The sequence below is a fragment of the Lampetra fluviatilis genome, chromosome 52 (genome assembly GCF_964198595.1).
Source record: "Lampetra fluviatilis chromosome 52, kcLamFluv1.1, whole genome shotgun sequence".
Classification (NCBI taxonomy): domain Eukaryota; kingdom Metazoa; phylum Chordata; class Hyperoartia; order Petromyzontiformes; family Petromyzontidae; genus Lampetra; species Lampetra fluviatilis.
Window position 1 is genome coordinate 5,648,472 of NC_136326.1, and position 144,179 is coordinate 5,792,650.

At 48.4% G+C, this 144,179-nt stretch overlaps 1 protein-coding gene across 3 annotated transcripts; it reads right to left on the bottom strand.

The window, feature by feature from the left end:
- Window positions 1-6,703: 6,703 nt before the first annotated feature.
- Window positions 6,704-80,442, bottom strand: LOC144949116 (uncharacterized). Of its 3 annotated transcripts, XM_078878970.1 has the most exons (8): window positions 80,088-80,442; window positions 71,433-71,590; window positions 69,001-69,137; window positions 58,519-58,710; window positions 34,754-34,987; window positions 25,919-26,000; window positions 24,733-24,905; window positions 6,704-11,215 (listed from the first exon to the last, which is right to left on the bottom strand). In XM_078878970.1, the coding sequence occupies exons 5-8, from the start codon at window positions 34,950-34,952 to the stop codon at window positions 11,064-11,066; spliced, it is 606 nt and encodes a 201-aa protein (XP_078735096.1). In that variant the 5' UTR covers window positions 34,953-34,987; window positions 58,519-58,710; window positions 69,001-69,137; window positions 71,433-71,590; window positions 80,088-80,442; the 3' UTR covers window positions 6,704-11,063. The 3 variants fall into 3 exon arrangements, with proteins under 3 accessions (XP_078735096.1, XP_078735095.1, XP_078735097.1); XM_078878969.1 differs by lacking the exons at window positions 58,519-58,710; window positions 69,001-69,137; window positions 71,433-71,590; window positions 80,088-80,442 and adding an exon at window positions 45,217-45,513; XM_078878971.1 differs by lacking the exons at window positions 58,519-58,710; window positions 69,001-69,137; window positions 71,433-71,590; window positions 80,088-80,442 and adding an exon at window positions 45,217-45,513 and having other exon boundaries at window positions 11,076-11,215; window positions 24,709-24,905.
- Window positions 80,443-144,179: the final 63,737 nt, after the last annotated feature.

Here is a 144,179-nt window from a genome sequence, read left to right on the forward strand (position 1 = left end):
AGTCAGTCACTCAGTCAGTCACTCAGTCACTCACACGCTCACTCAGTCACTCACTCACTCAGTCACTCAGTCACTCACACGCTCACTCAGTCAGTCACTCAGTCACTCACACGCTCACTCAGTCACTCACTCACTCACTCAGTCACTCACTCAGTCAGTCACTCAGTCACTCACACGCTCACTCAGTCAGTCACTCAGTCACTCACACGCTCACTCAGTCAGTCACTCAGTCACTCACACGCTCACTCAGTCACTCACTCACTCACTCAGTCACTCACTCAGTCAGTCACTCAGTCACTCACACGCTCACTCAGTCAGTCACTCAGTCACTCACACCAGGAATGACCAGAGTGTTGAAGTATGGTCGCAGAAACTTTACGACTGGCATAGCGTGGGGACGCCTTCGTTCAGCATTGGATTGACGAAGGTCTGTTACGTTAAGTCTGGTGAATTCCATCCTTGCCCAAACAACATCAAGATAAATTGCGGCGAATCCAAAATGCCACATGGAGCCCGTGACTTCACTCAGAACCTAGTAACGGCTTCCTGTCAAATCGAGAATCACGCACCGAATGCCACTCTCTCTCTCTCTCTTCGTGCTGTCTGTCAAGCTCAGCTATCATATCTCTTCACCCTCCTTAAACATTTGAGTGCAGAGAAGCGTTGTGTTTTGGCGACATGTTCCAAGATCTGCTGAACGTCCAGAGAAACGGGACTGTCCTGGGTGCTACCGTCACCTGGTTTCTCGGTGCCTGCTAGGGCGCCACTGTGGCGAGATGTTAACTACCTCGCCTGGTATATCGGAGGTCGTGGGTTCCATCCCGACCCTGGCGCCTGAATATGTGGAGTTTGCGTGTTCTCCCCGTGGTCGTGTGGATGTTTCCCCTCCACATTTAGAAACGTGCTTTTGGAGTATTTGTCTCCAATAAATGTCCACATGACGAGCCACTTTGTTGAGCTATCATTTGTGGCCAGGTCTCTGGCCAGGTCGCGGGGTCAATTGAAGACCGGTGGCGAACACTCTGGAGTTCGGTGAACATTCCACTTAAAAACATCATCGACGACCCCAAGAGTGATATGCACGGCGTTGATCTGCCAAGAAAACTGTGGTGCTCCATCAACCGTTTCAGAACAGCAACAGGTCTCTGCGCACAGACAAACGTCAGATAAACGTGTGACTGCGGCCAACCCGAACCAGACAATGGACCATCTTGCAAACAACCGCGTCCTGCGCCCGCTCTCCGGCGGACTGAGCAGTATCAGTCGCGCAACTCCTGAAGCTATCGCATATCTTACAGACTCAAACTTGGACGTGTGATTTGTACACACGCTAGAGAGAGAGAGAGAGGTCGCTTCTGAAAAAGAGCTATGTAGCTCAGTGGGCCTTACCTGGTAAAATAAAAACATTTGTTAATAATAAAATAATAAAAATAAAACAGAATAAAATAATTCTCACGACGTTTCGGCCACAACGCAAGCAGCCGTCCTCAGGTGGAGAACAGGTCTGTCTTCTCGACAGACCTGTTCTCCACTCTGTCTTCTCGACAGACCTGTTCTCCACCTGAGGACGGCTGCTTGCGTTGTGGCCGAAACGTCGTGAGAATTATTTTATTATGTTTTATTTTTATTCTTTTATTATTTCCCTTCTACGTGACTTTACCGAAATAACCAAGACGATGAATCCCTGCAGTCACAAAAGCTTTAAATCGAAATTTGTTAATAAGTTTATTTTTTCACCTGGGAATCTTAGTGCTCTCGGCACCCTTCCAGCTTCGGCTGCGTCGAAGGCATTGCTGTTTGTCTGCTCCTGCCGCACTTTTGATTGCCATTAGTAAAGCCGTTGGTGAGTGGCACTTGAGAATACCATTATAACTTTTTTGTTCCTAAAGTCTGCTAATTTTACACTGGAAACGCAATTGTAATTCTTGGCGCTCGAAATCCCATTTTGAAACGCCACGTGTCAATTGCTCTCAATGTTCTTTGGGTCTTTCGGTAAAGTCACGCAGATAGAAAAATTATAAAATAATTTTTCAAAAATCACGAAGTTTCGATCGCAACACAAGCAATCGTCTTCAGGTGAAAAATACAGCAGGCGGACTGCTGAGGCAGGAATAAATGTAGCGAGAGAGCTACTGCAGCCAAAGATTATACAGGTTTGAGATGGATATCGAAATACCCAAAGAATATGAATTCCTGCAGTCACGAATGCTTTAAGTCAAGATTTATGCTCTCAATGCTTGCATGGGTCGGCAACCAAAATAACAAGAAGACATTTTTTTTTCAAATTCGGTATAAAAAAGACCCTTTAAATTTCGAGAGCCGTAATGCGCCGTGGTGAATACGAGACGTCGCGAAGCAGGTCATTAAAGAGCCGCATGCGGCCCTGGAGCCGCAGGTTGTCGAGCCCTGCACTCGTGTCACGCGTAGTTTTAGTTCGCGTTGCTTTATTAGGAGGGGACTTATTCTTAGGTTTTTTTCGGTAAAGTCACGTAGGTAAAATTTTTAATTTTAATTAATAAAAGTAAAATGAAAATAAAATAAAATAAAAATCACGACATTTCGGAGGCAACACAAGCAACACAAGCTTCCGTCTTCAGGTGGAACCGTCACAGCACGATTGCTGTTTCAAGTAACAGCAAACGATTGCTGTTTCAAGTAACAGCAAACGTTTCAAGTAACAGCAAACGATTGCTGTTTCAAGTAACAGCAAACGTTTCAAGTAACAGCAAACGATTGTTGTTTCAAGTAACAGCAAGCATGCTGTGACGGTTCCACCTGAAGACGGAAGCTTGTGTTTCCTCCGAAACGTCGTGATTTTTATTTTATTTTTATTTTACTTTTATGAATTTAAATTTTTTACCTACGTGACTTTACCGAAAAAACCTAAGAATATGAATCCTTGCAGTCACGAAAGCTTCAAATCTAGAAATAGGATGGGACTGCCAGGATTCGGAACCGAGGATCTGAACGGCCCCGACGCGGCGTTTAGTTTCAGATTTTAACACGAACAACAGCAAACGCGAAAGGCTCCTCTTGGTCGAATGAGCAGTGCCATGGGTGCTTGTCTAAGTTGGCAGCCCAGGGACAGACGTCTAATTTGGCAGCCCAGTAGACATGATGCCTCCTGGATTGTGCACCGTGTAGACTGTGGACTACATCTAGTGGTCATTATATAGAATTGCTCAAATCAGCATCGTTGACGTGCAAGTGGTCGTCACGCAATAATCTCAGAAGAAGAAGTAAATATCGTTGTTGAAGTGGAACAATTTAGATTTGAGCATGTTTATGTACAGCACTGAATATGTCCTTGCTTCAACCATTATCATCATCGTCGTAGTCGTCGTCATTGACCAAGATCAATCCACTGCTGGGTGAATGACTCAACACGACCTTCTCCATCCTTTAACGGTCCTGTGATGCCAACATTCTGTCTCCAGGAAGGACCCAGTTAGCTGGTAAGCTCCACAGTATTTCATGAGCGTCCTGCCCGAAAGAGGAACCGATATATAATAGGCGACGTCCCGAGAAACGTTCCTTCTTCATATCTGTGAGGAAATTATATGTGACATTGCTTCACCAGATGGCGCCGGTTTGGTGAGGTCTTCATTCAGCAAGGGATTTATCACGGCTGATACATTTAATTAACTCAACGTGTCTGTCAGCTAAATATAACATTGGCAGCCCTTGGCCGGTGTCGAAAATTCCACATTGGCATGACAGTCCAGTTTATCCACGGGACAAAACCACACGTGGTACGTATTTTTTACCGATTATGATGATTAGTTGATGCTCACATGCCGGGAATTAAACTCACAATATTTCAGGCTGTCAGTCGAGTTATCTGGCCACTGTGACACTTCCGTGACAGGCGTAAGTGCCCAAAGATATGCGTGTTGTGGGAGCTACACTGTAGTATTAATAATGGTTGTATCAGCATGTGTATGTGTGTGTGTGTTTAGAGGGGCTGCAGTGTTGTGGTTATCGCGCTGTACGTCGAAAACGGCGACCTAAATTCGATTCTCGCTCGCGGCCACCAACGGCCAGTGACGGACCTGGGCCTCCCCTAGGTCGACTCAGCCTCAAATTAGTACAGTACATAATGTGATGTGTAAACATCGCCACTAGGGAGACAAAAGGCGACCGGGCGTGGTGCTGGTCACCCGCCCCTTCGTGTGCCGTGCCGTCCTACATTGGCGCTCGCTTACAGCACTTGCCCCAAAGGTCCGTCGAGGCTAAACGGGGAACCTTTGTCTTTGCGTACATGCACAATACTGTACAACACATCCGTATCGATTTAGCACCGGGGCTTTCTCAAAACAGGACTCAGCCATCGCGGAAAGGACACAGCGCTTAAAGGTTTGGCCACATCCGAGATAATTATCAATCGCGGTAATTAATTTGCTCCGAGACGAATTCAATTGCCTTGTGCGCGCGTGTGTGTTGAGTGCGATGCTTGTGTGCTGTTCTGTGATCTCAAGGACAGACGAGTCGTTGTGTACGTATTTATTATGCCATCCACTTTGCAATAATACTAATAATCACCACCCACCCACCACCGTCAGTCTAGTCACTGTAGAAAGCTTACGTGCTGCTTGCTGGAGCTATGGCCGTGCCAATTTTATTAGCACAGACATAATGGCACTGCTTTGCTATTATTACCATTTGGTGCGAGATATGAATTGTGCGTCGGCTGGCATTGCTGTGGTTCTGATGTGCCTTGAATATTTTCTCGCTCGACCTTGTGATGCAACAGAAGGATATTATCGGAAACATCCAAAGCAAAGCATTATAAAGTAAGATACTTTTTATATTTCACGTTTAATATCTGGTTAATCTATGTTCGTGTGTGTGTGTATGATTTGACATTTGCAGCATTGTGTGTATACATTGCCGCCGCGTATATATATAACTGTCATGTATATACTGCCAGTATTTTAGACTTCGTTTCTCATACAGCATGGTGTGATACACACGATACGTTGTGCGCTGGTTATACTGTACGTGTGTGTGTGTGTTTTATACACACACACACGTACAGTAGTGGGGAGCGGTAGTGTAGTGGTCAGCGCGCTGCGCTACGAACCTGGCGACCCGAGTTCGATCCCCGCTCACGGCCAACATCGGTCCTGGGCCTCCCCTAGGTCGACTCAGCCTCAAATGAGTACCCCGTGCGATGTGTAAACATCGCCACTAGGGAGACAAAGGCGGCCAGGCGTGGTGTTGGCCACCCACCCTCTCGTGTGCCGTGCCGGCTTTCATAGGTGCTCGCTAACAGCACTTGCCCCTTCAGTATATTAAGGCTGTACGGGGGACACGCTGTGTTTGTGTGTCCACTGCCGACGTGTGTAAATCCACTCGGACTGTTAGTATGTAACCTTACGCTGCGCGGTATGCAATGTGTGTGCCTCGCATGTTCATGCCATGTACGTATTACCAGATCTGTGTGCGATCCTGTCGACGGGACACAGGCTTGTGTCGCCCTCACCCCCGTTCAAGAGTTTGCGTGTTCACCCGGTACCGTCCGGCGTGTCCCATTACTCCGTTCGTCTCTGTCATTGTTCTAGTTTTCACCGTCGATCGGCAGGTCGTGGTCGGGTAAAGTCGTGGTGCGTCCGCCGTCCGCCGCCACCTCTTCCAAGACCTCTGAGTAGCGTGGAATATGAGGCCAAATGCCCACTATAGGGGCTGTCTGGAGTTCTCAAAAGCGGAGGCCTTTCCGAATCTCAGGGTCGCACATGTTTTTATTTCAGCAAACATGACTGTGCCTGCGTGTTTCTCTCTCTCTCTCTCCCGATAGTTGATGGACGTTTAGCCATAACCTCTCCCTGTCGACGGCCCATGGACATCTTTCTTCCGTCATCATCGTCACCACCACCAACGCAATCTCCCGCGGTGATGCTCACCCATTCGAGCCTATCCCACGGGCACCAAGCGGCGCCGAATCGAGTTTCCAAGCCGAGGAAGAAGAACAAGGAGCGGCCTCGGCAGAGGATGGCGAATCACGGCAAGGAGAAGTGGATCCGTCTGCTCACCGTGTTCGGATACGTGCTGTCGGTGTCGCTGGCCGCTATGTTCCTCGCCATATACTACACGCTCATCTGGAAGCCCGTGCCGAACACGATCAACACCAACGCGACTTCAGCACCACGGACAGCAACGCACTTAAGCAACAGCAGCAACAGCGGAGGTTACAATGCCACTCCGGGCCACGACGTGGACACGTAAGGCCGTTCATTCGTTCTGTTATCTGCTCGGTGATTTTCTTGAGCCGCCTTACAAGGTGTAAGGAGGTTCGTTTTTTTTGGGCCAGTACTAAGCTTGCAAAAAAATTATAGATTAGCGTTGCTCTGTGTTAGTGTATCAGCCTTGAACATTGTTATTCATGTGTATGGACGGCCCGTATGTCAAACCATTGCCTGGTGAGAGTCTCCTCCTCAAGATGAACGGATCGTTGCGAGTTACTGGACGCAGGTCAGCGCAAGCTGGTGAAGGTGTTGTTATGAAGAAAGTAAATAAAGTGTGCTACGTAAAGAATGAACCGCGCATCTTCCACGGCAGGGATTGACGGCGACGACTGAAGTGGCGACATTTAAGTCGAACCTGTTTATTTGTTGTGTCCAACAAAAAATACAATGATCGCGCGTATTCATTGAGATTATATAACCTGTGAAAGTCATTTGAAGGGTCTAGTTTTCACAGGCGTCCTGAAGCAATCGATATAAACACATCTAGCTTATACACTTTTATCATTTAATTGGCTTTAATCATTCTAATTTTGCAAATCGCAATGAGGATTTGCATCGTCATGGAATAGCCCAGACATGATAACACACAAGAAACGAGAGCCAAAGTCTTTTATTTTTTCACGGAGCCACAACAGCCAGCTCTGAGCGGTGCTCAGCTTCGGTGGTAGATTCGCGTGAAATTCCACGTTCCTATGGCGAGGACCAGTCATATGCTCGTTTGACAAACGTAAACTGTCTACGCCTCGAAGCAGCGCGGCAAGGGGCGTTTGACGGCAACGATGACGAAGATGGCCAATGGCGTCCGCGTCCACTCTCGCGGAGTTCCCGGACACTTACGCTTGAGGTTTTGAGCCTTTGGTGGAAAATCCACGTTGCTATGGCAGGGGACAGCTTTACAAATCAACACAACGACCGGTGTTGGCTTGCAACACCCTTCGAGTGGTGCTCATTTTACTGGCAGATGGATGATGATGATGATGGTCGTGGGGCTGATTTGACGGTGAACGTGGGAATTTAACTAATTTTCTCAAGGATTGAGACCGCAACTGCTCCACTCCGGCCACGCTGATGAATTTAAAGCTGGAGTAAGATTGCTTCAACAAGATGCTAACGGCAAGAAATAATGTTGGCGTGCATTGATGGTGCATTACATGACGTGCAATGCTCAACATTCCTTTTTTCTCCTTTCGCTGGAACGAGCATCAAGGTGGATGCGCATGCGGGCTACGTTTTACTCCACGAATGTATGATTGAAAGCAGGCAACGGAACAGGATGAGAAAAATCAACTTTAAAAAAAAATTATTTGGGTTTTTCGGTAAAGTCAGGTAGATAGGTTGAAGTCACATAGATAGGTTTGAACCTATAGGTTGAACCGATCTACGTGACTTTACCGAAAGACCCAAAGAATATGAATTCCTGCAGTCACGAAAGCTTTAAGTTAAGATTTTTAAAATTATTTTTTTGCTGCGCTATGCAATTGTGGTTTATAGGGAAACATGCTGCTGAAAGCCACGCGGGTTGTAATGGGAATGTCCCGGTGGTAACGATGAGAAAGAACGTGTTTTTGTCAAGCCTGTAAAGTGGACTGTTGATGATTTTGTTCACCTTTCCTTCACAGCGAACGCAATCCTCCGTCTGTTCAGCTCACGTGTGCGATGTGCGTGACTGAATTGACGGTGTTCATGACCTGCTTTCGCTTGTAGAGCTTTACATTCAAGTGAAATGACCTCCATACCTGAGAATTTGCTGTGTGAGCAAAGGCGCATCCCAGATATAGGCGGAGTGTGTCGTTCGTTAAAGTCACGTAGGTATAAAATATAAAATAAATTATATCACGACGTTTCGATTGCAACACAAGAGCAATCGTCATCAGGTGTGAAAACTACAGCAAGAACATTTTTCTTGAAAAAAAGAAATTTTGCAAGATAAAAAAAACCTACGTGACTTTACCGAAAGAACCAAAGAGTATGGATCCCTGCAGTCACGAAAACTTCAAATCTAGAATGAGTCTCTGTCTCTTTTCCTAAACCTCAACAGTGCCCCTTAGAAGATCTCAGGCTGAAATGTTGAGGTCTTCCTTTCCTCTTTGACAGTCACAGTCGGAACCCATTCTCATTATCTCAAGTTAACCCTATCAATCAGTGGAGTCATCGTTCTTCAATAGATGCATTTTTTTATATTTCAAATCATTCCGAAACTTGTACATTCTGAAGTGCACAATAATACATTCTCAATAAACACTTTATTACTGCGTATCCTCAATAAACAATAGGTTAAAGGATAGCCAGCGTCCGTTTAAAGATGATTTTACATTAATTAGTGCATGTCAACTGAAGTCACGATAAACACTGTGATGTGCATTCTATGTACACGCACTTATGCTATGGATGTATAGTGTAATATAGGTTGCGTACAATGGACGCGCTGTAGGTTTTAATGCACTGCCGTGGGTGTAACCTGGCGTTCATACACACGCTATGGCCTACACAACTTAGGCCTTTAAATTTCGATTTAAAGCTTTCGTGACTGCAGGGATTAATCTTCTTGGTTTTGTCGGTAAAGTCACGTAGAAGGGAAGTAATAAAATAATGAAAATAAAACATAATAAAATAATTCTCACGACGTTTCGGCTACAACGCAAGCAGCCGTCTTCAGGTGAAGAATGAGAACGTAGGCCTTCTTTATTACAGTATTCCATCATCACCTTTATGAATAGTGTAACCTCACTGTAACGATCCCACTTTGTGAGTTTCCCGTGTTCAATGTCCGACTTTTAAAGTCTCTTAAAGAATTCCCACGGGACACACAAATGCAGTCGTAAATCATCATCATCATCAGCCATGGTCAGTCCACCGTTGGATGAAGGCCTCCCCAATTGGTCACAATCCTGCCATGTTAACGACACACCCAGCACGTGCACACACCCGTGTTTCATCGCTCCTTCAATAGTGGAGGCCCTTCCACCAGCATTAGCCTGAGCATGTAATTACAGGGCTGTGTCCTTACCTTTTTAGCTATTTGCCTAAGCTAGGTAGAACTTGCATTCGTGGATCTAAGCACGTCAAACATTGCTATTAATCACATTGTTCCCTAAAAAAAAATCTGCCATTGCTTTAGTTAGATGCAAAGTTGGGAAAATTGAGGGAATGTAGTCATAATCGTTTTGTGTTCGTGCGAAAAAATCTATTCAGTTAAAATTCACTCGGTAGTTTTAAAGTCGTAATAATAATAACTGTTCTTGAGTGCCTTGAAATATTTAAACTATATTTATTATATATTCAATGTTAGGGTAATATGTGTGATAACAAATAGTTATGTTTCTGTGGATGTCTAACCTTTTCCCATGCATATATACACAATACGAGGAAGCATAACAGTAAGTAATATGGGTGAATCTTCCAAGATGAATGTCGCCTACGCAAGTTGAAATATTTAAAGGCGTTTGACAACAAATGAAAAATGACTTATTTAGGAAAACATTGTAAATTGAAGCAAAAAAAATCACTATATCAATTGAATAGTTTTAAATACTGTATGTGTTTGTTCTAGTATTCGTGTACCTTCTATATTGAACACTTGTATTTATCGAGCCAGCTAAAAGCATTAAGCTCCACAAATGTGCAATCATTCGTCCGCATTCGGAATAACGACCATAGCTCGAAACGCAACAAATACAAACCAATGAAAATAGCTCTCCGGTTTATCCATTTTTCCCTGTATCGGTGTAGCATTTAAAGTACAGAACCACTACAGCGTTGTCAAGGCCGCGACTTATTTACGTATATATGTTGAACTTCTTTCGCACCGTACGTAGCCAACCACGCTAATCAGAGGTGCGGGGGAAGGACAGAAAACTAAACACGAAAAAAAATGTTCTAAAGAAATGAGTTTTAAACCAAATAGTTTTAAATATGTGTTTGTAAAAAATATCAATGTGTCGTTAAAACCCGCCACCACCCGACACAGCCAACTAGTAAGGGTTGTCACGTAAACAGAACGTGGCCAATTCGTCACTGGTATTGCACTAGTGTAGTGTATAGTGTAGTGTATAGTGTAGTGTATAGTGCAGTGTATAGTGCAGTGTATAGTGTAGTGTATAGTAGTGGAGTGTATAGTGGAGTGTATAGTGTAGTGTATAGTGCAGTGTATAGTGCAGTGTATAGTGTAGTGTATAGTAGTGAAGTGTATTGTAGTGTATAGTGTAGTGTATAGTGTAGTATACTAGTACAGCACATCGGTGTGTTGGAGAGCCAAGCCACAACATTTACGAACTGAGCACGACATTTCGCCAGTAATTACAACCAGCTTCATCAGGCGACAGACAGATTTGTGGACAGCCACAAATCGGGTGGTGGCGGGTTTTTAACGACACATTTCTAAATTTACACGATCTAACCCAAAAACCTCTATCATGGATGCTATTGGTCGCGAAAGCCTGCCACGTGTTAAATTATACGAAGCTTTTTATTTTACAGACGTCCAGTAGAAACACAGAACCGCGGGACGCAGTTCGCGCCGTACGTAACCAACCGTGCTCATCGCAGTGCTGTGCTTTTGTGTGTCTGTTTGGTTGCGAGCTGTTTGACCGAGGCGATACTCCCGTGACCGGCTGATTTTGACGGCGACGTGCGCGGTGGATACGCCGGGAGGATGAGTGGATCATTGGGCTCGCCGGGCTTTGCGCGATCAATGCATTAGAGGCAATTGTACATCACCCCCAACCCCAACCCCCCCCCCACGGCAATATTTGAACGTGTGTGTGCAGAGTGTACGAGCGTCGACCCTAATACGCGCTTACACACCACTTCGAAAATGCCTTACACTGAATGATCGCGATTGCGATGCTCTCCGTCACGTGCAGCGTACTGCACGGCGCGACGTCTCGAGCTGCACGGCGCTTCCGTGGCTATGAAGTGAAGCGTGAGGCCGCATCGTGGGTTCGCGGACCGTAGGGGGCGCAGGCGTCGACCTACGAAGAGAGGGGTGGAGGATGGGGAAATTGTCCACAATAGGGGTTTTTATTTGGGATTGGGTCGAGTAAATATAAATTATTTTATTGTTTTATTTTAATTTTTTTTATTATTTACCTTCTACGTGACTTTACCGAAAGAACCAAGAAGATATAAATGTGTCGTTAAACCCGCCACCACCCGACACAGCCAATTAGTAAGGTTTGTCACGTAAACAAAACGCGTGCCAATTCGTTACTAGTTCAGCAACACCGGTGCGTTTAGAGAGTAAAGCTACAACGCTTACAATTCGAGTTCGACGTTTCGCCGGTAATTGCGACCCAGCCTCATCAGGCGATAGCCAGAAATTCATGTTCATGGAGCCCCGAGCAAGGGCACATGCCATCCACACTACGACGTCGCGTCCACGTTTGATGTTAGGGTTGCCTGTAGTGCAGCTGACAACCGTTTTGCTCATGGCTCCAGGTGTCACCACTTCCACGAAGGTTGTCGCGGTTGTGCTGTTCTGTTTTTTTCGTTTTTTTGTTTTGTTGCCAGCTCAACTCTCCGATGCGTTTTCGGGTTGCGGCCCACGATGTCCGACGTTTTGTTCCGCGTGCCGTGAGCTCACCCTCCTTCCGATTTTAGCCGCGGACGGGGAATTGAACTCAGGTTGGCGGGTCACAAAACCTAAGAATACAAATGCACCCATTGGATCGACGCAGCGCCGTGCATTGTTTAAAGACAGCGCAGCAGGTGGCTGATGCCGTGCCCTGCTTCACGTCGCCGTCCTATTGCGGGCACGTGAAGCAGGGCCCACGTCTGAGCAATGGGTTGCCCGCCTCTGCAACCGGTTGCTCGCAGCAGAGGCCGGACCCCCAACTTGCAAAGTTGGTGACCTACCCAGCGATTTCGAAGCGACGTGTCCCGTCGCATGCAAACGCGTTTGGTCGCGAGCCTAAAACAAAGAAAACAACGTGGGCGTCATTCCCCGCGTCGGCGCATCTACTCGGCGAGATGTGGACAAAGCGGTCGCGGGGGGCAACGATTTCAGTTCGAGGGATCACGGGAGGAGCTGCACTCCGTGTTCTGCGCGACCGATCGCCATCCCGGGGCTGTGGACTAAGCCGGCAAGGTGTCCGTCCCGCGGGTGCGCCACGTCAACAACGGGTGGAACTTTTCGATTTAAAGCTTTCGTGACTGCAGGGATTCATCTTCTTGGTTCTTTCGGTAAAGTCACGTAGAACGCAAGCAGCCGTCCTCAGGTGAAGACCTGAGGACGGCTGCTTGCGTTGTGGCCGAAACGTCGTGGGAATTATTTTATTATGTTTTATTTTTATTATTTTATTACGTCCCTTCTAGGTGACTTTACCGAAAGAACCAAGAAGATGAACGGGTGGAACGTCGCTGGGTGTCTGTGCTCCTGTGTGGACGGCGTGATTGGGGATGTGTAGGCGCGCATGAAGGGTAACGTGTAAGTCGGGCAAAGGTCTCCTCCTCCCACTGTAGCCTGCAACAGACTGTTCGCGAGCGGCTATGAAGGCCGGGGCGGCGTGGCCAGTAGCAACAAAGCCCGGCCGCCTTTGTATCTCCAATGCTGATATTTTGAGGCACACACACACGCGCGCGCACGCGCGCGCGCGCACACACGGGTGTGCAGGTGATACGCGCTCGCATGCACGCGCACAGCAAACGTAATGAAAACACGAGCACTGGAGTGTGTGATGCGGTCATGTTATATTTTATATGTGTGTGTGTATATACATATATTAATGCCATGCTGCTCTGCAAAGCCACCTTGTATACATAGAAATTCTAAACACGTATGCGGGCAATATACTGTAAGCATCTTCTTTTGATATGGAAGGCATAAGCAATCTTACTATAATCGCACATTTAACCTGAATAATGAAAACAAATGTTAATAAAGTTAATATGTACACCGCTTTCAAGATGTTTGTTTGGTGAATTTCTGCAATTGTGTTGGTTTCCGTAATTGTGTGTAGCGGATCGGCACAGGTCACGTGTGTCGAAGTGATGCAAGGAGCAGCGATGTGCAGTATCTGTGCTCATCTGCTTACAGCCCTGAGCCAATCGTGAAAATTCCACATTCCTGCGGCGGGTGGTGAGTCTATCCATAGAACAACAATCGTTGACCTCCCCACAAAGTGGTACCCGTTTTATCGACCTCCTCCCCGCCCAGAGTGATGATGGGCTGAGTCAATGCTTCCAACCAAGATTTGAACCTCGCGACCTTCCGATTGCTATCGGCAACCTGCAGGTTCCGAAGCCGATTCTCGCTCACAACTAAGGGGCCGTCCATAAATGACGTCACGCACCTAGGGGGGGGGGTCAGACATTTGTGACGATGGGTTACGACGGGGGGGGGGGGTTAAGAAATGTGACGTCGCATCAAAATGCGCAACTTTAAATAAATATAGACAACACGTTTTACTTAATTAAATAGACTTTTTAATCAATGTTTTCTCCTACAACATCAGAGTGCATCGCCACATTAAATACGCACATCAATGACAATAGTTTAAAGCGATTTGAAGCATGTTTTATTTTGGGGGGGGGGAGCAGAGTTTTGTGACGTCATATTTGAGGGGGGGGGTCTGACTTTTTGTGACGCCGTGTGACTCGGGGTGGGGGGGGGCTAAAAAATCGTCCAAAATCGCGTGACGTCATTTATGGACGGCCCCCTAATAGCAGTGGCGAATTTCCGACCCGGGTCCTGGGCATCTCCCTGGGCCAGGAGTTGGCTCTTTAAAGTGACTCCTTCTTTACGTCATTTACTAATGGAACACCACCGTCTCGTATTCAACACACGGTGCATTGCGGGCTCTTGCGATATCGAGAGAGTTGTTTCTGATTTTTTTCACCGAATTCAAAAAAAAAAATTGGATCTTCTTCTTGTTGTTTTGGTGACCGACCCCCCGCGATGGCTCCAACGCCGAGCCACCACGTGGACGGGGATCGTGTTGCGTGACGTCACGTGCGTGCGTTGAACTTCTTTCGCACCGTGCGTAGCCAACCGTGCGAATCGGAGGTGCAGCAGCAGATCAGCGAGCTTCGGTTCCACGGTTCCACCTGAAGACGGAAGCTTGTGTTGCCTCCGAAACGTCGCGATTTTTATTTTATTTTTACTTTAATTAATTTTAATTTTTTAACCTACGTGACTTTACCGAAAAAACCTAAGAATATGAATCCTTGCAGTCACGAAAGCTTCAAATCTAGGATCAGCGAGCTTGTTTGCGCGGCGAGAACCATCGACCTTGAAACCCACAAAGGAACCTCGCTACATTTTTGTTCGCCCTCCTCGTGTTGCGCGCGTGCACGTGCGGTCGTGCGTGTGTGTGCGCGTGCGTGTGTGTGCGTGCGTATGTGGGTGTATGTATGCGTGCGTTTGTGCACTTGCCCCTACAGTCTGTTAAGGCTATATGGGGGATCTTTTGTATGTGTGTGCGCGCGTGTGTGCGTATTTGCGTGCGTGCGGGTAGTGGGGAGCTGTAGTGTAGCGGTCAGCGCGCTGCGCTACGAATCCGACCACCCGAGTTCGATTCCCGCTCACGACCAACACCAGTGACGATTATCTGAACCGGTCCTGGGCCTCCCCTAGGTCGACTCAGCCTCACATGAGTACCTGGTACGATGTGTAAAAACATCGCCACTAGGGAGACAAAGACAGGTGGGCGGGCGTGGTGTTGGCCACCCACCCCTTCGTGTGGCCGTGCCGACCTTAATAGGTGCTCGCTAACAGCACTTGCCTCTACAGGCTGTCAAGGCTATGCGGGGGATCTCTGTCTCTGTGTGCGTGTGGCACGCCAGCCGAGGTGTCTGTCGCGTTGGCGTCACGCGAACCCCGGAGGGACGGTGTTGTTCCAGTAGTAGGTTTTTACACTATGAGACCTCCTTTACCCCGTGCTCTCAATACTCTGATAGTGCGCTGTTTTTGAGTTGTACGCCTTTTGGCGTCATCTGGTCCAACACCAATGGAGACTAGGCTCTAAGGAAAGCTGTCTCGGGTGTGGACCAATCAACTTCAAGGACAGTGCATATTATTATCATTATCAGAGTTGTTTCTTTTTGTTTGCATTTTGACTGCTTGTGTTGTGGTTATTGCAAGCATGATGCCTTGTATAAAGGTGTCAGTTTTGTACCAGTTTAAAGGGTAAAAACCTACTACTATATTTTGCCACTGGTAAAGGAGATGTCTCATAGTGGTGTTGTTCCACTTAAGAGGGCGCAGGGGGCGAGAGTCGGAGTCATCGGTGCGGGGATAACTCGCCTCTCGGTGCCACGCTTCCCTTGTGGGACACGGGCACCCACCCGTAAGTGCACTTGGCTCATCGACCGATCGCGCTTTCTCGAACATATCAGCCCGGTCCCTGGCCACTCTCTTCACCGAATAATTCTGAGTTGAAGACGCTTCATTCGCACCCACGGTGATCTCGGAAGTGACAGCCACGTGACATCGAAAAATAAATATCCTTGTTCCTCCAAATATCTGACTTGCTGAGATGACATCGCTTGAGTGCTACCTTCTGCATCTTGAACTCGACGACAAAGTGAATTACGCAATAATAACAATAATGCAATTTATAACGCGCACAAATTTGCGGACGTAACGGCCGCAACTCAGAGGCGCGGAGCCAATCTCAGAGTCGCTCGAAAGCACGTGGTTGTAGAGGTGAGTTTTTAAGTGTCTCTTGAAGGAGGCGATTGAGGTGATGCTGCGAATGTGCAGAGGGATGATGGCGTTTCAGACTGTTGGGGCTGCCACCGAGAAGCGGCGCATAGATATGACCATCCTGGATCTTGGTATCAAGAGGAGGTCGTGAGTCGCGCTGCGCAGGCATCTGCCGTGTGCTGAGCTGCAAGTTGTCAGTAATGAAGAAAGGTACGGCGGGCAGGCGGATGTGAAGGCATTGTGGCAGAGGCAGGCGATCTTGTATATGACCCTACTGGCAATGGGTAGCCAGTTGAGGGCACGGAGACAGGCAAGTTATCACACGATCCACTATCGTTAGCCATATTCATCATCATCATCATCATCACGACCCATCGTTGTTGTTGTATCCTCAAATATTGTAACTCAATTTTAACCCACTTCCCAATGTGGTATCGACTGGAAACTTGGTATACTTATGTCATACTGATGACAATACTAGATTCTATCATAATTTTTTTTTTTATATACAATCTTTTCACACGCTTTCTATTAACTCACTCTGTTGTTGTTGTCGTATGCTCAAATCTTGTAACTCAATTGTCCACGGTCAAATAACGTTGGCTTTAATTGCCCACGGTCCCTTACGTCATGGCAAGCTTCGGGGCTAATTCCTGGAATCGTAGAGTTAATCCATTAATTCTAGATTTGAAGCTTTCGTGACTTGCAAGGATTCATACTCTTGGGTTTTGTCGGTAAAGTCACGTAGGTAAAAAATATAATTAAAATTAATCAAAGTTAAATAAAAATCACGACGTTTCGGAGGCAACACTACCTACGTGACTTTACCGAAAAAACCTAAGAGTATGTTCTTCCATTACTCGTACATTTCATAAAAGCGTGTTTTAAAAACTTTTTTTAATATTACTTATTTCTTACTTCAACGTCGGTCACTCTCTGGGTCCAGCCTTATTCTGAGACCCGGTGAATGCTAAATATATTAGCCACTTGTAGAGGTCGCTGGCACGTGGGACTTGCGCCTATCAGTGAACAACCTCCCAGAAGAGGGCGCCACAGAACCACGACATTGACCGTGGCACAGAGCAGGGCCCTCGGCCCGACAAAAACATCTGGCCAGGCGCGGTTCGTCCACTCGGATATTTGGGGCGTCGCCCCACCAAGCAGCTGGAGATGAGAAATTATTTTTTAATCAATAAAAAAATATATAAAAAAAAAATTTTGTTTATAAACAAAAAATATTACTTCAGTGTGAATTTCCTAATGGAGATAACATTTTAAGTTGTTCATATTCGAAACCGCTGCAACGCCACAGTTTGATTTGTGCCTCGTGGAAGCCTCGTGGGGGGGGGGGGGCGCTGTGAAGGCGTCCGAGTGAGAGATTTCCCTGCATTCGTTGCGATGAGCAGCTTCGAGCATTGTAGCCACGCCGTTTGAGATCCATTCACGGCGGTGAAGAAGGCGGCCATGGCTGTAATGAGAGGCGATGTCACAACGCGAGGGTGCGCTGTGAAAATACAGCATCTCACGGCTGTTGGTGTAGTGTGGACTTGAGGGTCATGGGGACAGCATTTGAGTGCTTTGTTGTTTTGTTCCGTATTGTTTATAAGCGCCTACCGTTGGTAGACAACAAAGTTGTATCACTTTCACGGGAAGGCCAATAGCACGACGAGGTTTTCCTTAATTAGAACACCGTCTGGTCAGAGGTCACTCACAACAGCCCCACCTGGTAGACATGTCACGAGCCTCCACTGCATCTGGTAGTTCACCTGCATTGGATTCAACGCAAGCAAACTCTGGAAATGGAGTGTCTCACCAGCAGACAATAAGCCGCCTTTAAAACACAATCCTGCGGAGGGAGCTGGTAGGAACGTTGGGTTGCTCGGTCAATGGCCAGGGTCAACGGCGGCGTGGTGTATTCCGCAAATATGGCCGACTGTGAGGGCGGGCACAAGCCGGCGTGAGTAGGTTAAACGTTGAGTTTTATAAGGGCACCATGGGGTGGCAAGCCCCTCCCCACCCAGCCCCACCCCTCCCACCCTCCACCCAGCCCCACCCTCCCCACCCAGCCCCTCCCCACCCTCCCCTCCCCACCCAGCCCCTCCCCACCCTCCCCTCCCACCCAGCCCCTCCCCACCCAGCCCCTCCCTGCACAACGGACGGACGGACACAATAATCCCCTATGGGCTGGTGTAACCAGGAGGTTGCTACCAGTATTATCCATCTCTACACGTGAATAAAACATTTACACAGCCGATCAGTCACACACGGGCCTTCTGGGAGTGCATCATTTCGGCAGCATTGGTGACATGCAAGCTAACCCTGGCAGTACAGTGTCTCATCATCAGCAGAATCAGGCCTGCTTGAACCCAATGCTGCCGACATGATGCACTCCCAGAAGGCTGTGTGTCTGATCGGCTGTGTAAATGTGTTATTCACGTGTAGAGACAGATCTTTAAAGGAGGCTTGTTATTGTCTATGATGGTACCTGTTTTGCCAGTATCAAAGTATGAAAAAATTAACCCGTAAAAACAAAGTTTTTCACTATAAATCCTTTATATGCGTGGCATCGGTTTTATTTTATTATTCATTTCTGTTTTTATTGAGTAAGAGTTTCATTTTTATCACATTGGTATTTTAAATTAAATATGACATATTTTTTTTCCTAAAAAGTGTAAAATTTTTGAAAAAAATTTTCACGAACATAAATTGTCGCGCACAACGAGTCTGTGTGCAAAATGTCAGCTCGATTGGATCACGGGAAGTGGGTTAAAAAACGACCGAAAGATTTGCACGGTCGTAAGCGCGCAAGCAAGCAAGTGAACTTAATATAAAGGATTTAAAAATAAGAAAAGTTTTTACCCTTTCTGGCAATAAAACAGGAGGTGTTAAGATGTTCAAACAATCAAAACCTTTTGCAAGGTATCGTCTGCATTAACCACACGTACTTGTAGTGAACATGCAAACTAACATGATCTGATAATATATGCATTGTCTTTGAAAATGAAGAAGGTCGTCTCTGGTGTAGGCCAATCCGTTTCAAAGACAATGCATATCAGAGTACGTTGGTTTGCATGTTCACCACAAGTACGTGTGGTTAATGCAATCATTCTGGCGAATTGCCCGATGATGCTGGATGCAATTACCAGCGAAACGTCGTACTCAAATTGTAAATGTTGTGGTTTCACGCTTCAACACACCGGTGGGCTAAAGCAGTGAACTATTTGTCTTTTGTCAACGTGACACTTTTTTGCTGATTGGCCGTGTCGGGTGGTGGATGGTTACGACACATTTATAAATAACGCGATCTAACCCAAAAACGTTGATTATGAATTTACATACCTGTCAACCCATACGGTTTACCCGTAGTCATGTACAGGGAAATTGAGTTTTCAGGTCCATATGGCGTACAGCCGTTTCAATACAGTCAAAAAAAATGTGACTATTTGTTTGTGTTTCTCCCTTGTGATGGGACTCTGTAGGATGAACGTTGATATTTATAAAGGAGACGGGGTGACCAATAAGGTCTGAATTGGTCTGTAATAAGGTAGGCACTGACAAAGGGTTGACAGTTATGCATTCATATTTACGCGATCTAACCCAAAAACCTCTTATTATGGATGAAAAATATTCTCCGTGGCAGGGCAACGTGGGAAAGGGATCTTGGGAGTAGCTCTGTGGTGTCCGCTTCTGTGGGCCGTTCTCTTACTGCGAGTGGGAGGTCGCACTGCTCTACCATATTCTTAGGTTTTTTTTTCGGTAAAGTCACGTAGGTAAAACATTAAAATTAATAAAAGTAAAATAAAATAAAAATCACGACGTTTCGGAGGAACCGTTCCACCTGAAGACGGAAGCTTGTGTTGCCTCCGAAACGTCGTGATTTTTATTATTTTATTAATTTTAATGTTTTACCTACGTGACTTTACCGAAAAAACCTAAGAATATGAATCCTTGCAGTCACGAAAGCTTCAAATATGCTCTACCATAGTTTCCGAATTCATTGTCCAGTGACTGCACTTGCGAGGTCGTGATAGATTCCTTGGGAAAGATTCTGTCTGGCACAGATAATATATGTGTGCGTGTATGAAATGAAACACATGCGCAGAAAAGCAACAACGTTTGGCCACCATTGATTGAAAATTCTCACTTTAATGCTGTGAGCGTTGCTACTGTTACACAGACCTGCACACCGCCTCGCGAATCGGAACATCGCAATTACGCCTCAACTTGACGGCGTTTCAACGTACAGTAGAAAAGCCCCCGTCGAACCAGTTGGGCGAAAAGATTATGTACAAAAACCACACAATACCATAAGCTAACCACTTTTCTTTGGTTAAAGACCGCACAGTATTACTGCTATACTTATACACTGTATAGGGACTCCTCGACTTACGAACATTTGACTTACGAACTTTCAAAGATACGAACAAACCTGTATGTCATGTAGATGCCACATGAAGAACCAGTGGCACCTACATCTGCAGAACATGAATAACCAGTGGCATCTACATCTGCAGAACATGAATAACCAGTGGCATCTACACCTGCAAAACATGAATAACCAGTGGCATCTACATCTGCAGAACATGAAGAACCAGTGGCACCTACATCTGCAGAACATGAAGAACCAGTGGCATCTACACATACAGGAGATTATACAACGTTTAAAGCCATTCCCTGTGTTTAGTGTACATGTCGTGCAACATGTTTGGAATCGACAGGGGGTAAAGTTGGACTTACGAACAAATCGACTTACGAACAGACCTCTGGAACCTCACTCGTTCGTAAGTAGAGGAGTCCCTTTAGACGAAATCAGTTTGATATGCTCAATACGACCACATTCCGTGTTGGGTACTCACAGACCATTCCATGTTTTACAGTGTACCGTCAAGTACTCTTACCTTCCTACACACGGGGTGAGCCGACCGACATTTCCGGGCAAATCCCAATCAGCGCCGACGAATATAGCTCTCGCTAAAAATACTCCATTTGTGATGGCCTTTGATTAAAAAAAGGTCACGAAAGGCGATTGCTCGCTCGTTCCACCGCCAACGGAAATGTAATCCACTCCTCTCGAAAGTTCCCTTCCACGTTTCCAGCATCGGTGGGAGATGCCCACACTTGACCCCACCACCGCTACCACCACCGCATGCTACCTGCCGATCGCTTGACTGCGGCGTTACCCATTTAACGCCCGCTGGGCAGATGGAGGCGGGGGAGGGATTTGAAGAAACTCGCACCGTCGTTGCAACAGCCTTGCAACAGCCGCGCCGGCAGATTGAACCTGGGGCAACCTCTGAGTTGCAAGTCCCCTCGGTGTGCTTGACCGTTACACCACTATGGCAGCATCCCCAGCTTCTTAGTGTCATTTTTTAAAAGCTTTAAAATTGAAATAAAAATGTTTTGCTTCCCACTAAGAAATCTTTTTTTTTTTTACAAAATGTTGAAACTTATTTTCCACGATAACGCGAACGACAATGAAACGGCAACCGACGCTTAAACCACCCAAAAATACGATTTGCGTATCGGCATAGGCCCCGGCAGCGGCGTATCCGTGAGCGAGAGGAATGTAAGAGGGGGTTGTGTTTGACGCGCTTAAGCAGATAATCAGGCGTCAGCATTTCTAACCGCACGGTGCCCCTTAAAATAATTAAATGTTCCCCTTAACAAACCAATTTTTTCAATGTATACAAAGTCTCTCTCTTTGAAGACGGACCATTGCCCATCAACGTCGTCTCTTGTAAGTATATTTTTTTCTTCTTATTCTACTTTTAAGGCAGTGGTCTTGGCGAATGTGTTGAGTTGGTTGCTTGTTGTTGTTAATTGTGTCTCGTGCACCAACTGCAAATTCAGCAGCAGCATCGCCGAATGAGTTGTTCCCTCTGCTAGAGAATGCCTACATTTGGTTCACAGATCTCAATGAGATCTCCAATGATAGCCATCCTTCCCATCTACCCCCCACCTATCATACCCACAACCTCCCCGCTTGCCCCCCCCAACCCCCCCCTCCCACCACCTTTTCAATTAATAAAATCCGAGTGATATTGTTGGAAAAATATAAGAGATGCTATGAGATAAGAAGAATTGTAGATGATTATCGGAGACACGTTGCGAGGTGAGCGATGTGGACAAGATTGAGATCGCACGTGAATTGGATGTTCAACGTGAACGAGTTCATTGATAATTTCTGATGTGCTCCATTGTTTTATATGTTTTTATCGCCCCCCCCCCCCAAAACTATTTGAGGCCATAAGTAGTTCCCTTGCTCTGCTCTTTGCCCGAGCGGTTCCCACGCAACAATGATTTGCCCAGCCTTGCGTGTACCAGGCTAGACGAACATCCGATTCATAATGACAACAGAAACCACAAACTCCCGTCCCCTCTCTCTCCCCCCCCAAAATATATACAGGATATTTACTCGACGAATTCTTTAAGCTTCCCCCCCCCCGACCCCCCCTCCAGGAGAAAATAATGATACATTTTTAAAAAATGAATACGCATGGCAAAGACCTCCCCCGTGTAGCCTTTAACAGACTGCTGGGGCAAGTGCTGTTTGCGAGCAGCACCTAATGAAGGCTTGGCACAGCGCACGAGGGGGTGGGTGGCCAGCACCACGCCCGGCCGCCTTTGTATCCCCAGTGGCGATGTTTACACGCCGCACCAGGTACTCATTTGAGGCCGAGTCAGCCTAGGGTAGACCCAACACCGGTTCAGATAATCGTCACTTTTGTTGAGTGGGAATCGAACTCGGGTCACCGGGGTTCATGGCGCAGAGCACTAACCGCCACGCTACCGCTCCCCACACACGCACACACACGCGTACACACACACACACGTACACACACACACACGTACACACACACGTACACACACGCGTACACACACGCGTACACACACACGTACACAACAACAACAACCGCCATTCGCCACTAAGTGGCGGTGACGTCACCACGACGCTTGTGCCAGGCCATGTGCACCCTGAGGCCACGTGAAGTGTCGAACGCCCGCTGGCAGGAGGTCACGGGGCAGACCCAGGTGCCACGGGTCGACTGACCGAGATGACCGAGATGACTGGCTGATGCACCACCTGTGCCCCCTACTGTGCCAACTTGCTGTGCTTTAGCCACCCGGCGCTCCGCTCGTTGTTGTGAGCGTCGCTCCTCCGCCCTCCGTTGTTGTTGGAGGGCGACTGCCTCCAACTGCCCAGTAGCGTCCTTCACGAGCCTCCTCCACCGAGGCCGACCCCGACACCGCCGGCACCAGCCATCGGCAAGTCCACCCAGCCCCACGCCCCCCTGCACCACACCACCCCACCTCCCCCCCAGCCCGCGCCGCGCCCGTCTAGCCCCCCCGATCCGGCCGAACAAAAGCTGCCTAGGCATGCGGCGGCTGGGCATGCGGGCCACATGACCCAGCCAACGCAGCCCTGCCCGCCGGAGGAGCCCACCGACGGGACCCTGCCCAGATCCTTCAAGGACCCGTGAGCTCCTCACACAATCCAGCCCGGTTAAACCCAGGATGGATCGCAGGCAGGCCAGCCCAAACGTTTCCAACCGGCGAAGACGCTCCACCAGGGGGGTCCATGTTTCGCAAGCGCAGAGAAGGGAGGGAATGACCGTGGCCGAGAAGACCTGAAGCTTCGTGCGGAGCGACAGACCAGGTAGCTTCCACACAGCGTTACGCAACCGATGAAAAGATATTGCCGCTCGACTGATTCGGAGTGAGACCTCTGCTGATAAACTGGAGCCGGTCATAAGCACACTGCCCAGGTATGGGAAACTCTCCACTCTCTCCACAACTGCCCCATCACCGATTGGGAGTTGTGGGGGTGGAGTGCCCGATGGTACAAAATACCCAGGCAGGTGCTTAGTTTTGGTGGGGCTGATGGTAAGGCCCCACCTCTTAGTGGCACGCTCCAGTCTCAGCAGCAGCGTCTCCAACTCCTCTTCTGAATGAGCAGCTATTACCAAATCATCGGCATACATAACGTGGTTGACCAATAGGGAGCCATCCCTTGATCGCACCCGGGCGTCGATCAGCCTCCCATTATATCCGCACCAAATGGTAACTCCCCCGGTACAGCCACTGAAGGCTTCACGAACTACGCAGTCGAAATAGATGTTAAATAACGTGGGAGCCAGAGGACATCCCTGTCGCACCCCAAGGTGTACAGGGAAAGGCTCCGACTCCCGGCCACGTAGTTTTACCCGTACACACACACGTATACACACACACACACACACTTACACACACACACGTACACACACACGTACACACACACACGTACACACACACACGTACACACACACGTACACACACGTACACACACGCGCACACACACACGTACACACACACGTACACACACACTTACACACACACTTACACACACACGTACACACACACTTACACACACACACGTACACACACACACGTACACACACACACGTACACACACACGTACACACACGTACACACACGCGCACACACACACGTACACACACACTTACACACACACACGTACACACACACTTACACACACACGCGTACACACACGTACACACGCACATACACACACACACGTACACATACACACACACGTACACACACACGTACACACACACGTACACACACGCGCACGCGCTACGATCGCCAAACGGCAGGTGGCCGCATGGCCCTGCATGAAGCAGCACAAACCAGGCGGGGGGGCGAAGTGTGAAACCTAGCATCCCGACGGAAGAGTGCGGAACGTGGAGGGGGGGGCGTGGGACAGCCAGGGGGGGGTAGCTGCAGAGTGGTAGTGGTGCCCCCCCCCCGCCCCCCCACCTCACAAGCCCGTGTATGCCGAACCGTTGACGCCGTTCACGCTGCCCGGCTGCGTGTGCAGCGGCACGCTCTCCAGGCTGTCGCCCGTCGACCCCCGCGGCTGGAACTCGACGTAGGGGGACATGAGCTCGGCGGAGCTCTTCTTGGGCTTACGGTTCTTCCCGTCGGAGACGTCCACTTGCTTTCGTTTGCCGCAGCTGTTGGGCAACACACGAGAACAAGAGAGTCAAGGGCTCGAATCTGCTTTGTCGTTAATTATAGATTTGAAGCTTTCGTGACTGCAAGGATTCATACTCGTAGTTCTTTCGGTAAAGTCGCGTAGGTGAAAAATGAAATTGAAATTAATAAAAATAAAATAATAAAATTCGCGACGTTTCGGAGGCAACACGAGTCTCCGTCATCAGGTGGGACCGTCACAGCCAGATTTGCTGCATCAAGTGAGGCAGGGATTCAAGATGCAAGCTCTTAAATACAAGTGTTTAGTGTTGTTGTTCTTACCCCCCCCCCCCCCCTTGGTTCCTCCGATTAGCCACGGTCGGCTACATACGACGCAAAAGAAGTTCAATATACGGCACGTACATTCAGGAAGCCAATTGGAGCTATGCCCTTTAAAATATAGATTGAAAATTAATTGATTTTAGAATTGCTCTTCGTGTTTGGTTTGTTGTTCTTCCCCCCCGGTACCACCGATTAGCCACGGTTGGCTACGTACGGTGCGAAAGAAGTTCAATATACACAGGAAGGCACTAGAGCGATGCACTTTTAAATATAAATTGAAAACTCATTCTTTAGAACTGGTTTATGTGTTTAGTTTGTTGGCCTTCCCCCCGCCCGCACCTCGGATTAGCCACGGTTGGCTACGTACGGTGTGAAAGAAGTTCAACAACAATATGCAACGTGCTCGCGGATTTGCTTGCCTCAGGGGGGTGGGTGCGGGGGGTAAAAAAAAACTCACGGAGCAACATCCGCCCACCTACCGGCAGCCTCATGCCAAGCAGCGGCGGCTGCTACCGGGTGCCCCCTTGGCTAGGCTCTCTTACAATCCCTGCATCCTGAAACTTGAGGCTTCTTCTGCCGTTGGAACGGCCGAGTTGAGATTAAGGCTCATTGAGATGCTGAGGCATTTAAGCGAGCGTCCTGTCGATGCAAACCTCAATTCTTCAACAACACGTGTGACCCCAAAAACGAGGGAATAAATGACAACACGTACCCAAAAACGAGGGAATAAATAATGGTGGCGAGCAGGCACAGGGCAATCACTCCTCCGATGACAGCAATGGTTATGATCACCTCTGTGGAAAAAAAAGCACAGCGAAAACAACAAAGCATTACATCGCTCCACCCATGTACTACACGGTACATTTTTTTATACTGATGGCATTTGGCAAGTGTAGATGGAGACATTTACATTCTCTTCATGCGTGTGTGGGATATTCTCAGGGCCCTCCCACGGACTCGAGCAACGAGTCAGGATTTGGCACAAACGTTCAGCGCAGAGACCTGTCTGTAAAACATTATCCTGACACTCCAGAAAGGCTTCTTCGGCCATTTTTTTTTATTTTTGTTTACACGAAGATGCAAATCTTGACTTAAAGCTTGCGTGACTGCAGGAATTAATATTCTTTGGGTCTTTCGGTTAAGTCACGTAGATAGAAATAAAAATATCACGACGTTTCGATCGCAACGCCTGATGACGATTGCTTGCGTTGCGATCGAAACGTCGTGATATTGTTATTTGTATTTCTATCTACGTGACTTTACCGAAAGACCCAAAGTATACGAAGATGCAAGTTGTAAATGTGACGTGTGCAACATTGGACTTTTCTTTCGGACACGGGCATTGGCCGTCTCTCTTACAATCCCTGCATCCTGAAACTGACAGGCATGTGGACCGCACGATGCAGAATGACCTATCCTTGAATCCACTCACAGGTACTACAACGCTGTTGTGTCATCGTGTTCAATTGCGGGTTTTGTGTGACTCCTATAAGCCACGTTGCATTACCTCCTCACTATTGTTAACACAGACAAAAACGCAAAGATCCCCCGTATAGCCTTGACAGACTGTTGGGGCAAGTGCTGTTAGCGAGCACCTATGAAGGCCAGAACGGCACCTGAAAGGGTGGGCGGCCAGCACCACGCCCGGCCACCTTTGTCTCCCGAGAGGCAATGTTTACACTTGCAAAAAATATAAAACTGTTAATGGAAAAATATCCCAATGCTGAAAAAAGATTCATCTTCTTGGTTCTTTCGGTAAAGTCACGTAGAATGGAAACAATAAAATAATAAAAATAAAACATAATATTATTTTATTGTTTGCATTCTACGTGACTTTACCGAAAGAACCAAGAAGATGAATCCCTGCAGTCACAAAAGCTTTAAATCGAAACTGAAAAAAGATCTGCCAGCTATTTACAATTTTTTACTAATGCCCACCCACTGAGCTTTGTAGCTTTTTTTAAGAAGCGCCTTTGCCACAAATGATAGCTCAACGAAGTGGCTTATTGCGTGGAAATTTCGAGCAGCCCAATCCTCTAAACGCATGTTGATTCTAAATCTGGAGGGAAAAGCCGGAGGACCCGGGGAAAAATCCATACGACCACAGGGAGAGACATGCAAACTCTAAATATACAGGTATCAGTGTCGGGGTCGAACCCACGACCTCTTTGATACCAAGCGAAGTAGTTAACATCTCCGCCCCTCCTGCGAACACTTAACAGGACCCTCCTGAAAACTCTTGACACCCAATTAAGGCTGTCCTGGGTAAACAATTATAATAATTATTATAATTACTTTTGGGATTGTAAACTTTATCTACTTCTAAAAAGGACACGCATTTTATCAACTGGTGGGCTAAACCATTTAGCCCTTCCACTGGAATTTGATCTCTGAGATTTAAGACTGTGACTCAGGCACTCCCGGCCATGGCACCAGCCCTCCCCTGCATACTTTAAATAACCCACAGGGCCTGTGCCACTCAACGCACGAGGTGACTCATTAGTTTTTGCTATGCACGTACATACGTTGAACTTCTTTCGCACCGTACATAGCCAACCGTGCTCATCGGAGGTGCAGCGGAAGGAAAGATGACTAGGAGATGCTCCGACGCTAACCCTGCCCAACAGGATACCTGTTGGCCAAATTGCTACAAGGCAATACGTGGCTCATGGTTAACAAAATGTACCTCCTTGTGCGAGTATTACTATCGGTCAGACAACCCATGGCACCTGGGGTCTATCCCGCGACCTCCTGCCAGCGAGCCTTCGACACTTCACATGGCCTCAAAAGTGCACGTATCCTGGCTCAAGCGCACGTGGCGACGTCACCGCCACTGAGTGGCGAACGCCTGTTGTTGCTGTTGTTGTTATGTTGCTGTGGTGGAAGGGATGAGTGCACGGTGACTTGCAAATCAAGAGGTCGCCGGTTTGATTTGATCTCCCGGCACGGCGGCTGAAATAAGTTCCTTAGCTTCCCGTCTTGCCCACGCGACGGAAAATGGATAACGCCACAGCTGTTTGGGTTGGTAGGTCACGGACGTGTGATGGGGTAAAGCGTGGATACTTCCACCTTTTCTTCCCGGATGTCTGGCCAGAGTGGAAGAGTAGGCCAAAGTACTCTCCTTAAAGGGGCTCTCTTCAGATCCCCGTAGTGTGGAGGTCGTTTGACCAGCAGTGGTGCGAACGTGCACTTGCAGGTGCTGCGCCTGTACCTACAGGCTCGCTATTCCTAGCTTCTGTTGATCGGGAACAGGGGAACACGTGACCTCTAAATGATTCCGGTGAAACCCAATCGGATTCGGGAATGTTGGCAATCCGTTGCCAAGTCTCGAAGCAAAAGTTTGCAAAAAGTTGTATCTGAAGAAGCAGAGAGCACGGGGAGTTCGGGCATGGAATGTGTCCTTCAAGCAGCATTTGCACGCACGGCCAGGGTTACCACGAGGTCAGAGCAACTAGCTGGACCGGATATCTGCTTACACGTTACCATCGTGCGCATGCACACACATCACACACACACAAAAAAACACCGCACGCAAACGCGCGCTTACACATAGCCTGGACTCGTGTCCGTTGTTAGGAGAAGTGCTGTCGGCAAGTGTCAGTTTGCGTAAGAAGTTCCCAGCATGCAGAGCGAAATGTCGGACATCGAGCCGAACAAACCGCAGCACAACACGAGCTCACACGAGAGCACCGTGCAGCACATCCATGGTGCATGAACTCATGGCGTGGACAGCTACAACCACCTTTGTCTTCTTCTTAGGTTTTTTTCGGTAAAGTCACGTAGAAAGTAAAATAAAATAAAAACAAAAATCACGACGTTTCGGAGGCAACACAAGTCTCCGTCATCAGGTGGGACCGTCACAGCCAGATTAGCTGTATCAAGTGTCTTCCCCGATCTGATGTTGGCAGCAACACTGCACCGGGTTGTTTATTTTGGACGGAGTCGAGCTAATGGAGGCACAGATTTAAACCGAAAAAATATGCTTAAACTAAAAACTATTTTATTTGACCAGGTAAGGCCCACTGAACAATATATATTTATTACCAGAAGCGACCTAGCCCCAAATGATTGCTGAACGAAGTGGCTTATCATCTGGAAATTTCGAGCAGCCAATTACTCTAAACGCACGTCGATTCCAAATGTGGAGAGAAAAACTGAAGGACCCCGAGAAAATTCACGCAACCACAAGTAGAGAGAAGAGCAAACTCTAAATATACAGGTGTCAGGGTGAGGACCGAACCCACGACCTCTTGTATACCGAGTGAAGCAGATAACATCTCTCCACCACGGTGTTGTGGTCAGTACACTCTATTTGCAATCCAGAAGTTTCCAGTAAAACAACAGACACGTTAATTAAATCACCCCCACCTCTGTCCAACCAAGAGGTAATGAACGGGCAGACCACAGTAATTCTAGATTTGAAGCTTTCGTGACTGCAAGGATTCATACTCTTAGTTCTTTCGGTAAAGTCACGTAGGTAAAAAATGAGATCAAAATTAATAAAAGTAAAAAAATAAAAAACCCTTAACCACTCTTGGGACTTCTCTTCACTTGATACAGATATTTTGCTGTGACAGCTTCACCTGAAGACGGAAGCTTGTGTTGCCTCCGAAACGTCGTGATTTTATTGTTTTTTTATTTTTATTAATTTTTATTTCATTTTTTACCTACGTGACTTTACCGAAAGAACTAAGAGTATAGACCACAGTAACTTGGTCGCGTGCGGTGGGGTAAAGTGTCGGTACTCACAACCACTTCCAAGACATCTCGCCAGCCGAGAAAGAGTAGGCCAAAAATGCCCTCTCGAGTGGAGCCCACCCTCCAGGCAGCGACCTGAGCAAGCGATTGCAGGGTTGCACCTTTACCTTTTACCAGCCAGGAGAATCCTCGGACAGATTCTGATATCAATTACCGAGGTTGTGCATGGGCTGACGACACACGTGTCTATGCAAACAAGCATATGTACGCGCATGTCTGTGTGTCTGTGTGTGTGTATACATACATATGGGGATCGGTAGTGTAGCGGTTAGCGCGCTGCGCTATGAACCTGGCGACCCGGGTTCGATTCCCGCTCACGGCTAACACCCAGTGACGATTATCTGAACCGGTCCTGGGCCTCCCCTAGGTCGACTCAGCCTTAAATGAGTACCTGGTGCGGTGTGTAAACATCGCCACTGGGGAGACAAAGGCGGTCGGGCGTGGTGCTGGCCATTCAACCCCCTCGTGTACCGTTCCGGCCTTCATACGTGCTCGCTAACAGCACTTGCCCCTACAGTCTGTTAAGGCTATACGGGGGATCTTTGTATACATATACACACACACATAGTGGGGGAGCGGTAGTGTAGCGGTTAGCGCGCTGCGCTACGAAACCCAGTGACCCGGGTTCGATTCCCGCTCATGGCCGACAAAAGTGACAATTATCAGAACCGGTGCTCGGACTCCCCTAGGTCGACTCAGCCTCAAATGAATACCTGGTGCGGTGTGTAAACATCGCCACTGGGGAGACAAAGGCGGCCGGGCGTGGTGCTGGCCACCCACCCCCTTGTGTGCCGTGCCTGCCTTCATAGGTGCTGCTCGCAAACAGCACTTGCCCCAACAGTCTGTTAAGGCTACACGGGGGGATCTTTGTCTTTATTTATATATATATACTGTACATATATTCTTGAGCACATTTTTGCAATAACAAATGCTATATGTCTTGCTCATATCCGTCGCAGCCCCACGCCCGCGTCATCTGTAAACGCCACCACCTCCCTATCCACATTCGTAGCAATCAATCATTTTCTTCGTTTGAAAACCATCCAGAAGGTGCATCCCTTGAGCTCGACATTTAACCGATGAGTCTCCCTGGAACAGCGCGACGCGATCTGGCACTGATCGTCTTTTGTCGGCAACATTGCGCGCGTTATAAATTGTATCATTATTATTATTAAGGGAGAATTCTCCCTTTGCTGTTGGGGAGGTTGGGCACTGGAAACCATCAACAGTGACCTACTACGTGTATACGTGTGCACACGTGGTTGTGCGCCGGCCCGCGTGCACACATTCCACACATTCCAACTCCACCTTAAAGACCGTGTGTTCATTAATTAACCCTTTTGTTTCCAAAATCTACTGCCGAGTGCCCCCCCCACACCAACCACCACCCCAGCTTTTTAGAAATCAATCTGCTTGAGCAACGTAAACGGAGAATAATTATTCAGAGGGATAGATTCCATTCATCTTTGTCATCAGCAAGCAGATCAGCCACCATCTATCCACTGTTTGCTGTGGGCCTCCCCAAGCCAACGCCATCTCTCACGATCTTGAGATGTAATAATCTGGCTAAAAAAATATTTGTTAAATTCAATGAGCTATTAAAAATATATTCAGTGACATGCTGAGTGACTCTCTGAGAGCATGAACAATTTTACATGTGACTTCCGTAAACAATCGAAATACATATACACGTGTCTCTTGATTTTGTCTTGACTATCAGTGACTCTACTGTAAGAAAATATAAATAAAAAAGCGTGCCTCTTGTTTTCGTGTGGATTATCGGTGACTGTACCGTAAGAAAATATAAATACAAAAGCGTGTCTCTTGTTTTCGTGTGGATTATCGGTGACTGTACCGTAGGAAAATATAAATACAAAAACGTCTTCTTGGTTCTTTCGGTAAAGTCACGTAGAAGGGAAAATATAAAATAATAAAAATAAAACATCATTTTTTATTATTTTATTATTTTCCTTCTACGTGACTTTACCGAAAGAACCAAGAAGATGAATCCCTGCAGTCACGAAAGCTTTACATCGAAATACAAAAGCGTGTCTCTTGTTTTCGTGTGGATTATCGGTGACTGTACCGTAATGATTGCTCCGGTTAGGGTGAAAACGGTCGAATACAGTTGTTCACTCAGTGTCCTCGTGATGCCTCCACCGAGAATACCACGCGCTTGTTGGCATCACCACAAGGCAATGTGCAGAATGTGCTCAACGGTTGCGACGTCACCACGACATGCACAGCATGCTGAGATTCCTGTTCCGTTTCGATGTTCGAGACACCCCCGGAGTGCTGTGAGAATTCCACATTCCTATGGCAAGAGCCAATGGTTATGAACGAGTGATATCTGAACCAGCCCTGATCTGCCCCTTCAACAACCCACACTGGCCATGTTTGTGTGTTTGGCCATTTTTGTTTGTTGTAGTACAGAGTTAGACTGATGGCCTTAATCTAAGTTGTCTTGTGGTTGTTGTTGTTGTTTGACTTGCATCCCACTGGGATTTTTGCACACAGCGTTGGTGTACGGTGCTTTTTCTGCAATACTTTGCTGTCTTTTCTTGGATTTTCTGTTTGCACAGTCACATAGTCACTTTAAGATGTTTTCTTGTTCATGTGTTTGTTTTTGGTTTGTTGCGGTTGCACCCGATTCAAGAGCCGAATGGCTCACAGGGCTATACCAAATAAATCAAACTGAAAACTACCTCCTTGACTCCCACGGCTATGGCAAGAGGAGGCCTTTCATCCAGCAGTGGATCAATACAGGGCAATACTTTTATCAAAATAAATATATATATAAACTTCTCAGTCAATATTCTAGGAATCACACGTAGACTTTAAACTTGATGGTTAAATGTTAAATGACTCTAGAACTTCAAGGCTGTAGGGCACCATGGTGGTGAGATGTTAACTACCTCGCCTGGTAAAAATAATTTTATTTCGATTTAAAGCTTTCGTGACTGCAGGGATTCATCTTCTTGGTTCTTTCGGTAAAGTCAAGTAGAAGGGAAATAATAAAATAATAAAAATAACACATGATAAAATACAATTCTCACCAAGAATTCTCACCAAGAATTGTATTTTATTATGTTTTATTATTTTATTATTTCCCTTCTACGTGACTTTACCGAAAGAACCAAGAAGATGGTAAAAAGTAGGTCGGGGGTTCGATTCCAATCCTGATGCCTGCAATATTTGGAGTTTGCATATTCTCCCTGCAGTCGCGTGGATTTTTCTCTGGGTCCGCCAGAGAATCAGCACGCGTTTCGAGAATTTAGCTGCTATAAATTCCCACGTTTCATTGAGCTGTCATTTGTGAGCAGGTCGCTTCTGAGAAAGAGCCATTTCGCTCAGTGGGCCTTACCTGGTGAAATAAAAACAGTTCATAAACGGTAACGGGTTCTCCCATAGCAGTGTGGCATAGCATGGTTGTGGTATGGGCCCCTCCGGCTTGTGGGCCGCAGTGCAGTTGCACCGCCTGTTCACTCCATAGCCACGCTGCTAACCGCTAGACATCACTGAGAAGGATGCTTCGTGGCTCACTGAATTCCTCCAGCGTAAATAATTATATTCTGATTCTGACCGAAGCCCATGGCTGCGTGGACAGTGTGTCTCGCTGATTACACCGCATTGTTAATGAAGCGTGGTCTCAGCATTTTAACATCAACTTGAGCATTCCGTGTGCGTGATTGCGCGCGCTTCGGCCTCTGCGCTTTGATCTGTGTGCTGCGTCGGCTCCCACTGACCCAGACCCAGTGTCCTGACCGCGCGCACACCAGCGGCAACCATTTGCTGGGGCACTCTCCTCGATCCACTGCTAGACGTGGTTCACCAGGCTTGGGCGAGTGTGGGGTTTGGTGATGGTGGCGAGCACACGTGCGGGCGCATAGAGGTGCAGTACAACTATGAATTTCGCTGCACTGCTCTCTGCTGCTGCCCGCAGCAGCCTGGCGTACAGGGTAATGGTCGCCCATCCAGGCGTCATCCAGACTCGACGCCGCTTAGCTACCGAGATCTGACGAGATTGGACGTATTCTGGGCGATTTGGTCATAGTTCCCCCTAGATCAACTCAGCCTAAAATGAGGAGCCCACCTGGTGCTGTGGTGCAGTCAACAGCGACAATTCGAGATTGAAATTTAATTTCTTTAGAACTGCTTGTTGTGTTTAGTTTTTTTTTCCTTCTCCCAGCACCTCTAATTTGCAGTTGGCTACGTACGGTGCGAAAGAAGTTCAAAATGTTTGTATGTATACACACATGTTGATCAGTGTGTCGGTTCCCATGTATACATACATACAATGGAGAGATAAAGGTGGATGGTTTTGTATGCATTGCCACTCATTCTGATATACTCACAAACCTAATGTGTGTGTCTGGACTCAATAGGTGCTTGCTGACATCACTTGTGCTCCAAGTTTGCACACGCTATGAAAGAGATATCTGTCACATATGTACGTGTGTGTTTGCATGTGGCAAGCGGTGGCGCAGTAAGTTAGCCCACTGTACTACGAACCAGGAGACCTGTAGTCGATTCCCAGCCAAGGCCAACATCAGTGGGGAGTGGATAGTGATATCATAAACAGGCCTGGGTATCCACAGGGTCAACTCAGCCGTAAATTAATACTCAGTGTGGGGTATTAGCCATCGGTAGCAGGGAGACAATGACAGCCAGGAGTGGTTCTCACCACAACGACCCCATCGTCAGCCGTGCCAGCCTCAAGAGGTGCTCGCTAACGGTGCTCGCCCCAACAGTGTAGGACGTTTGCGAGTGCGGCATTGAGTCTATGTACCTTCACTGAGCAGAGATTTGGTTCCTCCCGCCGTGACACCTTGGGTTGCATTGAGCGTCGTTGACGTCAGGTTGTTCAGTAAGGTGGTGCTCAGGGCGGGACTCGAACTCGCCGCGCCGTGGTGGGCCGTTGTCTGGAGCGCAACGTTGCTCGCGGTTCCGCTGGTGTTGCCCCCGGCTGGCTCCGAGGTCGTATTCATCCTGGCAGCCGAAGTTGGTCGGGTTGCGTTCGAACCTGAGAAGTCAAGGAAATGACGTTAACAGCCGTCGGATTTTTATTGTTGGGAGACTCAGCCGGGACACTTGGGTCTCAGGCTCCAGTCAGTTCTCAACAGCCACGCCCACTGAACCGGCAGCGCCGCCCACTCCAATAAAATAAATTACAGACATTCGACTGATAAACTTTCAGAGATAAGAACAAACCTGATCCGTACGTCCAGTTGCCTGTTCGGACCGAGAGTGGTAAGTTCAACCGCAGTGCAATAAATGGTGACGGTGGCATCTACATCTGCAGAACGTAAACAACCAGTGGCATCTACATCTGCAGAACGTGAAGAACCAGTGGCATCTACATCTGCAGAACATGAAGACCCAGTGGCATCTACGTCTACAGCAGATTATACAACTTGCGAAGCCATTCACCGTGTCTAGTGTACACGCCGTACACCATGTTTGGAATCGACGGGTATATAGTTGGATTTAGGAACAAATCGGCTTACGAACAGACCTCTGGAACCTAACTCGTTCGTAAGTAGAGGAGTGCCTGTACTGCTCTCTCATGACCCCCTCGCAGCTAACCCAGCGGTGGATCGGGAGATTCACAAAGCCGCGCGGTTCCACACGGCAGAGGTCGCAATCGGGTACCCAATACCCGTACCCTACCCGATACCCGGCTACCCGTACCCAGTCAGGTACGGGTACCCATTTGCGACCCTGGTGTGGCCGGGTACGGGTACCGGTAGACCGTGAGTCACTGGTGAGTAACCGTTTGTCACTCATTTCCCAACGTCTTGTCTCTTCTCACAATTCAAGTTCTTAAAATCAACCCGCCCGCGCCTGCAACGTGGCTTCATCCCAGAGGTCGCAATCAGGTACCCGATACCCGTACCCTACCCGTACCCGGCCGGGTACGGCCGGGTACGGGTACCCGTTTGCGACCCTGGTGCGGCCGGGTACGGGTACGGGTAAGGAATCAAAACCCGTTTTCGACCTCTGCCACACGGTTCCACAAGGTCTTTTTGCACCGGAGTACCAGGCTACAGGCGTGTCTCCCACCGCCGCAAGTTAGTGCGATAATTAGTGTCGTATTCATGTATGTACTTTGAACTTCTTTTCGCACCGTACGTGGCCAACCGCGCTAATCGGAGGTGCGGCATTCATGGCATCTCCTTCATTGGGTCGTGATGTCACTCATGAGGTGGCGCTCATCTGAAGCGGCCATCGTGAACACCGTCAGCCATGGTCAATTCACTACTGGATGAAGGTCTCTGCAAGCAGTCGCCAAACTCATTCTAAATGGAAAACGAATATGTTCGGAACTGCTTTTTTCGTTCAGTTTGCTGTCCTTCCCCCGCACCTCCAATTAGCACGGTTGGCTGCGTACGGTGCAAAAGAAGTTCAACATGCGTACGTAACGTATGCACGGTCCTGCGATGTATCACAGGAATACGCCCGGCCAGCGCATGCACACGTTAGGATTTCATAGCTCCATCTCCTCCGCGGCCGCCCCATCTGGACGTGTCCCATCCCCTGGCTGCCAATCCATCTTCGTCATTGACCATCTCCCATTGTCCCCTTCTCGCGACCAGCGTCCTGCCCAAGCCCCCCGCGTTTACTTTAGTGAACGCACACGCACACCCAACTCGATATATGTTTATTCTCAATGCGCGCAATGTGTGTTTGCGCGCGTGGAAACACGCACGGCGTGCCAATAATTACCGCAAAGTGTATTTAAACTGCCACATTGAAACCACCCCTTGGGGGGACACGGCATTCAATTACAAATACAGTATTCCATACGTGCACGGACACAAAACAGCAGCGGAGGGCCCTAGAGAGCGCGTGTAAATCTCACAGTCGCTCCACTGCTGAACGAGGGCCTCCCTGAAAGGGGGTCGCTTGACCGTACTTCACCGCGCTGGTCGGTTGCGGCCTGGTGACGTTAGCCGCGGCTGGGAATCAAGCTCGATGTCTCTGTGGTGTCGGGAATTGCTGTGGGCATCCCATAAATTGACTCGGATTAAAGCGATCGCCGACAAAAGCAGACGGGCATGGTTCTGACCACACCGGCTTTAATCAAAGACAAGGCTATGATGGGAATCCTCGTTCTTTTCAAACGGGCAACCCTGAGCAAAGCTTTGCGATGTTAGAATTCTGCACTGTACACTGATGGGATTGTTTTCCATCGGCGTCGACCGATAGACAGACAGCCGGCCCTCGTGAGTGCCATTAGTGCTGCTGCTACTGCTGCTGATACAACACGGGGCGGGCGTTGCTCCAAACAATCGGCCTCTTTGTCAGCGGACACCAAATGAGCGCTCGCGCGCACGAACTGCCTGGCATTCTCACGGAGTGCTGCATCATCATCATCATCGTCCTTCACAGTTGAACCGAGGCTCCCAACCCCCCCCCCCGAGCGCCCGGACTCTTTAAACACACACACAAAAATAACGAGACCCCGTATAGCCTTGACAGACTGTTGGGGCAAGTGCTGTTAGTGAGTAGCACCTATGAAGGCCGGCACGGCACACGAGGGGGTGGGTGGCCGGAACCACGCCCGACCAACTTTGTCTCCCCACTGACGATGTTTACTACACACCGCACCAGGTACTCATTTGAGGCTGAGTCGACCCAGGGGAGGCCCAGGACCGGTTCAGATAATCGTCACTGGTGTCGGTGGCCGTTAGCAGGAATCAAACTCGGGTCGCCGGGTTCGTGGCGAAGCGCGCTAACCGCTGCACTACCGCTTACCCCACGAACACACGACACAGCTAGCAGCAGCAGCAGCAGCAGGGCTCGTGTGCTGTGGTCAACTCTGCTGTGGTTTGCCCTTTGCTTTTCAAATGCATCATCTGCAGTGAACAGAAGTTCAACGTACACTACTGCGAAAACTCTTTATTGAAACTAAACTTTTTGGTTGGTTTTATTTTGAGCTGTGCGGCTATTTTTCAGAAGCGACCTGGACATCGCAAGTTTTAGCTCGACGAAGTGGCTTATCGTCACGTGGATAATTTATAGCAGCAAACGCGTGATGCTGATTCTAAATGTGGAGGGGAAAACCGGAGAACCCAGAGAAAAATCCACGCGACCACGGGGAGACACACAAACTCCAAATATACCGCAGGCGTCAGGGTCTGGATCGAACCCACGAACTCCTGTATACCAGGCGAGGTAGTTAACATCTCCTAGCCACCGTGATGAAAATTATGATGAGAGAAGAGAGACGCAGACTCCAAATATACAGCAGCAGGCGTCAGGGTTGGGATCGAACCCACGAACTCCTGTATACCAGGCGAGGTAGTTAACATCTCCTAGCCACCGTGATGAAAATTATGATGAGAGAAGAGAGACGCAGACTCCAAATATACAGCAGCAGGCGTCAGGGTTGGGATCGAACCCACGAACTCCTGCATACCAGGCGAGGTAGTTAACATCTCACAGCCACCAAGGCAACCGTTGGCAAATATGAATCGGGGGAGGGGATTGCTTATCTCTGACTTCAAGCGAGCACAAAAGCCTTGGATTCGAATAAGCATCACAGCTAATGACATTCATGAAACAGCCCAGAAGTTTTAAACCGGGACACAGTTTGCCTGAGAAAACAACCCCTACTGGATCAACATTGGCCTGCTAAGTCTATAAGCTGCTAGATTAACAGTTATTTAATTTTGACTTGGAAAGATAGAAAGGAGGTTAATGTATTTATGTAACTTCATGTTACACACACAAACACGTGTTTAGGGTGCAGTGCTGTATTTAAGAAGGCAAAACCTGTTTTGAGGATGCATTACCTTTTTCTCTAAACAAATATTTTACAAATCGTGTTTATTCGTGTGGCAGTTATCATTCTTGTTTCAGTCTTGATATTTAACACATATAATTATGCAATGTACAATGTGCACACTATACCACGGATATAAATGACCGTGGGCTCTGAGTAAGTGGATAAAATGTTGTCGTGGGTCATTTTATCTTCTTAAGTTGTGACTCGGGCATGAGATAGTGGCTACAATGTTCAACTTTCAGAAATAACTTTACAAGATCGTTAAAACTGTAGCTCTTTGTCAGAAGCGACCGGGCCTCATGTGGAAATTTATATCAGCCAAATACTCTGAACGCACATTCATTATAAATGTGGGGGGAGGAAATCGGAGGAGCCGGAGAAAAAATCCACGCGACCACGGGGAAGAGAGACACGCAAACTCCAAATATACAGCAGCAGACGTCACGGTTGGGATCGAACCCACGACCTCCTGTACACCAGGCGAGGGAGTAAACAACTCATAGCCACCGTGGCACCCCTTTAATTCGATGGAAGTTTACGAAGAGCAATGAAATCAGTCCGTGCGTAAGTGCCGGGTGGACTTTTGCGTCTCACGATCGCGAGAGATGGTGGTGGTGTTGGTGGCTTGGGGAGGTCTTCACCAAGCAGTCGATTCAGCATGGCCGATGATGATGATTATGATTAAACAGCTGCACTAATTGCCAGGCCGCTGCGACATTTAAATTAAATGCATGAATGATTATGTTTTTATACTATTTTATTGTACTTACTCTTTGGTTTTTTCGGTAAAGTCACGTAGGTAAAAAAAGAAAATAAAAAAATAAGTATTTTTTTTAATTTCTTTTATTTTTTTGCCTACGTGACTTTACCGAACAAAAACAAAGAGTATAGAGCCTTGCAGTCACGAAAACTTCTAATCTAGAATTGATTGTACTTGTTTACTCAGGACCGTCCCCCTGACTCTCACGAGTCGTCTTCAGGAGGGTCCTGCCAACTTTTCGTAGTGGAAGGGGGCAATTATTGCTGCCGTGTGTGATCCCCATTGTCAACGGAACTGACATCACTCGTGACAAAAACACACACACACACTCAACACCTTCGTCATTAACGCCGTGGCCTTCAAAGTAAACGTATACAATAACAACAATGTGAGAAATACGTTTTAACCTTTCTGGCAATAAAACAGTTGTGTTAAGATGTTCGAACACCAAATAGAAACCTTTCGCAAGGTATCAAGTCTGCATTAGAGGTCGCAACCGGGTACCCGATACCCGTACCCTACCCGATACCTGGCTACCCGTACCCAGCCAGGTTCGGGTACGGGTACCCGTTTGCGACCCTGGTGCGGCCGGGTATGGGTACGGGTAGGCCGTGAGTCACTGGTGAGTCACCGTTTGTCACTCATTTCGGGTAGGGTACGGAACGGGTACCCGTACCCGGCCGGGTACGGGTACCCGGCCGGGTACGGGTACCCGTTTGCGACCCTGGTGCGGCCGGGTACGGGTAAGGAATCAAAACCCGTTTGCGACCTCTGGTCTGCATTAACCACACGTACTTGTGGTCAACATTCGAACAACCCCCGATTGGCCTATTCTCATTTTTAATCCTTTGATACTGGCAAAAAAGGTCCCATGATATAATATTAATTGCAGGCAACGTTTCGGTCAATGGCCCTTCTTCGCAGCATATGACATCACCCACATCACGAGCTCGCAGACTGTTTCAGAGCCAAGAGTTCCAGGCATCGTTGCGATGACCAACTTGGCTCTCCTCCCTTCGGGCATATTTGACACAACACAGATACCTTTGTTATCACGATGTTAATTAGTGTACAGTGCAACAGTCCCCGTGGTTCAATGTGCACGGGGGTGGGGGCGGGGCCACGCTCATCAGCACTGGCAGTTCACCAGCATCGGTTCAAGCAGGCCTGACTCTGCTGATGAGACATCGCGTGTCGAAACCGGTCCAAAGACAATGCACCATCAGAGTATGAGAGCTCGGGGTAAGCCATTGGAACCTCATTTGCCAGTAAAAAATATTATAATTGGTTTTTTACCCTTCTATCTGGCAACAAAACTGACATTTTTTTTTACAAGGAGTCATGTTTGCATAGACCACAATACCTGCAGCCATAATACAAACAAAAAACATAACTCTGATATATGTACTGTCCTTGAAGTTGATTGGTCCACACCCGAGACAGCTTTCCTTAGAGCCTACTCTGAAGGTGCATTGTCTTTGAGTTGTGCGCCTTTTGGCGTCATCTGGTCCAACCCATGTGAGACTATCTTAAAGACAGGATCCTTGCCAATAACTGGCAACAGTCCAGCAGCATCGGTTCAAGCAGGCCTCACTCTGCTGATGAGACACCACGTGTCGAAACCGGTCCAGAGGTTTGCTTGTGTTGAACCGATAATGCCGCTTAAAACGATGCACTCTCTGATGGGATGTGTAAAAAATTAGTTTTTTGTATATGTATATACCAGTTGCGTAATGTTTAACATTCCAACTACCATAAAAGTGCCGTAAAACCGTGCATTAAAGCCGTGACAACACATTAACCGAATTACATGCGGAGGGACAGAAATCTGCACCAGACGTGCTGTTATTGTCCGCCTGTGTATTAATCACTGGCGGGTGGCGGGCTCTTGAAGCCGTGGCAGGAATTGAATGTTCCAGTCGCGTCTGCAGTCAGTCTTGTCTGCACACGTCCCAAGCCAACCTTGCCCCAGTTGACTCATCACGTGTGGCAGGTGGCTGCTCCTTCTTTTTGACAACGCCGGAGGAACTGCGATCAGAGGATTAACGCAGCCCGGGGTCTGTCCCGGGTTTTAAAAAAATTAACCCGTAAAAACAAAGTTTTTCACTATAAATCCTTTATATGCGTGGCGGCTAGAGTCCTCTCGTCCTCTGGCTTGAGATGGCTGCCACCTATGGGTCAGATGATTGCCTGCCACCATTAAGCAATAGGTAATTAAATATAATTTATTTTTTCCTAAAAAGTGTAAAGTTATGGAAAATAAAATTGTCACGCACAACGAGTCTGTGTGCAAAATGTCAGCTCGATTGGATCACGGGAAGTGGGTTAAAAAACGACTGAAAGATTTGCACGGTCGTAAGCGCGCAAGCAAGCAAGCAAGTGAACTTAATATAAAGGATTTAAAAAAAAAGGTAGAATTTCAACCAGATTTCCTGCTCAACTTAGCATTGTGGCAGTGCTAATCTTCTCTTTACAACCCTAAGCCCATGATGGGAATTCCACGTGGCTATGGCCGAGGAGAGTATGTCCATAGGACAACCACTGTTGACTTCCCCACATAGTGGAACCTATTTTAACTACCGTACCCAAGAGGGATGGATGATAGGCTGAGTCAACCTCCAACCTCGAATTTGGCATCGCAACCTTCTGATTGCGAGCTGCTCACTCTTAGCATTGAGCCACCCCGCACACCACATCCAGTATACTCGTCTGCTATGGTTGTGGCTACTTTAAACGATTTTTATTTTATTTTACCAGGTAAGGCCCACTGAACGACCTCGCTATCACAAATATTAGCTGAACGAAGTGGCTTATCACGTGGAAATGCATAGCTGCCAAATACACTAAACACAAGTTTCTAAAAGTGGAGGGGAAAACCAGAAGTCCCGGAGAAAAATCCAGACGACCAGGGGGAGAACATACAAACTCCAAATATACAGCAGGCGTCAGGGTCGGGATTGAACCCACGACCTCCTGTATACCAGGCGAGGTAGTTAACATCTCGCTACCGTCGCCTGCTCCAGTATACTTCATAGTTGCATGCCCTCTACTCCACTCTACCAGCAACTCGGACAATATTTCTGTACCAGGCACACCACATCCAGTATTATGTGCCTCTCCGGATGGCTGTGATTACTAATCACGTGTCACCTATTCCAGTCTACTAGCGATCCGGGAAAGAAAAATCCGTGAAAATGTAAGCCCTGGCCACGATGTTGTTGATGCAGAAGATGTGTTATCCTTATCTGATGAAGGTCACATTGAGACGCTATAGTATTGTATCGCCCATAGACTCACACAGAGGCCCATAGACTCACATAGAGAAAATAGACTCACGCAGAGACCCATAGACTCACACATAGACCCATACTCTCACACAGAGACCCATAGACTCACAATGAAACTCATCGACTCACGACACAGAAACCCACATACTCACAATGAGACCCATGCACTCACAAAGAGACACGTAGACTTAAAAGAGGCCCATATTTCACACAAACCCATAGACTCACATGGAGAAGCATAGATTCACAAAGAGACCCATAGACTGACACATAGAACAAATACACTCACAAAGTAACGCAGAGACTCACACATAGAGGCCCACAGATTCACATTGGAGGAAAAAATGTCATTTTCTCACGTGGACCCCCCAAATATTATTCGCTGTGCAATGGTTGGCTTTACTCACGGCTGACTGCCATGTTGAGCCACAGGGTAGCAGCGTCAGCTGAAACTTCTAAACTGCTTCAAGCCTCCTGCTAAACCCTGAGCTCCATACGATGCCCATCATCAGCGCGGCAAGCAATTTTGTCTGGCTGTGATACAGGTTTTTGTTGGGCTATATCGTGTAAATATATAAATGTGTCGTTAAACCCGCCACCACCCGACACAGCCAATTAGTAAGGGTTGTCACGTATACAGAACGTGGCCAATTCGTCACTAGTACAGCACTAGTGTATAGTGTAGTGTATAGTAGTGTATAGTGTAGTGTATGGTAGTGTAGTGTATAGTGTAGTGTGTATAATGTAGTGTATAGTGTAGTGTATAGTGTAGTGTATAGTGTAGTGTATAGTAGTGTAGTGTATAGTGTAGTGTATAGTAGTGTAGTGTATAGTAGTGTAGTGTATAGTGTAGTGTGTATAATGTAGTGTATAGTGTAGTGTGTAGTGTAGTGTATAGTAGTGCAGTGTATAGAACAGTGTGTAGTAGTGCAGTGTATAGTGTAGTGTATAGTAGTGCAGTGTATAGTAGTGGAGTGTATAGTAGTGGAGTGTATAGTAGTGGAGTGTATCTTGTAGTATACTAGTACAGCCCACCGGTGTGTTGGAGAGCCAAGCCACAACATTTACAATCTGCGTACGACATTACTAATTGGCTGTGTCGGGTGGTGGCGGGTTTAACGACACACGTGTTATGGATATTGATCGCGAAAGTGTTAATTTTGTCTGGGTTCGCTGAATGTGACAATGAAGCCGATATGAATTGGACACAACCTCGCATCGGTTACCCGCATTGTACATGCGACGGTGATGCACGCTGCACAAAGTTGACTGCATATACTTGAAACCTGTAATTATGGTACAATTACAGAGTAAATAACAAAAAAAACGTTGTATTCCGATCCGGCCCGATATTCAACGAGTGTACGAAACTCACTGAGATCACATTATCCCCCACAATGTAACAAACACAATGTTCCACGGGCACACACACACAGGACAGATAATCCCCGATTTACGATGGTCTGACTTACGATATTTCGATCTTACGATGGCGATACGACAAAATTGTTAAATATTTTAAATTTCGCCCGGCAGGCAAACGCAGCAGCGTATACGAATGCATGTTAAACGTTTTTTTTTATCGCAGATAGGATTGTTTCCTGAAAAAAACGTTCTATTAAATTTCAGTTCATATAGGTAGGCTAAGAATTTACGTTGTTTTGTACTTTACATTTTACTGTGGAATACAGCATTGTAATTAATAAATACATACGGCATATAGTTTATACAGTACGCTACTGTAAATTGCTCTGTTTTGCTAAATGATCACCATTCTTTAAGACTCCTGGGTAGGCTATGCCATTTTCGACTTACGATATTTTTGACTTACGATGGGGTCGTCGTAACGCATCTCCATCGTTAATAGAGGACTACCTGTACACGGAGTCTCTGTGTGTGCGTGTGTGACCTTCATAGCTGCCGCTCGCTAACAGCACGTGTCCCTACAGTCTGCTAAGCCTATACAGGTGATTTTTATCTTCGTTACGCAAAGAAAACACTGACACGGCCCCCATCAGCGATCCTCATGTGAACAGCACAGACAAAGACCCCCCGTATAGCCTTTAAGAGAATGTGGGGGCAAGTGCTGTTAGCGAGTAGCAACAACTTCTGAAGGCAGGCACGGCACACGAGGCGGGCGGGGGTGGGTTGGCAAGCATCACGCCCGGCCGCCTTTTACTCCCCAGTGCCGCCGTTTACACACATCGCAGCGGGCACGCATTTCAGTCTGAGCCGACCTAGCGGCAGGCCCTGAAACCGTCTCGGGTGTTCGGTGGCCGCTCACCGCGCACTGCGCGAAAGCTTCGAACGAAACGCAGCGAGCGACACGCCACTGGCTACGAAGCCTCGAGACGGGAAGAAGAAGTAGAAGAAAACAAAACAAAGATCCCTCTCCAAGTCCCATCGCAACTCACCACTTCGCGGGGATCCCGAGTCGCCGACTTCGAAGTGCTCCAAACCCCAGTCCCAGTCCTCCCCTCCAACCCAACAGCTCTACGCGTTCATTGACGACCCAAGTCTGCCGCTGTTTCTACCGCTGCTGCTGTTTCTTATTTGCCTCTTCCACTAGCACCTCCTCCCCTCCCCCCTGTAGCTTGTTCACGGCAAGGAGAGTCGGTGGTGTTGCGTCTCTGGCGATGGACTGGCGGACGGAGGCGTTCTTTCTTTATCGCTCTCTCTCTCGAGCGAGCGAGCGCGCAGTGTCGAATGACTCCTCCGAGTGGATGGGGCGGGCTGGCTGGGGGGTCATTCAAGCTGAGTGGCTGCAGCCGCGTGGGGACCACCCCCCCCCCTGTCTCCTGTGACGTGGGGGAGCGTGTCAAGATCTTGGCACGTTCCCTACCCTACCATCACCACCCACACCCACCACTGTCCTCTTAGTCCCACGCAGAGAGACGGAGGGGGCGAGTGTACCCTCCCACTGGTTCCAGTGCTGGGGTTTTTTAAAAAAATCCTTTATATTAAGTTCACTTGCTTGCTTGCTTGCGCGCTTACGACCGTGCAAATCTTTCGGTCGTTTTTTTAACCCACTTCCCGTGATCCAATCGAGCTGACATTTTGCACACAGACTCGTTGTGCGTGACAATTTATTTTCGTGAAATTTTTTTTTTCCAAAATTTTCCACTTTTTAGGAAAAATTTTTTTTCATATTTAATTTAAAATACCAATGTGATAAAAAATGAAACTCTTACTCAAGAAAAACAGAAATGAATAATAAAATAAAACCGATGCCACGCATATAAAGGATTTATAGTGAAAAACTTTGTTTTTACGGGTTAAATTTTCTCTCTTCCAGGAGCGTCGTCAGGCTTGGGGTAATAAGAAAGGTAATATATACACAGTGCACGTGTGTACAGGCGCAGCTCTGCAATTGCCTGCTCGCGTCACTGCTCGCGGAAGAGACTCCGCTTGAAAAGTCAGACCCCCCCCTCCCTCAAATATGACGTCACAAAGCTCTGCCCCCCCCCCCCCCAAAACCGTATTTCCATTTTTAAAATAAAACATGCTTCAAATCGCTTTAAACTATTGTCATTGTAGTGTGTATTTAATGTGGCGGTGCACTCTGACGTTGTAGGAGAAAACATTTATTTAAAAAGTATATATTTAATTAAGTAGAACGTGTTGTCTATATTTATTTAAAGTTGCGCATTTTTATGTGACCTCACATTTCTCAAACACCCCCCCCCCTCGTCACACATCGTCACAAATGTCTGACCCCCCCCCCCCAACCTAGGTGCGTGACGTCATTTATGGAAGGCCCCATACTCAGAAGGTTCTAAAGTGTGTCAGCCGTGACATGAATATATAGTGTTAAAGCAAGCACAAGTGCACACATCACACACACACACAAGGTACAAATACGCAACAAAACGTGATTGGCTCAGACGCATGAAACAACTTGACTGGAACATGATCTCGACTCCGATTTAAATCCAGCGTCACCTCTTCAATGAAGACATTTCACGCCACTGCCCTCTCGCGAAATCTCTTCTCAGTGTGCATCGGGCGCTCGAGACAGCGAAGCAATCGTGCTGTATTTGAATCGCAGCCGAGACAAAGATCCCTCCCCGTGTAGCCTTCAACAGGTTTGTCGGGGCGAGTGCTGTTAGCGAGTAGCATCAGGGCGCATGTCCGATGTAAGGCCGGCACGGCACGCGATGGGGTGGGTGGCCAATACCACGCCCGGCCACCTTTTGTCCGGCCACAATGCTGATTCTAGATTTGAAGCTTTCGTGACTGCAAGGATTCATAGTCTTAGGTTTTTTTTCGGTAAAGTCACGTAGGTAAAAAATAAAAAATATATATATGCAAATAAATCAATTAAATCACGACGTTTCGGAGGCAACACAAGTCTCCGTCTTAAGGTGGGACCGTCACAGCTAAATTTACTGTATTGACACAGTACACAGCTAAATTTACTGTATTGATACTGTATTGATACAGTAAATTTAGCTGTGACAGTCCCACCTGAAGACGGAGACTTGTGTTGCCTCCGAAACGTCGTGATTTAATTGATTTATTTTCATGAATTATTATTGTATTTTTTAATGTTTTACCTACGTGACTTTACCGAAAAAAGCTAAGAGCACAATGCTGATGTTTTTCACACCGCAACAGGTGCTCCGTTTAAGGCTGAGTCGACCTAGGGGCAGGGGTCGGCAACTAAAAGAACAATAAGAAACATTTTTTGTTCGAATTCGGTAAAAAAACAAACCCTCAATATTGCAAGAGCTGCAAGTCCACGTGGTGAATACGAAACGGTGGTTCCTTCATAAATAACGTCACGAAGTTGCCACTTAAAGGGCCACATTCGGTTCCATCACCTAAAGTTTGCCAATTCCTGACCCAGGAATATGCCCAGGGCGGGTTCGGATATTCGCCACTGGTATTAGTCGTGAGCGGGAATCAAACTCGGGTCGCTGGGTTCGGAGCCACCACTGTGTATTTGTTTAGAAATAAGAAAGACATAGATCCCCCTAAAGCAAGGCCGTAGCCATGGAGTCAACATTGGCGGAGACCAAATCTTCAAAGGGTCTGGGGGTCCCAACCAGGAAAACAAATCTAAATTTGGAAACTCATTTCCTGCCATTTCCTACCTAAAATATTTTAAAAATTCACTACCACATGGGATGGACTTATTATTATTATTATTTTTACAATAATTTCTAATAGTGTATTATATTGCTCCGTTTTTACTTTTTTACCATTTCTTGTTTCATTGTATGTAATGTTTGAGATTAGGGATTAATAAAGCACAACCATAATCAACATAAACAGGAATCTATGCATTGATTTATATGAAGACAAGTCCAGATATTGTGGCCAAGGTTGAGAAAATTGTTGTTTTTATTTACATAGCATAGCAATTATTATAACTTTTTTATATTTTTATAGCAATATATTGGGGGGGACATTTTGAGAATATTTGAATATTGGGGGGGGGATGTGTCACCCTCGTTATATATTATAATTACGGCCTTGCCCAAAAGCCTTAACAGGCTGTTGGGACAAGTGCTGTTAGTGAGCACCTATGACGGACGGCAACACCACGATTCCCGCTCACGGCCACCACCGGTGACGATTATTTGAACCGGTCCTGAGCCTCCCCTAGGTGGACTCAGCCTCAAACGAGTAACTGGTGTGGTGTGTGAACATCACCACTGGGGAGACAAAGTAGGCCGGGCGTGGTTAATCCAAGTCCCGGGCGAAGCCGGGTAGTAAAGCTAGTACTTCATATATATTGACATTATATAGTTTAACACGTAGGCTTTCGCGACTAATATCATCCATAATATAGGTTTTTTTGGATTAGATTGCGTAAATAGAAAATGTGTCGTTAAACCCGCCACCACCCGACACAGACAATTATTAAGATTTGTTACGTAAACAGAACGTGGCCCAAATTTCGATTTAAAGCTTTCGTGACTGTAGGGATTCATCTTATTGGTTCTTTCGGTAAAGTCACGTAGAAGGGAAATAATAAAATAATACAAATAAAACATAATAAAATAATTCTCACGACGTTTCGGCCGAAACATAATAAAATAATTCTCACGACGTTTCGGCCGAAACGTCGTGAGAATTATTTTATTATGTTTTATTTTTATCATTTTATTATTTCCCTTCTACGTGACTTTACCGAAAGAACCAATAAGAAGAACGTGGCCAATTCGTGCCCGAGCCACCCTCACGCAATCTTCGCACTCAACACAGCACACACCAATCACACACACGGGAACGCCCTCGACGGGGGTCAGGGGATTAAAGGGCAATGACGTCAGAGACGTGGATTAGGAACGAGGGCGGAGTTGGAGGGTTTCAAAGGGGGAGCTGTTAATCGCGTGTTCGAGGTTGGTTTAGGGCAGGGGTCGGCAACCTACGGCTCCGGAGCCGCATGCGGCTCTTTACGGGCTGCTTCTTGACGATATGTACGTATGTACATAGATGCATTGCGGCTCTTGAAATACTGAATTTTGTACCGAATTGGAAAGAAATGGCTCTTCTTGTTATTTTGGTTGCCGACCCCTGGTTTAGGGGGACGAGTGTGGCTGTGGTGTGAAGAAACACATTCCTGCGGAGGGAGCTGGTAGGAACGTTGGGTTTGCTCGGTCAATGGCCAGGGTCAACGTCGGCGTGGTGTATTCCGCAAATATGCCCGACTGTGAGGGCGGGCACTAGCCGGCGTGAGTAGGTTAAACGTTGAGTTTTATAAGGGCACCACGGGGTGACCAGCCCCTCCCCACCCAGCCCCACCCAGCCCCATCCTCCCCTCCCCACCCAGCCCCACCCTCCCCACCCAGCCCCTCCCCACCCTCCCCTTCCCACCCAGCCCCTCCCCACCCTCCCCACCCAGCCCCTCCCTGCACGACGGACAGAATAATCCCCTGTGGGCTGGTGTAACCAGGAGGTTCCTACCAGTATAACGAAGTGCTTAAACCAGTCTCCGTCTCCTCTTCACGAGTACAGCACACCGATGTGTGTGTGTTGGAGAGCAAATCCATAACACTTACAATCTGGGTACAATCTGATATTAGATAGTTCACATATTATTATGACTTCACATATATACTGATATTGTGTCCTTCATATATATTGCTATTACATACCTCGCATATCTATTGATATTACACACTTCACACATATATATTGTAAACGCAGCGAGCGTACACTCCTCCAAACCAGCCCGCGTTGGCTGTGAGCAGCCCGAAGGGGAACGGCTGTAAGAGACGCCACCACCAGACTTACCAGTTTTAGACAGTGTGCCAAAAAAAATCAAGCAGAGCGAGAGAGAGAGAGCTTCCCAGCAACAACGAAAAAAATCTCTCGCGGAGCCAAAAACAGCAACGCCCTGGCCCCCGCGCGTGCCCCCCCCCCAAGCTACATTGTTGTAGGTGGCGCGTTTATGATGAGACATCGTCCACGATCGAACTTGTCCGTCCCCTTGTGGGGGGGGGGGGGAAGTCAGACGCGCATCGATTATCTTTCTCGCCCGTACGCCAACTTCTTATTTTGCCCCTGAAATTGAAGTCGATGTATAATTAGTATTTTTTGCTAATGGGGGTTCATCTTCTTGGTTCTTTCGGTAAAGTCACGTAGAATGGAAATAAAAAAATAAAAAAATAATAAAACATAATAAAATAATTCCATTCTATGTGACTTTACCGAAAGAACCAAGAAGATGAATCCCTGCAGTCACGAAAGCTTTCAATCGAAATTTAATGGGGGTTCGTTACACATAAACTCCACAGACGTCTCGTTTTAAAGCTTTCGTGACTGCAGGGATTCATCTTCTTGGTTCTTTCGGTAAAGTCACGTAAAAGGGAAATAATAAAACAATAAAAATATTTATTTTTTATTTCCCTTCTACGTGACTTTACCGAAAGAACCAAGAAGATACACAGACGTCGTGAGATGCGACGCTTGCCCAGAATGTTAAGCTTTTGCAAAGACAACCCAATCCCTCCCTCCCTCCTCGCTTAGCCTTCACAGAACTGCTGGGCCAAGTGCTGTTAGCATGCACCCATGAAGGCCGACGCGCCACACGATGTTTATGCATCGTACCCGGTACTTATTTGAGGCTGAGTCAACATAGGGGGGGGGTGGGGGGTGAGGCCCAGGACCGGTTTAGATAATCGTCACTGGTGTTGGTCGTGTCCAGTTCGTAGGGCAGCGCGCTATCCACTGCGCCACCGCTCCCCCATCACGCTTTTAACACGCGCGCACTGCTACTTGGAATGATATCTCGGTTCGAAAAAAAACCGGTCCACAGTAACCGAGAGATGTGATGTTGAAAGGCCTTTTTTAACATGCGGCAATGTTTTAGACTGCAGCGTGGCGATTCCCGGTTGCGCCGCGCAACTCTCCGCCGGGAGCTGCTCTGGGAAAATGAATTTATGAAGTCGGGGAAGCTCCTGCTGCGAAACGTCGGACATCATGCCGAACAACCCAAAAGCAAATCCGACAGCAGACACGAGAGTTGTTTTTTTTGTGACCATCTAAAGTAAACAGGCAAAAGGCTCATTCTTGACAACTATAAACACTGAGAATACATATTGTTGGTTTTTTCGGTAAAGTCACGTAGAAGGGAAATAATAAAATAATATAAATATAAAACAATAACAATTCTCACGACGTTTCGACTGCAACACAAGCAATCATCATCAGGTGTGAAATCATTTCACCTGATGATTGCTTTTGCTTTGAGATGCGCATCTGCGGCAGTCTGGAACGCTCTTCCTTCCGATATTAGGGTGGCACTGGAACTATGCACTTGTAAATCATCTATATGGATATCTATGTTTTTTAGAACTGGTTTTTGTGCTTAGTTTGTGTTGTCCTTCCCCCGCACCTCCGATTAACACGTTTGGCTACGTACGGTGCGAAAAAGGTTCAACACACATACAAAGTTCCCCCTTATAAACTTCAGACTTTTTGGGCAAGTGCTGTTAGCGAGCACCTATGAAGGCCGGAACGGTACAAGGGGAGAGGGGGGGATGGCCAGCATCAACCCCGACCGACTTTGTCTCCTCAGTGGCGAAGTTGACACATCACACCAGGTACTCATTGTGAGGCTCAAGTCTGCAGATAATCGTAACTGGTGTTGGCCGTGAGCGGCAATCGAAATCGGGTCGCTAACCATTGCGCCACGCTCCCACATACATATCCACATATACGTTACACTAACCATAACGTGCTTAACATAAAAGCGCAAACAGAAAAGATACAGCTAACTACGGGACGCTTTCTTCGTGCGCATTATCTCAGAATTGTGCTCAAGCCCGGGCAGGTCGTTATACGCGGAACTCAAAGCATGACGAACGTCAAACATCCTCTGGGCGTTGCCAACTACGGATAAAGCCACTAATAGCGGCAGCGGTGGCGGCAGCAACAACAGCAGCCAGTCACCGTGGCTGGAAGGCACAGCAGCGCTGCCCTGCGCTGCTGAGACTTGCCTTAGAGCAAGAGGGGTGGGGAGGTAAGGGGGTTGGGAAAGATGATGAATTTAAAAAATAAAAACCCAGATCGAGTGACGGCATGGGCACTGACCGGCCACGCACGTCTCGATTTTCCCACGTGCGGGGCTAGGGCATGCGGTGTTTGTTCAAGGCCTCGTCCACATTTCTTGCAAACTCGAATAATTAATAATAATTCGACCGCACTAACGCGGATGCACGTGATGACTCAGGTCCATTAAGAATCGGCATCGTTGTTACTGTCAGCGTCGTCGTCATCATTTTTTTTGTTCTTTCGGTAAAGTCACGTAGAAGGGAAGTAATACAATAATACAAATAAAACATAATAAAATAATTATTTTATTTTATTATTTTATTATATTAAAGTATTTTATTATCTTGTTTTATTATTTTTATTATTTTATTACTTCCCTTCTACGTGACTTTACCGAAAGTACCAAGAATATGAATCCCTGCAGTCACGAAAGCTTTAAATTGAAATTTAGTCGTCATCATTGTCATGTTTCTCATGAATGATGACAGTCGTTATAATGGAGTACATTTTGTCTTCGCGTCATTTCATACACCGCAAGGCTATCGCGAATGCACTCTTGGTTTACTGACACCGTCTGTAGTAGTTTGACATTAGGGTGCGATGCTGCTCCGTGTGTATTCTGAATTGAGGGTTAAGCAAGTATTTTTTTGTATTTTATTTGGAATTTGACACTTCCACAAAATGGCCTACTCCATTGAAATGACATTACGGAAGCAGATGGCGTGTATCTGTGCGGTTTATACGCACGGCGGTAATAACCGGGGCGGCCTGGCGGGTTCGAACCACGAACCACAAACCTCTGCAACAAGCGGCAAACACGCTACCGCTGCGGCCACATCATCGCTCATCGACAACCTTTGGTCCATCTTCTTGGTTCTTTCAGTAAAGTCACGTAGAAGGGAAATAATAAAATAATAAAAATAAAACATAATAAAATCATTCTCACGACGTTTCGGCTACAACGCAAGCAGCCGTCCTCACCTGAGGACCTGAGGACGGCTGCTTGCGTTGTGGCCGAAACGTCGTGAGAATAATTTTATTATGTTTTATTTTTATTATTTCATTATTTCCCTTCTACGTGACTTTACCGAAAGAACCAAGAAGATGAATCCCTGCAGTCACGAAAGCTTTAAATCGACAACCTTTGGTCCATTCTCCTCTGCAACGTCCATCCCTCAGCCACCCGTGCTGCTGTTGACTTCCCCTGTCTCTCTGCTCCAGTCCAGGCATTGCACCTTCCCTCTATTCCACTGCCAAAGACTGATGACCGCCTGCCCATAAAATAAACATGCGCACCGTTTCCGCGCGGCAACTCGAGATGCAGCCGCAATTAGCCGCGATGAGTCCACGGAGCATTGTATTGTGACTATCGAGCCGCGTCAGGTTTCTACCCGTGTCTTTTTCGCCGTTTGACTGCAGTCGATGCCGAAAACACAGAAACGAAAAGTTCAAATTCTAGATTTGAAGCTTTCGTGACGGCAAGGATTAATATTCTTAGGTTTTTTCGGTAAAGTCACGTAGGTAAAAATTTTAAATTAATAAAAGTAAAATAAAAAATAAAATCAAAATCAACACGGAAGCTTGTGTTGCCTCCAAAACGTCGTGATTTTTATTCTATTTTATTTTTATTTGACTTTTAATAATTTTAATTTTTTACTTACGTGACTTTACCGAAAAAACCTAAGAATATGAAAAGTTCAAAGATGCATTGTATGTACGTCGAACTTCTTTCGTACGTGGCCAACCGTGCTAATCGGAGATGCGGAAAAGATCATTCTCTTTCCACCGCCCCCATTACAAATTGTAAACAAACAAAAATTTCGAACGAATGCCCCTGCGGTTCCTGGTACGCAGGAAAACGGAGGTTCGATCCCAGACCCTCATATATTTGGAGCCCGCGTGCTCTCTCTCTCTCTCTCCACGTGGTTGGTGGTCGCGTTGAGTTTTCTCCGGGTTGCTCATATTTTTCCTGCCCTCCACATTAAGAAACAACACGCGCTAAGATGAAATGGCTGCTGCTCTAAATTCCAACATTTTATTATGATGATGATGATGATGCTATGAGCCACTTCAATTGCCTATCGTCACGTGTGGCCAGGTCGCCTCTGAAAAAAAATGCTCATAGCTCAGTGGGCTTCACCTGGTGGATAACAAAACTTTAGTTTTTAGTTTAACACGTAGGCTTTCAGGACTAATATTATTAATAATAAAGGTTTTTGGGTTAGATCGCGTAAGTATTAATGTGTCTTTCGATTTAAAGCTTTCGTGACTGCAGGGATTAATCTTCTTGGTTCTTTCGGTAAAGTCACGCAGAAGGGAAGTAATAAAATAATAAAAATAAAACATAATAAAATAATTCTCACGACGTTTCGGCCACAACGCAAGCAGCTGAGGACGGCTGCTTGCATTGTGGCCGAAACGTCGTGAGAATGATTTTATGTTTTATTTTTATTATTTAGTACTTCCCTTCTACGTAACTTTACCAAAAGAACCAAGAAAATATTAATGTGTCGTAATCCTCCACCACCCGACACAGCCAGTAGGGTTTGTCACGTAAACAACGGGCCAATTGGTTTACTACTTCAGCCCACCGGTGTGTTGGAGAGTTTTTAGTTTTTAAAGATCGTGAGCTCCCCTCGGCTTGTCAAGAGAATCGAGACGCCTGCTGCTTTGTGTGACCCTGCAGCACAGCACGCGCCGGTGAGTCATCGCCTCGCCACACCCAAAGAGCGCGGCTGTGGCTTCGGTATGGTACGCATGCTGGACCTCTTTCGCACCGTACATAGCCAACCATATTCTTAGGTTTTTTCGGTAAAGTCAAGTAGGTAAATTTTTTTAATTTAAATTAATAAAAGTAAAATTAAAAAAAATCACGACGTTTCGGAGGCAACACAAGCTTCCGTCTTCAGGTGGAACCGTCACAGCACGCTTGCTGTATCAAGCGCTTGCTGTATCAAGCGTGCTGTGACGGTTCCACCTGAAGACGGAAGCTTGTGTTGCCTCCGAAACGTCGTGATTTTTTTTATTTTACTTTTATTAATTTTAATTTCAATTTTTACCTACATGACTTTACCGAAAAAACCTAAGAATATGAATCCTTGCAGTCACGAAAGCTTCAAATCTATAGCCAACCATGCTCACTGGATGTGCGGGGGTTTAGGTGTGGCCAACGCTACGCCCGGCCGCCTTTGCATTTTCTTTGCGAATGGCCATTGCTGTTGTTGTTGTTCAAAAAGTGAACCTTGTACAGAGATCGTTTCAATGAATACGTGTGAATATAAAGCGACGTAATTGCATTGTCCAGGGAAAGCCTCGCTAAGTTTCAAGTCACTCCATTTTTTGTTCAGGCGGGTCTTGTTTTCAGATGTGTTAGACCGATTCCATCTCAACGAGAACCAAACTCAACACACTCACACAACAACAGCGATGCCTTGAAATTAAAACAATATTTATATTTCGATTTAAAGCTTTCGTGACTGCAGGGATTCATATTCTTGGTTCTTTCAGTAAAGTCACGTAGAAGGGAAAAAAGAAAAAAAGAAAAAAAAAGTATTCTTTTTTTTCCCATCTACGTGACTTTACCGAAAGAACCAAGAATACAATATTTATAATCGGCGACGTTTTGGGCAATGGGCCTTTTTCATGCACCACGAAGAAGGGCCATCACCGATTGTATATATATGTTTTAAGGCCACGCTGTTGCTGACGATTATGTGTGCAGTTTATTTCCTGTTAACTGTGCTAGTAATTATACATGTTGTGGGTTTACTCTCCAACACACCGGTGTGCTGTACTAGTAACGAATTGCCACGTTCTGTTCACGTGACAAACCTTACTAATTGGCTGTGCCGGGTGGTGGCGGGTTTAACGACACATTTAAATTTATGCGATCTAACCCACAAAAAAAGCTCTCTTATGTATAACTTCGCTTGTGCAGCACTTGCTAACGCAGCAGCAGCAGGAGCAGCAACATCGCCAAAGTGATTAATTGGAATGATTTCGATTTAAAGCTTTCGTGACTGCAGGGATTCATCTTCTTTGTTCTTTCGGTAAAGTCACGTAGAAGGGAAATAATAAAATGCTGCTAATCCTGCATAATGCACGGGCATAATATGACTTTGAAACCCCCCCGCCCACCTCCTACGCATTTCCCATAAATATGATAAATTCCTCTTGATATGCAAATTATTTTGTCAAGGCGCTCTTCTTCCCTCTCCAACCCAGCTTAAATATACGCTCCAAGTTTGGTGGTGTTTCATTCTTCACCTGAGGACGGCTGCTTGCGTTGTGGCCGAAACGTCGTGGGAATTATTTTATTATGTTTTATTTTTATTATTTTATTATTTCCCTTCTACGTGACATTACCGAAAGAACCAAGAAGATAATTGAAATGAGTGTTTGGTAACGTCGCCCCCCCCCGCCCCCCCCCCCCCCACAGAACTATGCTCGCCTGCGCTACACAGCGCCCTTGCTGGTCCCCGTCCTGTAGCCTCTCCTCTCATCGTGGTCGGCAGACCTCCTTGACGACATCGGCCGTCAGCTCCCGAGCAAATTTCTGCCATCACAGTGCCTTCACCTTCCCTTAGTGTGTGCTGGTTATTCCTTGCCCCACCCCCATCTCCCCTCATTAAAATCTTCACCCCCCTCCCCTCCGTCTACCCTCCTCATTAAAATCTTCATCTCCGCCCCCCCCCCCCGCGCTTGGCCCCCACTTGATTGGGGCAGCAGTGGGGGAGAGGGGGCCCTACTCCTTTTCGTGTCACCACTTCCGCATGGCTCCACCGTGCTGGAATGGATGTTCGCGGATTTTCTGTTGTATCTTGTTGTTGGAATCTCCCGGTTGTGGTTTTGTCGGGCCACGTCATGTTGTTGCAATAACAACAACAACAAATAGCGCCTTCCTTCATGGTTTCGCCCTGTAAGCACGGTGTTATTTCAAAATGCACCGGTGATTCGATTTGACGTGCAATTAAATACGTTTCGGCCGCCTCCAAAGCCCAACTCTTTCCATCTTAAAATATCGGAACAACAAAAAAGAATAATCGCACCACACATTCCTCTGTCCAGTTTTAAGCCTCTGCTACCCAGGATGGAAATCCTCACTGACACGAACTGGGCACACCCGTGCACTCCAATATCATTACCATCGTCACCGCCTGTCAACTCCAGTCAGATGTGTTACTGAGCAGTGGATGCTGTCTGCGGCCCCTTGCTGCCTCCCTGGAATTCCGGAGAGACGCTGAGTTTCATGCCAAGTTCAGAATAGAAAACGTGGTGATGGAAACGCGCGCTGCAAGTTCAACAGCCCAGGTTTATCGTCATACGGTCTGACACTCGTCTGTGTTGTGCAACAAAATTGCAAGAAATTATCTTGGAATTTTACACGCGAACTATGTTATAAGGGGGTGCCACGGTGGAGAGATGTTAACTACATAGCCTGATATACAGGAGGTCGAGGGTTCGATCCTGACACCTGCATACTTGGAGTTTGCATGTCTCTCTCTCCGTGGTCGCGTGGATTTTTCTCCAGGTCCACCGGTTTTTCCCTCCACGTTTAGAATCCACATCACGCATTTAGGGTATTTGGCTGCTATAAATTCCCACGTGATGATTCTAGATTTGAAGCTTTCGTGACTGCAAGGATTCATACTCTTAGGTTTTTTCACTTGATGCAGTAAATTTAGCTGTGACGGTCCCACCTGATGACGGAGACTTGTGTTGCCTCCGAAACGTCGTGATTTATTATTTTATTTATATTATTACTTCTATTAATTTTATTTTTTACCTATGTGGCTTTACCGAAAAAACCTAAGAGTATGTATCCCACGTGATAAGCCGCGTCTCATCCCATGCATAGCTACATTAAAAAGGAAGCAAATACACCTTTACGAGGAACTTTTAAATCATCCAGATTTAAAACTCAATTCTTTAGAACTTATTTTTGTGTTTAGTTTGTTGTCCTTTCCCTGTACCTCCGATTAGCACGGTTGGCCACGTACATTGCGAAAGTAAAAAATGCATATGTACATGATGACGAAGATTGTGATTTTTTTGTTTCAAAGAGAAATATGTTGGCCACGTCACTGAGGTTCAAAGCCTGTGCCACGAGTGACTGTGCTCCAGAATCAGAATATTTATACTGGAGGAATCCGATTAACGATAAAAACTATTTTTCACAGATGTCCACCCTTCAGACGCCGCCCACTGACCTGCCGCTGCTCGTGAGTTTGTGGGGAGGCCGTTGACAATTGGAGAGCGGTGGGCGATGTGAATCGCGCCAGTCGTCCGCGCTCCAGGATCTGGCGTCGCCGTCGACTCCGTGCCGGGTTTTGCCGAAGTCCCCTTCACCAGCGGTGGAGATCGCGTTCCCAACGAAGGGTCACAGGAGTTCACCCGGGTTTCTGCGAAAGGCAAACACGACCAGCTTTGCACGAAGCGTCGCGATCACACAACCAAAACCCGGGGCCGCGGACACGCTCTGCAAGTGGCGGGTATCCGTTCGAGCAAATGGTTGCCAGAGGATTCCCGCACCTCCGATTGAGTTCCCATGCAGAACAAGGGATGAACGTACAGCGTAACTGGTTTTGGCAAGTGCTGCAAATTACTCTAAATTGATAACTCGTTTCTCAATTTAAAACTCGTTTGTTTATAACAAGTATTTTGTGTTTAGTTTGTTGTCCTTCCCCCGTATGTCCGATTATCACGGTTGGCTACGTACTGTGCGAAAGAAGCTCTACATTCATTCTAGATTTGAACCTTTCGTGACTGCAAGGATTCATATTCTTAGGTTTTTTCGGTAAAGTCACGTAGGTAAAAAATGTTTTTAATAAAAGTAAAATAAAAATAAAATAAAAATCACGACGTTTCGGAGGCAACACAAACTTCCGTCTTCAGGTGGAACCGTCACAGCACAATAGCTGTATCAAGTAAGAGGGATACAGCTATTGTCACAGCACAATAGCTGTATCAAGTGAGAGGGATACAGCTATCGTGCTGTGACGGTTCCACCTGAAGACGGAATCTTGTGTTGCCTCTGAAACGTCGTGATTTTTATTTTATTTTATTTTTATTTTACTTTTATGAATTTTAAGTTTTTTACCTACGTGACTTTACCGAAAAAACCTAAGAATATGCTCTACATACATTTGGGCGAGATTACCGGAGGTGGGATTTGTGACGATTTCATTATTATTATTATTCTTGTTATACGGAGACAACAGAAAATAAATAGTACACCACGTGGCTTTACACTGCGTCTAGCTGCACATGCGTCTCAAGACACTGCACAGAAACAGTGGGCATATTGATTTTGTCGAGAGAAGCGGTCGGTCATAGGCAGAGGAAGAAATAAGTTCCGAGACTGGGCGTGGACGGCGGCTAGGAGTGGACATCATGGACCGTCGAGGGGCAGGGAGTTCCAAACTATGTGGGGGCATCTTCTTGGTTCTTTCGGCAAAGTCACGTAGAAGGGAAATAATAAAATAATAAAAATAAAACATAAAATAATTCTCACGACGTTTCGGCCACAACGCAAGCAGCCGTCCTCAGGTGAAGAACAGGTCTGTCGGGGCAGCAGAGGAGAATGATTATTATGACAATGACGATGATAGAAACGATGATGACGATGATGACAATGATAATGATAATGACGATGATGATAGTGATGATCACGATGATGACAGTGAGCAATGATGATGAATTGATGGTGATGACGACAATGACAATTATGATGTTGACGGTAGCAATGATGACGTCGATGCTGATGATTGTGATGACGCCATTGATGATGATGATGATGACGATGATAACAATTATTCGTTCATTCAAGTTGCTGAGTCAAAAACACTGATCAGGATTCGAACTCGTATCTCACGATCTTGAGCTCCGCCCCCCACCCCTAGGCTGTGATTTGCATGAGCTGCTTTGCCCTTCGCTCGATGTTCAACGGCCGGCTTTTCATTCATTTTTTACCCAAAACAAATTTCCAGGATGTGCAAGTGAGGTGTGTCGCGTCTGTTTATGCACCGTTGCCACGGAGACCCCTAACAAGGTCACACGGGTCACCGACGCCTTCTCACCGCGACAGGGCAGGCTGCAGCACCCGTTCCACTTCAATTCCAGACAACATGATAATCATTACAGCACTGTGCTGTGTAATGCTATAAAGCGAAATACTTAACAAAGTCACTGGTCCTTTTAACGTCACAACTAAATGTGAGCATCCATTGGACCCTTTTGCCAGTATCAGAATAAGAATAGGTTTTACCCTTTCTGGCAATACAACAACATATGTTCAAACACCAAACAGATACCTAGAAACGATGATAACCCAGCTTAAATATACGCTGCCAAGCCTGGTGGTGCCCATTCAGACGCTGTCTTTCTGGCAGACCTGTTCTTCACCTGAGGACGGCTGCTTGCGTTGTGGCCGAAACGTCGTGATAATTATTTTATTATGTTTTATTTCTATTATTTTATTATTTCCCTTCTACGTGACTTTACCGAAAGAGCCAAGAAGATGAATCCCTGCAGTCACGAAAGCTTAAAATCGAAAGATACCTATTTCAAAGCATTAAGTTTGAATTAACCACACGTACATATGTAGGGGTCTTACGGAGGAAATATGTGTCGAGCTGATATGTATGGGATCCTACGGGAAACTAGCACAGTGGGCGGGGCTACGTCAGTCCACGGGCAGGTGCCCTCTACGACGTCCGCGCTTCGGACATTACGATCCCCTGGGGCCCCACCCCTCAGGGAGGGGGATGTATAAAAGGGGAATGTATCGGGGGGATAGGGAGAGTTGGGTTAGCTAAGAAGAGAAGACGGAAGACGTCCGAGATAGAGCCCTGGTCTCCCCCTGCTACGCCGTCCTTGTCAGGACCGCGCAGGCTCGAGCCAGTGGCGTGGTGCCAGAGCCAGAGCCAGTGTTGGTCTGGACTCTGAGTACCGGGCCCGACTGACCAGTGTCGGGCCAAGATAGCCTCCCCTAGTCCACGAGAGGAGGACTCTGAGGCAGGCTAGGGTTAGCTAGGAGGTGTGTCCTCAGATAGACGGGTGAGGGGGCCGATACCCCCTCAAGTGTGTATGTCACAACGTTTGTTGTAATAAACCTCAGTGTGCCTCAACCCCGGGTGTCAACCTGTATTCGACGGTACTACATCTGGCGTCAGAAGTAAACAACAACGAACATAGACACGCGCCGAACAGCTCGGGCCGGGGTGCAGGAGGCGGAGGACACCGCGGGAAGTGCGGTACCAGAGACAACGAGCAGCCGGGACCGAATGCGTCCTTACCGGGGCATCGGGAGGAAGGGGAGTTGCTGTCCGACGGGCTGCGGCTGGCGCACGCGAGGTTGGCGGAGCTGCTATACGCTGCTGCCGCCACACTCGAGACCATCACTCGGCTGGGGGCTGCTGGACCACCGCGAGGCGAGGACAGCCGACGGCCGTTGCACCTTCCCGCCATTTCTACCGACGGCACTTTTGAAAGTCCCGCCATCGCCGCAGCAGCTGCCGAGGGCGTGGCCAACCTCAACTTGGGGTCCGACATCGACTCCGCTGGAGCTGCCGCGTCACCGCCTTCGGACGGAGCGTCACTATCTGCGCGACAGGCGATTACAGCTGCCGTTCGTGCTGACGCTCGGCCGAGTCGCGGGGACATCAAAGTGCGGCCCTCCACGGCGGTCGCTGCACTACACCAAAGGCTGCCCACGCTGAAGGAGTTTGTGGCTGAGGAGGGCGACTGGGGGGGATTTCAGCGGCGCTTCCTCGCGCATCAAGAGATGGCGGGGTGGTCAGACGACGAAGCCCTCTGCGCACTACCGGCGCTCCTTGACGGCGACGCCCTCGCCGCTCTTACGTCCGCATCGAGGGACAAGCGCTCTACTCTTCAGATGGCGCTGCAATTGCTGGCTGGGGTTTACGGACCCTCGGCGGAGTGTAGGCAGCGATTCTACGACCGCCAGCGGGGTGCGAAGGAGTCGCCCCTCGCCTACCGTACCAGCCTTCTGGCGCTCGCAAAGACGGCCTTCCCTCGTATGGATGACCAAGGCGTCGACGCCATGGTCACCGAGAAGATCCTTCTGCTGGCGGACGACCTGGACGTCGCCATCGTCGCGCAGGAGGACGTGGAGATGGGTTCCCTCCAAGCGGCGCGGCTCCTCCACGCCAACCTCCTGTCGCAGCGAAGGAAGGCCAGCAGGGCAGCTGCCGGCCGTACGGTGGCTGCCGTCACCTCACCGACGGAGGAGGTCTACGCCGCCGACTTCCGACAGCAGCAACGGATGGGAGCACGGGCGGACCGGGATGGCCCGACCCGCTCCGACCGCCCGTCTTCACCACCTGCGCTCCCGCGCTGCTATAACTGCGGCGTCCGGGGCCACGTCGCCTTGGGGTGCCGTTCCCCTCGACAGCGGGGGACGACGCCTCGCCGGGACGCCGGCCCTCCTCCTCCTCCTCCTCCCAAGCTCCACCGACATGACCCGGCGAGTCGCGGCACCCCACATGCTTGGCCAAAGCACACACCCGTTACACATGTACACACCGCAACGAACGGGGGGCCAACATTGCACACCATGGGGCCAACACGAACCACTATGGGGACCGAATTCGAACCCGCCCAGTGGTCCGTGTTGGCCCATCGCGTTCTAGCTGCGCCGTCGGGGTCGTCGGCCGTAGTAAGGTATATTGACGGGGTCGAAGTGCGTATCCTCGTCGATACAGGTGCGTCGGCAACCATCATTTCGGAACTAATATACAACATTCTCCCTGTCCAAAGTCGTCCCTTGCTACCGGTTAATGTGCCATTCTACGCTGCTAACGGGGGCTCACTGGGTATCATGGGGCAGATTCGCGCGCAAATTTCGATCGGTGATATTAAATTGTCCGGCCCTATTTTTGTGTCCTCCTCGCTGGCGGTTCCGTGCCTGCTGGGGACGGATTTCTTGGGCAAAATGCCGATTCGGATCATGATTAATCAGGGTTGCATTGAACTCCCGTCGGGACGGCGGATGGCGTTTTTGCCTTCCCCTACTACGGATCGCTCGGCGCTCGCGACGGTACCCGCGTTTGTAGTTCAGACGGTTCGCGTGCCGCCGGGGGCACAAATGTTGGTACCCCTGAAGCTTCGTAGGCCCTTCGCTAAGGGTGTTGGGGACCAGAGTGTCCTGCTCGGCCCATCTAGGGCTGGGGTTAGCGGGCCGCATTTGATTCCCGCTCAGACCATTGTAAGGGGGGACGGGGACCCCTTCATCGCGGTCCTCAATGTGGGGTCGCAGGCCGTGGTAATTCCCCAGGGGACCGTGCTTGCTCACGCAACGCCGGTGCCCTGTGAGGAGTCTGTCGCAAATCACGTGCACGCTGCCACTCTGCCGACTCCACATTCGGACACCGATGAAGGGTGGCTTGAGGCGCTTTGTGCGGGATCGACGGACCTGTCGGATATAGAGCGTCAAAAACTTAGGACACTATTGCGCGAATTTGCCGATATGTTTAGTCAAAACAAATTCGATCTGGGCTGCACCCATTTGCTGCGTCACCATATTGATACTGGTGACAGCGCGCCCATACGCCAAAATCCCTTCTGGCTGAGTCCCGCCGAGAAGGACCATGTCAAATCGGCTGTTGATGACATGTTAGCCGCCGATATCATTACTCCCTCTACCAGCCCGTGGGGAGCACCGATTGTTCTGGTAAAGAAACAGGATGGATCGTTGCGGTTTTGCGTCGATTTTCGCTGCCTCAACAAAATTTCCGTTGCTGACGCATACCCGCTTCCCTGTATTGATGAATCGCTCGACGCCTTGGCGGGGGCGCGATTCTTCTCCACATTGGATTTGCTTTCGGGATTCTGGCAGCTTCCTCTGGACGATGAATCTAAGCCTAAAACCGCATTCCGTACGCCACATGGTCTCTTCCAATTTAACCGGTTGCCGATGGGATTACACTCGGCGCCGGCGACTTTCCAGCGATTGATGGAATTGGTTTTGGCTGGATTGCAGTGGGATTCGTGTTTAATCTATTTGGACGACGTTATCGTCTTTAGCAGAACATTCGACGAGCATCTCCAGAGGTTGCGGGCCGTTTTCCTCAAAATCCGGGCTGCTAATTTGAAATTTAAACCCCAAAAGTGTCATTTGTTGCGCGAATCGGTACGTTATTTGGGGCACATCGTAGGGCGCTCGGGTATTGCTACCGATCCCGCCAAAACGCAGTGCGTCAGCTCCTGGCCGACTCCCACCTCGGTGGGAGAGGTCAGGAGCTTTGTTGGTTTCGCGTCATACTACCGACGCTTTGTCGCGGACTTTGCCACCATTGCTAAACCCCTGCACGCTTTGACGTCAAAGGGGGTCCGTTTCCATTGGGGACAGGAGGAGGAGGCTGCGTTCCGCTCACTTCGGGACGCTCTGGTTAATGCCCCTCCCCTGATTTATCCCGATTTTTCAAAACCCTTTGTGCTCGATACTGACGCGAGCAACACAGGTATTGGGGGCGTGCTGTCCCAGGTGGTCGAGGGTGTCGAACGGGTGGTCGCGTACGGTAGCCGAGTGTTGTCTCCAGCGGAGCAACGATATTGTGTCACGCGTCGGGAACTGCTGGCAATTGTCTACTTCATCCAGCAGTACCGGCCGTATCTGTACGGACAGTGTTTCACCGTCCGTACAGACCATGCAGCGCTACAGTACGCCCTGCGAGTCCAACAACCATCGGGACAATTGTCTCGATGGCTGGAGGTTCTCCAGGATTTTGATTTTCAGACCACGTACCGTAAGGGCGTTCGCCACACCAACGCGGACGCCCTGTCACGCATGCCGACCACCCCCGAATGCGCATGCCTCCTGGGGTCGGGTCGGTGCAGGCATCCTGCTGAATTGCCTGTCCCGGTCTTGGCGGCTGCTGATGACGCAGCATCAATGACAAATTCTATCGCACAACAGGGTTCTGATTCCCTGTTGGGGTTGCCTGCTACGGAATGGGGCCGGTTGCAAATGGAAGATACTTCCCTCCTTGCGTTGCGCCGCCGCGTCAGGGACCGGGGGCGGGGGAGGGGTGATGCCGACGCATGGGAAATGCTCGGTGGGTTGTTAATGCATTGGGACGGGAAATCCCATCGCCACCGGCTGGTGGTCCCTTCGGGGTTACGGGGTAGGGTGGTGTGGGCCGCTCACGAGCGCCTCCTCCACCTGGGTACCCAAAAGACCCTGGCCTTGCTCCAACTTGATTTCTTTTGGCCGGGCATGACAAGGGATGTCGGGGATCTATTAGGATCGTGCCCTAGATGTGCGCAGCGCACACCACCAGCGAAGGAGTCGAACCCGCCCCTGCAATCTATCAGGGTTTCCCGGGTGAACGAACTCGTCGCGCTGGACATTCTAGGACCGTTCCCCGCCACCCCTAGGGGAAATAGGTATTTGCTAACCGGGGTTGAATATTTCACGCGCTGGCCTATGGCCTGGCCCCTGGCCAACCAGTCGGCGGCAGCCATCGTGGAGGCCTTTGTCCAGGGATACGTCCTTGACAAAGGTGCTCCCGAGAGGCTGCTGACCGACCAGGGTAAAAATTTTTCAAGCAAATTGCTCAAACAGGTCTGTGACATCCTTGGCACTAAAAAGATTCGCACCTCTCCATATCACCCACAAACCGACGGGATGGTCGAGCGGTTGCATCGTACCATCACGTCGATGCTGTCGCAGCACGTTTCTGACTCACAGACGGATTGGGATTTGAAAATTCAGGGGGTCCTGTCAGCATACCGGTTGGCCCCCCATGCTGCGACGGGATTTTCCCCCTTTTTCCTTATGTATGGCCGCGAACCGGAGCCACCTGTTCAGGCCCAACTGCAGATCCCGGCGCCGCAAGGAAAAACTCAATTGGCCGAACATGTTAAATTCAACCTGCAAAAATTAACGGAGGCTCGGGATGCTGCCATGCAGAATTCTGCCAGGCGGCAGAGGGCTAATGAGCGCCTCAGAATGGGTCGCGCGCATGTAATACAGTGGAAGCCGGGGGACAGGGCATGGTTGCACTGTCCCCAGGTACCGCTCGCGTCCTCTAAACTGCTGCGACCGTGGCGGGGTCCCGTCGAGGTGGTTGAGGTCCTGAGACCTCAGTGCGTGCGCATTCAATGGGGGAGGCGCCGGTGGTTTGTACACCCTGCCAGGCTAAAACCCTTCGTTGCGGTGCGAGATCCCACTACACACGCGCGTGGCCAAGCGTGTGGGGGGCGTCCGACTCAGAGGGGTCTTCTCCGTTGCTCCCGCCTAACGTGCTGCCGGCTGTCCCACCCCCAGGCGCACCGGGAGTGACGGGCTCACGCCCGACGACCCCCGCAGGTGATGCTGAGGGTCTTGCGACGCCGGCAACAGACTCGCTCTGTGATGAACACCTGCCGGCCAACGACCTGCCGGCCGACGACCTGCCGGCCGCGCCTGTCCCGTGTCACGGGCCTGCGGCGAGGACGCGCGCAAAAATGCGCAAACTCTTGTGAAAAAAAAAAGAGAAGAAATTTTTTTTTTTTTTTTACGTCTTTTGTGGCTTCTCTTTCCGGTGTACATTCGCATGTTGTGCTCACGGTGTGGGGCGTCCGTGCTGTGTTCCCGGCACGTGCCGCGCTGCGTTGTACGATTATTGGGTGTGTGTTGTGTGTGTTGTGTGTGTTGTGTGTGTTGTGTGTGTTGTGTGTGTTGTGTGTGTTGTGCGTCTTCTGTGGGGGGCTGGGGGGGGGACTCCAGGTAAAGAAACACGTGTATATACGCTCGTCCTACGGTTTTCGTATTTATTCGCGGGGGGGGTTCGTCGGGTTATTTTTTTCTTCCTGTTGTTCTTCTCATTGCGTTATTGTTGGAAAAAAATGAGGCACACGCTGGGGTATCGAGGGCTGAATAAACTTTTATTGTCGATGTTGCAGCCGGGACGGCTGCGAGCTGTACAGGGGGGGGTGATGTAGGGGTCTTACGGAGGAAATATGTGTCGAGCTGATATGTATGGGATCCTACGGGAAACTAGCACAGTGGGCGGGGCTACGTCAGTGCACGGGCAGGTGCCCTCTACGACGTCCGCGCTTCGGACGTTACGATCCCCCGGGGCCCCACCCCTCAGGGAGGGGGATGTATAAAAGGGGAATGTATCGGGGGGCTAGGGAGAGTTGGGTTAGCTAAGAAGAGAAGACGGAAGACGTCCGAGATAGAGCCCTAGTCTCCCCCTGCTACGCCGTCCTTGTCAGGACCGCGCAGGCTCGAGCCAGTGGCGTGGTGCCAGAGCCAGAGCCAGTGTTGGTCTGGACTCTGAGTACCGGGCCCGACTGACCAGTGTCGGGCCAAGATAGCCTCCCCTAGTCCACGAGAGGAGGACTCTGAGGCAGGCTAGGGTTAGCTAGGAGGTGTGTCCTCAGATAGACGGGTGAGGGGGCCGATACCCCCTCAAGTGTGTATGTCACAACGTTTGTTGTAATAAACCTCAGTGTGCCTCAACCCCGGGTGTCGACCTGTATTCGACGGTACTACACATACATACATGCAAACACACATGACCTGATAATACATGCATTGTCTTCGTAACTGATTGGCCCACACCAGACAGCCTTCTTTATGGCCTAGTCTCACCAGTGTCACACCAGAGAACGCCAAAAGATGAACAGCACAAAGGCAATGCAAAGTATTAATCGGTCGGGTTGAGCAGTTATATCTACGGGACCTTTCTCCCAATATTCGATTAACATCCAAGTGAATCTCTGAAACAGGTATCTATTTGATGGTTGAAATCTTATAACGCATGTGTTTATCGCCAGAAAGCGTAAAGCCTATTCTTCTTAACATTTTTGGATTAAGAAAGTATTAGTTCTCTAGATTTGAAGTTTTCGTGACTGCAGGGAAACACACGCGCTTGTGTTACGCCCGAAACGTCGTGATTTAATTCATTTTATTTTATACCCACGTGACTTTACCGAAAGAACCAAAGACTATTAGTTATCTGTGTCACGTTTGAAAGAAAATTTGCCCCGAGGGGCTAAAGGCGCAGCTCTGATATTGCTTTATGCTCATGCCACTGCTGGCGGAAGGACGTGCAGCAAATAAGTGCTGCTTACTGCTGGCCGCTTGGCATTTTGGGCATTGGGCACAGCCGTGCTGTGCAAGCGTGATGAAAAAAAAATCATATATTTTAAATCTATTATCTCTATCATAAATGCCCGGCATTCCATCAACTAAATGATAAATGCCTTTCAGAAGGCATGAAACAAAGAGTTATGGAAAGCGAAACCCCCCCCCCCCCCAGATGTGGGGGTAAAAAGTTGCTTTAACAATATTCGAAATAAATTTCACTCCCCCACCCCCAACAAAGACATTTCTTTTGTAGGTATATATACCTACACACCCTACATACAATAGAGTCAGTAGTGTCTGCACACATTGGGGGGGGGGGGGGGCAGAACAGAAGATGAAATCATTGGGGGCGAAGGGCAAGAAACCCTCCGAATTAGTGGTGCTTGTGGTGGTGGTGGTTGTGGTGGTGGTATTGGTGGTGGTCGTGGTGGTGGCAATGGTCGCGGTGGTGGTGCCGATGGTGGTCATGGTGGCGGCGGTGGTTATGCTGGTGTTGGTGGACGGTGGTGGTGCTGGTGATGGTGGTGGTGCTGGTGATGGTGGCGGTGCTGGTGGTGGTTGTGACGGCGGTGGTAGGGGGGGAGGGGGGCACCTGAAGCGTTGTAGCAGAACGCATCGAGGCGCGCCGTGGAGATGGGGTCGAGCACGACGCCCGTGAGGTTGTGGGCACACTGGGGCAGCGGGCGCACACGCGGCACGGCGCTCACACCACCCTGCACCCAGCCGCTCCTGCAGCCCACACCCGGTGCATACGACAGAGCCACAACAACAACAACCATAGCAATACACGTCATAACAAGTGGATGCGTTGTTCCATCGAAAAACTCAGAGGCGTGGAGCCAGAGCTGAACGTTTCTCTCATGCTGGCCTACATGGGTGATAGCCTGAACAGGTGAAAGCCTGAACAGGTGGGAACCTGAACAGGTCAAAGCCTGGACAGGTGAGAGACTAAAATCAGGTGAGAACCTGAACAGGAGAGAGACTGAACCAGATGAGCGCCTGGACCAGGTGACAACTTGGACCAGGTGAGAGTCTAGACCAGGTGAGGGCCTGGACAGGTGAGGGCCGGAAGATGGATGATAGTGGCTGGATACTGCTGCTGCTGCTGTTGCTGCGTGTGTGTGCAGCAGTGTGTGGGTAGCGGTGGTGTAGCGGTTAGCGCTAAGCTGCGCTATGAACCCGTCGACCCGGGTTCGATTCCCGCTCACGGCCAACACCAGTGACGAATATCTGAACCGGTCCTGGGCCTCACCTAGGTTGACTCAGCCTCAAATGAGTACCTGGTGTGGTGTGTAAACATCGCCACTGGGGAGACAAAGGCGGTCGGGCGTGGTGCTGGCCACCCACCCCTTCGTGTACCGTTCCGGCCTTCATAGGTGCTCGCTAACAGCACTTGCCCCTACAGTTTATTAAGGCTATACGGGGGATCTTTGTCTTTTTTGCGTGTAGCAGTGTGTGTGAGAGAGAGAAAGTTCCAGACGGCTGCTGCCGGTCGTGGCAGCAACAGCCAGGACGGAAAGTGCTTGGCTGTGGGTGCGTTCATCAGCAGATCGTGCGATGAGCAGCACATGGTGCGATGATGAACTCCGTAGGGTGTAGCGGTTTACCGCGGGCAGGGTGGAGTGCGAAGGGTGGAGAGCTATGGCCGAGAGATTGTTGAGAGACAGAGAGGTGTCAAAGGATAGCAATCTTGCGCTCGATCCTTGACTTGATGTGCAAGCCAGTACAAGGTTTTGTAGCGTAGACATGGACACCATATGATCACACATCATGCATCAGTTGATTTTTTTTTTATGAAATAAAATAATAAGAATGATTAGTGCTAATGATTTGTTATTGATAAGAATTGCACTGCTTTCAGTTGGGGTGTCGCAGAGCACCGTACACAAAGACAAAGATCCCCCCATGTAGTCTGAACAAACTGTTGGGGCAAGTGCTGTTAACGAGCACCTACCTATGAAGGGCGGCACGGCACACGAGGGAATGGGTGGCCAAACACCACGCCCAGCCGCCTTTGTCTCCCTCGTGGCGATATTTACTACACATCGCACCAGGTACTCGTTTGAGGCTGAGTCGACCTAGGGACCGGTTCAGATAATCGTCACTGGTGTTGGCCGTGAGCAGGAAATGGAACCATTGTCGCCAGGTTCAACGCACGTACGCACGCACACACAACATCAACCGCCATTCGCCACTAAGTGGCGGTGACGTCACCACGACGCTTGTGCCAGGCTATGTGCACCTTGAGGCCACGTGAACTGTCGAACGCCCGCTGGCAGGAGGTCACGGGGCAGACCCAGCAGGTGCCACGGGTCGACTGACTGAGGTGACCGAGATGACTGGCTGATGGACCACCTATGCCCCCTACTGTGCCAACTTGCTGTGCTTTAGACACACACACACGCTCACACACACTTGCACACACACGTGCACACACACACACACGTGCACACACACACACACGTGCACACACACACGCTCACACACACGCTCACACACGCACACAAAGGTCCCCCGTATAGCCTTAACAGACTGTAGGGGCAAGTGCTGTTAGCGAGCACCTATGAAGGCCGGAACGGTACACGAGGGGGTGGGTGGCCAGCACCACGCCCGACCGCCTTTGTCTCCCCAGTGGCGATGTTTACACACCACACCAGGTACTCATTTCAGGCTGAGTCGACCTAGGGGAGGCCCAGGACCGGTTCAGATGATCGTCACTGGTGTTGGCCGTGAGCAGGAATCGAACCCGGGTCGCTAGGTTCATAGCGCAGCGCACTAACCGCTACACTACCGCTCCCCACACGCACACACACACGCTCACACACACGCGTACACACGCGCGCACACACACGCGCACACACACGCACGCACACACAAACGCTCACACACACACGCACACACACACGTGCACACAAACACGCGCACACACACGTGCACACACACACGCGCACACACACGCGCACACACACGTGCACACACACACGCACACACACACCCTCAAGGGCGAGCCACGGACCTGCACACCTGAAATCCGTGCGCGTTCGCGTTGCGCAGCTGCTCCAGGGTGGCGAGTTCTGTGACCGCAGCGCGGCACAGCGTCCACGCGTCCTCGAGCGAGAGGCGGTAACGACCGCGCGGTGACTCGGCGTGCACCACCCCCATCACGGCACACGGCGTGAGCGCTGTTGGTACACACAAAGACAAAGATTCACACCCCCCCCCTCTCCAGTGTAGCCTCGACAGGCCGTCGGGGCAAGTGCTGTTTTGTAGCTGCGATGGATGGCACGCGTGGGCTGGCTGGGTGGTCGACACCGTGCCCAGTCGCCTTTGTCTTCCCCCAGAACATTTCAAAGAGACAAATTTGCCTTCCAACAGAGGTTTTTTTTTGGGTTAGATCGCGTAAATGTATAAATGTGTCGTTAAACCCACCACCACCCGACACAGCCAACGAGTAAGGGTTGTCACGTAAACAGAACGTGGCCAATTCGTCACTAGTACAGCACTAGTGTATAGTGTAGTGTATAGTTTAGTGTATAGTAGTGCAGTGTATAGTAGTGTAGTGTATAGTGTAGTGTATAGTAGTGTATAGTGTAGTGTATAGTAGTGTAGTGTATAGTGTAGTGTATAGTAGTGCAGTGTATAGTAGTGTAGTGTATAGTGTAGTGTATAGTAGTGTAGTGTATAGTGTAGTGTATAGTAGTGTATAGTGTAGTGTATAGTAGTGTAGTGTATAGTGTAGTGTAAAGTAGTGTAGTGTATAGTGTAGTGTATAGTAGTGTATAGTAGTGTAGTGTATAGTGTAGTGTATAGCGTAGTGTATAATAGTGTATAGTGTAGTCTATAGTAGTGTACAGTGTAGTGTATAATAGTGTATAGTGTAGTGTATAGTGTAGTATACTAGTACAGCACACCGGTGTGTTAGAGAGCCAAGCCACGACATTTACGTATCTGCCTCTTTACGTACATGAATCATCGTTATTACTTTACACATCACATCAGTCGCACGCCCCCTGCCTTCTGCGAGCGCATCATTTCAGCGGCAGTGATTCAACAAGCATCAATAGACAGTCGACCCGAGGCTCGACATCCAGTCTCCCTTGAAGGGATATTGGGAAAGAGGCGTTGCAGTCTGCGTATTTTTGGCTCCGCTTGCGTTCACCACAATGATGCCTTCAATCGGTTATTTTGACTTAGAACGAACGACTCAGAGAGCGGGCAGGAAGGGATTGGCTCCATCACATCCGCACGTTTCCTTTCGCCGGGCAATGTCAGAGCAACAGTTGTGGATTTTTTTGCATGCTGTACGTGGTGTTGTTTCTGGTAGGCTTTCGCGACCAATATTATTCATAATCAACTTTTTGAGTTTAGATCGCGTTATTTATAAATGTGTCGTAACCCTCCACCACCCGACACGGCCAATCAGTAAAAAAGTGTCACGTTGACAAAAGACAAATAGTTCACTGCTTTAGCCCAACGGTGTGTTGAAGCGTGGAACCACAACATTTACAATTTGTCTTTTGTCAACGTGACACTTTTTTACTGATTGGTCGTGTCGGGTGGTGGAGGGTTATGACACATTTATAAATAACGCGATCTAAACCCAAAAACGTTCATTATGGACAATGTATGTGTTGCCCTTGATATGGAAAGGCATGTCAGGGGGCAAGAGGCCATGCTAGTGTAATGCGGGCGTAAACGGCCTCGCGGATATGACGTCATGGGGGGGAGGAGTTAGGTCACGTGTGAGAGAGGGGTGAGGTCTTAAGGGAGAGATACCGGAAGAGACGGGAGAGTGTGGGAGATAGAGTTAGAGTGAGGCCACGCAGGGCGGAGGTTGGAGAGTGGCGAGATCGCCACCCACGCAGGGTAAGACTCGGCACTGTCGGCCAGCGGTGACCGAGCACGGAGGAACGAGGAGCAGCGGTGGAGCTGCAGTGAGGGCAGCCGGAGGACTGCACAGGGGATCTGCAGCGGAGCTGCAGAGGCGAGGAGGCTACGGGAGCGAAGGCAGCTGTGGGGCTGCCAAGCGGAGAGGCTCTGAGCGAGGGCCGTGTGGGACAAGTGTAAAGAACCCGAATAAAGGACAACGGAGACAGACCCAGTGATCGAGTCCTTTATTACACTAGGATGTCATGCTGGGGTTTGAGACCGCCCATTTCACTCTCCAGGTCTCCCTCGATCTGTTTCGTTTTGCGCGATTTCGCGTTGCGTACGCGGCAAACTTGTTTCCACCCAAACTTCGCCGTGTTATGCGGTTTGAAATCAATCCACATGCGGCTATGCGGTCGGACGTGGGACGACATCAGAGGTCGCAAACAGGTTTTGATTCCTTACCCGTACCCGTACCCGGCCGCACCAGGGTCGCAAATGGGTACCCGTACCCGTACCCAGCCGGGTATGGGTACCCGTTCCCTACCCGTACCCTACCCGAAATGAGTGACAAACGGTGACTCACCAGTGACTAGCGGCCTACCCGTACCCGGCCGCACCAGGGTCGCAAACGGCTACCCGTACCCGTACCCGGTCGGTTACGGGTAGCCGGGTATCGGGTAGGGTACGGGTATCGGGTACCCGGTTGCGACCTCTGGACGACATTGTGCCGGCTATGTGTACTGTGTGTGTGTACTATGTACTGTGTGTGTATTATGCGTACTCTGTGTGTACTGTGTATGTACTGTGTGTAAACTATGTGTACTGTGTATGTAGTGTGTGTATACTGTGTGTGTACTATGTGTGTGTACTACTGTGTATGTAGTGAGTCTATACTATGTATGTATACTGTGTGTGTACCGTGTGTACTGTGTGTGTACTGTGTGTGTACTCTGTGTACTATGTGTGTGTACTGTGTGTAAACTATGTGTACTGTGTGTGTGTACTGTGTGTGTACTATGTATGTGTACTGTGTGTGCACTGTGTGTACTGTGTGTGTACTGTGTATACTATGTGTACTGTGTGTACTGTGTGTACTGTGTGTACTGTGTGTGTAGTGTGTGTACTGTGTGTACTGTGTGTACTGTGTGTGTGTACTATGTGTACTGTGTGTGTACCGTGTGTACTATATGTGTGTACTATGTGTGTCTACTGTGTGTGTGTACTGTGTGTACTATGTATGTGTACTGTGTGTGTACTGTGTGTGTGTACTGTGTGTATATTATGTGTACTGTGTGTACTGTGTGTGTGTACTGTGTACTATGTGTATTGTGTGTGTACTGTGTATGTGTACTGTGTACTATGTGTACTATGTGTATTGTGTGTACTGTGTATGTACTGTGTGTGTGTACTGTGTGTGTACTATGTGTACTGTGTGTGTACCGTGTGTACTATGTGTGTGTACTATGGGTGTCTACTGTGCGTGTGTACTGTGTATGTACTGAGTGCTAATCGACAGACAGCCGCCTTCTCGTGCCGTTTCGTTTTGCGCGCCAATTTTCTGGAACGCATCTACTACTTACTACTGCCGCATACATCGAGGGGAAAAACCTCTACTCAGAAACCCAGTTTACTTCAAACGGTGACCGAGATTGCCATCTCTGATGTACAAAAAAAATCAGGACATATCACGATAAGAAGATACATCTGACAGTGTTGGAAGATACGAGAGCTAAATATAAAAGTATTGTCTTGATTGGCTTCAGACATAAACGGAGACTTTGAACGCCCCTTGGGAAGAGTGGTGGATTTCTCCAGGACGACTGCAGTCTTCACGACGAGAGGACGGCTCGTGGGAAAACCAGGAGCGGAGACAACGTGGTGATCAAGCATGGACATACAACACCCACGATCGGTACGGCATGGGGAAGGCCTTCGTTCAACAAATTATTTGATGATGATGTTGCTGCTGCTGCTGATGATGCGTTGGCAGTGGTGCATAAGCATAGCTAACCAAACCACTCAGCACACCCGTTAACAGCACTGTGTGGTCTTAAAAGAAAACAAAAATATTACAGACGACGTTTCAGGCAATGGCCCTTCTTTCTAGCACGTAAACAAAGAGGCTGGAGAGATAGAGTGGACGATAAGAACTAGCGACTTGCACTTGATTACACCACGGGCTTTTGATGAGAATTTAAAAATATTCTGATGACCATATTTGAAATTGGCGTTTGAATTGTTACACTGATCGCTACACTAACAGTTACACTAATAATTACACTAACAGTTACACTAACAGCAACACTAACAGCTACACTAACAGCTACACTAACAGCTACACGCAAAGTTACGGAACCAATCCTTTGCTATCGATTATTTATGGCAGCGTGGCCTCCGCCGGTGCAACTTCACCCAAGTGAGGGCCCTCTTCTTGAGACGTCTCACGGACACAGCAAATGTCCACTCTCAATTAAGTGCTGCCCCCTTGTGTGTGCGCGGATACAATGAGAGGTGGCGGTAGAGCTCCCTCCTTGGGCCACCACTCCGCCGTGAGTCTCGACCTCCGAGTTTTCGTCCTTTCGAGTCGTGGACGCATCCTGCCCAAGACACCCCCCCCCCCCCACTGGCTTGTCTGAACAGTCCGTGTGATCTCTACAATAAGAATCAGTGCTTAATAACGAATTCCATGCATACATAAGCCAAATTGCTCCTTATTCCTGCTTGAAAGTCTACATAACCTACTTTCCGACGACGCACGAATGGAACCCAGAAATGCATATCCGATGGAGATTACGTTATTCCATTGTTCCAAAATTTTTTTGGGGCTAACCCAGGAAGGGTTGCCACCTCGGAGGTACACAAATCCGGGGGCTCTGTCAACTTCCAATAGATGCATGGGCTGGAGGGTGCCACTGATTAAAAAAAAAATCTAGATTTTCTTAACGTCCCAAAAAAAAACTGATTTCCCTTCAGGGATAGCCACCTTCAAAGTGAAGGCGAATGCCTGAATGAAGGAAAAAAAACCCAGGACGGGTGGCAACCTCATCGCCAAGCCGCTGTCAAAATAACCGTGGCGCTTTCCTCTGTTTGACCTCGCGAGGAGGGGAAAAATAGCTCCGTCTCCCGTGACAACGTACCTCGCCAATTTCCTCCCCATAACATTGCACGGAAACAGGCACAGGCCTCCACGAAGCAACGCGGCGTTTCCACGAGGTACACTGCGATTTGATGTATATGTGGGTCAAGCCATTGGTGTGTGTGTGTGTATTATATAATAATAGTACAATACTGGCTTTTAATGTATGTGTGTATGTTGAACTTCTTGCGCACCGTACGTAACCCACCGTGCAAATCGGAGGTGCGGGAAACTATAAAAATGATACTCTTACAGAACTACAGTACTTTAATATGCTTTTTGAAAATGTCTCCCATTTCATTTCGCCACGTCCTATCTTTCCCAAAATGCTTTGCTCGTGTCGTCTCTGCAGTGTCCGCTCATTTGATTGTTTTCACAAATTCTTCTACGTTAATACACCTCTAACGTGCCTTATAATGGGTTAGTTTATAACAATATTGCCGGAGCACTGGTTAGTGCTATGCACCATGACCTCGGTGACCCGAGTTCGAATAACGGCCACGGTTAACATCAGTGGCGAGTGCTCTCAATTTATAAATCAATGGACAGTCCCTGGGTGCCACCCTCCCTCCCTCCAACCACCCTTCACCAACCTACACTCACCAGAGTGGTGAAGTATGGTCAAACAACCTCCATGACCGACATGACAGGGTTGATGCCTTCATCTAGCAGTGGATTGCAAAAGCGCCGTAAAATATCGTTATTTATTACTACAGTTAGTTCAATGTGTACCGATTCATTGGTCATCGATAACTATCATGCTGCTTCCAACATTATCAGTCGATCCGGCGAAACCGCTCCAAAGGCTGTAACCGGTTCAGTCGAATCGGCAACACGTGCGTGGAAAAAAAAGTAGCTCTGCTTGATGTCAGTGTCAAATATTATTAAACGCTGCACTGTACACTACGTACAATTTAAACAATGAAAATACTGCACGTACATACATCACCCCGTGATGCAGTCTTCGAGATTGGAGTGGTACGGCACAGTAAAATACAGTGACTTTTTTTACTGTATTAGGATGTTTATTTATGCAAATTTCGCATAGGAAACTAATTTAAAACACGAAAAAAACACATAACAACACCTAAAAACACGTCATACAGAAATGTGCAAAAACAACGTTTTTTAATAATAAGGATTAGTGATTATCCGGCGTGTTTGATAATCCCCCCAATCCCCTCTCCCCGAATAATCGATGATCTACTGTATTTTCATTGCTTTCAAAAGATTCCAAGCAGACAATGTTGAAAGGGGGAAATGAAGGTGTCATCAGCTTGGGTGAATGCAGGAGACAACAGCTGCCAATGCGAACAGATGACACTCCAAATCGCAGTTTCCTTCACCGATCTCGATTTGTGGTGTGCAAGGTTTGGCAGAGATATTTTCTGATTTGCCGAGCTGGGCATAGCCAACTAAAATGGTGTTAGTTTATGAAATGAAGTCCTGCTGTTCGCTAATGAAATTTATCCCTGCTATTAGTGAATACGAAATGAAGTCCTGTTGTTAGTTAATACATTTACACCCTGGTAGTTAATTAAATTAAGTTCTGCTATTAGTTAATGGAATTTATCCCTGCTATTAGTTAGTGAAATGAAGCCCTGCTATTAGGTGATGAAATTAAGCCCTGTTGCTAGTTAATGAAATTACGTCATGCTATTTTAATGAAATTAAGTACTGCTATTAGTCAATAAAATGAAGCCCTGCTATTGGTTATTAAAATGAAACCCTGCTATTGGTTGTCAACAGTGGCTCTCTTATTGATAGAATCATCCCCGTCATATGAATGTAGAATTTCCACCACTGGCTTGATGCTCATTGGAGCAGGAAATCCATCTGACTTTCGACTTATAACTATCAAAATTGCAAAACTACTGTAATATGTGTATTGTGGTTGCATTGCGACTAGTAGCAAAACCCATACTCCCAGAGAGGAAGTGAATTTGAGCTCTGGGGCAAATCCCATGATGATGAACACGCGTCTGGAGTTTCTTAGCAAGGGTTGAATCATCGCCTTTTCTCGCGCACAAGCACACACACATCCAGCCGTCTTTGCTGGGGAGAAGAACCGTTGGGGCCTCAGTGGGAATAGACTTGTAACATTTGCAAAAATACATCCACTTGACCATGATGCACAGTCATGTGCTGGGAAGGCGACCTTTGAAATGTAATCCGTCTCTGATTTCTGACTACTTGCAGGTTCTAAAAGTGGTGTAATGTTAGAACGTACTTGGCCTTGTCAGGGTAACGCAGATTCATGGAACTTCCACCAATATGTTCTCTCAACACAAAAGTGATTTGTTGATTGGGGATCATCTCCTGTTTACGGGCGAGTTGTGGAAATTTAACATTTCTATAGGGAGGGGTGGGGTGCGAATATATCCAAAGCACAACCACTGTTGACTTCGCCACAGCGTGGTAGTGATTTTAATTACCCCCGATAGGATGATGGGACTTAATCAGCCCCCCGGCCAGGAATTCAAATCACAACTTTCCGATGGATGAGCCGCTCGCGTTGCTGCTCTGCCACGTGGCCGCGATGAATCAATTGGATACGGCAGTTCCGGCAAATATGTTTCGAACATCACAAGCAACTGTGTTTTTTGTTGTATCCATGGCACACCACGAGATGAGTTGAGTCAAGGACGCAATGGGAAAAGGAACAGTAAAGAGAGAAGACAGAAGATAAAGGATGATAAACGAGAGGCCGATGATGGAGAAAGAGCCGAGAGATGGGAGCGAAGGGGTCGGGGAGAGGTGAGGATGAGGGAGGAGACTACAGCAGGGTACGTCCACGCTGCAGCTGCACGGAGCGGCGTCTGTTTTCACAGCGGGCGCCTGCGAGAGGGGAGGGGTTCAGAGTGGGGGTGGCCACACGGAAGCCACGTGATTCACGGGCAGCTTGAGATGAGTTTACTATACTGCGTAGATATTGTATGCTGTCATGTACAGTGAGGGAAAAAAAGTATTTGATCCCCTGCTGATTTTGTATGTTCGCCCACTGACAAAGAAATGATCAGTCTATAATTTTAATGGTAGGTTTATTTGAACAATGAGAAAAAGAATAACAACAACAAAATCCAGAAAAACGCATGTCAAAAATGTTTTTAATTGATTTGCATTTTAATAAGGGAAGTCCTCACTGTATGTATTAATTTATGTGGCTGCGTGACAGAGAAGCTTAGAGCAAACATTTGGAAGTTTACAAGTTCAAATCACCTTTTGAGTATCAACTGAGCCCATCATCTCTCCAGGGTCAATAATCGAGTACCATTTTGTAGGAAATCGGTATGTGATCGCTCATGTGACTACACTCGCCCCCGCCAAAGGAACATGGAATTTCCACCACCACTTCTATGTTATAGTCAGATGAGTACCACCCACATTTTTCAACAAGAAACCACGACCACCAACATCGATTACGATCATCTGAACCGGTCCCGGGCCTCCCCTAAGTCGACTCAGCCTTAAATGAGTTTCTGGTGCTGTGTGTGAACAAGGTAGTGCTGCCCCCCAACCCCAACTCGTGTGCCGTGCCGGTCTTCACCACAGTCGCTCGCTAAAAGTCTGCGAAGGCTACTTACTAAGCACACGAGGGGGTCTTAGTCTTGTAATTGTCAGCGCACCTGCGGTGTGGGATTGTGGGATGCGCGTCTCGACCGGCAACTCACAGTTGGGAGCGACTTCTGCGGCGGAGAAGCGGCAGTGGTGGACGTGCAAGAGGCAGAACATCAGCAGGACCCTCGAACACTCGGCGACGACGACGCCGTTGGGCATGTTGACCGATGTCCGCCTGCACCTTACACATATATATGTAACGCACGTTGAACTTCTTTCGCACCGCACGTAGCCCGACCGTGGATATTTGAGCGAAGATGCAAAAAGGCACTCAGAGTAAAGTGAGCGCGAACAGAGTCGGGGCTGGGCACGTCTCGCGCGAGAAGTCTACTAGGGTCGAGACGACGAACATCGCCCACCGCGCAGCAGCTGTCAAGAGATCGTACCAGTGGCGCAAAAAGAACACGGAGCGAGCTCGCGTGAGTGAGCGGCTGCCGGGGGGATGGGGGGGGTAGAGGATTCGTCAAGCGGAGTGATGCCGAGGGAGGTGGGAATGGGGGCGGGGGGGGCGTCAACAGCCCCCCCCCATTCAACCACGCCCCCCCCCAACCACGCCCGCCCATTCCGTCCGGTTCCACCCAAACGGACGCTCGGTCCGCAGTGGAGAGATGGGCGTCGCCCTGACTCACACCCTCCCCCCCCAGGCCGACACTGACCCCCTCCCACACCGACCCCCCGCCTCGTACTCAGAGCGCAGAGCCCCCACCACATGAAGGCGCTTTGAGTGAAGATCCGAGACGCGGACCCTTTAAGGCCAGCTGGCACGCCTGGGTTAAGGTCAACAACTCGCGATCCAATGCTGGATGGGTGGTGATGCTGGCACAGTGGTAAGTGCTAGGTCAGTGGTAGTTCTGGCTCAGTGGTAATGTTGTCTCAGTGGTAATGCTAGCTCAGTATTGGCTCAGTGGTAGTTCTTTACTCAGTGGTAACTCCATGGTCGTGCTGGCTTTGTGGTTATGTTGACTTAGTGGAAGTGCTGGCTGAAGACTGGTTCAGTGGTAGTGTTGGGTCAGGGGTAGGTCAGTGGTAGTGCTGGCTGAATACTGGTTCAGTGGTAGTGTTGCGTCAGGGGTAGGTCAGTGGAAGTGCTGGCTGAATACTGGTTCAGTGGTAGTGTTGGGTCAGGGGTAGGTCAGTGGTAGTGCTGGCTGAATACTGGTTCAGTGGTAGTGTTGGGTAAGGGGTAGGTCAGTGGTAGTGCTGGCTGAATACTGGTTCAGTGGTAGTGTTGGGTCAGGGGTGGGTCAGTGGTAGTGCTGGCTGAATACTGGTTCAGTTGTAGTGTTGGGTCAGGGGTAGGTCAGTGGTAGTGCTGGCTGAATACTGGTTCAGTTGTAGTGTTGGGTCAGGGGTAGGTCAGTGGTAGTGCTGGCTACGTGGTAGTAGTAGCTCAGTGGTAATGCTGGCGTGGTAGTGTTGTCTCAATGATGTCTCAGTGGTAGTGCTGGTTCAGTGATTGTGCTGGCCCATTGGATACTCCGAAGTCAGACGTATATTGTCCCCCCTCCCTCCCCTCGTAGCGAGATGCCGGGAGAGAGATACAGACGAGAGATGAATTGGCTTGTTACATTTGCGAGGATCTGAATTGGAGCTGATGTTTCGAGAAGCCGTATAAAGCACTGCGTGTGCTCGTTTTCCTTTTTGGGAGGAGGGGAGAGTCATGAATTCCGCGGCCCCTTGAGCTTTTATTTAGTTTGCGTTGTGCCTTAGCATCGCCACTGCTCTGGCCGAGTGGCATGATGGTTAGAATTCGCCACTCGCAATCGGAGAGTTTACGTATGTATGTGTGTACGTTGAACTTCTTTTCGCACCGTACGTAGCCAACCGTGCTCATCGGTGGTGCGGGTAAAGGACATCAAGTTCAAGTTCATTTATTTGGTATAGCCCTGTGAGCCATTCGGCTCTTGAATCGGGTGCAACTGCAACAAACAAAAAACAAAAATATGAACAAGAAAACATCTTAAAGTGAATATGTGACTAAGTGCAAACAGAAAATCCACATCAAACTAAACAAAAAATATCAGTTTTACAGAGTTTTCAGTCTACAAGGCGGTTCACGTGTCTTGTGACCTTCATTTAATTCTCAAACTTTTTTAAAGTAAGGTTTATTTCAAGCAGTAATGAATATGCAAAGAAAGTTTTTTAGAGTTCAATAAAAGTTTTCAAATTATCTTTAAACCTAGTTTATTTAAAAGTGCATAGCTCCGGTGGCTTCATAATATCGGAAGGAAGAGCGTTCCAGACGGTCGCAGAAGCGCATCTGAACGCGTGCGATGCAGTTGTGAAGTTGAGTACTAGGTAGGGAATTTAGAATTAGAATATGTATTAAGACTGGAGGAATCCGATGATCTGTGAAGCTCTTTTTTACAGATGTCCAGTCAGGGCGGGTCAGAAATTTACAACAACAAACAATTCGAAAACACGATAGGAGTGAAAAGTATAGGAAAAGTAAGCAAACGGTAAGGAGATGGCAGGGTGGCTCAGAGCTCAGAGCAGTCGCTGGGCTGGCACTGCTGAAATTGTGGCTTTGAATCTGGGCGCATCTGCCCATGATTAAATCGGGTGATCCTTAAATGTAAAGAGTTCATGGTTTCAACCTGGGCGCACACACAAGACAACCCCGTTTTGACCGCACACACACACAAAACTGATATCCCATACTCGGGCGCCACGGTGGCTAGGAGATGTTATCTCCCTCGCTTGGTGTCCTTGAGGTCGTCGGTTCGATCACAACCCTGATGCCTGCTGTATATTTTGAGTTTGCGTGTGTCTCTCCTCGTGGTCGCGCGTGGATTTTTCTCCGGGTCTTCCGGTTTTGTTCCTCCACATTTGGAATCAACATGCGATTCGAGTATTTGTCTGCTATAAATTTCCACATGACAAGCCAAGTCGTTGAGATGTCAGTTGTGGCCAGGTCGCATCTGAAAAAGAGCTATATAGCTTAGTGGGCCTTACCTGGTTAAATAAAAAAAAGTTTAGTTTTAAATATCTTAGTTTATATTTGGTCTTTCGCTTAATTTGGAAGGAATTCCAGCGGCCGGGGTTAAAACAACACGCTCGTGTCGACTGTGATGCTGTGAATATATCTGTAGCACGCAAGGCGCGTGGGAAAGTGCAGTCAGACTCGTGGCTGTGAATCTCTCGTTTAAGAAGGGAGACGCTTTTGACTTTTAAACCTTTTACTTGAAATCATGGCATACGCCCACAAGGCATCAATCATCGTAATCGTCCGTGAACTATCCACCACTGAATTAAGGTTTCCCTAAGCTGTCGTCATCTCTCACAGCTCTGCGATGCGATGATAATATCTATTGGTCCGGCGGAGGCGAGCTGATCTTCATGCAAATCCTCATGCGCGAAAGTTCGCAGGATTTATAAATCGTGGGACCGTGAGAGATTGCGGAGCGCCATGGGGAAGGCCTTCATCCAGCAGTCGATAGATCATGGCAGCTCATGATTGATGATGATAAATGAGATAAATCCTCTTGAGATTACATATTCATTTTGAAACAGCTTAAGTGAAATTGGTACAACAATAAACGTTACTACCTATGTATGTTGATCTTATTTCGCATCGTACAAAGAAAACAGTGTTCATCGAAGGTTACAGTATTATTTATTTTAAGCGACACATTTATCTGGGTGGTTACCAGAAAATAGCAACATGCAGATCGGGCCCATTTTTTCCAACTCTTCGAGAGAAATATATTTAAACGCTCACGAGATAACTTGGCCTGAGAACTACGAAAAGTTAAAAGTGCAGAGCGAGCTTCTAGAATCTCGTCAGGGGCTGTACAGTACACAATTTAAAATCGTCGACGCTCCCTCCACCATTGCTCTGGGACATTTTCATCCCAACAGTGGCCGTGTTTGTCCACGTGTGTGCGTGTGTGTGCCCCAACACGCGCGCGTGTTTTCAGACTCCATTCTCTACTTGTTGCGCTGTTTCGTCCGCACGTTTTGGTACCTTGCTGACCTGGTCAACGAGCATAAACCATCACGCGAACTCCGGTCATCCTCGCAGCAGAGGCGGCTTTTGGCTGGCCATCAAACAAACGGTCAACGCGCGCTTTCAGATGCATATTCAGTCACGAAAGCTTCAAATCTAGAACTTTCAGATGCACTTCTGCGGCCGTCTGGAACGCTCTATGTACTGTTAAAGCATTTGGATTGAAAACTAATTTCTTTAGAACTGCCTTTTGTGATTAGTTGTCTTCCCCCGCACCTCCAATTCGCACGGTTGGATACGTACGATGTAAAATAAGTTCAACATACATCACTATATACTGAAATACTATACAGTACACTATACACTACACCACTTTACTAGATTGAAAACTCTTTCATTTAGAACTTATTTTGTGTTTAGTGTGTTGTCTTTCCCCCGCACCTCCGATTAGTACGTTTGGCTACGTACTAACACCGTTTTGAGACTAGGCTCTGGTCTAACACCGTTTTGAGACGAGGCTCAAAAGAAAGCTGTCTCTGGTGTGGACCAATCAGTTTCAAAGACAATACATATATTATCAGAGTACGTTTTTTGTTTGCATTCTGACCACAAGCGTTGTGGTTAATGCAGACATGATTCTTTGTAAAAGGTTTCAGTTTGGTGTTTTAACATCTTAAAACAACTGTTTTGTTGCCAGAAAAAAATGGGAAACCTATTCTCAAACATACGCAATCAAGTCGTTGCGGGGTCAAACTTGTCAACGCGCTGACTGTACGATGTGAAAGGAATGTTGCTGGATTTCCATCCTCCTATTGCTGAGCCCCATCACTGCTCCCACGGCAGAGAGCGTGCCCCCGCTGGGACGGGACCCTTACCAAGGAGCACGCGGTCCGCTTTGAACGGCATCCAAACATCGCACGACATGTGCGGCAAACCACCCGTGGGTGACACCGGTGGGAGATGAAAAGCGTCTCCCCCCCCCAGATTTGAAGCTTTCGTGACTGCAAGGATTCATATTCTTAGGTTTTTTCGGTAAAGTCACGTAGGTAAAAAATTAAAATTAATAAAAGTAAAATAAAAATAAAATACAAATCACGACGTTTCGGAAGCAACACAAGTCTCCGTCTTCAGGTGGAACAGTCACAGCACGATAGCTGTATCAAGTGAGAGTTATTTATTATTTTACTTTTATTAATTTTCATTTTTTACCTACGTGACTTCACCGAAAAAAACCTAAGAATATACGTCTCCCCCCACCCCGCTCCCTTTCCACAGTGCCCACGGTGCGACCGTGGCTGTCAGAGCCAAAAAACACGGAGCGCATCGTTCAGTAATGCCCGCGCTCCGCTCAATAGCCAGCAGCGTCTCAGACATTCACAAACATCGCTCCCGCGATTTCAGCCGCATCACCTCTACATAACAAAAAGGCTCAGTCCCTTTTACATGCACCTTTACATCAACCGCACCTAGTTTACACAACAAAGGCTCATTCCTAACAGCTTGCTTCAGCCACACCGAACCTCACAAAAATAATATTCAGGGCCTACCTTGCCTCCTCCCACCCTCAACCAGTATATATACAAATACTGTTTCTTGGAATTTCTCTCACTTGATACAGCTATCGTGCTGTGACGGTTTCCACCTGAAGACGGAAGCTTGTGTTAGCCTCCGAAACGTCGTGATTTTTATTTTATTTTTATTTTACTTTTATTAATTTTTAATATCGCTCCCGTATCCCTCAACTGGCTCAGCAGCAGCATTGACCTCAACATAAATACAGCAATGCTGGTAAGGTGTGGTTGGGCGAGAGGGAGGGACAGTACACACAGAGTGCTTGCAACAAATGAACCACAATACCTCGCTGGTCTCGTCGATGAGCATAACCCATCAAGCAAACTCCGGTCATCCTTGCAGCGGCGGATTTTGTCTCGCCATTGAGCAATGACGGTCACTGCATCTCGCGTGGCGCTTTCAGATGCGCTTCTGTATCAGTCTGGAACGCTCTTCCTTCCGATATTAAGAAGCCACTGGAGCTGTGTTATTTTAAATATAGATTGAAAACTCATTTCTTTCGAACTGATTTTTGTGTTTAGTTTATTGTGCTTCCCCCACACCTCCGATTAGCCACGGTTGGCCACATACAGTATGAAAGAATATCAACAGCAACAAGTGTATGTGGTCACTGCAATGGTGATTCGGCGCTTGGGAGTTTGAACTTCTGTGGTTCAAAGTGACATTTGGTGGTGCAGGGCCGGCCCCAGCATGTCCTTTAGAGCCGGCGCAGCTGCTAATCGCGGAAGCATACGGGCGAGGAAGACGCAGCCTCATTTTGACTCGCAATTCCAAGCTCAGCGTATAAGTTCCACGTGATTTTGAGTTGAGACACACGCTTTGTGTTTGCACTGTGTCTGTATGGAACGAGCCAATGACAATAAACAGGAAAGTTAAATAAATGTTGGTAGCCTCGGGCCTGTGATAGCGTCAAATAAACAAGCACGACGTTTCTCTCTCTCGCCTATTCGCATCAATATCCAGCCACGATAGGTCAGACGTCAGCAGAAATAAAGCTTTGCGTGCAGAGCACAACATTTTTGGCGAGCTCACACGCAAAAAAACAAAGATACTCTTCTAAACCGAAGTTAGATTATTGGGGAAAACGGCCATTGAGTGCCTCTTTGGGCCGGATTGAACATGGAACGTTTGGGTCATTGCCTTCCTATTGTAAGAATGGCCAGGGCTCCGTTTAGGCTGAGTCACCGTAGAGGAGGCCAATGCCATACAGAAATACCCATATCCCTCATGTGCTAGAGCAAAAAATAGAACCAAACATTGATGCAATTGCAACGGCGTACAGTATTGTAACGTCACTGCTCTACAAACTCACACACACAAGTTGTGGTCCCTTACAAAGATAAAGATCCCCAGTAAAGCCTGAACAGAATGTTGGGGCAAGTTCTGTTAGCGAGCACCTATCAAGGCCGGCACGGCACACGTGGGTTTGGGTGGCCAGCACCACGTCCGGCCGCCTTTGTCTCCCTAGTGGCGATGTTTATATACCTCACCAGATACTAATTTAAGGCCGAGTCGACCTAGGGTCTGTTCTGATAAATAAATTGTCACTGGTGTTGGCCGTGAGCGGGAATTGAACTCAGGTCTCCGGGTTCGCAGTGCAGCGCGCTAACCGCTACACTACCGCTCCCCACTCACCCAGTAACACTCACCAGAGGTCGCAACCGGGTACCCGATACCCGTACCCTACCCGATACCCGGCTACCCGTACCCGGCCGGGTACGGGTAGCCGTTTGCGACCCTGGTTCGGCCGGGTACGGGTAGACCGTGAGTCACTGGTGAGTAACTGTTTGTCACTCATTTCCCAACGTCTTGTCTCTTCTCACAATTCAAGTTCCTAGAATCAACCCACCCGCGCCTGCAACATGGCTTCATCCCAGAGGTCGCAATCAGGTACCCGATACCCGTACCCTACCCGTACCCGGCCGGGTATGGGTAGGGTACGGGTACGGCCGGGTACGGGTACCCGTTTGCGACCCTGGTGCGGCCGGGTACGGGTAAGGAATCAAAGCCCGTTTGCGACCTCTGACACTCACCCACTCACCCAAGAGGATTGCTACCGGTCCGGAATTGAGCCAGTCAGTCATGGGATTTGACATGTGTTCGAGTGGCAGCAGGAAATGGATTTGTGCTGAGAACCGGCACACGTATTGCGTTGTATGTATGTTGAACTTTTTTCGCACCGTACGTAGCCAAACGTGATAATCGGAGGTGCTGAACTTGTATGACAGTTTACAGCACAGTTTTGATAGAACCAGCCCGGCTAAGAAACTGGTCTGCAGGGTTTGGTCTGCGATGAAGGTGGCAAACCGAGCTTGCGACTGATGGAATCCATGACGGAGGATCCAACTCAGGTGGAGATTTTTTTTGTAGCACCATGCACGAACGACTGCACCAAAACCACCGCTCCTAACGCACACACACACACACGCAGAGGGACAGCGATGTTTGGAAGAAATTTGAAAAAATCCACAGCTTTTGCAGAAAGTCAGCTGGTGTTGTTGTTGGCCGAGTGGGAATCACTGAAGGCCTGCATTAGGCCAATGACTTCCTCTTGAGATTAAACAGCAGAGCCCTGCCAGCCTCTTGTATTTTATTGAATGTTTGGACACTGACACAGAACACTTCGCTTTGTTCACTCGGCCAACACTCCACGTGCGCTTGGGACTGCCGTTATCATAACACATCAATGGAACAACTCCCCCCCCCCACAAACTATAAAGAACGTGATAAGAATGGTAAGTCTTCTTGGTTTTTTCGGTAAAGTCACGTAGAATGTAAATAATAAAATAATAAAAATAAAGCATAAAATAATTATCACGACGTTTCGGCCACAACGCAAACGCAAGCAGCCGTCCTCAGGTGGAGAACAGGTCTGTCACGTCGTGAGAATTATTTTATGATGTTTTATTTTTATTATTTTATTATTTCCATTCTACGTGACTTTACCGAAAGAACCAATAAGATGAATCCCTGCAGTCACGGAAGCTTTAAATCGAAAAGAATGGTAAGCTTTGCTTGTAAATGCGCAGCTCTGCAATTGCCTGCTCACGCCACTGCTGACTGAAGGGTGTCCAACCACATAGAGCTCTATAGAGCTTTGGTCTACTCTTCCACACTGGCCAGTACGTCTTTGAAGAGGTAGTACTACCCACACTTTACCCCACCACACTCGGCCTGCCGATCGACCCTGGAATACACATTTATAAACTAGACTAAACTATACTATTAGACCTCCTTTACCAATGGCAAAATAAAGTGATAGGTTTTTACCCTTTCAACTGGTACAAAAACTGCCTTGTATAAAGGTGTCAGTTTTTGTACCAGTTGAAAGGATAAAAACCTATCACTAGAATAAACTATGTTCATTTTACCAGGTAAGGCGCACTGAACTGGATAGCTCTTTGTTCCGAAGTGACCTGGTCACAAATGATAGACCAACAAAGTGGTTCATCATGTGGAGATTTCTAGCAGTCAAATACTCTAAACGCTTATTAAAATAAAATATTTTAATTGTATTTTTTATTAATTTTGATGTTTTACCTACGTGACTTTACCGAAAAAACCTAAGAATATGAATCCGTGCAGTCACGAAAGCTTCAAATCTAGAACTCTAAACTCTTGTTTCTAAATGTGGAGGGGAAAACCGGAGGACCCACAGAAAAATCCTTGCGACCACGGGGAGAGAGACACGCAAACTTTAAATATAGAGCAGGTGTCAGGGTCAGGATCGAACCCACGACCTCCTGCATACCAGGCGAGGTAGTTAACATATCATAGCCACCGTGGTGCCCCAGATGAGAGAAGTCGTGATATGGGAGGCTGCAGATGACTAAGATAGACAGTCAGTAACATTGGTAGAGTAGAGAGGAGTGGACGCGTGACTAGAGGCAGGAGAGGACGATACATATTATTTAATTTATTTACTTTCTACGTGACTTTACCGAAAGAACCAAAGAGTACACAGTGGACGATGTCAATTGCGATCCACTCGTGAAATGTCCCGCTTAGCCGAAGTCAGTGGCCTCCTTTCAGTCCAGACACTCCCCTTTATTTTGATTTAAAGCTTTCGCGACTGCAGGGATTCATATTCTTGGTTCTTTCGGTAAAGTCACGTAGAACGGAAATTATAAAATAATATATTGTTTTCTATTAATATTATTTCATTATTTCCCTTCTACGTGCCTTTACCGAAAGAACCAAGAATATGACTCCCCTTTATTTAAAGTATCAGAAACTATCTTAAGGCAAATGAAAGCGTGTATTTACAAAACAAAACATTTTAAAGACATATATACACGACACACCATCATTCTGCACACCAAACAGACGTTAATCATGCAACACTAAACAATTCAACAGACATCCTCTTCCTAAGCTTTGCTCATTTAGAACATCTATTAAGAGAGCGAAATGTTTTAAATTGTGAGTGACAGGCAAGCTCTTACAACCGTACTCAATTTAAGAACCTTGCCATTAAAACATAGAAGATTGCAAGTTAGATCGTGCTGTTTTGTTGCGAACTGCTTGGCGTCGTGGTCCCGCGTTCAGCGATTGTGAAGACAAAGCTTATTGGATAATATAGGTTTTTTTGGGTTAGGGGCCGTCCATAAATGACGTCACGCGATTGTGGACGATTTTTGACCCCCCCCCTTCCCTTCGTCACACGGCGTCACAAAAAGTCAGACCCCCCTCAAATATGACGTTACAAAGTTCTGCCCCCCCCCCCAAAATAAAACATGCTTCAAATCGCTTTAAACTATTGTCATTGTAGTGCGTATTTAATGTTGCGCTGCACTTTGATGTTGTAGGAGAAAAATGGATTAAAAAGTCTATTTAATTAAGTAGAACGTGTTGTCTATATTCATTTAAAGTTGCGCATTTTGATGTGACGTCACATTTCTCAACCCCACCCCCCCTCGTCACACATCGTCATAAATGTCTGACCCCCCCTCCCTATGTACGTGACGTCATTTATGGACGGCCCCTTAGATTGCGTAAATATTAAACCCGCCACCACCCGACACAGCTAATTAGTAAGGGTTGTAACGTAAACAGAACTTGCCAATTCGTTACTAGTACAGCAAATACGCAACATTTACAATCCCAGTACGAAGTTTCGCCAGCCATTACAACTAGCTTCGTCAGGCGACAGCCAGATTTGTCGAGAAATTCTATTTTGTTCCTTAAATAGACGGATAGATGTGATGACATCTTGTGAGGTGCCAAGGGGGGGTGGGGAGAAATGAAAACATGAATTACAATGGATATCCGTTGCCGGTTGGGTTATTCATATGGTAATCAGCGTACATTATACATGCACGCAGTTGCGGCTTTAACGCCACATTCATATTTACGCGATTTAACCAAACATACGTATATTGTATTTCGATTTAAAGCTTTCGTGACTGTAGGGATTCATCTTCTTGGTTCTTTCGGTAAAGTCACGTAGAAGGGAAGTAATAAAATAATAAAAATAAAACATAATAAAATAATTCTCACGACGTTTCGGCCGAAACGTTGTGAGAATTATTTTATTATGTTTCGGCGAAACGTCGTAAGAATTATTTTACGATGTTTTATTTTTTATTATTTTATTACTTTACCGAAAGAACCAAGAAGATACGGATATTGGTCGCGAATGCCACGTGTTAAACCAAAGCTTCATAGAGCGGTGAGGGGGGGCGGAGCGAGCGTGGGATGGGCGTGGCCTGCGGGTGTGTGACGTCACATCATTAAGCCCCGCCCCTCGCACGTGACCTCGCTTCACGGTGACGACACGCAATATCGTAATCACGCACGCTGCTAATCCACGTTATTGCGGATCAAGAGTTTTAAACATGAATGATTTATTCAGGGGCTTCTCAGGGCCTACACAGATACCGACGCGTGTGTGTTTCTGTGTACACAAGTGTCTGGCCATGAAAACCACTGATAATGTTGCTTTACATACAACATAACAGAGTGTCTGCACACACTCATTGTTGCTCAACCATATATTATCTCAGGTGTCTCAGTGCTTCTGTCTATATGTGTCTCTCGCCATCTCTGTCTTTGTACTTTACATTTCTCTACTTATCCCTATGTGTGTCTCTTAAGTCCAGTACCTGCATCTCGTTGTCTTTTTGTGTCTCTGTATGTCTGTGTCTCTCGATCTCTGTATTGGTGTGCTTGTGTGTGTCTCTGAATGTCTCCATGTTTCTGTGTGTGTCTCTCTGTATTTCTATGTGTATCCATGTCGTGTGTTTATTATGCATGTTTCAGTGGGTGTGTTCTGTTTGTTTTTGTGTCTTTACGTATTTTCGCGTGAGTCCATGTTGGTGTATCTGTATCTATTCGTGGATAATATGATGTATGTTTCACGTGAATCTTATCCGCAAAATTCACAGATAATAGGGTTACATAATACGATGTACTCTTGGATTCCTTCCATTCCTTGGCTGCTACACCACTAATATTTTCGACCTTTATCCGTAATTTTTTATGGTGACCAATTTGTTGTAATTAGTTGCATATGGGTGCCCGACCCCATGCATACCAGTAATCACATTCTGGAAAATACCAATAAATTTCAATTACCAATTAACCTGACGTTTTTAGACTATGAAAAGGCATTCTACTCAGAAATATCAATATGCATATTAGGAGGGAAGTCAGACAAGCTGACACTTTTCTCAGAATTATTCACAGTGAAATTAGGAAAATATTATTTAATTGTAGAAACAAACATACAGTAGAACCCCACTTAACGACCACCCCTGATGACAAGTAGTGTACAGTAGTGTAGGGCCTCCATAGAGCCCAATGTTTCGATATAAATTGCTTGCATAAATCAATGAGCGCCGCAACATTAATCAATCAAAGTGCTTCGTGGTGGATCCATTGAGCAGGGTTGGGGGCAGGAATTAGGTGACCTTACCAAAGAAAATTCCAACGTTTGCCAAAAGCTATTTTGAACATCGATGCAATCATCGCTCTGTGCTTGTGTTTCCAATACTGACCACTGTCCGTTTAATCTCTCTCTGCTTTTTCTCCCACAGTGTCCTCACGGAAGCCATCCACGCAGACCATTGGACTGTCTGCTCACAGCAATGTGGCACTTCACAGGAAAACCTGTGTAGGCCACAATAAACAGGAGCAGTTAAAGAAAGACTTGCAGGAGCAGCCGCAGCCATGTCAGCAAAAGCAGAAAAAAACAATTCAACTTCAATTCATGCGCATTGGCTACGAGCGCACTGTGGAAATTGACATCCCAGAGTCCAGGGAAGGGTCGACTGAGGGCACCTGCTTGGGACAGGAGGTGGAAAAGGAGGCGGTCACGGTGCAGTCCCGGAAGAACGAAGTCCTCTCGGAGTGAGTAAAAGCAAGCGAAATGAACAAGCTGCAGATGCGTTGCCACTGCAGCTGCACAAACGCACAATCAGCAGACGCACGGCTAGCGGAGAGGGATTCTAGCCCGGCACAATCAAGGGGCAGGTCAACGCCCCTGTCCAAAAGGACGAGCTGGCCGTGGGATGCCGTGAGCTGGGACAGCCGTTCCAGCAGCAGTGACAGGGACATAATGGTGCTGAGAGTGAGCTGGGATTGATGTATCTCTTTTCACAGCAAGGTTGTGCTCACCTCAGCAGACACAGAGGCGAATTCGAGATGTCATGCCGGAATCAGACCAACCCTCTCATTGAATTTTCATCCGTAGTCTGTCTAGCGAGCGATCATGGTCTGGGTTTTCTCAGAGGAGAGAGAAATTGGTGAAGATCTGACATGATGGGCACAATAACGGCTTAAACCATTAATGAAAAGGGGGTGGTTGGTGAGCCATGACGTTGCCAGAAACGCTGGAGTGTCAGGCCGCAGTGTAGGTAAAGTAACGAGTGATGAACACAACACAGGGATAAACAATCGTTAAAGGGCTGCTACAAAGTGTTTTGAGGAAGAGGTTGGCTTGCATCGTGATTATAACTTGGGAAAACCTCCAGCTCCATATGAATGGCAGTTGTGTACGGTTGTGGCATGGTTGTTGTGGATAGTGGAGGTTATAGAGTGGTTGTAGCTATGGTTCTTTGTTGTAAGAATTGCGATAGCCTTTCTCACATAGTAAACATAATTTATGGTGAACATAATTTATTCCACTATATTCAATAATGATAAACTAATAGTTGATTACGACTAGCTACTTCCCCCTTATTCTGCATTCTATTTCAGAGTTCAGCCTTTTGACATTCTTGCCGCTTGTTGTTTCTTGTGTTCACAGCAAGGAAGATGCCACCATGACTGCCCTGAGCACCGCCACCACCACCACCAATGTCTCCGCCGCTGCTCCGGATAATGGCCTCGCCACCAGAGCAAGCATGAGCCCACAGCCAAGGGAGTTCCACAACTCGCTGATGAAGAGTAAGTAGCAAACGGCATTGCCAACTCGGGGGAGGAGGGGGCAGACATAATTAATAGTTTAAACGTTTGAAACAATTATATGACGGAAACAGTTTCAAAGTTGTTTCTGTGCTGCACTGTGAATTATGAGCCGCGGCTATCATGAGTGGTGAGTCATATTTATGTAATAAAAGACTTGACCACGATCTCTGGCTCAGTGTCCTTTATTTGGTCCGTACTGTATTACCCACACGGCTGTCTCCTCTTTGCTCAGTCCCCACAGTGCTGACTCCGATGTCTTCCCAGTCTCCACCAGCAGCCCCTCTGTTGGCCTCTGTCGCTCTTGTAGCCCCCACAGCAGCTCCGCTGCTGTTACTCTCTCCCAGCCTCCCTGGCTCTCACCGCTGCAGCTCCTCTCTCTCTCTTGCTCTCTCCGCAGCTCTGACAGCCTCGTGCTGTCTCCCCACACACACCGCTGCAGCTCCTCTCTCTCTCTCTTGCTCTCTCCGCAGCTCTGACAGCCTCGTGCTGTCTCTCTCTCCGTCGCTCCTGCGACTCTCTGCAGCTACACCGCTGCCTCTGACACACAGCCTTCCTGGCTGTCCGTGCCCCCCTCCTCTCGTTCGCCCGCGTGGCCCCACTCTTTTCCATTCACACCCCGACTGACTTCTCTTTCCGGTTTACCCACTTAAGGACCACAACCTTTCACCCACGTCACCTGGCTCCGCCTCCCCGTGACGTCACATCCGGAAGGTCGCTTACGCCCGCATTACACCACCCTCCCCCGTAGAAAAAACCCAGCCGACCTCGGCTGAACAATACCAAAGCGTAATGCGGTGAACCGACCTTCCGCGCTAAAGGACACCAAGCATGCAATATAACAACAGAACAATAACAACAAGTAACATCAACGGACGTACAGAAAGCATGCAATAAATACAAGGGTATAAACAAGAACAACAACACAACATACAATCAACGAAACTTAAGTGATTTAGAGCGTGTGCGGGTCGCCGGACCGTCCCGGACGGTCGGCGGCCCGCTCGCAGAACGGGAACGCGATGGAACTCGATGAATGACAGGGGGTAATTCTCCTGTTGCGGTTGGAAGTCCACCAACGTCCCGTGTTCCTGAAGAATCAGTCTTGGCCGTGTCCTTCGAATGTGCCTGCGGCGGGGTCAGAAGGGCTGCAGGGCTCGAAGGTCTCGCAGAGCTGGCAGGCGCCCTCCGAGCAGGGCACCTCGTCCCCCTCGGTGTCACGGCCGACCTGTCTGGAACAGGTACGACAGGCGCTCTAGCAAGATCAGTGGACGCAGGCAGGGGAGAGTCGGCGGCAACAGACCCCGGCAAGGCAACATTGGGAGATGACGCATCACGTAGGGGAGCAACATATGGTTTCAACCGCGACGTATGAACAAACCATCGGCGAGAACCAATCTGAACGCGCGCCGACTGTGGATTGGGAACCTCAATGAGGCGCACAGGACCATGCCAAGGTTTGTGCAATTTAGGAGAGGTTCCCGGCCGCACCTGCGGGCAATGGAGCCAGGCCAGGTCTCCAACCTTCCAGGGGCACTCCCCCTCGGACCGCCGAGCATACCGCTCGTTCCGGGCCTGGGCTTTGGCCGTAGCTACGCGGGCATTTTCCCGCGCCTCCGTGACCCGGCGAACCGTGTCCTGAATGTATTCAGGAAGTGGTTTACGAGGTCCCTTCACCCCAGTACCCAATTGCACATCCACCGGAGGCACGTTTTCCCGACCATACATAAGGTAAAACGGCGAATACCCTGTAGCCGCATGAGGCGTCATCCTGTACGCCGAAAGCACTCCGGGGATGTGCAGATCCCAATCTGATTGCTGTTCACTCACAGTATGGCAAAGCATGGCAGACAATGTCCTGTTCAGCCGCTCGACCATACCATCCGTCTGCGGATGGTATGGGGATGTCCGTATTTTCTTAGTCCCAAGGCCCGCGCACACTTCCGCCAATAATTTAGAAGAGAAATTTCGGCCCTGGTCCGTGAGGAGTCTCTCAGGCGCCCCCTTATCCATAATGTACCCAAACAAAAAGGCGTCGGTGATGGCTGCGGCCGACTGATCGGGCAACGGCCAGGCCATCGGCCAACGGGAGAGATACTCAACCCCTACCAGCAAATATTTATTTCCCCTCGCCGATGGTGAGAAGGGTCCCAATATGTCCAGTGCCACCAATTCATTGACTCGAGACACCTGAATCGACTGGAGAGGCGGCACGTAAGGATGTTTAGGCGGCTTACGTCGGGCGCACTCAGGGCACGCGCGCACGTGCCCTACGACATCAGTCGCCATGCCGTGCCAAAAATAATGACGTTGCAACGTCAACAAAGTCTTCTGCACCCCTAAATGTAAGAGTGTCTCACAATGGAGAGTCCTAATCAACTCGAATCGCAAGGACGTCGGTACCACCACACGCCAGCTTTCCTGGACCCCTTCTCGCCACATAAGCAGACCATCTCGGAGAGCGGTTCGCGGCCCCACAGCCGAACTCGGACTCCCATTGTCCCTCGTAGACCGCTTCCGCATGGACAACAACGACTCATCGATCATCTGTTCCCGAATCCAGACAGACCGCGGCAGATTCAAAACCCCGTCAGTCGGTCCCGGTTCCATCGGAGTATCCGACTTCTCGACGGCCAACGTAAGCGGCTGAGGGGGGTTCAGAATCGGCGAACACCTATGCGTCCCCGACTCACATTTGCAAGGGGCTCGCCGCGGTAATCTGGAAAGTGCGTCAGCGTTCGCATGGCGCACTCCCTTCCGATGTTGAATTTGGAAGGAAAATTCCTGTAGCGTGTCCAACCAACGTGCCCACTGTCCGGATGGCTGGTCCATTTTAAGTGCATATTGCAAGGCCGCATGATCCGTTCGCACAACAAAGGAACGACCGTAAAGGTACGGTCGAAATTGCCGTAGGAAAAAAACAACCGCCAAAAGTTCTCTACGAGTGACACAGTAGCGAGTTTCCGCAGGAGACAAGACTCGGCTACCATACGCCACGACGCGCTCTACACCCCCTTTAGACTGTGATAACACCGCCCCAATACCTGTGTCACTCGCGTCCGTATCAAGAATGAATGGGCGATCAAAATCGGAATAATCCAATGTTGGGGCCGTTGCCAATAGATCACGCAGACTTCGAAAGGCCGCCTCTTCCGGCTGTCCCCAAACAAACTTCCGTCCTTTACCCGTAAGGAGATGCAAGGGCCTCGCAATCGTCGCAAACCCCGGCACAAATCTTCGATAATACGAGGCAAATCCCAAAAACCGCCGAACATCCCCCACGGTGGCCGGAGTCGGCCAATCCCGGACGCACGCCGTCTTTTCCGGATCCGTGGACACCCCCTCAGCACTCACAATGTGCCCCAGATAACGGACGGACCGTTGCAGTAGGTGGCATTTCTTTGGTTTAAATTTTAAATTCGCAGAGCGCATCCTCGTGAACACTGTCTCCAGCCGCTTTAAATGTTCCTCAAATGTGCGGTTGAAGACAATGATATCGTCCAAATATATAAGACACGTCTCCCACTGCAACCCCGCCAAAACGAGCTCCATCAATCTTTGAAATGTGGCAGGGGCCGCATTCAATCCCATCGGGAGGCAGTTAAATTGAAATAACCCCTGCGGCGTACGGAAAGCGGTTTTCTCCCGTGAGGACTCGTCAAGGGGGAGCTGCCAAAATCCCGAAGAGAGGTCCATCAGGTCTCCTTTTTGCTCAGTCCCCACAGTGCTGACTCCGATGTCTTCCCAGTCTCCACCAGCAGCCCCTCTGTTGGCCTCTGTCGCTCTTGTAGCCCCCACAGCAGCTCCGCTGCTGTTACTCTCTCCCAGCCTCCCTGGCTCTCACCGCTGCAGCTCCTCTCTCTCTATTGCTCTCTCCGCAGCTCTGACAGCCTCGTGCTGTCTCCCCACACACACCGCTGCAGCTCCTCTCTCTCTCTTGCTCTCTCCGCAGCTCTGACAGCCTCGTGCTGTCTCTCTCTCCGTCGCTCCTGCGACTCTCTGCAGCTACACCGCTGCCTCTGACACACAGCCTTCCTGGCTGTCCGTGCCCCCCTCCTCTCGTTCGCCCGCGTGGCCCCACTCTTTTCCATTCACACCCCGACTGACTTCTCTTTCCGGTTTACCCACTTAAGGACCCCAACCTTTCACCCACGTCACCTGGCTCCGCCTCCCCGTGACGTCACATCCGGAAGGTCGCTTACGCCCGCATTACATTTAGAACAGATTCCAGGTTGCATTTTGCACCCACCTGCAGTGTCGAGCACAATCACGAATGGTAAAATACTTCCCATGACTTTCGTGGCATTGGGGAAGGTGTTTTTCATTAAGCAATGGATTGACAAAGGGCTGTATATTTCTTATTATTTATGATCTTACAACAGACGTAAACACAAGATCATAAGGTAGTCTGACAGTGTGGAAAGAAGGAGGAAGATAGTTTGTCCTCGAATGTAATGTGTGTGCATGGTAGAGCTCAGGAAACGGTCAACCTAGTAAATTGAGTCCTTGACATTAGCAGAGGTATCAAGATATTAAATGTAAGATAACTATGGCCGTGGTAATAACTATCCATTGTTGACGAGGAAGCCAATGAACGACAGGATGGCTGGCATGAATAAATGATCGTCACAGCATCAATCAATCAAAGTGCTTCGTGGTGGATCTATTGATCAGGGTTGGGGGCAGGAATTAGGTGACCTTACCAAAGAAAATTCCAACGTTTGCCAAAAGCTATTTTGAACATCGATGCAATCATCGCTCTGTGCTTGTGTTTCCAATACTGACCACTGTCCGTTTAATCTTTCTCCACTCTCTCTCTCACAGTGTCCCCACGGAAGCCATCCAAGCAGACCATTGGACCGTCTGCTCACAGCAATGTGGCACTTCACAGGAAAACCTGTGTAGGCCACAATAAACAGGAGCAGTTAAAGAAAGACTTGCAGGAGCAGCCGCAGCCATGTCAGCAAAAGCAGAAAAGAAACAATTCAACTTCAATTCATGCGCATTGGCTACGAGCGCACTGTGGAAATTGACATCCCAGAGTCCAGGTCCGGGTCGACTGAGGGCACCTGCTTGGGACAGGAGGTGGAAAAGGAGGCGGTCACGGTGCAGTCCCGGAAGAAGGAAGTCCTCTCGGAGTGAGTAAAAGCACGCGCAGTGAACAAGCTGCAGATGCGTTGCCACTGCAGCTGCACAAACGCACAATCAGCAGACGCACGGCTAGCGGAGAGGGATTCTATCCCGGCACAATCAAGGGGCAGGACAACGCCGCTGTCCAAAAGGACGAGCTGGCCGTGGGATGCCGTGAGCTGGGACAACTCGGACAGCCGTTCCAGCAGCAGTGACAGGGACATAATGGTGCTGAGAGTGAGCTGGGATTGATGTATCTCGCTGATGAAGAGTAAGTAGCAAACGGCATTGCCAACTCGGGGGAGGAGGGGGCAGACATAATTAATTGTTTAAACGTTTGAAACAATTATATGACGGAAACAGTTTCAAAGTTGTTTCTGTGCTGCACTGTGAATTATGAGCCGCGGCTATCATGAGTGGTGAGTCATATTTATGTAATAAAAGACTTGACCACGATCTCTGGCTCAGTGTCCTTTATTTGGTCCGTACTGTATTACCCACACGGCTGTCTCCTCTTTGCTCAGTCCCCACAGTGCTGACTCCGATGTCTTCCCAGTCTCCACCAGCAGCCCCTCTGTTGGCCTCTGTCGCTCTTGTAGCCCCCACAGCAGCTCCGCTGCTGTTACTCTCTCCCAGCCTCCCTGGCTCTCACCGCTGCAGCTCCTCTCTCTCTCTTGCTCTCTCCGCAGCTCTGACAGCCTCGTGCTGTCTCCCCACACACACCGCTGCAGCTCCTCTCTCTCTCTCTTGCTCTCTCCGCAGCTCTGACAGCCTCGTGCTGTCTCTCTCTCCGTCGCTCCTGCGACTCTCTGCAGCTACACCGCTGCCTCTGACACACAGCCTTCCTAGCTGTCCGTGCCCCCCTCCTCTCGTTCGCCCGCGTGGCCCCACTCTTTTCCATTCACACCCCGACTGACTTCTCTTTCCGGTTTACCCACTTAAGGACCCCAACCTTTCACCCACGTCACCTGGCTCCGCCTCCCCGTGACGTCACATCCGGAAGGTCGCTTACGCCCGCATTACACCACCCTCCCCCGTAGAAAAAACCCAGCCGACCTCGGCTGAACAATACCAAAGCGTAATGCGGTGAACCGACCTTCCGCGCTAAAGGACACCAAGCATGCAATATAACAACAGAACAATAACAACAAGTAACATCAACGGACGTACAGAAAGCATGCAATAAATACAAGGGTAAGAACAAGAACAACAACACAACATACAATCAACGAAACGTAAGTGATTTAGAGCGTGTGCGGGTCGCCGGACCGTCCCGGACGGTCGGCGGCCCGCTCGCAGAACGGGAACGCGATGGAACTCGATGAATGACAGGGGGTAATTCTCCTGTTGCGGTTGGAAGTCCACCAACGTCCCGTGTTCCTGAAGAATCAGTCTTGGCCGTGTCCTTCGAATGTGCCTGCGGTGGGGTCAGAAGGGCTGCAGGGCTCGAAGGTCTCGCAGAGCTGGCAGGCGCCCTCCGAGCAGGGCACCTCGTCCCCCTCGGTGTCACGGCCGACCTGTCTGGAACAGGTACGACAGGCGCTCTAGCAAGATCAGTGGACGCAGGCAGGGGAGAGTCGGCGGCAACAGACCCCGGCAAGGCAACATTGGGAGATGACGCATCACGTAGGGGAGCAACATATGGTTTCAACCGCGACGTATGAACAAACCATCGGCGAGAACCAATCTGAACGCGCGCCGACTGTGGATTGGGAACCTCAATGAGGCGCACAGGACCATGCCAAGGTTTGTGCAATTTAGGAGAGGTTCCCGGCCGCACCTGCGGGCAATGGAGCCAGGCCAGGTCTCCAACCTTCCAGGGGCACTCCCCCTCGGACCGCCGAGCATACCGCTCGTTCCGGGCCTGGGCTTTGGCCGTAGCTACGCGGGCATTTTCCCGCGCCTCCGTGACCCGGCGAACCGTGTCCTGAATGTATTCAGGAAGTGGTTTACGAGGTCCCTTCACCCCAGTACCCAATTGCACATCCACCGGAGGCACGTTTTCCCGACCATACATAAGGTAAAACGGCGAATACCCTGTAGCCGCATGAGGCGTCATCCTGTACGCCGAAAGCACTCCGGGGATGTGCAGATCCCAATCTGATTGCTGTTCACTCACAGTATGGCAAAGCATGGCAGACAATGTCCTGTTCAGCCGCTCGACCATACCATCCGTCTGCGGATGGTATGGGGATGTCCGTATTTTCTTAGTCCCAAGGCCCGCGCACACTTCCGCCAATAATTTAGAAGAGAAATTTCGGCCCTGGTCCGTGAGGAGTCTCTCAGGCGCCCCCTTATCCATAATGTACCCAAACAAAAAGGCGTCGGTGATGGCTGCGGCCGACTGATTGGGCAACGGCCAGGCCATCGGCCAACGGGAGAGATACTCAACCCCTACCAGCAAATATTTATTTCCCCTCGCCGATGGTGGGAAGGGTCCCAATATGTCCAGTGCCACCAATTCATTGACTCGAGACACCTGAATCGACTGGAGAGGCGGCACGTAAGGATGTTTAGGCGGCTTACGTCGGGCGCACTCAGGGCACGCGTGCACGTGCCCTACGACATCAGTCGCCATGCCGTGCCAAAAATAATGACGTTGCAACGTCAACAAAGTCTTCTGCACCCCTAAATGTAAGAGTGTCTCACAATGGAGAGTCCTAATCAACTCGAATCGCAAGGACGTCGGTACCACCACACGCCAGCTTTCCTGGACCCCTTCTCGCCACATAAGCAGACCATCTCGGAGAGCGGTTCGCGGCCCCACAGCCGAACTCGGACTCCCATTGTCCCTCGTAGACCGCTTCCGCATGGACAACAACGACTCATCCATCATCTGTTCCCGAATCCAGACAGACCGCGGCAGATTCAAAACCCCATCAGTCGGTCCCGGTTCCATCGGAGTATCCGACTTCTCGACGGCCAACGTAAGCGGCTGAGGGGGGTTCAGAATCGGCGAACACCTATGCGTCCCCGACTCACATTTGCAAGGGGCTCGCCGCGGTAATCTGGAAAGTGCGTCAGCGTTCGCATGGCGCACCCCCTTCCGATGTTGAATTTGGAAGGAAAATTCCTGTAGCGTGTCCAACCAACGTGCCCACTGTCCGGATGGCTGGTCCATTTTAAGTGCATATTGCAAGGCCGCATGATCCGTTCGCACAACAAAGGAACGACCGTAAAGGTACGGTCGAAATTGCCGTAGGAAAAAAACAACCGCCAAAAGTTCTCTACGAGTGACACAGTAGCGAGTTTCCGCAGGAGACAAGACTCGGCTACCATACGCCACGACGCGCTCTACACCCCCTTTAGACTGTGATAACACCGCCCCAATACCTGTGTCACTCGCGTCCGTATCAAGAATGAATGGGCGATCAAAATCGGGATAATCCAATGTTGGGGCCGTTGCCAATAGATCACGCAGACTCCGACAGGCCGCCTCTTCCGGCTGTCCCCAAACAAACTTCCGTCCTTTACCCGTAAGGAGATGCAAGGGCCTCGCAATCGTCGCAAACCCCGGCACAAATCTTCGATAATACGAGGCAAATCCCAAAAACCGCCGAACATCCCCCACGGTGGCCGGAGTCGGCCAATCCCGGACGCACGCCGTCTTTTCCGGATCCGTGGACACCCCCTCAGCACTCACAATGTGCCCCAGATAACGGACGGACCGTTGCAGTAGGTGGCATTTCTTTGGTTTAAATTTTAAATTCGCAGAGCGCATCCTCGTGAACACTGTCTCCAGCCGCTTTAAATGTTCCTCAAATGTGCGGTTGAAGACAATGATATCGTCCAAATATATAAGACACGTCTCCCACTGCAACCCCGTCAAAACGAGCTCCATCAATCTTTGAAATGTGGCAGGGGCCGCATTCAATCCCATCGGGAGGCAGTTAAATTGAAATAACCCCTGCGGCGTACGGAAAGCGGTTTTCTCCCGTGAGGACTCGTCAAGGGGGAGCTGCCAAAATCCCGAAGAGAGGTCCACCAGGTCTCCTCTTTGCTCAGTCCCCACAGTGCTGACTCCGATGTCTTCCCAGTCTCCACCAGCAGCCCCTCTGTTGGCCTGTGTCGCTCTTGTAGCCCCCACAGCAGCTCCGCTGCTGTTACTCTCTCCCAGCCTCCCTGGCTCTCACCGCTGCAGCTCCTCTCTCTCTATTGCTCTCTCCGCAGCTCTGACAGCCTCGTGCTGTCTCCCCACACACACCGCTGCAGCTCCTCTCTCTCTCTTGCTCTCTCCGCAGCTCTGACAGCCTCGTGCTGTCTCTCTCTCCGTCGCTCCTGCGACTCTCTGCAGCTACACCGCTGCCTCTGACACACAGCCTTCCTGGCTGTCCGTGCCCCCCTCCTCTCGTTCGCCCGCGTGGCCCCACTCTTTTCCATTCACACCCCGACTGACTTCTCTTTCCGGTTTACCCACTTAAGGACCCCAACCTTTCACCCACGTCACCTGGCTCCGCCTCCCCGTGACGTCACATCCGGAAGGTCGCTTACGCCCGCATTACATTTAGAACAGATTCCAGGTTGCATTTTGCACCCACCTGCAGTGTCGAGCACAATCACGAATGGTAAAATACTTCCCATGACTTTCGTGGCATTGGGGAAGGTGTTTTTCATTAAGCAATGGATTGACAAAGGGCTGTATATTTCTTATTATTTATGATCTTACAACAGACGTAAACACAAGATCATAAGGTAGTCTGACAGAGTGTGGAAAGAAGGAGGAAGATAGTTTGTCCTCGAATGTAATGTGTGTGCATGGTAGAGCTCAGGAAACGGTCAACCTAGTAAATTGAGTCCTTGACATTAGCAGAGGTATCAAGATATTAAATGTAAGATAACTATGGCCGTGGTAATAACTATCCATTGTTGACGAGGAAGCCAATGAACGACAGGATGGCTGGCATGAATAAATGATCGTCACAGCATCAATCAATCAAAGTGCTTCGTGGTGGATCTATTGATCAGGGTTGGGGGCAGGAATTAGGTGACCTTACCAAAGAAAATTCCAACGTTTGCCAAAAGCTATTTTGAACATCGATGCAATCATCGCTCTGTGCTTGTGTTTCCAATACTGACCACTGTCCGTTTAATCTTTCTCCACTCTCTCTCTCACAGTGTCCCCACGGAAGCCATCCAAGCAGACCATTGGACCGTCTGCTCACAGCAATGTGGCACTTCACAGGAAAACCTGTGTAGGCCACAATAAACAGGAGCAGTTAAAGAAAGACTTGCAGGAGCAGCCGCAGCCATGTCAGCAAAAGCAGAAAAGAAACAATTCAACTTCAATTCATGCGCATTGGCTACGAGCGCACTGTGGAAATTGACATCCCAGAGTCCAGGTCCGGGTCGACTGAGGGCACCTGCTTGGGACAGGAGGTGGAAAAGGAGGCGGTCACGGTGCAGTCCCGGAAGAATGAAGTCCTCTCGGAGTGAGTAAAAGCAAGCGCAGTGAACAAGCTGCAGATGCGTTGCCACTGCAGCTGCACAAACGCACAATCAGCAGACGCACGGCTAGCGGAGAGGGATTCTATCCCGGCACAATCAAGGGGCAGGACAACGCCGCTGTCCAAAAGGACGAGCTGGCCGTGGGATGCCGTGAGCTGGGACAACTCGGACAGCCGTTCCAGCAGCAGTGACAGGAACATAATGGTGCTGAGAGTGAGCTGGGATTGATGTATCTCTTTTCACAGCAAGGTTGTGCTCACCTCAGCAGACACAGAGGCGAATTCGAGATGTCATGCCGGAATCAGACCAACCCTCTCATTGAGTTTTCATCCGTAGTCTGTCTAGCGAGCAATCATGGTCTGGGTTTTCTCAGAGGAGAGAGAAATTGGTGAAGATCTGACATGATGGGCACAATAACGGCTTAAACCCTTAATGAAAAGGGGGTGGTTGGTGAGCCATGACGTTGCCAGAAACGCTGGAGTGTCAGGCCGCAGTGTAGGTAAAGTAACGAGTGATGAACACAACACAGGGATACACAATCGTTAAAGGGCTGCTACAAAGTGTTTTGAGGAAGAGGTTGGCTTGCATCGTGATTATAACTTGGGAAAACCTACAGCTTCATATGAATGGCAGTTGTGTACAGTTGTGGCATGGTTGTTGTGGATAGTGGAGGTTATCGAGTGGTTGTAGCTATGGTTCTTTGTTGTAAGAATTGCGATAGCCTTTCTCACATAGTAAACATCATTTATGGTGAACATAATTTATTCCACTATATTCAACTATGATAAACTAATAGTTGATTACGACTAGCTACTTTCCCTTATTCTGCATTCTATTTCAGAGTTCAGCCTTTTGACATTCTTGCCGCTTGTTGTTTCTTGTGTTCACAGCAAGGAAGATGCCACCATGACTGCCCTGAGCACCGCCACCACCACCACCAATGTCTCCGCCGCTGCTCCGGATAATGGCCTCGCCACCAGAGCAAGCATGTGCCCACAGCCCAGGGAGTTCCACAACTCGCTGATGAAGAGTAAGTAGCAAATGGCATTGCCAACTCGGGGGAGGAGGGGGCAGACATAATTAATTGTTTAAACGTTTGAAACAATTATATGACGGAAACAGTTTCAAAGTTGTTTCTGTGCTGCACTGTGAATTATGAGCCGCGGCTATCATGAGTGGTGAGTCATATTTAGAACAGATTCCAGGTTGCATTTTGCACCCACCTGCAGTGTCGGGCACAATCACGAATGGTAAAATACTTCCCATGACTTTCGTGGCATTGGGGGAGGTGTTTTTCATTAAGCAATGGATTGACAAAGGGCTGTATATTTCTTATTATTTATGATCTTACAACAGACGTAAACACAAGATCATAAGGTAGTCTGACAGAGTGTGGAAAGAAGGAGGAAGATAGTTTGTCCTCGAATGTAATGTGTGTGCATGGTAGAGCTCAGGAAACGGTCAACCTAGTAAATTGAGTCCTTGACATTAGCAGAGGTATCAAGATATTAAATGTATGATAACTATGGCCGTTGTAATAACTATCCATTGTTGACGAGGAAGCCAATGAACGACAGGATGGCTGGCATGAATCAATGATCGTCACAGCATCAATCAATCAAAGTGCTTCGTGGTGGATCCATTGAACAGGGTTGGGGGCAGGAATTAGGTGACCTTACCAAAGAAAATTCCAACGTTTGCCAAAAGGTATTTTGAACATCGATGCAATCATCGCTCGGTGCTTGTGTTTCCAATATTGACCCCTGACGGTTTCATCCCTCTCTGCTGTGTCTTCCACAGTGCCCGCTGGGAAGCTGCACACGTGGACTCTCCAAAGCCACCTCCTGTACAAGAGCAGCCGTGCAGTCCTCGAGCAACAGGAGCTCATAGAATGTGCACAGGAGCAATATCATCGTCAGCAGCAGCAGCAGCAGGAGCTTGTTCAGCGCAGCTCGTTGAGACAGCAACCGGCACAGGAGCCTGCACAGGAGACGGCACGGGAGCCGGAACGGGTGCCGGTGTGCCAAGATCCACAAGAAGAAAGGCCTCTGGAAACGACTCAGGATATTCTTCCGCCGATGAATATAATTTTTCCAGAGACCTGTTCGCATCTGAAATGGATGTGGATACAGGCACATTTGTCAATGTGATTTGTAAATATTTTCATAATGTATCAAGAGTTAAGATTAGAATGTACATTTTTATCGAGGTAGTGTTTGTTGCGAATGTAAATAAATATTATGATTCTGACTTACCGTGAGTCCTGATGCTGGCTTTATTGTCGGAAGGAGTGCAATCAGTCAACACAATTGTACACACCGGGGCAGGCATGCACATGCACACATAAAGAGATACACGGGGAATGCACGTACAAATACCCTACTGAGTGACGGTGATGTTACCACACTGCCTGTGGTAGGCCAGGTGCATTCTGAGTCCACGTGAAGTGTCGAAGGCTCACTGACAGTGGGTCATGGGATAGACCCAGGTACAATGGGTTGACTGAGATGACTGGCAGATGCACCACCTGTGCCCCTTGCTGTGCCATCTTGCTGTGTTTTAGCCGCCTGGCTCTCCGCCTGGCTCTCCACTCGTCGTGAGCGTTGCTCCTTTTTCCTCTGTTGTTGTTGGAAGGCGACTGCATCCAACTGCCCAGTGGCGTCCTGCACGAGCCTCCTCCAGAAGCCAATCTTGACACCACTCGTACCAGTCTTTGGCAAGTCCACTCAGCTCCATAACCTCCTGTACTGCATCGGTCCATCTCTTCTCTAACCCGTTTACCCCCCTTTATCCAGCAAAAATAAGCCTGGTTAAGCCCATGATGGATCATAGGCAGGCCAGCCTGAATCTTTCTAATCGGCGCAGATGTTCCATTAGAGGGGTCCACGTTTCACAAGCATAGAGAAGGGATGGAATGACCGTGGCTGAGAAGACCCGAAGCTTCGTGTGGAGCGACAGATCAGGGTTGTGATCAAATCCACGACTTCCTTGCATCGCAGACGAGGTAGTTGACATCTCGTCACCACAGCTGGCACTGCTAAACACCATTTTACGGTTTTGTTTTTCACGCTGTGAGACATTTTTCATGATTAATGTTATCTTCGCCATCATAATTGTAGCCTGTTCGAGTACCTGCTTCTGTAAAACCTAATAAAAGTGGGTGTCACCACGCTACACGTGTACCAGGCCTACGCCTTGTTATTTAACTTAAAATGAAACATATTCACATCAAACTTGTAAAATGCACCAATTCCGTTATGAACGTTTGTCGCGGAATTTATTGGGCCAACAGTTTTGGTCAACAGTGCCACAAAGTGTTCCATTGGTCCGTTTATTACATCGCGTTTCTGAAAACGTGTTTATTGACATAAGTGTCAGGACAAATTATCAGGGAAACATTGTTGAGAAACATTTATTTTCCATGCGTTTACAGCGCAGGATTGTGATGAGGGTTCAGCAACTAAAAAGTGTATGGCCCCAAACAGCTCGAGGGGTCCTGGATGCATCATGGGAAAAAAATGGCAGCAGAGCTGTGCCAAATATCTCAATTCACATCCTGATAACAATTAAAAAGCTCCCCATTCCAATGGTACTGTGCAAAACAAGTTACAACGTATTTCAGCCTTTGTTTCGTGCAACTTTGCGCTATTCTGTAAACGGAGTTATTAATAATCATTCAAATGTTTCAAGCACCCTTAAACAATCGTTCTCAGGGCGCTATGCATGGGAAGGTGGAAATTAGTTGAACGTCAACCAAGGAAAAGAAGTGAAGAAGACGTTTCAAAATAACTAAAGAGAGAAAGACATTTTAAACAGATGCGTTTTTAGTCCAAAATTTAAAATTTGTGTCTAGGAAGTCCTGACCTCGAAGGAGCAACGAGTTTCAGAGTTCAGGTGCCGCAATTGCAAAGGCACGGTCGCCACCCAAGTGTGACGCTTAGACCGTGGGACAATGAGCAATTCTAGATTTGAAGTTTTCGTGACTGCAAGGATTCATACTCTTAGGTTTTTTCGGTAAAGTCACGTAGGTAAAAATAAATAATAATAAAAAAAAATTATAGAAATGTTTTTTTTTATTTTACCTACGTGACTTTACCGAAAAAACCCAAGAGTACAATGAGCAATGCACAGTCTGAGAAATGTAATGATCTTGATCGAATATGTCTGGAGGAGGTCCTGAATGTAGGGAGGAGAAAGTCAATTTCAACTGCTCCGCTTGTAGTCACGTGATGCACCCAAAAGAAATGTGTCCACCTAGGGCCCCCAATGGGCCCGCACCACTGCTGCCCATTCCACATTCTCAGTATCGTGGTGTGCTCCGGTTGTGGGTAGCTTGTAGAGAACATCGCAAACATGCAGACACACCGACGTCAGCAAGCAGCAAGCTTCCTGGGGTTAGCACAGTTGCAACACCACGGAGGCTATCAGATGTTAACGACCTCGCCTTGGTATACGGGATGTCGTGGGTTCGATCCCGACGCTGACGCCTGCTGCTGTGTATTTGGTGTTTGCACGTTCTCCCCGTGGTCGCTTGGATTTTTGTCCGGGTTTTCCCTCCACATTTAAATTCTGGCGTTTAGAGTTTTTGACTCATATCGATTTCCGCGTGATAAGCCACTTTGTTGTTGAGCTATCATTTATGGCCAGGTCGCTTCTGAAAATTAGTTCTAATAATAGTTCAGTGGGGCCTTAACTGCATGGTGAAATAATTTAGTTTTTAGAGTTTAGTTACTTAGTAGGGCAGACGAGACATCATCCCAGGGTCGCCACGACGCTTCTGAAAACGCGTCTCCTAGTCTACGTTGTGCTGTGGGACAAATTCTCACTCGACTTGTCCGGGCGTATTGTCTGGACAATGTGCATTGTTGATTGACGTATTACATCTGCAACACTCTTAAAAAGGCTTTGACGAGGCACTCCGTCCTCATTATCTCAAACGCCCCTTTGTTTTGGCGCTTCGAGATGTTCTCCAGAGGAAGCCGATATGCGTATGAAGAATACATTATGATGATGATGATCATAATGTATGATGCTAATGGCTCCATCGCCATCATCATCACGGTAGTTATAAGAACTTAGGAACAGAGATGATGGGAGGCGATTACAAAACTGAGCAGTGTGAGTGTAGAAGCGCCAAGGGAAGTGCTGTGACCTACAGGAACGGTGATTTGAATATGATGTCCCTAAACTTGCATTTGCTCTCCGATCCTTGCATTGCTCTCTCCGTGTAGATCTAAATTCCCATAATTATAAGTACAAACAACAAAAACAACAACTCAAAATCGTTCATCAATAATGCCGTCGTAAAAGAGATGCAAAAAAATGGCCACTGACGTTTCGGGCAATAGCCCTTCTTCATTGATTGATGTGTTATGCAGAAATGTCGCCAATTATATATTCGTCATGAAGCAGCGGCGTTATTGAGGAACAAAGACGGCCAACTGCATCACGTGCTTTCAGATGGATATCGCCGGCCGTCTGGAACGCTCTTCCTTGCGACATCACTCAACATCTTTAGAACTGCTTTTTTTGTCCTTAGTTTATTGCCCCCCCCCCTGCACCTCACCTGGGTTGCCTACGTACATCTCGAAAGAAGACCAGCAGACATACTGTCAACAACGCAGCAGCATCAACCACCAAATAATTTGTCAAATTCCGTACGGCGCAGCACCGGGCAGAGAGTGCGCGTTCACGTCACGCACCGATAGAGGCGGTAACGGGGCGAAGTGAGTGGGCCAACGAGATCGGCAGACGTTGGAATGACGCGTGAGTCATGGGAAATTACAGCACGAGTTCTCGGACCGCACGGGGCTTCTTAGGGTGGAGTGGGCGCGGAGTGGCGTCTAGTTAAAACAGGTCACAGGAAGCGTGGAGTGACTTTTACGCGGCCGCACGTTTTTTTGCTTTGACAGACGAGATCGCGACATGATAATTGTTTTTTTAAAATCCTTTATATTAAGTTCGCTTGCTTGCTTAGGACCGTGCAAATCTTTCGGTCGTTTATTAACCCACTTCCCGTGATCCAATCGAGCTGACATTTTGCACACAGACTCGTTGTGCGTGACAATTGATTTTCGTGAAAAATTTTTTCCATAACTTTACACTTTTTAGGGAAAATGTTTTAATATTTAATTACCAATTGCTTAATGGTGGCAGGCAATCATCTGACCCATAGGTGGCAGCCATCTCAAGCCAGAGGACGAGAGGACTCTAGCCGCCACGCATATAAAGAATTTATAATTACAAACTTTGTTTTTACGGGTTAATTTTTACCCTTCTATCTGGCAACAAAACTGACACCTTTTTTACAAGAAGTCATGATTGCATAGACCACAATACCTGCAGTCATGATGCAAACACAAAACATAACTCTGATAATGTGCACTGTCCTTGAAGTTGATTGGTCCACACCCGAGACAGCTTTCCTTAGAGCCTAGTCTCACATGGGTTGGACCAGATGACGCCAAAAGGCGCACAACTCAAAGACAATGCACCATCAGAGTCTGAGAGCTCGGGGTAAGCATTTACACCATTGGAACCTCATTTGCCAGTAAAAAAAATGATAATTGGTTTTTTACCCTTCTATCTGGCAAGATCGCGACATCTTTGGTCTGTGCGTGGCTGTGCCATCGCACGTTCTATTGGGGCACCACATCTCCCTGTTTGATAAGAGCTCGGATCGGTTTTAGTTTTTTTTTTATCACACGCATTAGCTACGTTAAAAAAAGAAGCAAATTAACCTCCCGGAGGTATAATATTAAAATGCCCACTAATGCCGGAGAAAGCTTCGTATTAACGTTGACTGTCTCTAAATATCAAAGTGTTTATGCTTTACTCTTTGATTCTTTCGCTGAAGTCACGTAGGAAGAAAATAAAACAATAATATATCACTACGTTTCGATCGCAACACAAGCGGTCGTCCTCAGGTGGAAAAAAGAAGTGGAACTGCTGAACCATCGAGAGAGCAGTTACAACAAGAGGTTGATTATGTGGCAATGGGCAAGCAAGCGGGGTCTGAGCTGGAAAGGAATTCCATCCCTGGACGCAAGCACGTCAGTTGTGTTAATGGGAGAGATTAGGGAGAGAGATTAGCATGAAATGAGCTTACGTCACCGCACAAGAGTATCATCTCCGCATGTGCGCGCAACAGCAGTGTTAATGAGATATTAGCACCATGAAAGTGCAATCCAAAGGACGTGTGAGCATGAGAGTCCAATCCAAGAGATCCTCTGGAGGGGGGGGGGGAGAAGCGGGGGAGAGGGGGGGGGCAGAAAGTGAGACTCTGCTAATCCTGCATAATGCATGGGCATAATGACTTTAAACCCCTCGCCAAACCTCCCACGCATTTCACAATTAGTACTAATCGCATATCTGCATTTCCCATAAATATGCTAAATTCCTCTTGATATGCAAATTATTTTGTCAAGGCGCTCTTCGCCCCTCCATCCCAGCTTAAATAGTCGCTCCAAGCCTGGGGCTTGTCATTCAGACTCTGTCTTCTCGACAGACCTGTTCTCCACCTGAGGACGGCTGCCTGCGTTGTGGCCGAAACGTCGTGAGAATTATATTTTATTATGTTTTATTTTTATTATTTTATTATTTCCATTCTACGTGACTTATCGAAAGAACCAAGAAGATCTGCAGCAAAACTCTTTGATTCTTTCGCTAAAGTAACGTAGGTTATAAAATAAAATAAATCACGACGTTTCGATCTCAACACAAGCGACCGTAATCAGGCGGAACAGACGCAGCAGGAGAACTGCTGACATCGCTCCTATATCCCCAAAGGACGAGAGAACACTGGGGCAATAACAATGATTTTAACTTGTACAGCGCGCAGCATTCACTCGCCTCTCAAAGAGAATGACTCAGACGCGCGAGGAAGCAGACACGTGGGAATATTTACACATGTGGGAAGAACAAACCGAAGGACGTGGAGGAAACCCACGCGTGCTAGGGGAACACACTCGATCCCATACAGAGGGAAGAGATGGAGGCCACATGTTCAATCCCACATTCTGCTGGCGAGCCAGGGTATGGCTCTATCCTTGATGCTCACGGGAAGGGAATTTCATTACATTTGTGCAGTCATCCACTCACCCTTGCCTCCACAGAGCAGGATCACAGGCATGGGCGGCGTCATGCCGAGTTGTCTCCAAATATTGTTAATGTTCAACTGCCCCCAATGCTGTATTAATAACATGAATAGCAGAATACCAGTGTGGTGGTACAAATCATATGTTACGCTACTCGTATATTTGGAGTCGAGCAGTGGCGTGGTGGTACAGCGATAAGCACCTTCCACTCTGAACCTGACGGCCTGAGTTTGATTCCTGGTCTCATCTTGGTCAGCACATTATAGATCCGTTGGACAAAAACACCACCGTAAAAGCTGAACTCCTGACGGGGATTTGAAACTCACCACCCCTCCTGAGTGAGGCTAGTGCTCTAACCGCACGCAGAGACGCTCCAAACTCAGAAGCACCGAAACCCATTTGAACCATCTGCCGCAGGGGTTGGCAACCAAAATAACAAGACGGTACAAAACTCCAGTATTTGAAGAGCCCCAATGAATGTGAATGTGTAGGGGTGTCAGGGGAAGGATTCCCACCAATAGATGGGTTAGTGGGAGGGGTGATCGAGGAGATATAAGGAGAGAACGGGCGGGAAGAAGGGGCCTTTGGCGGGAACGAGATTGGGACGGCTGGGGACAGGTGTGAATGGAAGGACAGGAATAAAGGACTAGACCCCTGCAATCTCGTGTCGGCTCCCCTTTACATTTGGTGGCAGCGGTGGGATCTTAATTGATACAAAGAAGAATCCCCGCGGGAAAGAGCCGAGGGAAGAGAAAGCAGGGGCCGGGGATCCTTCCCATCCCGGGCAACAAGGGGGCCTGCTATCAGAAGCAGCAGAAGGGGGCCCGGATCGCCTGGAGGACCCCATGGAGGACCGCATGGCCCGCGTGGAGAGGGCACTCCAGGAGCTACTGCAAGGCTCCCTATGGGGGGCCCGCCAGCACCGGGACCCCCACCCCCACGCATACTACGGGAGGAGAGGCCACGGGACCCGGAGGCCGACCAGTCGGCCGGGCGGGAGCCGCAACCAACCTCGTCACGCCAGCCGCCGCCGCTCCCGCCAAAACCCCCAGGGCTAAACACCCAACACGGAGAGCAGGTGGCCGGACGGCCGCGTCGGCTGGGGCCCGTCGACAAGTTCGTGGCTGAGGAAGAAGATTGGGAGGGGTTTGTCCGCCGATTCGAGGCTGCCTTCCACGCTCTCGAGTGGACAGACGAAGAGGCACTACGAGCGCTGCCATCCGTTTTGGGCAAAGAAGCACTCTCCTCTTACACCTCCCTTCCCTCGCACAGCAAGTCCACGCTACAGGCGGCCTATGAGGCTTTGGGGGAGATCTATTGCCCGGCGGAAGGAGCCTTTAAACGGTTCCAGGATCGCCAGCGAGGGGCTAAATAATCCCCTTTAGCCTACAGGGGTGCGTTGCTCGTGTTGGCGAGGAGAGCTTTCCCTCGCCTGGCTGAAGAAGCACTCGAGGACCTCGTGGTCGAGCACCTCATCGCCTACGCATGCCGTGCCGGCGTTGTAATGCCCGTGGTGACGCCGGAGGAACACACCTCGCTGTGGGCTGCCCGGACCATCCAAGCCCACGAGCAGGTCATGGGCCGGGCGCCACCCGTGGGCCCAGTGGCTGGCGCGGCGGGGGGGAACAGCCGAGCCGTTGCCGCAGCGCTACTGGGTCCAGCGACACCAACAGCCGAACCTGCACCGTCGCCACATTCTGCCTGTGGGGCAGCTGGGAACGGACCGCCGACGTCTGAGATGGAGCCATCACTGCGGGAGGTGTACGCGGCGATCCGGGGACTGGCGGAGCAGAGGGACCAGGGGCGCGACTAGCCACCGCGTCGCTGGCAGCCGCCTCTACAACATCGCGCCGAGCCCCCCCGACGGAACGCCCCGTGGGTCTGCCACCGTTGTGGTCGAAAGGGGCATGTGGCGAGGGGGTGCCGCACGGAGCCGGAGGCCGCCAACGTCACCTGGAACCCGCCGGGGCCGAACGCCGACAGGATCCAGGCGAATGACGCCGTCCTGCCCGGCCTCTCGGTCGGGCCGAGTAATTACAATTCCGAAGCCGCGAACTCACCTGGAGTCTCCTCGGGGTGGGCGCCGGTGGTGTCGTTTCCCGGTCCCCACTGTCCTGGTCGGGGGAAGGGGATAGCGCCGGGGCCTGTGATGGCGTCGCGACCCGGAGTGGCGTCGCGAACAGACGTGACGTTGCATCCGGAAGTGACGTTGCGGCCGAAAGTGGTGTCGCGGATCACGCCGGGAATTGCGCCGGGGCCGTGGACCGCGCCGGAAATCGTGCCGGGGCCGGGGACCGCGTCGGGGATCGCGCCGAGGCCGGGTACCACGCCGGGAGTCGCGCCGAGGCCGGGAGGGACGTCGCGGGCTGAGGTGACGTCGCGGGCGGAGGTGACGTCGCGGGCGAAGGTGACGTCGCGGGCGGAGGTGACGTCGCGGGCGGACGTGACGTCGCGGGCGGAGGTGACGTCGCGGGCGGAAGTGACGTCGCGGCCGGCAGTGACGTCGATGCCGGGCGTGGCGTCGCGGGCGGGGTTTCGCGGGCGGGCGTGACGTCGCGGGCGGGCGGGGTTTCGCGGGCGGGCGTGACGTTGCGGGCGGGCGGGGTTTCGCGGGCGGGCGTGACGTCGCGGGCGGGCGGGGTTTCGCGGGCGGGCGTGACGTCGCGGGCGGGCGTGGTTTCGTGGGCGGGCGTGACGTCGCCGGCGGGCGTGACGTCACCAGTTACCTGCGACGCCGGCGAGATGCCAGGGGCAACGGCCCGGGGGCGGAGGCAGCCCACACGATTGACATTGCGCCCTGGAGCAGTTCCACGGCCCGCCTCACCACCGCTTTGCGGCAGAGCGAGACGGAACCAGGGGGACCACGCCCCCGTGACAAAGGAAAGGGAGGGGCTCACGGGAAGGCCCACCCCCCAGTCCCCACCGCCCCCTACAATGGGGGCCCCCCCCCACACCACAAGGGGGGCCCATCCTGCGTCACCAAGGGGGGGCAATTTGCACCACATAGAGAGCCCAGCCCGCAACCCAGGGGTAAGCCCACACTATGTAACAAGGGCGCGTTCACCCTGCTGTGACGCACTCCAAAGGGATGAACCCCATCTTCGGTCCATTCACATCCATCCCCCATCATTTCACCATGCACCACAGGATAACGAGACGCCGCCTGGTCAGTGGCCGGACTCAGCCACACAATGGAGGAAGCTGGCAAGGCGGGTGGTCGCGGCCACGTCAGGAACCTCGGTCCTGGTCGGTGAAATCGCGGGAGTGTCGGCACGTATCTTGGTGGATACGGGGGCATCAGCCACGATCATCTCGAGCACCATGCACGAGATGCTGCCGGATAAAATCCGACCTTTAGTCCCCGTCAAGACAATGTTCATTGCAGCAAATGGAGGCAGCATGGGCTTCCTGGGCCAGGTTGAAGCCCCGATTAAGATTGGGCAGCTTTCGGTAGCAGGACCCATCCTTGTCTCCGCAACGTTGCCCGTACCCTGCCTGTTGGGGACGGACTTTCTGAGGCGGATGCCAATGAAAATCGATCTGGCCAATGGGCGGGTGGAAGTCCAAGGAACGCATCTCCATTTCCTAAAGGCGGAGGGGGCCAGCCGGGGTGTACCCTGCGTGCAGGCTCTGGTCAGTAAGTCTGTCTCCATTCCCCCGGCAGCCCAGATGCTGGTTCCGCTGCAATATCGGTCCCCCCTCGTGACAGCCGGACCAGACTCACCCATCCTGGTGTCTCCGGCGTCAGCTGCCATGGATCGCCATGCGCTGGTGGGAGCCGAAACTATTGTACAGAGGAACCAGCATCTGTTCATTCAGGTGCTGAACACCTCCGATAGAACAGCGACGGTGCAGGAGGGAACAGTTCTGGCCCACGTTAGTCCCTTGTCACTAGGAGCCCCAGGGACAGAGCCCGAGCTTGTAGGCAGCATCAGCCAGTCCAAGGACAGAGGGGCCGAATCGTGGATGGACCAGCTGGCGGGGCCTGAGCCGGGATTGCCGCCCGACCAGAAACAGCAGCTGCACTCGTTATTGCAGGAGTTCTCGGACGTGTTCAGCCGGGGACCGTTCGACCTAGGGCGCACAAATCTGTCACAGCACCACATCAACACGGGAGATGCCGCACCCCTGCGCCAAAACACATATAGAATGAGCCCAATGGAAAAAGGGCACATTCAACAAGCGGTGCAGGAGATGCTGCGGGCCGACATAATTTCTCCATCCTCGAGTCCCTGGGGGGCACCGGTGGTCCTAGTCAAGAAGTCAGATGGGTCACTGAGATTCTGTGTGGACTTCCGACGCCTAAATGCCGTCACGCTGGCCGACGCATATCCCCTACCACGCATCGACGACTCATTGGATGCACTGGCGGGAGCAAAATTTTTCAGTACGCTGGATTTATTGTCCGGGTTCTGGCAGGTCCCACTAGACGCGGACTCCCGGCCTAAAACTGCGTTCCGGACACCACAGGGCCTGTTCGAGTTCAACTGCCTGCCTATGGGCCTCCAGACTGCGCCGGCAACGTTCCAACGCATAATGGAGTTGGCCTTAGCAGGCCTCCAATGGGAAACGTGCCTCATCTACCTGGATGACGTCATTGTTTTCAGCCGATCATTCGAGGAACACATTGACCGATTATGTCAGGTATTCCTGCGGTTCCGGAACGCGAACTTGAAGCTCAAGCCGTCGAAGTGCCACCTTATGCAATCGTCGGTACGCTACTTGGGCCACATCGTCAGTGAGTCTGGAGTGGCTACAGACCCGGAAAAGACGGCCTGTGTGAGGGCCTGGGCTGTTCCCACAACGGTTCCGGAGGTACGCCGGTTTGTGGGTTTCGTTTCTTACTACCGCCGGTTTGTGCCCAACTTCGCAACTATTGCCAAGCCCTTGCACGTGTTGACGGCGAAGAACCAGAGGTTTTATTGGGGCCCTCTGGAGGAAGAGGCATTCCAGCAGCTGCGCTCGCGTCTGACAGATGCACCACCATTGGCCTTTCCGGATTTTGGCCTCCCCTTTATCCTGGACACGGACGCCAGCGATGTGGGCATTGGCAGTGTTTTGTCGCAAGTCCAGCAGGGTCGGGAGGTGGTTATCGCCTATGGTAGTCGCGTGCTTTCATCAGCGGAGCAGTGCTACTGCATCACACATAGGGAACTCCTGGCAGTCGTTCACTTCGTGCAGCAATTCCGACCCTACCTGTATGGTCGCAAATTTACGGTCCGCACTGACCACGTGGCCTTGCAGTATTCGCTCCGCATCGACAAGCCTTCAGGCCAGCTGGCCAGATGGATAGAGCGCCTGCAGGAGTACAGGTACCAAGTAGTGCATCGCAAAGGGACCAGACATGCCAACGCAGACGCATTGTCCCGACTGGCGCCCCAGGGCCCTTGTGCATGCACCACAGGCGGGGCACGCTGCAAGGAGGCGAGGCCGGAGGGGACGGTCATCGCTCCCGTACGCACGGCGGAGGGCACACAGGGTGAGGTCCAGCTGACCGACCACGACCTGGGGCTGACCTTGGACGATTGGAGACGGCTACAGCTGGAGGAAGCCCCACTGCGAACACTACGCGCCTCAGCAGAGGCAGGGGGGACGAGTACATCGTATGGGAGGATCTCGTCATGCGATGGGACCCAACAGGGCGCTGGCAATGCCTGGTAGTTCCGGAGTCGCTGCGTCAACAATTGGTTATGGACGTACACGGCCGCCAGCTGCTGCACCTGGCGGGGCGGAAGACACTGTACACATTACAGGGTCGGTACTTTTGACCAGGTATGACCGCTGACGTGCATCGATGGGTCGCTACCTGCGTCGAATGTGCGCGGCGAAAGCCGCCACCCCGGGTAAGCCGGGCGCCCCTACAGCCCATCACAGTGACCAGGGTCAACGAATTGGTTGCGTTGGACATCCTGGGACCACTTCCGGTCACGCCATGGGGAAATAAATACCTGTTGGTCGGAGTCGAGTACTGCACGAAGTGGCCGATGGCGTGGGCCCTCCCGGACCAAACGGCACAGACCATCGCCGATGCCTTCGTGGGAGGCTATGTCCTTGATAAGGGGGCACCAGAGCAGTTGCTCACGGATCAGGGCAGGAATTTCTCCTCACAGCTTTTGAAGGACGTCTGCTCTATCCTGGGCACTAAAAAGGTCCGAACATCTCCGTATCATCCCCAAACCGATGAGATGGTAAAGCGGCTTAACCGCACCATAGCGGCCATGCTGTCCCAAGTGGTGGACAAAAATCATTCCGACTGGGACCTCGACATTCCATCGGTCTTAGCGGCGTACAGGGTGGCCCCGCACGCGGCGACGGGGTTCTCGCCGTTTTTCCTGATGTACAGACGGGATCTCGTTCCGCCTATTGAGGTGCAGCTGACGGACATTCCCGCAAGAGCTGACGCATGGCCGAAGGCACTAAAGACCTCCCTCATTTATTTGAGAGAGGCCCCCCAAGCAGCCGAGGCCGCATCGGCCATGAGCCAAGAGAGTAATGTACGGATACGGGAGAGGACAGTGACAGCCAAGCCCTTTAAAGTCGGGGACCAGGCATGGCTACACTGTCCTCAGGTGCCGGTTGGCCTCTCACCAAAGCTGCACCGACCCTGGAAAGGGCCGGTCAAGGTCATTAAAGCACTCCGACCGCAGTGCGTCCAGGTCCAACTGGGTAAGCGACGATGGTTTGTACACCCCACCCGCCTTAAGCCATACATCTCTCCACCGTCATCTTCACCAACATCACCACCAACATCACTGCCAACATCATCATCATCCCTACCCAGGCCAAGGTCGCCGACCACCACGCGCCGACCGGCAGGGGGTTCGGTGCCCTGTGTTCCCTTGTCACCTACAGCACCCCATGTGAGGCCTGACGGAGCGGCGGCATGAGCGGGGGCCGGAGAGACAGCGGCGCCAGGCAAGGCGACACCGGCACCACCGAACCAGAGACCGCAACGAGAGGGCCTTCGAAGGAGGGGGCCGCCACGGTCATCTGCTGCCTGTGGATGTCCGGGCTGTTACGGGATGCTGGCTGGAGACCTGGGCAGGCCGCGCAATTGATTTCGTTGTGTTATATTGCATTGTATGGTTGTGGGGGGGGTAAGGGCTGTCATCACTGTCAGTGGTGGGAGGCATGGGGAGACTTAAATGGTCCATGGGGGAGGCAGAACCGAGGACGGTTATTTTTTTTCCGGGGGGGGGGGGGGTGATGTAGGGGTGTCAGGGGAAGGATTACCACCAATAGTTGGGTTAGTGGGAGGGGTGATCGAGGAGATATAAGGAGAGAACGGGCGGGAAGAAGGGGCCTTTGGCGGGAACGAGATTGGGACGGCTGGGGACGAGACCCCTGCAATCTCGTGTCGGCTCCCCTTTACAAATGCATGACATCAAGTTCAAGTTCAAGTTCATTTATTAGGTATAGACCTGTGAGCCTTACGGCTCTTGAATCGGGTGCAACCGCAACAAACAAAAAAACTAAAACATGAACAAAAAACATCTTAAAGTGAATATGTGACTGAGTGCAAACAGAAAATCTAAGAAAATACAGCACCACGTGACGAAGCAGTCCGTAAAGGCCCGCACGCGGCTCCAAAGCCGCAGATTGCCGACCCCTGATCTGTCGCCTTCTTACAGAGAGGGCTTGTCTGGACTGGCTGAATGGGCCCATCCCACCTGGACGAATTGGGCCAAATTAAACTAATTCAAACTGGGCACGTTCCAGACAGCAACCACCATATACACGGTGCTCATGATTGCCCCTTGCTCGGCACAAGCCCCCTGTTTATTGTGGTCAAACTCGAAACGTTACACACCCCAAGCTTCCACACACTTTCTAGCAAATCCACTGCTGCTGAATGAGGAGGGCCTCTCAACGCTGTGTCGGTCCATGGAGGCTGTTGAGCCGCACTGATTGTCACCACCACTGGGGATTGGTGACGTCGCGTTGAGAAGCTCGGTTGACACATCGCTTGCCAATGTAAGCAGCGCCTGTGGCTCATGCCTGACGCTCATGGGGGGGTGTCAGGGGCCATCCATTGAGTAGGTACGCACAAATCTGTCAAAACTTGACCCCTCCCCCCCTCCCTGTACGCACGTGGACTTTTTAAAATCCTTTATATTAAGTTCACTTGCTTGCGCGCTTACGACCGTGCAAATCTTTCGGTCGTTTTTTAACCCACTTCCCGTGACCCAATCGAGCTGACATTTTGCACACAGACTCGTTGTGCGTGACAATATTTTCGTGAAAAAATTTTTTCCAAAATTTTACACTTTTTAGGATTTGTTTATTTTATTTCATTACCAATTGCTTTATGGTGGCAGACAATCATCTGACCCATATGTGGCAGCCATCTCAAGCCAGAGGACGAGAGGACTCTAGCCGCCCGTTTCAAAGACCAATGTGGGCTGGGTTGTGGCCCATTGAACACGCATATAAAGGATTTATAGTGAAAAACTTTGTTTTTACGGGTTAATTTGTTATTCCCCACCCCACCTGTGTACGCTCGCTTGACGCACCCTCCCCCCCCCCGAATCCTATAGAACGGACGATATTTGATCCACGCAGAAACGATCAAGGATGAATTATATTAACGTGTTTAAGCAAACAGAGAGTCCACCGCCGACTATCTAACTCATTTGAAGGCCAATGTAGACAAATTATTATCGAAGCATCACCCCCCCCCCCCATTTCCTATGCGTACGTACATTGTCAGTAGACCCCCCAGACGCAAGCGTGCACATTTGGGTTACCCCCCTCCCTGCGTACGTACTGAATGGATGTCCCCTAAAGGGATGTGAGGGGTAGGATTGGATATGGACGGTGGGTTAAGAGGCATGGAGAGGATTCCCACTCAAAGGAGGGAGGCAGTCGATCGGGAACAGAGAGGGCTTGTCTGTATACGGGGCTCGGGGCATTTGGGAGAGGGTTGTGGGGAAGTGTGGATTGGGGGGAAATAAATGACTGACCCCCCCCCCCCCGAACCTCGTGTCGGCTCTACTTTATACAGGGGGGTCGTTTGACCACACAAATTGTCTTTCTTCCGAATACTGCAACAGATTTCCCCTGTTTCTTAAGTCTCTGAATGCATGCCCCGTATCATATAATTTTGCCGAATAATCTCCCGTCTCTTTCATATATACGTATACGAATCAGAATATGTATTTATACTGGAGGAATCCGATGAGCAACAAAGCTCTTTTTTTTACTAATGTCCAGTATATTCTTGGTTCTTTCGGTAAAGTCACGTAGAAGGGACGTAATAATAATACAAATAAAACATAATAAAATAATATAACATAATAAAATAATATAACATAATAAAATAATTTTATTATATTATATTTTTTTATTATGTTTTATTTTTATTATTATTACTTCCCTTCTACGTGACTTTACCGAAAGAACCAAGAAGATGAATCGCTGCAGTCATGAAAGCTTTAAATCGAAATTTAATGTCCAGTAGTTTTCACAGATGTCGAGTAGTTTTTACGGATGTCCACAGATGCCTCGGTTAACATAATGTCTCTCTCCTATATATATAAAATACGTATTAAAAATATCTGTGTTTTCTATTGTCATGGATAACGCCTGCTATTTGTATCGACACGTCGGCTGGACGCCGTCAGCTCGCTCTCTCTCTCTCGCGCTGTCCACATGAGAGCCACTTTGGGTGCAGAGAGCACGGGAAGAGCGATCCCTACTGGACCCGGGTGGATATCCTGAACTCAGTTCACTCACCAGTGCTCTCGCTTTTCTTCTTATTCTGCTGCTGCTGCTACTGCGGCTGCTTTCGTACGGCACGCCGATGTAGACGCAGGGACAACGACTGCACTATGAGACCTCCTTTACCAGTGGCAAAATATAGTAATAGGTTTTTACCCTTTCAACTGGTACAAAAACTGACACCTTTATACAAGGGGTCATGTTTGCAATAACCACAACATAAGCAGTCAAAATGCAAACAAAATGAAACAACTCCGATAATGAGAATGATATGCACTGTCCTTGAAGTTTATTGGTCCACACCCGAGACAGCTTTTCTTAGAGCCTAGTCTCCATTGGTGTTGTCTTCGGTGTGGACAAATCAACTTCAAGGACAGGGCATATCATTATCATTATCGGAGTTGTTTCTTTTTGTTTGCATTTTGACTGCTTATGTTGTGGTTATTGCAAACATGACCCCTTGTGTAAAGGTGTCAGTTTTTGTACCAGTTGAAAGGATAAAAACCTATCACTAGACTAAACTATGTTCATTTTACCAGGTAAGGCCCACTGAGCTAGTTAGCTCTTTTTTCCGAAGTGACCTGGTCACAAATGATAGACCAACAAAGTGGTTCATCATGTGGAGATTTCTAGCAGTCAAATACTCTAAAGTCTAAACGCTTGTTTCTAAATGTGAAGGGGAAAACCGGAGGACCCACAGAAAAATCCATGCGACCACGGGGAGAGAGACACGCAAACTTTAAATATAGAGCAGGTGTCAGGGTCAGGATCGAACCCACGACCTCCTGTATACCAGGCGAGGTAGTTAACATCTCATAGCCACCGTGATGATGATGATAGAGAGAGAGAGAGACACGTAAACTCCAAATATAGAGCAGGTGTCAGGGTCGGAATCGAACCCACGACCTCCTGCATACCAGGCGAGGTAGTTAACATATCATAGCCACCGTGGTGCCCCAGATGAGAGAAGGGGTGATATGGGAGGCTTTAGAGGACTGAGATAGGCAGCCAGTAAGATTGGGAGAGTAGAGAGGAGTGGACGCGAGACTAGAGGCAGGAGAGGACGATAAATATTATTTAATTTATTTTCTTTCTACGTGACTTTAATGAAAGAACCAAAGAGTACACAGTGGACGATGTCAATTGCGATCCACTCGTGAAATGTCCCGTTTAGCAGAAGTCAGTGGCCTCCTTTCAGTCCAGACATTCCCCTTTATTTTGATTTAAAGCTTTCGCGACTGCAGGGATTCATATTCTTGGTTCTTTCGGTAAAGTCACGTAGAAGAGAAATAATAAAATAAAAGAGAGTTTATCTTTATTTTATTATTTCTCTTCTACGTGCCTTTACAGAAAGAACCAAGAATATGACTCCCCTTTATGTAAAGTATCAGAAACTATCTAAAGCAAATGAAAGCGTGTATTTACAAAACAAAACATATTTTAAAGACATCTATACACGACACACCATCATTCTGCACACCAAACAGACGTTAATCATGCAACACTAAACAATTCAACAGACATCCTCTTCCTAAGCTTTGCTCATTTAGAACATCTATTAAGAGAGCGAAATGTTTTAAATTGTGAGTGACAGGCAAGCTCTTACAACCGTACTCAATTTAAGAACCTTGCCATTAAAACATAGAAGATTGCAAGTTAGATCGTGCTGTTTTGTTGCGAACTGTTTGGCGTCGTGGTCCCGCGTTCAGCGATTGTGAAGACAAAGCTTATTGGATAATATAGGTTTTTTTGGGTTAGGGGCCGTCCATAAATGACATCACGCGATTGTGGACGATTTTGACCCCCTCCCCCTTCCCTTCGTCACACGGCGTCACAAAAATTGAGACCCCCCTCAGATATGACGTTACAAAGTTCTGCCCCCCCCCCAAAATAAAACATGCTTCAAATCGCTTTAAACTATTGTCATTGTAGTGCGTATTTAATGAAAACATGAATTACAATGGATATCCGTTGCCGGTTGGGTTATTCATATGGTAATCAGCGTACATTATACATGCACGTAGTTGCGGCTTTAACGCCACATTCATATTTACGCGATTTAACCAAACATACGGATATTGTATTTCGATTTAAAGCTTTCGTGACTGTAGGGATTCATCTTCTTGGTTCTTTCGGTAAAGTCACGTAGAAGGGAAGTAATAAAATAATAAAAATAAAACATAATAAAATAATTCTCACGACGTTTCGGCCGAAACGTTGTGAGAATTATTTTATTATGTTTCGGCCGAAACGTCGTAAGAATTATTTTACGATGTTTTATTTTTTATTATTTTATTACTTCCCTTCTACGTGACTTTACAGAAAGAACCAAGAAGATACGGATATTGGTCGCGAATGCCACGTGTTAAACCAAAGCTTCATAGAGCGGTGAGGGGGGCGGAGCGAGCGTGGGATGGGCGTGGCCTGCGGGTGTGCGACGTCATAGATTTAGCACCCGCCCCCCACACGTGACCGCGCTCAACGGTGACGACACGCAATCATCACGTGCGCGCCTCGAGTCGACGTTATTGCTGGTTGACAAGACGGGGAGCCTGGTGTTTGTCGAGGGCTAATCAAGAGCTAATCAATAGATAATGGAGCTTCTTAGGGCCTGCGCAGGTACCGGCACGTGTGTGTTTGTGTGTGTTGGTATACATTGTCGGGCGTGGTGCTGGCCACCCACCCCCTCGTTCGTGTACCGTTCCGGCCTACATAGGTGCTCGCTAACAGCACTTGCCCCTTACAGTCTGTTAAGGCTATACGGGGGATCTTTGTCTTTGTTGGTGTACAGGAGGTTGTGCCTTACATACGACGTGACATCGAGTGTCAGCACACACTCAATGTTGCTCAACCACATATATCTCAGCTGTCTTAGTGCGTCTGTCTATATGTGTGTGTCTCTCTCCATCTCTGTGTTCGTACTCTAACTTTGTGTCCTGATCTCTATGTGTTTCTCTAAGTACAGTACATGCATTTCGACGTCTGTGTCTCTGAATGTCTGTGTCTCTCTATCTCGGTGTATTTGTGTGCACGTGTTTGTCTCTGAATGTCTCTGTGTGTGTGTCTCTGTATTTCTCTGTGTATCCGTGTTTTGTGTGTGTGTGTATGCATGTCTCTGGGTGTGTTATGCTTTTTTGTGTCTTTTTGTATGTGGATGATTTGTGTGTCTCCATGTTTGTGTGTCGATGTCTATTCGCGGATAATATTCTTTTTTTTCACGTGACTCCTCTTTTCCTCACAATTCACGGATAATAAGGTTCCGTTCCACAAAAATGTATAGAATATGAATACGCAGATAATCCTAGGTAATGGGCGTGGCCTGCGGGTGTGTGACGTCACATCATTAAGCCCCGCCCCTCGCACGTGATCTCGCTTCACGGTGACGACACGCAATATCGTAATCACGCACGCTGCTAATCCACGTTATTGCGGATCAAGAGTTTTAAACATGAATGATTTATTCAGGGGCTTCTCAGGGCCTACACAGATACCGACGCGTGTGTGTTTCTGTGTACACAAGTGTCTGGCCATGAAAACCACTGATAATGTTGCTTTACATACAACATAACAGAGTGTCTGCACACACTCAATGTTGCTCAACCATATATTATCTCAGGTGTCTCAGTGCTTCTGTCTATATGTGTCTCTCGCCATCTCTGTCTTTGTACTTTACCTTTCTCTACTTATCCCTATGTGTGTCTCTAAGTCCAGTACCTGCATCTCGTTGTCTGTTTGTGTCTTTATTTTATTATTTCCCTTCTACGTGCCTTTACAGAAAGAACCAAGAATATGACTCCCCTTTATGTAAAGTATCAGAAACTATCTAAAGCAAATGAAAGCGTGTATTTACAAAACAAAACATATTTTAAAGACATCTATACACGACACACCATCATTCTGCACACCAAACAGACGTCAATCATGCAACACTAAACAATTCAACAGACATCCTCTTCCTAAGCTTTGCTCATTTAGAACATCTATTAAGAGAGCGAAATGTTTTAAATTGTGAGTGACAGGCAAGCTCTTACAACCGTACTCAATTTAAGAACCTTGCCATTAAAACATAGAAGATTGCAAGTTAGATCGTGCTGTTTTGTTGCGAACTGTTTGGCGTCGTGGTCCCGCGTTCAGCGATTGTGAAGACAAAGCTTATTGGATAATATAGGTTTTTTTGGGTTAGGGGCCGTCCATAAATGACGTCACGCGATTGTGGACGATTTTTGACCCCCTCCCCCTTCCCTTCGTCACACGGCGTCACAAAAATTGAGACCCCCCTCAGATATGACGTTACAAAGTTCTGCCCCCCCCCCCAAAATAAAACATGCTTCAAATCGCTTTAAACTATTGTCATTGTAGTGCGTATTTAATGAAAACATGAATTACAATGGATATCCGTTGCCGGTTGGGTTATTCATATGGTAATCAGCGTACATTATACATGCACGTAGTTGCGGCTTTAACGCCACATTCATATTTACGCGATTTAACCAAACATACGGATATTGTATTTCGATTTAAAGCTTTCGTGACTGTAGGGATTCATCTTCTTGGTTCTTTCGGTAAAGTCACGTAGAAGGGAAGTAATAAAATAATAAAAATAAAACATAATAAAATAATTCTCACGACGTTTCTGCCGAAACGTTGTGAGAATTATTTTATTATGTTTCGGCCGAAACGTCGTAAGAATTATTTAACGATGTTTTATTTTTTATTATTTTATTACTTCCCTTCTACGTGGTCGCGAATGCCACGTGTTAAACCAAAGCTTCATAGAGCGGTGAGGGGGGCGGAGCGAGCGTGGGATGGGCGTGGCCTGCGGGTGTGCGACGTCATAGATTTAGCACCCGCCCCCCACACGTGACCGCGCTCAACGGTGACGACACGCAATCATCACGTGCGCGCCTCGAGTCGACGTTATTGCTGGTTGACAAGACGGGGAGCCTGGTGTTTGTCGAGGGCTAATCAAGAGCTAATCAATAGATAATGGAGCTTCTTAGGGCCTGCGCAGGTACCGGCACGTGTGTGTTTGTGTGTGTTGGTATACATTGTCGGGCGTGGTGCTGGCCACCCACCCCCTCGTTCGTGTACCGTTCCGGCCTACATAGGTGCTCGCTAACAGCACTTGCCCCTTACAGTCTGTTAAGGCTATACAGGGGATCTTTGTCTTTGTTGGTATACAGGAGGTCGTGCTTTACATACGACGTGACATCGAGTGTCAGCACACACTCAATGTTGCTCAACCACATATATCTCAGCTGTCTTAGTGCGTCTGTCTATATGTGTGTGTCTCTCTCCATCTCTGTGTTCGTACTCTAACTTTGTGTCCTGATCTCTATGTGTTTCTCTAAGTACAGTACATGCATTTCGACGTATGTGTCTCTGAATGTCTGTGTCTCTCTATCTCGGTGTATTTGTGTGCACGTGTTTGTCTCTGAATGTCTCTGTGTGTGTGTCTCTGTATTTCTCTGTGTATCCGTGTTTTGTGTGTGTGTGTATGCATGTCTCTGGGTGTGTTATGCTTTTTTGTGTCTTTTTGTATGTGGATGATTTGTGTGTCTCCATGTTTGTGTGTCGATGTCTATTCGCGGATAATATTCTTTTTTTTCACGTGACTCCTCTTTTCCTCACAATTCACGGATAATAAGGTTCCGTTCCACAAAAATGTATAGAATATGAATACGCAGATAATCCTAGGTAATGGGCGTGGCCTGCGGGTGTGTGACGTCACATCATTAAGCCCCGCCCCTCGCACGTGATCTCGCTTCACGGTGACGACACGCAATATCGTAATCACGCACGCTGCTAATCCACGTTATTGCGGATCAAGAGTTTTAAACATTAATGATTTATTCAGGGGCTTCTCAGGGCCTACACAGATACCGACGCGTGTGTGTTTCTGTGTACACAAGTGTCTGGCCATGAAAACCACTGATAATGTTGCTTTACATACAACATAACAGAGTGTCTGCACACACTCAATGTTGCTCAACCATATATTATCTCAGGTGTCTCAGTGCTTCTGTCTATATGTGTCTCTCGCCATCTCTGTCTTTGTACTTTACCTTTCTCTACTTATCCCTATGTGTGTCTCTAAGTCCAGTACCTGCATCTCGTTGTCTGTTTGTGTCTTTATTTTATTATTTCCCTTCTACGTGCCTTTACAGAAAGAACCAAGAATATGACTCCCCTTTATGTAAAGTATCAGAAACTATCTAAAGCAAATGAAAGCGTGTATTTACAAAACAAAACATATTTTAAAGACATCTATACACGACACACCATCATTCTGCACACCAAACAGACGTCAATCATGCAACACTAAACAATTCAACAGACATCCTCTTCCTAAGCTTTGCTCATTTAGAACATCTATTAAGAGAGCGAAATGTTTTAAATTGTGAGTGACAGGCAAGCTCTTACAACCGTACTCAATTTAAGAACCTTGCCATTAAAACATAGAAGATTGCAAGTTAGATCGTGCTGTTTTGTTGCGAACTGTTTGGCGTCGTGGTCCCGCATTCAGCGATTGTGAAGACAAAGCTTATTGGATAATATAGGTTTTTTTGGGTTAGGGGCCGTCCATAAATGACGTCACGCGATTGTGGACGATTTTTGACCCCCTCCCCCTTCCCTTCGTCACACGGCGTCACAAAAATTGAGACCCCCCTCAGATATGACGTTACAAAGTTCTGCCCCCCCCCCCCAAAATAAAACATGCTTCAAATCGCTTTAAACTATTGTCATTGTAGTGCGTATTTAATGAAAACATGAATTACAATGGATATCCGTTGCCGGTTGGGTTATTCATATGGTAATCAGCGTACATTATACATGCACGTAGTTGCGGCTTTAACGCCACATTCATATTTACGCGATTTAACCAAACATACGGATATTGTATTTCGATTTAAAGCTTTCGTGACTGTAGGGATTCATCTTCTTGGTTCTTTCGGTAAAGTCACGTAGAAGGGAAGTAATAAAATAATAAAAATAAAACATAATAAAATAATTCTCACGACGTTTCGGCCGAAACGTTGTGAGAATTATTTTATTATGTTTCGGCCGAAACGTCGTAAGAATTATTTAACGATGTTTTATTTTTTATTATTTTATTCCTTCCCTTCTACGTGACTTTTCCGAAAGAACCAAGAAGATACGGATATTGGTCGCGAATGCCACGTGTTAAACCAAAGCTTCATAGAGCGGTGAGGGGGGCGGAGCGAGCGTGGGATGGGCGTGGCCTGCGGGTGTGCGACGTCATAGATTTAGCACCCGCCCCCCACACGTGACCGCGCTCAACGGTGACGACACGCAATCATCACGTGCGCGCCTCGAGTCGACGTTATTGCTGGTTGACAAGACGGGGAGCCTGGTGTTTGTCGAGGGCTAATCAAGAGCTAATCAATAGATAATGGAGCTTCTTAGGGCCTGCGCAGGTACCGGCACGTGTGTGTTTGTGTGTGTTGGTATACATTGTCGGGCGTGGTGCTGGCCACCCACCCCCTCGTTCGTGTACCGTTCCGGCCTACATAGGTGCTCGCTAACAGCACTTGCCCCTTACAGTCTGTTAAGGCTATACAGGGGATCTTTGTCTTTGTTGGTATACAGGAGGTCGTGCCTTACATACGACGTGACATCGAGTGTCAGCACACACTCAATGTTGCTCAACCACATATATCTCAGCTGTCTTAGTGCGTCTGTCTATATGTGTGTGTCTCTCTCCATCTCTGTGTTCGTACTCTAACTTTGTGTCCTGATCTCTATGTGTTTCTCTAAGTACAGTACATGCATTTCGACGTCTGTGTCTCTGAATGTCTGTGTCTCTCTATCTCGGTGTATTTGTGTGCACGTGTTTGTCTCTGAATGTCTCTGTGTGTGTGTCTCTGTATTTCTCTGTGTATCCGTGTTTTGTGTGTGTGTGTATGCATGTCTCTGGGTGTGTTATGCTTTTTTGTGTCTTTTTGTATGTGGATGATTTGTGTGTCTCCATGTTTGTGTGTCGATGTCTATTCGCGGATAATATTCTTTTTTTTCACGTGACTCCTCTTTTCCTCACAATTCACGGATAATAAGGTTCCGTTCCACAAAAATGTATAGAATATGAATACGCAGATAATCCTAGGTAATGGGCGTGGCCTGCGGGTGTGTGACGTCACATCATTAAGCCCCGCCCCTCGCACGTGATCTCGCTTCACGGTGACGACACGCAATATCGTAATCACGCACGCTGCTAATCCACGTTATTGCGGATCAAGAGTTTTAAACATTAATGATTTATTCAGGGGCTTCTCAGGGCCTACACAGATACCGACGCGTGTGTGTTTCTGTGTACACAAGTGTCTGGCCATGAAAACCACTGATAATGTTGCTTTACATACAACGTAACAGAGTGTCTGCACACACTCAATGTTGCTCAACCATATATTATCTCAGGTGTCTCAGTGCTTCTGTCTATATGTGTCTCTCGCCATCTCTGTCTTTGTACTTTACCTTTCTCTACTTATCCCTATGTGTGTCTCTAAGTCCAGTACCTGCATCTCGTTGTCTGTTTGTGTCTCTGTATGTCTGTGTCTCTCGATGTCTGTATTGGTGTGCTTGTGTGTGTCTCTGAATGTCTCCATGTTTCTGTGTGTGTCTCTCTGTATTTCTATGTGTATCCATGTCGTTGTGTGTTTATTATGCATGTTTCAGTGGGTGTGTTCTGTCTGTTTTTGTGTCTTTACGTATTTTCGCGTGAGTCCATGTTGGTGTATCTGTATCTATTCGTGGATAATATGATGTATGTTTCACGTGAATCTTATCCGCAAAATGCATGGATAATAGGGTTACATAATACGATGTACTCTTGGATTCCTTCCATTCCTTGGCTGCTATACCACTAATATTTTCGACCTTTATCCGTAATTTCTTATGGTGACCAAATTGTTGTAATTAGTTGCATATGGGTTCCCTACCCCATGCATACCAGTAATCACATTCTGTAAAATAACAATTAATTTCAATTACCAATGAACCTGACGTTTTTAGACTATGATAAGGCATTCTACTCAGAAATAGCAATATGCATATTAGGAGGGAAGTCAGACAAGCTGACACTTTTCCCAGAATTTTTCATAGTGAAATTAGGAAAATATTATTTAATTCGAGAAACAAACACATACAGTAGAACCCCACTTAACGACCACCCCTGTTGACAACTAATCGCTTAACGACGGGCCTCCATAGAACCCATTGTGTATTATATAGTGCTTCGTGGTGGATCCATTGAGCAGGGTTGGGGGCAGGAATTAGGTGACCTTACCAAAGAAAATTCCAACGTTTGCCAAAAGCTATTTTGAACATCGATGCAATCATCGCTCTGTGCTTGTGTTTCCAATACTGACCACTGTCCGTTTAATCTCTCTCTGCTTTTTCTCCCACAGTGTCCTCACGGAAGCCATCCACGCAGACCATTGGACTGTCTGCTCACAGCAATGTGGCACTTCACAGGAAAACCTGTGTAGGCCACAATAAACAGGAGCAGTTAAAGAAAGACTTGCAGGAGCAGCCGCAGCCATGTCAGCAAAAGCAGAAAAAAACAATTCTACTTCAATTCATGCGCATTGGCTACGAGCGCACTGTGGAAATTGACATCCCAGAGTCCTGGGCCGGGTCGACTGAGGGCACCTGCTTGGGACAGGAGGTGGAAAAGGAGGCGGTCACGGTGCAGTCCCGGAAGAACGAAGTCCTCTCGGAGTGAGTAAAAGCAAGCGCAGTGAACAAGCTGCAGATGCGTTGCCACTGCAGCTGCACAAACGCACAATCAGCCGACGCACGGCTAGCGGAGAGGGATTCTAGCCCGGCACAATCAAGGGGCAGGTCCACGCCGCTGTCCAAAAGGACGAGCTGGCCGTGGGATGCCGTGAGCTGGGACAACTCGGACAGCCGTTCCAGCAGCAGTGACAGGGACATAATGGTGCTGAGAGTGAGCTGGGATTGATGTATCTCTTTTCACAGCAATGTTGTGCTCACCTCAGCAGACACAGAGGCGAATTCGAGATGTCATGCCGGAATCAGACCAACCCTCTCATTGAGTTTTCATCCGTAGTCTGTCTAGCGAGCGATCATGGTCTGGGTTTTCTCAGAGGAGAGAGAAATTGGTGAAGATCTGACATGATGGGCACAATAACGGCTTAAACCCTTAATGAAAAGGGGGTGGTTGGTGAGCCATAACGTTGCCAGAAACGCTGGAGTGTCAGGCCGCAGTGTAGGTAAAGTAACGAGTGATGAACACAACACAGGGATAAACAATCGTTAAAGGGCTGCTACAAAGTGTTTTGAGGAAGAGGTTGGCTTGCATCGTGATTATAACTTGGGAAAACCTCCAGCTTCATATGAATGGCAGTTGTGTACGGTTGTGGCATGGTTGTTGTGGATAGTGGAGGTTATCGAGTGGTTGTAGCTATGGTTCTTTGTTGTAAGAATTGCGATAGCCTTTCTCACATAGTAAACATCATTTATGGTGAACATAATTTATTCCACTATATTCAACTATGATAAACTAATAGTTGATTACGACTAGCTACTTTCCCTTATTCTGCATTCTATTTCAGAGTTCAGCCTTTTGACATTCTTGCCGCTTGTTGTTTCTTGTGTTCACAGCAAGGAAGATGCCACCATGACTGCCCTGAGCACCGCCACCACCACCACCAATGTCTCCGCCACTGCTCTGGATAATGGCCTCGCCACCAGAGCAAGCATGAGCCCACAGCCCAGGGAGTTCCACAACTCGCTGATGAAGAGTAAGTAGCAAACGGCATTGCCAACTCGGGGGAGGAGGGGGCAGACATAATTAATTGTTTAAACGTTTGAAACAATTATATGACGGAAACAGTTTCAAAGTTGTTTCTGTGCTGCACTGTGAATTATGAGCCACGGCTATCATGAGTGGTGAGTCATATTTAGAACAGATTCCAGGTTGCATTTTGCACCCACCTGCAGTGTCGGGCACAATCACGAATGGTAAAATACTTCCCATGACTTTCGTGGCATTGGGGGAGGTGTTTTTCATTATGCAATGGATTGACAAAGGGCTGTATATTTCTTATTATTAATGATCTTACAACAGACGTAAACACAAGATCATAAGGTAGTCTGACATAGTGTGGAAAGAAGGAGGAAGATAGTTTGTCCTCGAATGTAATGTGTGTGCATGGTAGAGCTCAGGAAACGGTCAACCTAGTAAATTGAGTCCTTGACATTAGCAGAGGTATCAAGATATTAGATTTATGATAACTATGGCTGTGGTAATAACTATCCATTGTTGACGAGGAAGCCAATGAACGACAGGATGGCTGGCATGAATAAATGATCGTCACAGCATCAATCAATCAAAGTGCTTCGTGGTGGATCCATTGAGCAGGGTTGGGGGCAGGATTTAGGTGACCTTACCAAAGAAAATTCCAACGTTTGCCAAAAGGTATTTTGAACATCGATGCAATCATCGCTCTGTGCTTGTGTTTCCAATACTGACCACTGTCCGTTTAATCTCTCTCTGCTCTTTCTCCCACAGTGTCCCCCTGGGAAGCTATCCAGGCAGACCATTGGACCGTCTGCTCACAGCAATGTGGCTCTTCACAGGGAAACCTGTGTAGACCACAATAAACAGGAGCAGTTTAAAAAAGACTCACAGGAGCAGCAGCAGCCACATCAGCAAAAGCAGAAAAAAACAATTCAACTTCAATTCATGCGCATTGGCTACGAGCGCACTGTGGAAATTGACATCCCAGAGTCCAGGTCCGGGTCGACTGAGGGCACCTGCTTGGGACAGGAGGTGGAAAAGGAGGCGGTCACGGTGCAGTCCCGGAAGAAGGAAGTCCTCTCGGAGTGAGTAAAAGCACGCGCAGTGAACAAGCTGCAGATGCGTTGCCACTGCAGCTGCACAAACGCACAATCAGCAGACGCACGGCTAGCGGAGAGGGATTCTATCCCGGCACAATCAAGGGGCAGGTCAACGCCGCTGTCCAAAAGGACGAGCTGGCCGTGGGATGCCGTGAGCTGGGACAACTCGGACAGCCGTTCCAGCAGCAGTGACAGGGACATAATGGTGCTGAGAGTGAGCTGGGATTGATGTATCTCTTTTCACAGCAAGGTTGTGCTCACCTCAGCAGACACAGAGGCGAATTCGAGATGTCATGCCGGAATCAGACCAACCCTCTCATTGAGTTTTCATCCGTAGTCTGTCTAGCGAGCGATCATGGTCTGGGTTTTCTCAGAGGAGAGAGAAATTGGTGAAGATCTGACATGATGGGCACAATAACGGCTTAAACCCTTAATGAAAAGGGGGTGGTTGGTGAGCCATAACGTTGCCAGAAACGCTGGAGTGTCAGGCCGCAGTGTAGGTAAAGTAACGAGTGATGAACACAACACAGGGATAAACAATTGTTAAAGGGCTGCTACAAAGTGTTTTGAGGAAGAGGTTGGCTTGCATCGTGATTATAACTTGGGAAAACCTCAAGCTTCATATGAATGGCAGTTGTGTACGGTTGTGGCATGGTTGTTGTGGATAGTGGAGGTTATCGAGTGGTTGTAGCTATGGTTCTTTGTTGTAAGAATTGCGATAGCCTTTCTCACATAGTAAACATCATTTATGGTGAACATAATTTATTCCACTATATTCAACTATGATAAACTAATAGTTGATTACGACTAGCTACTTCCCCCTTATTCTGCATTCTATTTCAGAGTTCAGCCTTTTGACATTCTTGCTGCTTGTTGTTTCTTGTGTTCACAGCAAGGAAGATGCCACCATGACTGCCCTGAGCACCGCCACCACCACCACCAATGTCTCCGCCACTGCTCCGGATAATGGCCTCGCCACCAGAGCAAGCATGAGCCCACAGCCCAGGGAGTTCCACAACTCGCTGATGAAGAGTAAGTAGCAAACGGCATTGCCAACTCGGGGGAGGAGGGGGCAGACATAATTAATTGTTTAAACGTTTGAAACAATTATATGACGGAAACAGTTTCAAATTTGTTTCTGTGCTGCACTGTGAATTATGAGCCACGGCTATCATGAGTGGTGAGTCATATTTAGAACAGATTCCAGGTTGCATTTTGCACCCACCTGCAGTGTCGGGCACAATCACCAATGGTAAAATACTTCCCATGACTTTCGTGGCATTGGGGGAGGTGTTTTTCATTATGCAATGGATTGACAAAGTGCTGTATATTTCTTATTATTAATGATCTTACAACAGACGTAAACACAAGATCATAAGGTAGTCTGACAGAGTGTGGAAAGAAGGAGGAAGATAGTTTGTCCTCGAATGTAATGTGTGTGCATGGTAGAGCTCAGGAAACGGTCAACCTAGTAAATTGAGTCCTTGACATTAGCAGAGGTATCAAGATATTAGATTTATGATAACTATGGCTGTGGTAATAACTATCCATTGTTGACGAGGAAGCCAATGAACGACAGGATGGCTGGCATGAATAAATGATCGTCACAGCATCAATCAATCAAAGTGCTTCGTGGTGGATCCATTGAGCAGGGTTGGGGGCAGGAATTAGGTGACCTTACCAAAGAAAATTCCAACGTTTGCCAAAAGGTATTTTGAACATCGATGCAATCATCGCTCTGTGCTTGTGTTTCCAATACTGACCACTGTCCGTTTAATCTCTCTCTGCTCTTTCTCCCACAGTGTCCCCTGGGAAGCTATCCAGGCAGACCATTGGACTGTCTGCTCACAGCAATGTGGCTCTTCACAGGGAAACCTGTGTAGACCACAATAAACAGGAGCAGTTTAAAAAAGACTCACAGGAGCAGCAGCAGCCACATCAGCAAAAGCAGAAAAAAACAATTCAACTTCAATTCATGCGCATTGGCTACGAGCGCACTGTGGAAATTGACATCCCAGAGTCCAGGTCCGGGTCGACTGAGGGCACCTGCTTGGGACAGGAGGTGGAAAAGGAGGCGGTCACGGTGCAGTCCCGGAAGAAGGAAGTCCTCTCGGAGTGAGTAAAAGCACGCGCAGTGAACAAGCTGCAGATGCGTTGCCACTGCAGCTGCACAAACGCACAATCAGCAGACGCACGGCTAGCGGAGAGGAATTCTATCCCGGCACAATCAAGGGGCAGGTCAACGCCGCTGTCCAAAAGGACGAGCTGGCCGTGGGATGCCGTGAGCTGGGACAACTCGGACAGCCGTTCCAGCAGCAGTGACAGGGACATAATGGTGCTGAGAGTGAGCTGGGATTGATGTATATCTTTTCACAGCAAGGTTGTGCTCACCTCAGCAGACACAGAGGCGAATTAGAGATGTCATGCCGGAATCAGACCAACCCTCTCATTGAGTTTTCATCCGTAGTCTGTCTAGCGAGCGATCATGGTCTGGGTTTTCTCAGAGGAGAGAGAAATTGGTGAAGATCTGACATGATGGGCACAATAACGGCTTAAACCCTTAATGAAAAGGGGGTGGTTGGTGAGCCATGACGTTGCCAGAAACGCTGGAGTGTCAGGCCGCAGTGTAGGTAAAGTAACGAGTGATGAACACAACACAGGGATAAACAATCGTTAAAGGGCTGCTACAAAGTGTTTTGAGGAAGAGGTTGGCTTGCATCGTGATTATAACTTGGGAAAACCTCCAGCTTCATATGAATGGCAGTTCTGTACAGTTGTGGCATGGTTGTTGTGGATAGTGGAGGTTATCGAGTGGTTGTAGCTATGGTTCTTTGTTGTAAGAATTGCGATAGCCTTTCTCACATAGTAAACATCATTTATGGTGAACATAATTTATTCCACTATATTCAACTATGATAAACTAATAGTTGATTACGACTAGCTACTTTCCCTTATTCTGCATTCTATTTCAGAGTTCAGCCTTTTGACATTCTTGCCGCTTGTTGTTTCTTGTGTTCACAGCAAGGAAGATGCCACCATGACTGCCCTGAGCACCGCCACCACCAGCACCAATGTCTCCGCCGCTGCTCCGGATAATGGCCTCGCCACCAGAGCAAGCATGTGCCCACAGCCCAGGGAGTTCCACAACTCGCTGATGAAGAGTAAGTAGCAAATGGCATTGCCAACTCGGGGGAGGAGGGGGCAGACATAATTAATTGTTTAAACGTTTGAAACAATTATATGACGGAAACAGTTTCAAAGTTGTTTCTGTGCTGCACTGTGAATTATGAGCCGCGGCTATCATGAGTGGTGAGTCATATTTAGAACAGATTCCAGGTTGCATTTTGCACCCACCTGCAGTGTCGGGCACAATCACGAATGGTAAAATACTTCCCATGACTTTCGTGGCATTGGGGGAGGTGTTTTTCATTAAGCAATGGATTGACAAAGGGCTGTATATTTCTTATTATTTATGATCTTACAACAGACGTAAACACAAGATCATAAGGTAGTCTGACAGAGTGTGGAAAGAAGGAGGAAGATAGTTTGTCCTCGAATGTAATGTGTGTGCATGGTAGAGCTCAGGAAACGGTCAACCTAGTAAATTGAGTCCTTGACATTAGCAGAGGTATCAAGATATTAAATGTATGATAACTATGGCCGTTGTAATAACTATCCATTGTTGACGAGGAAGCCAATGAACGACAGGATGGCTGGCATGAATCAATGATCGTCACAGCATCAATCAATCAAAGTGCTTCGTGGTGGATCCATTGAACAGGGTTGGGGGCAGGAATTAGGTGACCTTACCAAAGAAAATTCCAACGTTTGCCAAAAGGTATTTTGAACATCGATGCAATCATCGCTCGGTGCTTGTGTTTCCAATATTGACCCCTGACGGTTTCATCCCTCTCTGCTGTGTCTTCCACAGTGCCCGCTGGGAAGCTGCACACGTGGACTCTCCAAAGCCACCTCCTGTACAAGAGCAGCCGTGCAGTCCTCGAGCAACAGGAGCTCATAGAATGTGCACAGGAGCAATATCATCGTCAGCAGCAGCAGCAGCAGGAGCTTGTTCAGCGCAGCTCGTTGAGACAGCAACCGGCACAGGAGCCTGCACAGGAGACGGCACGGGAGCCGGAACGGGTGCCGGTGTGCCAAGATCCACAAGAAGAAAGGCCTCTGGAAACGACTCAGGATATTCTTCCGCCGATGAATATAATTTTTCCAGAGACCTGTTCGCATCTGAAATGGATGTGGATACAGGCACATTTGTCAATGTGATTTGTAAATATTTTTCATAATGTATCAAGAGTTAAGATTAGAATGTACATTTTTATCGAGGTAGTGTTTGTTGCGAATGTAAATAAATATTATGATTCTGACTTACCGTGAGTCCTGATGCTGGCTTTATTGTCGGAAGGAGTGCAATCAGTCAACACAATTGTACACACCGGGGCAGGCATGCACATGCACACATAAAGAGATACACGGGGAATGCACGTACAAATACCCTACTGAGTGACGGTGATGTTACCACACTGCCTGTGGTAGGCCAGGTGCATTCTGAGTCCACGTGAAGTGTCGAAGGCTCACTGACAGTGGGTCATGGGATAGACCCAGGTACAATGGGTTGACTGAGATGACTGGCAGATGCACCACCTGTGCCCCTTGCTGTGCCATCTTGCTGTGTTTTAGCCGCCTGGCTCTCCGCCTGGCTCTCCACTCGTCGTGAGCGTTGCTCCTTTTTCCTCTGTTGTTGTTGGAAGGCGACTGCATCCAACTGCCCAGTGGCGTCCTGCACGAGCCTCCTCCAGAAGCCAATCTTGACACCACTCGTACCAGTCTTTGGCAAGTCCACTCAGCTCCATAACCTCCTGTACTGCATCGGTCCATCTCTTCTCTAACCCGTTTACCCCCCTTTATCCAGCAAAAATAAGCCTGGTTAAGCCCATGATGGATCATAGGCAGGCCAGCCTGAATCTTTCTAATCGGCGCAGATGTTCCATTAGAGGGGTCCACGTTTCACAAGCATAGAGAAGGGATGGAATGACCGTGGCTGAGAAGACCCGAAGCTTCGTGTGGAGCGACAGATCAGGGTTGTGATCAAATCCACGACTTCCTTGCATCGCAGACGAGGTAGTTGACATCTCGTCACCACAGCTGGCACTGCTAAACACCATTTTACGGTTTTGTTTTTCACGCTGTGAGACATTTTTCATGATTAATGTTATCTTCGCCATCATAATTGTAGCCTGTTCGAGTACCTGCTTCTGTAAAACCTAATAAAAGTGGGTGTCACCACGCTACACGTGTACCAGGCCTACGCCTTGTTATTTAACTTAAAATGAAACATATTCACATCAAACTTGTAAAATGCACCAATTCCGTTATGAACGTTTGTCGCGGAATTTATTGGGCCAACAGTTTTGGTCAACAGTGCCACAAAGTGTTCCATTGGTCCGTTTATTACATCGCGTTTCTGAAAACGTGTTTATTGACATAAGTGTCAGGACAAATTATCAGGGAAACATTGTTGAGAAACATTTATTTTCCATGCGTTTACAGCGCAGGATTGTGATGAGGGTTCAGCAACTAAAAAGTGTATGGCCCCAAACAGCTCGAGGGGTCCTGGATGCATCATGGGAAAAAAATGGCAGCAGAGCTGTGCCAAATATCTCAATTCACATCCTGATAACAATTAAAAAGCTCCCCATTCCAATGGTACTGTGCAAAACAAGTTACAACGTATTTCAGCCTTTGTTTCGTGCAACTTTGCGCTATTCTGTAAACGGAGTTATTAATAATCATTCAAATGTTTCAAGCACCCTTAAACAATCGTTCTCAGGGCGCTATGCATGGGAAGGTGGAAATTAGTTGAACGTCAACCAAGGAAAAGAAGTGAAGAAGACGTTTCAAAATAACTAAAGAGAGAAAGACATTTTAAACAGATGCGTTTTTAGTCCAAAATTTAAGATTTGTGTCTAGGAAGTCCTGACCTCGAAGGAGCAACGAGTTTCAGAGTTCAGGTGCCGCAATTGCAAAGGCACGGTCGCCACCCAAGTGTGACGCTTAGACCGTGGGACAATGAGCAATTCTAGATTTGAAGTTTTCGTGACTGCAAGGATTCATACTCTTAGGTTTTTTCGGTAAAGTCACGTAGGTAAAAATAAATAATAATAAATAAAAATTATAGAAATGTTTTTTTTTATTTTACCTACGTGACTTTACCGAAAAAACCCAAGAGTACAATGAGCAATGCACAGTCTGAGAAATGTAATGATCTTGATCGAATATGTCTGGAGGAGGTCCTGAATGTAGGGAGGAGAAAGTCAATTTCAACTGCTCCGCTTGTAGTCACGTGATGCACCCAAAAGAAATGTGTCCACCTAGGGCCCCCAATGGGCCCGCACCACTGCTGCCCATTCCACATTCTCAGTATCGTGGTGTGCTCCGGTTGTGGGTAGCTTGTAGAGAACATCGCAAACATGCAGACACACCGACGTCAGCAAGCAGCAAGCTTCCTGGGGTTAGCACAGTTGCAACACCACGGAGGCTATCAGATGTTAACGACCTCGCCTTGGTATACGGGATGTCGTGGGTTCGATCCCGACGCTGACGCCTGCTGCTGTGTATTTGGTGTTTGCACGTTCTCCCCGTGGTCGCTTGGATTTTTGTCCGGGTTTTCCCTCCACATTTAAATTCTGGCGTTTAGAGTTTTTGACTCATATCGATTTCCGCGTGATAAGCCACTTTGTTGTTGAGCTATCATTTATGGCCAGGTCGCTTCTGAAAATTAGTTCTAATAATAGTTCAGTGGGGCCTTAACTGCATGGTGAAATAATTTAGTTTTTAGAGTTTAGTTACTTAGTAGGGCAGACGAGACATCATCCCAGGGTCGCCACGACGCTTCTGAAAACGCGTCTCCTAGTCTACGTTGTGCTGTGGGACAAATTCTCACTCGACTTGTCCGGGCGTATTGTCTGGACAATGTGCATTGTTGATTGACGTATTACATCTGCAACACTCTTAAAAAGGCTTTGACGAGGCACTCCGTCCTCATTATCTCAAACGCCCCTTTGTTTTGGCGCTTCGAGATGTTCTCCAGAGGAAGCCGATATGCGTATGAAGAATACATTATGATGATGATGATGATCATAATGTATGATGCTAATGGCTCCATTGCCATCATCATCACGGTAGTTATAAGAACTTAGGAACAGAGATGATGGGAGGCGATTACAAAACTGAGCAGTGTGAGTGTAGAAGCGCCAAGGGAAGTGCTGTGACCTACAGGAACGGTGATTTGAATATGATGTCCCTAAACTTGCATTTGCTCTCCGATCCTTGCATTGCTCTCTCCGTGTAGATCTAAATTCCCATAATTATAAGTACAAACAACAAAAACAACAACTCAAAATCGTTCATCAATAATGCCGCCGTAAAAGAGATGCAAAAAAATGGCCACTGACGTTTCGGGCAATAGCCCTTCTTCATTGATTGATGTGTTATGCAGAAATGTCGCCAATTATATATTCGTCATGAAGCAGCGGCGTTATTGAGGAACAAAGACGGCCAACTGCATCACGTGCTTTCAGATGGACATCGCCGGCCGTCTGGAACGCTCTTCCTTGCGACATCACTCAACATCTTTAGAACTGCTTTTTTTGTCCTTAGTTTATTGCCCCCCCCCCCCTGCACCTCACCTGGGTTGCCTACGTACATCTCGAAAGAAGACCAGCAGACATACTGTCAACAACGCAGCAGCATCAACCACCAAATAATTTGTCAAATTCCGTACGGCGCAGCACCGGGCAGAGAGTGCGCGTTCACGTCACGCACCGATAGAGGCGGTAACGGGGCGAAGTGAGTGGGCCAACGAGATCGGCAGACGTTGGAATGACGCGTGAGTCATGGGAAATTACAGCACGAGTTCTCGGACCGCACGGGGCTTCTTAGGGTGGAGTGGGCGCGGAGTGGCGTCTAGTTAAAACAGGTCACAGGAAGCGTGGAGTGACTTTTACGCGGCCGCACGTTTTTTTGCTTTGACAGACGAGATCGCGACATGATAATTGTTTTTTTAAAATCCTTTATATTAAGTTCGCTTGCTTGCTTAGGACCGTGCAAATCTTTCGGTCGTTTATTAACCCACTTCCCGTGATCCAATCGAGCTGACATTTTGCACACAGACTCGTTGTGCGTGACAATTGATTTTCGTGAAAAATTTTTTCCATAACTTTACACTTTTTAGGGAAAATGTTTTAATATTTAATTACCAATTGCTTAATGGTGGCAGGCAATCATCTGACCCATAGGTGGCAGCCATCTCAAGCCAGAGGACGAGAGGACTCTAGCCGCCACGCATATAAAGAATTTATAATTACAAACTTTGTTTTTACGGGTTAATTTTTACCCTTCTATCTGGCAACAAAACTGACACCTTTTTTACAAGAAGTCATGATTGCATAGACCACAATACCTGCAGTCATGATGCAAACACAAAACATAACTCTGATAATGTGCACTGTCCTTGAAGTTGATTGGTCCACACCCGAGACAGCTTTCCTTAGAGCCTAGTCTCACATGGGTTGGACCAGATGACGCCAAAAGGCGCACAACTCAAAGACAATGCACCATCAGAGTCTGAGAGCTCGGGGTAAGCATTTACACCATTGGAACCTCATTTGCCAGTAAAAAAAATGATAATTGGTTTTTTACCCTTCTATCTGGCAAGATCGCGACATCTTTGGTCTGTGCGTGGCTGTGCCATCGCACGTTCTATTGGGGCACCACATCTCCCTGTTTGATAAGAGCTCGGATCGGTTTTAGTTTTTTTTTTATCACACGCATTAGCTACGTTAAAAAAAGAAGCAAATTAACCTCCCGGAGGTATAATATTAAAATGCCCACTAATGCCGGAGAAAGCTTCGTATTAACGTTGACTGTCTCTAAATATCAAAGTGTTTATGCTTTACTCTTTGATTCTTTCGCTGAAGTCACGTAGGAAGAAAATAAAACAATAATATATCACGACGTTTCGATCGCAACACAAGCGGTCGTCCTCAGGTGGAAAAAAGAAGTGGAACTGCTGAACCATCGAGAGAGCAGTTACAACAAGAGGTTGATTATGTGGCAATGGGCAAGCAAGCGGGGTCTGAGCTGGAAAGGAATTCCATCCCTGGACGCAAGCACGTCAGTTGTGTTAATGGGAGAGATTAGGGAGAGAGATTAGCATGAAATGAGCTTACGTCACCGCACAAGAGTATCATCTCCGCATGTGCGCGCAACAGCAGTGTTAATGAGATATTAGCACCATGAGAGTGCAATCCAAAGGACGTGTGAGCATGAGAGTCCAATCCAAGAGATCCTCTGGAGGGGGGGGGGGGGGGAGAAGCGGGGGAGAGGGGGGGGGCAGAAAGTGAGACTCTGCTAATCCTGCATAATGCATGGGCATAATGACTTTAAACCCCTCGCCAAACCTCCCACGCATTTCACAATTAGTACTAATCGCATATCTGCATTTCCCATAAATATGCTAAATTCCTCTTGATATGCAAATTATTTTGTCAAGGCGCTCTTCGCCCCTCCATCCCAGCTTAAATAGTCGCTCCAAGCCTGGGGCTTGTCATTCAGACTCTGTCTTCTCGACAGACCTGTTCTCCACCTGAGGACGGCTGCTTGCGTTGTGGCCGAAACGTCGTGAGAATTATATTTTATTATGTTTTATTTTTATTATTTTATTATTTCCATTCTACGTGACTTATCGAAAGAACCAAGAAGATCTGCAGCAAAACTCTTTGATTCTTTCGCTAAAGTAACGTAGGTTATAAAATAAAATAAATCACGACGTTTCGATCTCAACACAAGCGACCGTAATCAGGCGGAACAGACGCAGCAGGAGAACTGCTGACATCGCTCCTATATCCCCAAAGGACGAGAGAACACTG

Bases quoted from the DNA above. Each gene is read 5' to 3' on its own strand.
- LOC144949116 (XM_078878970.1), bottom strand. From the start codon at position 34,952: ATGAATACGACCTCGGAGCCAGCCGGGGGCAACACCAGCGGAACCGCG. The intron at 26,001-34,753 runs GTACATAGACTC...TTTTTTCCACAG, and splicing joins CAAATCTCTGCTCAGTGAAG to AGGTGATCATAACCATTGCT. The intron at 11,216-24,732 runs GTTCGGCATACA...CTCTCTTCGTAG, and splicing joins CAGCGTGAACGGCGTCAACG to GTCGACGCCTGCGCCCCCTA.